At 38.0% G+C, this 104,159-nt stretch overlaps 5 protein-coding genes across 11 annotated transcripts; 3 read left to right on the top strand and 2 right to left on the bottom strand.

Moving 5' to 3' along the window:
• Positions 1-7,009: 7,009 nt before the first annotated feature.
• Positions 7,010-46,089, top strand: LOC109086597 (sacsin-like). 3 transcript variants are annotated; one of them, XM_042770948.1, is made up of 11 exons: positions 7,010-7,354; positions 8,727-9,064; positions 10,083-10,233; positions 24,850-24,940; positions 25,616-25,701; positions 26,558-26,669; positions 26,826-26,972; positions 27,520-29,002; positions 29,532-29,623; positions 32,382-32,408; positions 33,305-46,089. In XM_042770948.1, exons 2-11 carry the CDS (start codon positions 9,042-9,044, stop codon positions 44,848-44,850), a joined length of 13,758 nt encoding a protein of 4,585 aa, XP_042626882.1. In that variant the 5' UTR covers positions 7,010-7,354; positions 8,727-9,041; the 3' UTR covers positions 44,851-46,089. The 3 variants fall into 3 exon arrangements, with proteins under 3 accessions (XP_042626882.1, XP_042626883.1, XP_042626884.1); XM_042770949.1 differs by having other exon boundaries at positions 7,010-7,370; XM_042770950.1 differs by lacking the exon at positions 32,382-32,408.
• A 1,158-nt stretch (positions 46,090-47,247) lies between these two features.
• LOC109081752 (gamma-sarcoglycan-like) lies at positions 47,248-57,707 on the bottom strand. Its single transcript, XM_042770947.1, has 8 exons — positions 57,413-57,707; positions 51,882-52,076; positions 51,600-51,701; positions 51,426-51,513; positions 49,931-50,050; positions 48,611-48,683; positions 47,917-48,040; positions 47,248-47,668 (listed from the first exon to the last, which is right to left on the bottom strand). Exons 2-8 carry the CDS (start codon positions 52,074-52,076, stop codon positions 47,492-47,494), a joined length of 879 nt encoding a protein of 292 aa, XP_042626881.1. The 5' UTR covers positions 57,413-57,707; the 3' UTR covers positions 47,248-47,491.
• Positions 57,708-59,966: 2,259 nt separating this feature from the next.
• Positions 59,967-62,067, top strand: trappc4 (trafficking protein particle complex subunit 4). Of its 2 annotated transcripts, none has more exons than XM_019096719.2 (5): positions 59,967-60,172; positions 60,303-60,477; positions 61,093-61,196; positions 61,305-61,431; positions 61,551-62,067. In XM_019096719.2, exons 1-5 carry the CDS (start codon positions 59,998-60,000, stop codon positions 61,627-61,629), a joined length of 660 nt encoding a protein of 219 aa, XP_018952264.1. In that variant the 5' UTR covers positions 59,967-59,997; the 3' UTR covers positions 61,630-62,067. The 2 variants fall into 2 exon arrangements, with proteins under 2 accessions (XP_018952264.1, XP_042626880.1); XM_042770946.1 differs by having other exon boundaries at positions 59,987-60,182.
• Positions 61,883-79,634, bottom strand: LOC109048434 (glucose-6-phosphate exchanger SLC37A4-like). Of its 4 annotated transcripts, none has more exons than XM_042770944.1 (9): positions 79,612-79,634; positions 66,788-67,039; positions 65,831-66,063; positions 65,082-65,325; positions 64,183-64,341; positions 63,781-63,866; positions 63,362-63,475; positions 62,960-63,098; positions 61,883-62,722 (listed from the first exon to the last, which is right to left on the bottom strand). In XM_042770944.1, exons 2-9 carry the CDS (start codon positions 66,933-66,935, stop codon positions 62,556-62,558), a joined length of 1,290 nt encoding a protein of 429 aa, XP_042626878.1. In that variant the 5' UTR covers positions 66,936-67,039; positions 79,612-79,634; the 3' UTR covers positions 61,883-62,555. The 4 variants fall into 4 exon arrangements, with proteins under 4 accessions (XP_042626878.1, XP_042626876.1, XP_042626877.1 ...); XM_042770942.1 differs by lacking the exon at positions 79,612-79,634 and adding an exon at positions 67,969-68,212; XM_042770943.1 differs by lacking the exon at positions 79,612-79,634 and adding an exon at positions 67,973-68,212.
• A 419-nt stretch (positions 79,635-80,053) lies between these two features.
• LOC109103816 (calmodulin-1) lies at positions 80,054-96,594 on the top strand. The gene is made up of 6 exons (XM_042770941.1): positions 80,054-80,211; positions 86,987-87,017; positions 89,199-89,342; positions 90,015-90,121; positions 92,462-92,597; positions 94,992-96,594. The coding sequence occupies exons 1-6, from the start codon at positions 80,209-80,211 to the stop codon at positions 95,018-95,020; spliced, it is 450 nt and encodes a 149-aa protein (XP_042626875.1). The 5' UTR covers positions 80,054-80,208; the 3' UTR covers positions 95,021-96,594.
• The last annotated feature ends 7,565 nt before the right edge of the window (positions 96,595-104,159 follow it).

Genomic DNA, 104,159 nt, shown 5'->3' with positions numbered 1-104,159 from the left:
GTGAAAGTATTAAGTAAGCCATCTGTGTACTTTTTGCCAACTGTTTTATATGAATACTATGAATTTCAACTACTTATTAAGTCAAGTCACCTTTATTTGTATAGTGCTTTATACAATACTGGTTGTGCCAAAGCAGCTTTACAGTGTTAAACAGGAAAATAGTTTGTCAATAATGCAGAGAAGAAGACAATAACAGAGTCATTTTTCCAGCTAAAGTCAGTTCATTTGATTCAGTGATGTCATACTGTTTACTGCATACTATCTAGTAAAAAAAATATGCATTTTTGGACACAGTGTTGGAGTGCCACTCCCACTGAACTGTTCAAAGGTTTTCCTAATCAAACATCCAAAATGTCCAACTGGTGTGGGTTGGGAAACACTAGCATATACTACAATATTTATGTTTCCATCCAAGTTGTGAAATTAATCAATTTTAATGAATTAAAAATTGGCAAATAGGAATATATGAAAGTAGCATTTTCATCCCATGTGTTCAAAAGAAATTGAATGAAAATAGAAGTTGAAATGAAAGGAGCCAATACACTCCCATAGTAATTTATAGTACAGTAACTGGTTTACATTTTGGCAAATTGGTGGCTAATTCATGTGGATTCATACAATCTCATGCATATGTACAAAAGTACAGTCTGCTTATGCCTCACTTACAGTTAGGTTTAGGGGGTGGACCTTCATGCTTAGTTTTAATTATTTTTTTACAAAATCGCCACCTCGTAAAATACTCTTGTTTTCCAATGAGGTTGGGTTTGTAAGAGACAAACCACTCAGACGAAGTTCATGTTAAGTAGCTACTGATCTTTAGCAAATCCTTCATGTCTTGGAAACAGTTCTGAGAGGTAACAGAAGCCAATCATCTGAGCAAATTATTCAGTCACATGACATCTAGGAATTTATTAGGTAAAACTGTTTTCATTGTTGTGTGCGTGTCTTCTTACCAATAAATAATGTATTAATCTCTGGTGGACATGTTTTTATGCACAATTTGGAATGTTACTGTTGTTTCCATAAACCATTTTTATGCTATTTAATCATGTTTAATTGGCAATAAAATGTATGGATGGAAACCTGGGCTGCGTTCAGCCCCGACAGAAACGGTGGTGCGTTGAACACCCTGTTCTATTGAGGCAAGAGTTGCAACTATGGCAGCTGAGAAAGCCATTTTTTGTGTTCTTTCTGAAGAATTTTCAGAGCCTGATGAAATCGTGTTTAATACTGCAAAATACACTCGATGTTACAGTCACTGCCCTTGCCTTCCAGAATAAAAGAGAACATCAATCGAGTGAAGGGATTTGTGGAAACAGTGGTTCCTAATTATTGTGATTCAACATTTGCCTCGCATTTCAGGATGAAAAGTCAAACATTTCAGGTGAAGAGTTATCCACTTCTTACCTTATCCACTTCTTAAGTCCTGGAAGGGTCGGGGGAACAGGACCTCCTCATCTGAGGGTTGTCCCCCCTAAATATATGATTAAAAACCAGTCTGTGTATTGTAAAAAATATTGTAAAAAAAAAAAAAAATGTTTTATACTTTAAATAACTTTATAAGTAGTAACACAACTCAAACGGGGCAAAAAAACATTTTTTAAGTTTAGGAATATTTTGAGTCGTCCCTCCATTGCCTCACAGTGCTTTGGTCCAAATGCCTGCTTTCCTCTTTTACGTCACCTACACACACACACGAATCCGGTGAGAGAGAACAAAGTCAATAGTTGTGGAACTCCAAGGCTGTCAAGGCTATTTTATTCACTTAAACAACGGATGAAGTGATTATTCTTTAATACAGATGATGCCAATGTATTTTTCGATGAGTCGCTAAGTTAGAAATAATAACGTTACCTGCTTGACTAAAAGGGATGCCAGGTTTTATACAACAAAACCCTCCCAGTTGCTACCCAAAAATAGGCCAAACTAACCGCATTTTGAGGGGTTCCTCCGGTAAAAATTGCATTACGGGGGATAAAATACATGTTATTGGGGTTGCTTATACCCGCAGCAACAGTGATAAAGTAGCCTGAGTCCACAGGAAAACCGTGGACTTGGCAACACTGTGACAGATAGTAATGTCTACAACGGATACGAGCGATGTCCCGGCGCGACCACAACAGCTTGAAGTTGTTTAATTTGGCACGGTCTCTCTGCTGCACTAATAGTGAAGGCTTTCCTCTGTATATACATATCATTACAAGTACAATTTTAGCTGTATTATTTGTGTCCCCTTCAAAAGTAGCTCTTGAGAAATTTTATGTTTATGCCCCCACCCCCAACCGTGAGACGAAATTTACGCCACTGCCTCCGAGACTGTGTTATGATCTATATGACCTTATTATTTTTATTGTGAGGCTTATCATTATTGCTGATCACTGTTGTTGTGCTATGGTATTGTAATGTTTACCATTATATAATCAGAGGAGTATAGAAAAGTTTATAAAAAGTGTCACTCCACAATGCTATAACAAAATATATAAATATGTAAAGTATTTTTATGTTACATTAATCAGGGTTTAGCACATCTTCCTAAGGATAGGATATGGAAACATGACGTTCAACCCAGAAACCGTAGCAAAACGTTGCACACCAGTTTGATCTTGAACGTGCCCCTGGCTAATGAGAATGCTGATGACCAACTAGATGTGTTTACAATTAAACCTGTTATGGGTATGATGATGACCAACTAGATGTGTTTACAATTAAACCTGAATGATAGCAAAATTAATTTCACTGATTAAGAATAATTTTTTTATATATATATATATATATATATATATATATATATATATGGGATAATCTGGGTGATTTAACGCAAGATAAAAAAAAAAAGGAAAGAAAAAATGCAATCCAAACATGGTATAGTTGAAAATGTGTTATATAATAATCTTGGCCTTCTGCAAGTGTCCTGGTGAGGTGCTATAATGCAATGTGTTCAAAGTGTTAAACATAGACCAGGGGTGCCCAAACTCAGTCCTGGAGGCCCAGTGTCCTGCAGAGTTTAGCTCCAACTTGCCTCAACACACCCGTCTGGAAGTTTCTAGTATGACTAGTAAGAGCTTGATTAGCTGGTTCAGGTGTGTCTCAACTCTAAACTCTGCAGGACACTGGCCCTCCTGGACCGAGTTTGGGCACCCTAACATAGGCCATCCAGTGCTGTTGTGATGAGTAACAGGCTGATGTGAGTTATTTGCCCACACCATGACAGTGCAGATAATGGGCCACTCCCTGTGACTCCTGCAGTCTGAACATCCCCAAAACCCCACTGACCCCTACTGGCACAGGTTGGAATGACTCACTCTATATTATATTAGATTTTTATTTACTGTTATTGAGTGATAAACACATCTAACCTTGTAAGTTGTAAAGCACATTACTATTAAAGCAATGATTCCGATCTCTGGTCCTGGTCTCCCTATTTAAACATCTGATTCTCATTAGCTCATTAGAAAGGTTGGCCACCATAATATACATTTACGGCATAGTGCAATCAATGTTTGGAATACAGTATGCTATTTTGTAATAAAGGCTGATGTCATAAATCAGTGAGCTTTTTACATTTGATCCAGTTTTGTGCAAAATGTCTTGACATTTGCCATTCTGATCAAATAACAGGTAAAGAAAGAGATGTTGAAGTGTTTATACTGCTTTGGATCATTTGTCACAGGAAATACTGCATACTGCAGAAATAGTAAGTAGTACTGTAGTGTGCTTTTTTGAAAGCACTCTGTCACATTAGGTCATTTTATCTACATCTCTGATATGTATCCAGCAACAAAATTAAATAAAAATTAATGAACAGTTTAGCTGCTGCATTACATTTTACTGTTGACGATGCAGACATGATACAACAGCAAGTTTTTGTTTAATGTTTTTTTTTTTTTTTGGTCATTATTTACTCATCCTCATATCCTGTATGACCTATATGACTTCTGTGATTATGTGAAGAAAGAAAATTTTTAAGTTTTTTTGAATTATTGATATATAAATAAAACATTTCATATAATGAACCCTACTGTGTTTACATTCTGCTAAAAATCAAATTTTGTGTTCCACAGAAGTAAGTCATATGGGTTTAAAATGACATAAGGGTAGGCTATTCATTTTCTGTGTCAAGTTTAGCATCTTTTTTTTTTACATTTTTTTAATACCCTGTGTGTCTTTTAGTAATTTTCTTAAAGATTAAGCATGTCATGGACAGTTTGTTTAGTTCAAAAATATCTGCTGTCCTCGTGCGGCTATACGAGGAAACAAAAGCACTTCTCACCAGCCACTTTAGATTAAAGTAATCACTTATATTACTCAGGTTGAAAGCTGCACATTTCAAGTTGAGTATTCATACCTCTCACATTGTCTGGACCGTGGTACCCGGATTCATCCTATAAGCATATATTTCAAATTCGTGGATCCATTAAAATCAGCACCCACTGTCGTCTAAGCCATGCAAATGACTGCCTTGAAGAATCAGCGAGTTGAACAGGTTGTCAGATTTGCGTAAACTAGCACAAAGGCAATCAATGATAGCCTAAACGTTTCCCAGCATGGCCATATCCCTATAATATCAAAACTCTAAATCTGCCTCTTTCAGTTTACATGAACTCAAAGGCTCCCAACCAGTAGCCTATCCCTCCATAACTCATCATCTAACAAAGTTTTGTGATTGTTATTATGTAAAATGTGTAAAATATTTCAATATAAGCATTCCAGTCAAATATCAATGTGCGGCAAGCTGGCAACAATTTAAAAGTAGCCCAATTCAGCTCTGTGAATGATCTTATTACATCAAGAAAAGAGAGACAAATTTGACTCAAAGGTGTGAGAAGTAGGGATGAAACGTTTGACGATAAATCATAAAATTCCCCACGTTTAGTATTACCATTTATTTTAATAATCATTAAAACCGTATTCGATTACAGCGATTTGAACAACTCAGGATAAATAAATACTGTCCAGCATAAAGCACAGTTTTAAGTAAGAGTCTCACATGTGCACAGCATGTAGTTCCCTATCAACATTTCATTCGTGCTGTGTCACTAGACACTTATGGGGAAAACTCCTTTTTTCCAATAACTGAAGCCTTTTTTTCATAATGCAGTATAACTGCACGGCCATTGGTCCCTGCAGTGAAATGAAAACGAACCAATGACGAGGTAGCAGAGCTGCATGAGCCTATGGCCATGAAGCCCACCAGAGTCTGCCAGAATGGGTGGGGCCATCTGGCTATATAAGCGTCATTCTGGCATAGGATCATCAGATTAATTCTCCTTCAGTGATGAGGATCATCTCTTCGCTGATCCACAAAACCTGAAGCCACTCGCCATTGACATGCCTTCGCAGCAGGTAGAACCTGAATCAATGACCTGCACTGCTAGGCGCTGCTAGGCTCCGGTACTACAGTTGGGCCTGCTTCGCATGAAGCCCATACAGTACAGGCTGAAACCACAAGTTCTGCCCCATGCATGGCGTCACGGACACCTTCGAGTCAAAGTGGACCAGGTATGTGTAGCAGCCCTGGCCCCCCTGGGTGATTGGTTTGAAGCTCGAGCAGTTGTATCGGGAACATGGGTGTGGCTTGTAGCGAGGGAGGTTGTATGCATCCTAGACAGATGCTGATCTTAGGCTGATTGTCGTTCAGTTAATGGTGGGAATATGTAGACTGGCTTTAAATGTAGTGACTTTCAGACCTTTTTACCAGACCTGAAGGGACACCATGTACTGGTCCATACAGACAGTTTGTCAGCAGTGTCTTATAAAATCGCCAAGCGGCTTACCTCGAAGTTCCTCTATGAGATGATAAAATGGCTGTTGGAATGAGCACACCTCAACTTTTGCAGGTGCTGGGCATATTCAACCAAGGTGCACTGAGCCACTACAGTCAACAGACCTACAAACACTGTAGCCAAAACTGCCCTGATACTAGCTTTAGCATCAGTTAAGCAACTAGGAGACTTGCAGGCACTCTCTATAAGCCCTGCCTGCCTTGAGTTTGGGCCCTCCACAGTCGTCCTAATGCCAAGGTAGTTTAAGGCTATGTACCTAGAGTGCTCTACACCCCATTTAGAGTACAAGTTATCACTCTCTCTGTGCTTCCTCTTTCAGTAGAGGAAAAGGAGCTGAACCTTCTCTGCCCTGCCAGGGCTCTGAGAATTTACATCAAGCGTTCCACTGCGTTTAAGCAGTCGGAACAATTCTTTGTATGCTTTGGTGGCCGCACCAAAAGGGCTTCTGGTCATGAAGCAGTGGGGTTAGTTGATGCTATTGCGCTAACATATGCCTCCCTGGGCCTATATTGCTCCAGAGAGCAAAAGCACAATCCACAAGAGGTGTAGCCTCTTCTTCGACATGATCTAGCAGTGTGTCCATAGCAGACATCTGTGCGGCGGCCGGCTGAGCCTCACTTTCCACCTTTGTCCTTTCTGCTTAAATGAGCATGCATCTGCTGCAAGGCAGGTCCAACCCTTCAGGCTCTTTTGCCTAACTTCAGGTATGCTCTCTGCCCTTCTTAAGTGACAAGTCTGTACATCAAACATAACACACTATGCAATATATAAATTGATCTGCAGAGATGAACAGTTAAGCTTTAGGTCAGCTCTAAAATCTGGGGAGAGTGCACTAAGAAGCTCAGGAATATTCATGTAGCCGATGCTACCCAGTGGAACTTACAAACTGATTAGTTCAGAAAACAGGGTTACATTTATACTATATAGAACAAACGTTTTTAATGGTCTATTTAAAAAAAAAAAAAAAAAGTAGACTTGCCTACCTACTCAGAGAGAGAGTATGTGAATTTGGACACATCCATAGAAAAGCTTGTTGCATCATTTCATAGGATTTGCCTTTTTCATTTATGTCTGTGTGTTTTTTTTTTTTTTAGTGGGGTCCACTAAAAAATAAGCAGTTCAACCGTCATACTAACAGACTGTACAGCTATGTCCCTCACAGCCACAATCGTGGAAATTTATATCCACCTCTACCCTGACTAATATGTTTACTGTAGCTTTAAGAGTGCTGGTTGCTAACAGCTGATGCAGTAATGAGACGGTCACTCGCGAAGAACTGCTAGAATTAGTGAATACTGGGCGTTAGGCAGTAAATCGTGCATGTGCCATAAACAGTCTATACAAGAACAAACATCGCAGCATGCTGAGAGGATGCGTGTGAAGACCATCATCAGCTCTGCAGATCTCACTGACCGTCCTGTCCTGTGACTGTCCTGTGAGGAACTGTCTACTGCAGCAGTGGATTTACAGAGGAAACCGTGCTGAGACCAGGGTTATTTTGGATTTCTTCAGTGTTATTACTGTAATTTACTCCCCTTTGCGCGAGTTTAGCACCTGAATTACAAAATAAGGTAATTTTCACAAAAGGTGAGTTTTTTTTTTTCTTTTTTTCTTATTCTGTTTATATGTAACATCACGGATGTAACAAATAGGCAACATTCAGTACGGCAATAATGTAACAAAATATGTAGGCTATACACTAGGGGGAGAATTTAATACAAAAATATTCTAAATGTTTAAGAAAGTGAAATTGTTTGCAATTTTAATTGTCATTTGTTTGCATCTCATTTTGATCAAGGTTTAGTTAAAGGTAAATGTATTGGTGCAATGAGGTTTTATGACGTCATTTGGTATATGCATTGTACTGCGTCATAAGATAACTCCTTCCTTACAAAGAAAACTAAAAATACTGCATGGTGACTTTAACTTTAGATGGATTAAACATTTAATTCCCAGCTCTAAGTGTGCACTTGTATTTTATTTCATGGATATTGAACAAACCGCATGTTTATTCAATAATAATAATAATGATGATGATGATTATAATAATGATTATATATATATAATTATTATTATTATTATTGAAGAAACATACTATTTGTTCAATATCCATGAAATAAAATAAAAATAATAATAATAATGATAAGATATATATATATATATAATATATATATATATATATATATATATTATAATATATATATATATTGTATCATTATATCCATTATTATTATTATTGAAGAAACATACGGTTTGTTCAATATCCATGAAATAAAATACAAGTGCACACTTAGAGCTGGGAATTAAATGTTTAATCCATCTAAAGTTAAAGTCATCATGCCGTATTTTTAGTTTTCTTTGTAAGGAAGGAGTTATCTTATGACGCAGTACAATGCATATATATTATATTAAGTTAGTGAAAGTATAATGTTCACACCGGTGGGACTCTTCACACTTAAAATCGCTCAGTGGCTCAACAAGACTCAAGTTAGGCTACAAAAAATAAAGTAACAATTTCATTATTTATTTATTGTGTTTTTTACCGTAATGGGACAAATACAATGTTTAAATTCTGCAATATTATAATTTGGTAGATCTTATTCAAAATCTGTTTTCCACTGTTCACAAATGTGACCACATGTACTAAGATAATCCGAACTTTCATTTACAGTTGATAACTATAGTTGACTGAGATTATTAAATAAAGATTAATATTTTTTATATATAATGTAATATATAATAATTAAAATAACTATTACGTTTGTGCGCGCGCATTACACTACTAGAGGACTTCAACTCCCAGCATTCATGGCGCTCAGTCAGAGTCAAAAATTCGCAACTACACAAACACATGCATCTTACACATTCACTGAAACGCTCTTAAGAAGGCGTTGTCATGGAAGAAGCAACATTTGTGACATTCTATTACTTTCTTTCTTCCAGAATCCTTCTTTTAAAACACTGCGACAAAGCGTGATATCTATGGGACAAACCGTGGGCTTAACAGCACGAGCCGTTTACTAAACCACATCGGTACATCGCAGGAGGAGGGTCCAAGAGCAAAACACGGCCACACGAAGCTTATAGCGCACAGGATGGGATGATTCTTTCAGAGTTAGACCAAAAGGGTCAGAGTAAATCAATGAATGCCCAATGCGGAGGATTTTCTCCGGAAGATAACGGTACGGCATAATGCTCCATGCGGAGTGATCGGTGAATGTCTGTGCACGCGAATAACCGCAGTTTGGCTGAAAAGCAATGGCAACCGGTCACGACCCGTGGTAAGTTAAGACTTCAGTGAGACCGTTAACTATCTAAACTATATGTTATCCTTGTCTATAAATAACAAATCAAATAAGACATTTAACAAGTTAAACATCTTATCTAATAAACTGGTAGCATGTAAATTATCACTAGATAGTTTGCATGGTCCATTTTATGCCCCACCCTAGCACACAAATAGGATGATACAGTGACCCCGTCGGACTTTCATTGGTTGCCTGACAACAGGTCAAGGTCGACTCTAAACCAAGAGATATGTGTCATTCTTCTGTTATAGTAAAATGTCATAATCTGTCAGCAGGGCAAAATACATATTCATCCAAGCTCTGGCTTAGCTTTTAGAAGACAGACTGATGTGTGCAATTTGGATACGGCTCAAAATTAATAGCCCCTAATAGGTGTAATTTGATTTTTAACTGCAGAGGTGATGTGGCAGGATCCATGCATTTCAGTTAGGGTTTGTTGTGCATGAAAGGATCATCAGTCATGGCCATAAAAAAGAACAAAAGCATCCTTGAAGTGTTTGTTCTCAGTGAAAGAACAAAAATAAAGAGATCTTTGTAGTTTTATGTTGTATGTCAGACTCACTTTGTCTTAAGACAGAAACTATCGACCCATTGAGAAACTGGAATTTAATTGGAATGAAAATACATTAAATTTTCTTTTAATGTATAAGATAAAATAGTCACCATGAACTAAAGGCATTATGCATACTTGAATGGGATATAAATAATTTACATATAAACTGTAATACTTTATATATTTTTTTCATATTACAGTAATTAAAAATATATATATTTTTGCTATGTTAATGAGAACTTTGGGGGAAATGTGCTTCATTTTCATGAATACAATGTCATAATGCAAAACCCCTTAGTCCTAAAAATAAAATGTATTTTCTTAACAAGAAAATAAAAATTCTTTCTGTTTGTTTTCTTTGATATTGAGGTGAAACATGACCTCTTTTAAAGGCTTGGTGAGATGTGAATAGTTAGGTGTTTTGCTTTGTGATTTTAGGTTGCCATGGGTGATAGTCTGTCATGACTATCTAGGCAAGAGGGTCTTCCAGGTCCCCCCGTCTACAGTGATCAGGTACATCAAAAACCTGATCTGCCAAGAAACAGACTATCCTGTGTATCAGCAGCAGCTGTTTCACAATGGAAAACTGGTGAGCTGGAAATGTTTGTAAAGCTTTTCCCGATTATATTTCATGAACAGTTAAAAAAACAGCAATAATGATCTGTTAGGGGGATTCTATGAAGATAATCTCCAAATGAAGAGCATCACCTCACGGTGCCTTCCCCATGTGATCAGAATCACCCCTCCGAAATACACAGGTTTATAATCCACCCAAAGAAGCTGATTTAGAACCTGGGCAGAGGCCAGACTGTTTAAATGTGCTCTATTGTGTTGTAATCTGTGTGCAGCCCAGGGTAAGAGCCCATGATAGGTTCCAGTGTTTTGCAGTGTAAACACAGCCAAAACCACAGTGGTGTTTGTGCCTTTCCACTATACAGATCACAACAAATTGCATATAAATAAAATCTATTAGCATTTTCTTTTGTTGCAGTTTTTACTTCACAGGATGAAATTGGAATTAAACATTTTAATACTAGATTTTTAATAGAGTGGAGCTTTTCCATGCAAGGTTGCACTGCTATGTGGTTGATATGATTTTATAAGTATATTTAAGGTGTTCTGTGTGGTTGTTAATCCTAAATTGGGGTGTGCAGTTTCCCATTTTGGAGGCTGGTTTTGAGTGCTAGGTTCTGGAGGATGCAGCAGACTACCACACTGTCATATTTTACCGTACAGCATCATTCCACTATTCCAGGCAGTTCTTGGCCCTTTAAAAATCAAAAGTGCACTTGATTGTACCGTTCATCTGGATATATGCAAAGTTTACTCAAAGGTGCTCATTTGATGAAATGCTGCTATCATGATCTATATAAATTGTAAACAAACATCTCTCATTTTAATATTGCAAAAAATAATAAATAGTTATTATTTAAAAAAAAAAATTCCAAGTAAAGCGGTTTGTGTATCCTGTGGGCCCTATCATACACCCGGCGCAATGCGGCGCGAGTGTTTTTGCTAGTTTCAGCCCGACGCAGTTCTCATTTTCCCGTCCTGCGCCACATGTTTAAATAACAAATGCATTTGCACCCATTTGTGCATCCCATGGGCGTGCTGGTCTAAAAAAGAGGTGTGTTCAGGCACATTGTTGGTGCATTGCTATTTCGAGGAACTGAAAATAGACTGCGTCATAGACCAACTCAAACCTGGTCTAAAGTCTGGCGCAATATCTTTCCTTTGTTATTTAAAGAGCGCGTTAGTAATATGCACCTATAGGTGGGTGCACAACGCACGTACACTTTGCTTATTACACACATTTTAAAAATGAAAAAATAAATTCCACCATGTAAATAGCGAACCTGCCATGGCGCAAGCCCAGCTGGCTTTTAAAGGGGATGGGAGATGAGACTCTGATTGGTTTATTGCAGGTTTCACCCCAAAACACCCATTTTTCCCATCGTTGAACTAGTAAAAGTGGATTCGGACACGCCCTGAGTGCACCTGCGCTTTAGACCATGCGTTTAGATCGTTAAAATAGGGCCCTATGTGTTCAAAATACAGAACTATAGCAATGGGCATATCGCTTTCAACACTCGCTGTACACCGTAGACCATAGGATGGGTTTAGAGATGTAATCCTATTGTAGGAGACTCCCGAAACAATATTAGGAACCTAATATTGTCAGAAAAGGGGCACTTTAATGTAAATGTATATTACTCTTGCAGTAGTTACATTCAATGTATTGATCGCCTTATTAAACTGGATTTCAGGAGAAGTGGCACAACTGATTAGGCAAATTACCCATTGGATTCCAAACATATAGTCAAATATTGATCAGAAAATAAGAAAAAGATTACATTAATTCTCTTGTAAATGGAAGAAGCACAATAGGGGTTAGAGTAAATAGTTTTTTACTTTTCATGTGACCAGGCCAGGCCTCAGAGCCTTTCTCTAAGCTTGAAGCGGGAAGCATCCCTGAATGACGGGAGCAGGTGGGAGAATATTCCTCTACCCTGTAAGTATGTCAGACTCAAAAAATAGCCTGGAGAAAGCCAGCTCTCAGATCTCAGCTAACATTCATACTTACAACCCCAGAGGACTGGACCGTACAGTCCGGCCCAAATTTCTTTAGAGGTGTGCTGAATAGTATTATGGGTCAGTTTTGATGAATCTGTGCATACAGTCTGATTTTGTATGATCATAAACTGTGTGACCACTAATCTTGGCATCAGTCCAGCATCTCTAATAAGTTCAGGAATTTTTTGCTTTTGGTAATTCTTCATGGATATGCCATGACAAGTTGGTTTCTTCCAAATGTTCTTCTAAGGCATTTCATTATTTTTTTTCTCATCCAAGGAAGATGAACTGTATGAAAATATGATACATTTTATACATTACTCATTTTCTACCTTGAGGGGCTAGTTGCCAATATTGTGTTATCACAAACTTTATGATAGCGTGTAGTTGAGTGTTTACAACGTAAATCTGATAATGAAATTTCTGACACAATTGTCAGATATAACTTCAACTCAATGATTGAACTCTACGCCCTGTCCAAATCAGGCCCAGTTCTACGGGGGTGCTAAGCATCCTCAAACAAAAGCAAGCGCACTCCCAGTTGAAGCTGTAATAACAGTGTACTGGCAAATCAGATTTGGCAAATGGTCCAGTGCAATCCATTGTTTGTGTTTGAGTGCTTAATGTAGCCACAAACACAAGCCATAAATCACAGACATTTCTTAATCACAATGTCCAATCAGTGGCATTTAGGTTAGAATCCAGTCAACACTGAAAACAACAGTTTTTGTCCAGTGCCTGATCCAAGTTTTACCCCGAAAGTGATTCCATTGACTGACAGAACTTCTTTACAATACTACAATATCATTTAATGTTTAATGTTTTAACCTTCAAAGTATATCAGTGAATTTCTTCAATTATAAAACAGATAGTTCCGGTCCTTGATTCTGATTGGTTGAGCCACTTTTGAAGCTGTTGTAAATTACACTAAAAACGTACACCTTTGTTTACTTCTGTGTGTTGCTCGGCAACAACATTGTTGGAACCGCAACTGTTTCTGAGGAACTACATTGTTTGGTGGAAGAATACTGTTTTTATTTATATCATAACACTTTATTTGCTCTGATTTATTCTGTGAAACCTTACTACGTATATGGAATAACCGTTTTATAAAAGCAATAAGCCCAGTGAAGCCGTGGTTTACAGTGAATATATAACAGCTTTGCGTCGTGCCTAACAATGCCCCTTAGTTAGGGTGACCATATGCGCCGTTCATACGGGACACGTCCCGGCCATCGTTGTGCGACATTCATGAGAGCTAGAGAGCAGAGCAGATGGCTCCTTATGCTTTCGGATCGCTCTCGCATCTACTTTGCTGTCTTTCTTTTGAGCAGTGATGCTTCAAGTCAAACAAACGAACGAACACGTGTGCATATTTGCATCGCTTTGATTGTTCCCTGTAGCTCTCACCTTCTCATGCGCAGCCCCACGATTGGTCGATTATGTATAATACCTGCATGTTATTGGTCAAACTGCTTTGGATGTTTTAGGCAATATTAAAATCCTGGCCGGGACGTGTCCCGTATGAACGGCGCATATGGTCACCCTACCCTTAGCTGTTATAAAAACTGTAAACCATGGCTTCTTGGGGCTTATTGAGGTTGTGAATAGCAAGCTAACCAATTAGTCCAATAGTTTAGCATCTTTCATATGCGCTAATTTTTTTTAAAATTTAGTTTTAATCAAATTAGTACAATTTGACCACTAATCAACTAAAATAAGGGAACAAATCAATGTTTTTGGAACTAATTTATATTTTGTGTGCACAATATATACATTGGGTATAGAAGAGAATCACCCCCTTTAAATTAATCACATTTTGTTGCTTTGCCGACTGAAATGACGACGGACTCCGTTTTTGTTTTATCCAGCTGTATTGTCTGAGTGAGTGTTATTTTATTGACTCAGTGCAACTTATATAAAACATGTCAGGAAAAAATGTCAGGAATGATTCAATGAATTGGAGATTCACTGAATTGGATAGAGGATTTGTGTCTTTTTTTTGTTTTTTGTTGTTTTATTTTTTTTTTGATTTTAGTCTTTTGTGTTTTGTTTTTTTTTTTTGTAACTTTGCAAAGTCTTTGCAATATTTGCCCACTCTTCTTTGCAGAACTGCTCAAGTTCAGTTAAATTTGATGGTGAGTGTTTGTGGACTGCAGTTTTCAGGTCATTCCACAGATTTTCAATGGGATTTATGACTGGGCAATGCAAGGACATTCACCTTTTTCTCCTTCAACCACTGTGTGCTCAGTTTTGCTGTGCTTTGGATCATTGTAATGTTGGAAGGTAAACCTTCTTCCCATTGATAACTTTCTGGCAGAGAGCAGCAGATTTTCCACAAGAATTTGACGGTATTTTGCCCCATCAATTTTCCTTCTATCCTGACAAGTGCTCCAGTCCCTGCTGCAGAGAAACGTATTCTGTTACTAACGTAAGCTCGGTTCCCTGGAATACGGGAATGAGTACTTCGTCTTGCCAGACGCATACGGGAAAAAGCCTTTTTTCTCCTGAACTGAAGCCTTTTTTCATTCACGCAGTGAAACTGCCCGGCCATTGGTTCGTGCAGTGTATTAAAAATGAACCAATGGCTAGGCAGTGGAGCTGCAGGAGCCTATGGCGATGAAACCGGCTAAAGCCTGCCAAAGCCTGCCAGAATGGGAGGGGCATCTGGCTATATAAGCAGCCATTTGCCACAGGATTCTCAGGTTACTTCGACTGAAGCGACGACTGAGTTGTGCAGCTACATAGCATGGCTAGCAACGCAGTACTCGTTCCCGTATCTCAGGGAACCAAGGTTAAGTTAGTAACCGAGTATGTTCCCTTTCGATACTACAGTCGTAATGCGTCTTGCTAGATGCATATGAGAACACAGTACAATCACACCGTCCTAATGTAGTGGAACCACTAAAGGTATCAAACTTCCATAAGCAACCATTGCCCATAGAGTAGTTAACAACAACCCAAGGCTAAGACGTGTTGAGCTTCCTGAGGTCACACCCGGCCTGGTTAATCATTCCAGAGTACTCCTGTAACTTCAACACCCAGGGGTCGAGAGCAAACAGGTGAACTAATGCCAGATAGATTGAGCGTGATATGGCCAAGGGCTCTCTGCCAGATCTGTTTAAGCAGGGCATGTCACTTCAGGTAGAAAAGACCCTGGGACTTCCAGGTTATAAAACCTTGTGAATGTGGACGGTGAGGCCCAGCCGGCAATGGACACACCACTGGACCATGCCCAAGACGAGGCGATGCCTCTAGTCGAGTGGGCCCGTACTCCAATGGGGCATTGAAGGCCCAAAGAAGAGTATGCTAGCGAGATGGAGTCTACTGTTCATCTAGAGAGTCTTGGCTTTGTGACTGGAAGCCCTTTGGTGTGGATACCAAAGCTGACAAAGAGTTGTTCCGACCGCCTATAGGGGGTGGAACATTCAGTATAGATTCTCAGAGCTTTGACGGGGCAGAGCAGAGCTAGCTCTTTGTCCTCTTCAGAGGGAGGAAGTGCAGAGTGCGTAATGACCTGTGCTCTGAATGGAGTGGAGAGCACCTTAGGTACGTAACCGTGCCTTGGTTTCAGGACAACTTTAGTGTCGTTAGGCCCGAATTTCAGGCAGGCAGGGCTAATAGAGAGTGCCTGCAGGTCCCCTATTCACTTTACTGATGCCAGTGCTAGAAGCAGAGCAGTCTTCAGCGATAGCGACCGAATGTTGGCAGACTGTAGTGGCTCAAAAGCGGGGCCCTTCAGGGCCCTAAGCACAGTGAGCAGATCCCATAAAGGGACGGTAGGGAGATGAGATTCAGCCTCCTGGCACCCCTTAGGAAGTGGTTGACCATGCTGTTTTTGCCCATCGATTGGCCTTCAATAGGGGCATGAGAAGCTGCTATAGCCATCACATAGACTTTGAGCATGAATTGGGAGGGTCCCTTAACCAGCAGCTCTTGGAGAATGACAATACCTCTGTCAAATCTGATTTATGAGGGTCTTAACTGCAGTTTAGACACCAAGCTGAGAAAAAAGACCACTTCAAGGCGTAGATGCGTCTTGTAGACAGGGCTCTAGCCTCCGAAATTGTGTTTAAAACTTGCTCTGGGTGGCTCAAAGGCTCCCGTCGAGCGGCCAGAGGTGCAGGGCCTATAGGTCAGGCCTAGGATGCCATATTGTCCTGTTTGCTTGAGAGAGGAGATCCTGTCTCATCAGAACAGGCCAAGGGGTCACTATCAACAGCTGAGTTAGCTCTAATAGCCACAGCTGGTTCATCCAAAGGGGGGCCACCAGGAGAACCTTATGTTTTTGATCCCTTACTCACCTGATTACCTGTGGGATCAGAGCGATCGGGGGAAAAGCATAAAGGAGGAGGTTGGGCCTGTCGTGGACCAATGCATCCCTGGTTTTTGAGAAATAAATTGGGCAGTGAGAGTTGTCTTCCGTGGCGAAGAGGTCCACCTCGGCCTCGCCGAAGATCTCTTGGATCCTCTGAACTGTCTGAGGATGGAGCATCCACACATTGCTCCTTGATAACATGTCCGCTCCTTGGTTCAAATTGCCCGGTATATGCGCTGCTCTCAGCGAGTGCAGGTTGAGTTGAGCCCATTCCAGGAGGCACTCTACCAGAGTGAAGAGACGCTTCGAGGAGAGGCCTCCTTGGCAATTTTTGTATCATGGCTACGCCCTGTTCCATCCAGTGGGAGTTCTTCCAGGGGGCCAGGGCTGTTACACCCTGATCTGCAGCCTGCCACGCGTGGGATTGAACCCGTGGTTTCAACCAGCACTGAAGGGGGTGCATATGAAGCAGACCCAACTGTAGCACTGGCGATGCTGCCACCATGTGGCCCAGCATCCTCTGAAACACTTTGAGAGGGTGAGTGGAACCGATCTCGAAGGAGGTCGCCAGCCTATGTATGGCCAGAGCCCGTTCTGGTGCGACTACAGATCTCATCTGAGCCGAGTTCAAAATTGTTCCCAGGAAGGATATGTGCTCTTGGCAAAATTGACCCTGAGTCCCAGGCACTCCAGGTGGCTCAGGAAGAGGGTCCTGTGTGATATTAATTCTGCCTCCGACTGGGCCAATATGAGCCAGTCATCTAGGTAATTGAGAATGCAGATTCCTATCTGTCTCAGAGGGGAGAAAGCTGAGTCCATGCACTTTATTAAAGTGCGGGGGGCCTGAGACAGCCCAAAGGGAAGGACCATGTATTGATAAGCCACTACCTTGAACACAAATCTCAAATATCGCCTGTGACATGTTGGCTATCTGGATGTGAAAGTATGCATCCTTCTGGTCCAGAGAAAATAACCAGTCTCTTGAGGGAATTTGCACCAGGATCTGTTTCAGTGTAATCATCCTGAATGACCTTTTCATGAGTGCTTGATTCAGGTGTCTGAGATCAAGGATGGACCAGAGGCCATCATCCTTTTTGGGGACAAGGAAGTAGTGGCTGTGGAAGCCTGACTCACTCTGAGCTCGGGGAACCGCTTCTACGGCTCCTATTGCCAGCAAATTCATCACCTTTGAGCGCAGGATGTGTGCGTCTTTGCCTTAAATTGAGGTGGGAACCACACAGCTGAATTGCGGGGATTCGAGCGAATTGCAGTGAATAACCTCATTTTACGGTCCCCAACACCCAGTTTGGCACTACAGGGATGGCCTGCCAGGCCCCAGCCTGTGTCAAGTCAAGTCAAGTCACCTTTATTTATATAGTGCTTTTAACAATACAGATTGTGTCAAAGCAACTGTACAGCATTAATTAGGAAAATAGTGTGTCAATAATGCAAAATGACAATAGTAAGCACTCATTTTTCAGTTAAAAGCAGTTCAGCATTTAATTCAGTGATGTCATCATCCATCTCAGTTCAGTTTAAATAGTATCTGGCCAATCAAGTCAACGATATCACTGGAAATGAGAGGTGACGGTGGCAAGCAACCAAAACTCCATCTGTGACAGAATGGAGAAAAAAACCTTGGGTGAAACCAGGCTCAGTCAGGGGGTCAGTTCTCCTCTGGCCAGATGAAACCAGCAGTTCAGTTCCAGGCTGCAGCAAAGTCTCATTGTGTAGAGGATTCAACTGGTTCCTGTAGTCTTGTCCCGGTGGCCGTCTGAGACAAGGTCTTTACAGGGTATCTGTGGCTCATCTAGCTGTTTCAGGGCTGTAGAGGTCCTCTCTAGGTGCTGATCCACAATCTGGTCTGGATACATAATGGATCTGGTGGCTACAGTGACCTGGGAATAAGAGAGAAACAGACTAATATGAGCGTAGATGCCATTCTTCTAACGATGTAGCAAGTACATCGGGTGTTATGGGAAGTGTTCCAGGTTCCGGTTGACCTAATTAATGCAGCCTAAAAATTCTTTAATGGATTTGAATGTTAGAAATGTGTTAGTGTGTTATGTGTAAGCCAGGTTAAAGAGATGGGTCTTTAACCCTCTGGAGTCTAAGGGTATTTTTGGGGCCTGGAGAAGTTTTGTCATGCTCTGACATTTGTGCTTTTTTCAGTTTATTATAAATATCTAAATGGCTAAAGTCTAATCTCACTGTAATCAGCACAAACTAGGCTATAATAATATGTGAGCAGCATGTATGTACATGATTGTGTTTTTGAGAAAAAAATGTTATGCGTGGTTAGTGAAAAACTAAAAATGTTAAATCACTTGAATAAGGCAATAAAAACACCATACAGAAAATTGGTTCCCGGGACTTTTGAGAACTGGAGCTTGTAACCTAGATTTTTTTTTTTTTCTAAATGATGTGAAAATCATCTTGTTTACTCACTTATAGAAAACAATATATTGATTTAAATTTTCTAAGACACTTTTTGTTGGTAAAAGTCATATGCGAGTAGGCGTCAACTATCATGAATTCACACCTGAGAAGACAAAGGCCTGCATAATGAGCTGCATAATGAGCCATTCAGTCAGCTGTGTCACTGAGAGGGATGAGTTACAAGAAAGAATGTGAGGACTAAATAAATCTATATAATTTTATGTTTGTAGTTTATTTAGAATATATTTAATTATCCCACAACATAATTTAATATTCACTTGTGAGTGCAGCTTAAACAGTTTATTAGGAACAATCAAAGCTGACTTTCAAACTGATTTTTTGCATCATTACTCCAGTCACACAATCCTTCAGAAATCCTTTTAACAATCTTATTTTATACAAAAAAACATTTATTGTTATTATTATCATCATCATTATTATTATTATTATTATTATTATTATTATTATTCTTGAAAAGAGCTGAGAATATTTTTTTCAGGTTTTTTAGGGGGGATAAATTGAAAGAACAGCAATGATTGTTACATTTGTTACAGTTACATTTATTTGTTACATTTATATTATTTATATCAAGCTTTTGAATGGTATAGTAGTGTATATTGTTATTGAAACTTCATAATATTTCACTTAATTATACATTTAGTCAGGAATTATAGTTTGGAAAAAGTATTTGGAAAAAGTCTAACTAGTAAAATGTTTACACGTTATGTGAAAACTAGTACAAGTATATAAATAAATAAAAAGAGACTTACTCATGTTTATGATCTCTGCTAAATAAAGTGCTTCATTCTTTTTTCTGAGGAAATCCAAATCTCAAATTCTCAACCACATCACATCTTTTTGGGGTGAATTATGTCTTATTCCTCTCATCGTTAAGCAAACAGTAAAATAAAAAAAAACTTGAAGAACAATCTCGCTGCGTTGTCTTCTGTTGTGTGGGCGTATTCAAAAGCCGCGCGCTTCAGTGAAACATTTGAATCTCAAAAGCGCGCGCTCGGCGCGGGGGCGTGGTCGCATTAGAAGATAATGAAGGGAGACGTGAAAAACGGACATCGCGTTGTTTTCATATGGATTACTTTATCACAGAATATTTGTTTTCGGCAGCACTTGTTTAGTTTAAAAGTAGACATGTCAGGCTTTCTATAGATATCTCTCTCATGTCTCTTCGTTGAGTATTCACTGAGTTACAGTTCATTTTAATGACGCGTTTGTAACTGAAGATCAGCGCAGACAAAGGCTGCAGACAGCACTCCTTGTTTGTTATCTTTATTTTATAAGTGCACAAAGTTTTGTTATTATGTCTGTATACAAAAAAAGTAGACCCTTTACAGATTCGATTGATGTATTGCACTTATCTGTACGATCAAAACTGAAAGTGTAATTTAAGTTCTTTTCGGGGTTATCAGGAGAAAATACCCCAAAACGCGTATACGCGTTAATCGACTTCAGAGGGTTAATCTAGATTTAAACGTACAGTTTGTGTCTGCCCCCCTGAACAATGTTAGTTAGGTTATTCCAGAGTTTGGGTGCATAATAGGATAAGGATCTGCCACCTGCAGTTGGTTTTGATATTCTAGGTATTATCAAATTGAGTTTTGAGAAAGCAGCCGACATGGATGACTATAATGTAGAGCTTGTTCAAATACTGAGGTGCTAAATTATTCAGGGCTTTATAAGTAATAAGTAAGATATTAAAATCTATACAATGTTTAATAGGTAGCCAGTGCAGTGTTGACAGAACCGGGTTAATATGGTCATACTTCCTGGTTCTAGTAAGAACTCTAGCTGCTGCATTTTGGACCAGCTGGAGTTTGTTTATTAAGCGTGCAGAACAACCACCCAATAAAGCATTACAATAATCTAACCTTGAGGGCATAAACGCATGGATTAACATTTCTGCATTTGACATTGAGAGCATAGGTCGTAATTTAGATATATTTTTGAGTTGGAAAAATGCAGTTTTACAAACGCTAGAAATGTGGCTTTCTAAGGAAAGATTGCTATCAAATAGCACATCTAGTTTCCTAACTGATGATGAAGAATTGACAGAGCAGCCATCAAGTCTTAGACAGTGTTCTAAATTATTACATGCAGAGTTTTCAGTTCCTATAATTAACACCTCTGTTTTTTTCAGAATTTATCAGTTAGAAATTTTTCATCATCCAGTTTTTTTATATCGACTATGAATTCCGCTAGTTCCGCTGTTCCACAAAGAAATATAGAGCTGAGTATCATCAGCATAACAGTGAAAGCTAACACTGTGTTTCCTGATGATATCTCCCAAGGGTAACATGCAAAGTGTGAAGAGTAACGGCCCTAGTAATGTGCCCTTGAGGTACTCCATACTGCACTTGTGATCGATATGATACCTCTTCATTCACTGCTACGAATTGATGGCGGTCATATAAGTACGATTTGAACCATGCTAATGCACTTCCATTAATGCCAACAAAGTTTTCTAGTCTATGCAAAAGAATGTTGTGGTCAATAGTGTCGAACGCAGCGCTAAGATCCAATAGCACTAATAGAGAAATACAACCACGATCAGATGATAAGAGTAGGTCATATGTAACATATGTAATTAGAGCAGTCTCAGTACTATGAGGCGGTCTAAATCCTGACTGGAAATCCTAATAGATACCATTTTTCTTTCAGAAGGAATATAATTGTGATGATGCTACCTTTTCTAGTATCTTGGACAGAAAAGGGAGATTCGAGATCGGTCTGTAATTAACTAGGTCTTTGGGGTCAAGTTGTGGTTTATTGATGAGAGCCTTAATAACAGCAAGTTTGAAGGTTTTGGGGACATATCCTAATGACAATGATGAATTAATAATAGTCAGAAGAGGATCTATGACTTCTGGAAGCACCGCTTTAAGAAGCTTAGATGGAATAGGGTCTAACATATATGTTGTTGGTTTAGATGATTTAACAAGTTTATACAGTTGTATTGTAATGAGTGGAATTGTTCCTCATGCGATCTACAGCACACTATCTGATGCGATACTGTAGCTGACGTCTGCATGGTTACAATTTTATCTCTAATAGTATCTCTAACAACGTTTGTAAGTCGGGAAGAAGGAGGCGGGAACTGGCGAACATTTAAATAAAAACTTTAATAATGAAATAAACACAAAATAGCGCGTCGGGGGGACAGCTCGTCGAGGTTGTCTGGGATGGAACAAACAAAACCAAACCACAAAATAAAATCCAGGCCTGGTCCTCTCTCGACCTTCACTGTCGTTACTCCTCCTCTTATCCTTCTGGAGCTCCTCCGTGGGACTCGAGACCGGTGAGTGGTGCAGGTGTCGCTCATTCTCAATTACCCCACCAGCCGCGCTCCGTTCCCACGGCTCTCGGCCCTGGAGCTCTTATGTGGTACTCGAGTCGGGTCTTGCAGGCCAGGGGGTACTCCCGAGACTGCGCTCTACTCCCCCCTCCCCCCTCCATGGGAGCCGATCATGGCGGCTGCGGGTACCTGGGGGTATGGACAGAGAGACGAGGCGAGAGAAAAGGAGACAGAAGGATGAGGAGAGACAGAGACGTGAGAGGGGAGAGAGGAGAAAAAAAAAAATTATTGTTCCGGTTCCCAGACACACTGCTGCTCGGCCTCCCACCAGCTGGGTAAACTCTTCCGCGGTACCTGGCGGCGGCACTGGATAGTCCTTGGTGGACGGCACAACACTCCTCTGCCACCCGGTGGACGGTGACGGCTCCTCCGGATTCGGGCTTAGGCGGTGTTTGTTGGTTGCATTGGTTAGTTGTTTGTGTATCTGAGGCTCGCTGAAAAACGAGAAACGGGAGGGCGGGGCTCCGGTCCATGAGTGGAGAAGAGCGAGACTCATGCTTTCAATGAGAGCATTCTGCTCCGTGAGCGAGCAGTCTCTGCGTGGGGGTTGCCCATACAGGTAACGCACTCACTGCCCTTCTGCATTGTGGAAGATTCCCTGCATGAGCCACACTCGCAGCGCGACATTTGTAACAACGTTGCTAGAATTTGCTCATTTAGGGCTTACCTGCTAGAATAAGCTCTTTCAGAATCACTGGATGGCAGCAGGGGAACAGGACCAGAACTGCTGCGATGCTGAGGCACGAAGAGACAATTACTCCACCAGCCGCGCTCCGTTCCCACGGCTCTCGGCATGTCAACGGCAAGCAGGCTTTCAGGAACAGCGATGAGCGTAGAGTCATCACTGAAGGAGAAGAAATCTGAGAATCCTGTGGCGAACGCTGCTTAAATAGCCAGAGGCCCCGTCCATTCTGGCGGGCTTTGGCAGGCTTTGGCGGGCTTCGTAGCCAAAAGGCTTGTGCAGCTCCGCTGCGTAGTCGTTCCTTCGTTTTTAATGCACTGCATGAACCAATGGCTGTGCAGTTTCACTGCGTGAATGAAAAAAGGCTTCAGTTCAGGAGAAAAAAGGCTTTTTTCCCAAATGCGTCTAGCAAGACGAAAGGGAACACCCCAATAACTGGATATTACCACCTCCATGCTCTATTGGATTTCCACCAGACATGGTGTTATCGTTTGGTGTTGAGGCCAAATAATTCAGTTTTACTCTCCCCTGCCTAAGAATCTTTAAGGTGCGTTTTGACAAAGTCGTGACTGCATGTGGCCTTTCTTGAAGAGTGGCCTTTCTTGCAACCCTTCCATACAAGCCACATATGTTGAGAATTTGTGATATTGTTGTCATATGCACACAATGATCACTCTTTGTCATAAATTCCTGTAGGCTCTTGCTGTAGGCTCTTGGTCACCTGTCTGACCAGTTTCCTCCTGGCTCTTTCATCCAGTTTGGAGCGACGTCCTGATCCAGGGAGGGTCTGTGTTATACCAAATACCCTCCACTTCTTAATAAAAGACTTCACTGTGCTTCTAGGCATTGATAAAGCCTTTGAATTTTTTTTGTAAAAAAAAGGTGCCCCCCTGCCTCCCGGCATGTCATATGTGGGGCTCTATACAAAAAAAAAAAGGTTAACTGATTTGTCAGTTATTAGATTAGTATGACTATATTGACTAAATTATTCATTGCTATAACAATTTGATTTCTTACATTAAATCATATTGTCTTGTTTACAAATATGGGTCTTTGACATATAACATGTGCTTTCATGATCCATTGCAGGACGCTATTAAAACTGCCTAAATGTCCTAAAAACAAAAAAGAAAAAAAGATAATTTTACCCTAGAAGTCCAGGGCTCTGATTCGCTGGGTAGTCCTTTCATCTGGTCCCTGCATGCACTTGGTCAGTGTGATTTAGCAGAAGTGCTGATCAGTATGTGTTAGCAGAAGTTGATTCCATCTTGAATAGCTGAAGACAGCAGTCTCTGTCTGAACTGGTGCAGTCTCAGCCCTGAAAAATCTATCTCTTAATAAACCAAAAACGGTGGTAGATCTCAGTGAATTATGGGTAAGCCACGTGGATGGCACAGTGCAGGTTAATGGATAGAAGGTGAAAAACTTGAGAAAGGAGTAATCCATTTCCCAGTCTTTTTTTATTTTATTTTATTTCTAATGTTTTTCATCATGGCTTCATGATTCACATTTCTTTATCTGTAAGAACTGAAAAGTTGATGTATGCCAATCAAGTGTGCCTATATCACCTATTGAATATACTCTTTAGTTTAGAAAAAATGCTATATAAACTATTAGTATTAAACTTTGGTGTATAACTCACATGAATGATACCTCAGATATTTTAATTCTCAGAGTGGTTGGACTTAAAACATTTTTACAAATCAGTTGAAACCAGTGCCAAAACAAGGTTTACAGGGTAGGTTTACACTGAATGAGGGGACCAGACATTGATGTGAAATGGTGACCAATAACTACACACAATTTGCTTTTCCTTCTTGTATAGGTTCATGATGGGGTTGAGGTTGGAAGCTTGGTGCCTCATGGGAGCCATGAAATAATCATGACATTGCATGGACGAGGCCTGAGAGGAGGAGGTGAGACAGTTTAAGCCCCCTTTACTAATAAAGTATGACTAGTGCTTCTATTTCTGATATTCTCTTACATGAAAATCGGTAGGATAACATTTAAATACACTAAAAGGCTGAAAGTATGTGGAGATTTCTAATTTGCAAGTTTAGCTACTTCAGCTAAACTCATTACTAGCAGAGAAATAACATCTAACCTGTTTGAAAAGCTAAGTCTATAAAGATATTGTTTATTGGTGTGGAAGAACTTCATCACCGGTCTGCACAAAGCCCACAGTTAATCCCCACTGACCTTTAGATGAATTGAATGTTCACTGTGAGCCAGATCCCAACATCAGTGCCTGACCTCACTGATGCAGATTGCCACAACTGTTCCCCAACATTTAAAGCTTTCCTAGAAGAGTGGAAGCTGTTATTAACTGAAAATCTCCCCTAGTTCCCCTTGATGGGTTCATTAAATTTAATTTAAATTTAAAGTTCATTCATTTTTTTTTGTTTGTTTCTTTCATGACCCCCTTTTTTTTTTTAAATTACAGGATTCCAGAATTTTCCAGGTTTGAAATGATATAAGGATAAAAATATGACTTTTTTTTTTTTTTAAGGGTGAACTATCCCTTTTAAGACCTTAAATTGGAGTGATGTTCATGTATCCACATTATTTTCTCAGTATTTGCTCTTTTGCAGGGAGGTTCGGACAGACTACACCACCATTGGTTGATTTTTTGAAAGATATTTTGAGAAGATATCCAGAGGGTGGACAAATTCTAAAAGTAAGAATATATGATATGTAAAACATGTATGTATATGCTTATTGTGTGTGTGTCCATCTATCTGCTGCGGTAGTCGGGGTTACCAGTATTACCCGGTGTTCAGGCGTATACTGAATACATTACTTTCCCAAAATGGTGCTGCCCCCACTGTTGTTTTGCTTTTTTTAAAGAAGTAAACATTAAGTTCAGTTGGACAACAGATGCTACAATTGTAAACTGAAAGCATCTGCTCTGCTCCAAACAACACATGCTGCAGAGCCGCAGCAGAAGTCAGATTTCACTTATCTGAAGAGAGTGAGAGAGGTGCTTCAGTGCAAACGCGAAGGTGCACACAGCAAAAATGACAAGGAAACGATTCCAGATGGAGGATTTGGTTTTCAAGTGAAATGTAAAAGTAAAATAAATGACTGCTTCTTAAACCAGATAAGGTGTTGGTCATGGTGGTTTTTGTTAATAAACATTAAATATTCTAGTTTATCATTGTTTATTGAGTCTGGGGTCTGCACAAAGCCCACAGTTAAACCCCACTGACCTTTAGGATGAATTGAATATTCACTGTGAGCCAGATACCCACAGCTGTTCCCCAACATTTAAAGCTTTCCCAGAAGAGTGGAAGCTGTAATTCACTGAAAATCTGCTCTAGTTCCCCTTGATGGGTTCATTAAATTTAATTTAAATTAAAAAGTTTATAATTTTTTTTTAAGCGCAACAGACAATTATCTTTTCTCTTTGTAAAACATGACAAGAAGATGCCCAGTAATTGAGGGAACACATATTGAGGCATTTTTGTTGTAAATAACCCATATAGCAATGTGAGAATTTATGTCAATGACTGAATGTTGTGCTTGTCATGCAGGAGCTGATTCAGAATGCAGAGGATGCTGGGGCCACTGAGGTCAAGTTCATGTATGACGAGACGGAGTATGGAGTGGAATCACTGTGGTCAAATGATATGGCTCAGTATCAGGGTAATCCGAATATGCTAAAAGATTACAGCTGTCCCTTTACATGTTCAATATAATTTCTGCCAATTTGCAAAAAACAATGAATAGTTAAAACAGGTTAGTAATCTTGAAATACACTGTTACATTGACATGTTTTTTTTTGTTTTTGTTTTTTTACAGGAACGGCATTGTATGTCTATAATGATGCTGTCTTCACCACAGAAGACTGGAATGGTATCCAGGAGATTGCACGGAGTAGAAAAAGAGAGGACCCTCTTAAAGTGGGAAGATTTGGTATTGGATTTAACTCAGTCTACCACATAACAGGTGAAAAAAAAGAGTATGTTATTTAGTTGATGTATAACATAGTTGATGCACAACATACTTTCTTTTATCAACATAAAGAATTTAGGTTAGAATTTATATTAATATACAAGAGCAAATTTGTATATTTTTTATTTAGTTGTTGTGTAATTTTTTTGAATTTACAATCACTTCGTTACTCTCACTAGATCATTTAAATGGTCCTGTGGTGTGACACATGAATTTTTTAAAATATCAGTGTTCCATATAGTCTGTAAATTAACAGTTCCTAAAAGCTGCTTACATAATTTGCAAAAAAAAAAAAAAAAAAACCCTTATTAAATTATTATTTGTAATTTGTGAATATACAGTTGAGCAGGGTGGAAACAATAGAGGAACTGATGCAAAGTATGGTCACCCTTTATGTTATGTGTCAATAATTGTGTATACCCTTATATATTTATATACAATGGTTTATGTGCATATGCTAATATTAGTAATTTTGGACCAAAAAACTAAACAAAACAAAAAAAAGTTTTACTATTCTAAAAAATGTTCCATCTTTTTGTAGATGTTCCTAGTATATTCAGTGGGGATCAAATTGCAATGCTGGACCCTCATCAGATGTTGTTTGGAGTACATGAGTCTGGCCAGTGCTGGAATTTGAGGTCTGATATAAAGGAAATAACCGAGCTTAATGATCAATTTGCCCCTTATTTTGGCCTGCTCGGTAGCTCAGAGAAAACCATTAAGGATGGCAACTTTCCAGGAACACTCTTTCGTTTTCCACTCCGAATGATACCCTCACAATTAAGTCACAACATTTACAATAAAGAAAAAGTTCTGGAGCTCTTTGAATCATTCAAAGTTGACGCAGACACTGTGTTGCTCTTTCTAAAAAGTGTGCAGAAGGTCTCTCTGCATGTACGGGAATCTGATGGAACAGAGCGAATGCTTTTCCAGGTCACAGCAAGCGACAGCCAAGAAGATAAGATGGAGTGGCCCAACTCTCTGAAGACCCTGGGACAGGCTTTAGATAGCTACAGTAATGGCGTGCTGAGCAGTTCAGTCACCTGTGCCACCTACCAACTATCCATTGATGTGCAGGATGAAACTGCCAAAGAGACTCAAAAGACCACCTGGTTGGTGTGTAATGGCGTAGGAGGACGAGGCATGTGCGGTGAACTGGATTCTCTTGCTGATGATCTGAAGTTCATCCCAACTATTGGTATTGCCTTGCCACTTACGCTTATTGATGAGGACAAGGGGGCAACTTCTAGTTTCTCAGGACGTGCTTTCTGTTTCCTCCCACTGCCCCTTGGAGAAGAAAGTATGACAGGATTGCCGGTCCACGTCAGTGGTTTCTTTGGTCTGACGGACAACCGCAGGAGCATCAAATGGCGGGAGGTGGACCAGTGGAGGGACCCAGCGGCTCTTTGGAACGAGCTTCTCATAGTCACAGTCATTCCAAGGGCTTACTTCACACTCATCATGGAGACCATCAGGAGAATCCAAACTAAGAAGGACCAAGATTTTCCCCTTTCCCCGAGAGGTATTTATGGAGCCTGGCCTGATCCAAACAGAATCCGACCTCACTGGAAACCCATTCTTGAGCCCCTTTTCAATGACTTGCTTCAACAGCCGGTCATCTACTCGCTCAACTGGAGCTGGGTTCAGGTAGATGAAACCATATTCTCAGACTTGGACCCCAGCATGGACACTACAGAGACTGTTATTAAATACCTCCAGAGCTCAGGGATGATGTTGGCTCAGGTGCCAACCTACATTGATGCAGTACTGACAATGTTTGTCACCAAGCCAGGTAGCCTGAGGAGAGTGACCCCTTCTTTTGTTCGCCAGACTCTGAGGAAATGTCGCCATAGAGGGTCCTCTAATGAGAAGCTGCTTCTGCTAGAGTTTATCCTTAGCGATGCTTGCTATAATGACCTCATTGGACTGGAGCTTCTACCTTTGCAGGATGAGACATTTACTGTGTTCTCCTCTTCTGTGAATGACAAAGATGCTGTCTACATCGCCTCAGAGGAGTATCCAAGGTGTGGGGATGCATTTGTATTTGTGTTCTTGGTATTACTTATGTTCATTCGTAGTTTTAATTCACTGCTATCTACATGCTATCAACTCAAAACCGTGTTAAGCAAAATTTGGAATTTAAGAACTGACTCCCTTTAGTTCTTGAGTTTGAATTTAATTGAATTGGCCACATGCCACAGGATGGAGAATTTTAATTTTAATGATAGGATTAAGAATTTCTAGAATTGCAACTCAGACAAAACAGTACTCCAATAATAAATTTTCACTAATTATGCCCATTTTTTCCCTTCATGGTTTTTCCCTCAGGATCTGTTCTGTTTGATTTTAATTTTTATATATTATATTGTACTATACTATATCACTACATTCAGATTTACATGACAACTTTACATTGATTGCTACTGTACCTCAATTCAAATTCTTGAAATGCATTTTTGATTAAATTCTAAATGATGTTTATCCCTGACCAAAACTTGAAAACAGGATACACTATGTTAAAAGCATATGATAATGAGTTGGATTTTTCTCTAGGTCCCTTTATCCAGGACTGGAGGGAAGATTTGTCTTGGAAAGCATTGCCCCTCATGTCATGACCAGCCTGAAAGAAGCAGCCAAAAGCAGAGGTAGACACCTGCAGCTCATAATGCCACTCACATGCTCTTATTCAGGATTTATTGAGCATCTGCTCTCAGTTCCATTCCTCTGTAGTGAAAAGTAATCTTGTTCATGCATAGTCTGCTGTAGGGAGTAACATTTTTGAGTTTCATGCTTGCTATTATGGCTGTCAGATTTTTGAGTTATGCTTTTTCATGCTTAACCCTCTGGTTTTTTTTTTTTTTTCAAATCGCTACTTAATTGGAATGGTACAAAACTCAATTACTTTTATGGCAGTCACTTTGTGACCAAAAAAACTGTCACACTTGTGTTGTTTGCAGTCAAAAATGACCGCCATGTGAAATGAATGGAAAATACAGAGAAGTTTGTGTGTGTAAAATCTACAAATCATTCACGATACAGAAAAAATGTGCACAGCAATGAAAGGAGTGACACTCTAAAATATATATACAAATATATACATATATGAACTAGTGTGACTGTAACACAAAGCATGTTTTTGCAAATGCGTGAAATAAAATCAATAACTCACACTCACTTACACATGCTCACAGACACCCACGCAACACAATATTATACACAGACATGAACTGGTGTGGCTAACAATATGGCAAAATTGAGCCAGAAGACTTAAATATGAGGTTGAAATTAGACTGATTAATCACTGATAAAGCATTCATTTTGTTGCATTTTTGTTATGTGCAACAAATTGTCTTTCTTTGTGTTCAGGTTTGATTAGTAAAGCAAAAACTGAGATTTCAAACCAACATTTAAAAAAAAAAAAAAAGATAAACCTTTACAAAAAGTTGTTTTTGAGAATGTCGCAATATATATCCAAAACCACAACTTAAAAAAAAATAAAAAAAAAAGGATTTAGGTAGAGAATTTATAAACCTTTTTTTCTATAGAGCTATATAGGAATCTAGTGGCAAAAACGGGTGTCAAACTCAAATCTTGGAGGGCTGGAGCCCTACAGAGTTTTGTTTCGACCCTTCTACAACACACATACACAACCTACCCTGCGTTCCATTCGGAAGGGCTCATCCCTTTGCCCTAATCCCTTCAAAGGGTTTACCCTCCGGAGTGAGAGCTTCGAAGGGTTCAACTGTTTCTTGAAGTGCCCTTCTGCGTCATCATACCGTGCCTACATGGAGGCGCCGTCATCATGCAAAGAATCTGCACATAGGATCATGGGAGCCCAAAGTGTCCATCAATTGTACCCCTTCGAAATCCTTCATTCTGAAGGGCCCTTTGAAGTGGCCAGTTTTGAGCACTTCGGTTTGGATCGACCCTTCAATATGGCGGCCATGATTGTTTTCACTCCGAAGTGCCCTTTGGAGGGCGATATATCCCGTTTGGAACGCACCGCTTATGGCGTTATTTTACTGACAAATGTCGAGAGCACATTATTGTAGCACGAGAGCGGTGAGATTTGCACTCATGCATATATTCATATACTTTCGCGCTACAATAATGCGCTCTCGACATTTGTCAGTAAAATAACACCATACACCGATAGTTTTAAAATAAGCCTGAAGGACTTGATAAGTTGGATCAGGTGCGTTTAATTAGGGTTGAATCTAAACTCTGCAGTGCTCCAGCCCTCCAGGAATTGAGTTTGACACTCCTGGACTAAACCATGGAATTGCAGATCTTTTTTTTTTTTTTTTTTTTACTCCCACCAGATGGCACTAATCTGCCTTCAAAATTTTTATTTTAAAGGCATTGTCTGTATTTTTACATGAAATACCGCCATAGTTGAAAAGTCATAAAAAAAAAAATAGGGAACAATAGTATTACAACAAAACAAAAATATATTACATTGATTTTACTGAAAATAAAAAAAAGTTACATTTCAGGTGTTTGGCCACTTTTTACTGCGAACAACACAAGTGTGAAAAAGATGAAGTGCTTTCTATAAAATAAGCAGAACCTATAAATTCTGTCATCAGGCATTCATTTTAGCTTGACTCATAGTACACAGTTTCCTTTTCACTATTTCCAAATGACTAAATACAATATTTTAAAGGCATTTACACCTTCTTTATGTAGTAATTATTATTACATGAATGTTGTTGTGTATAATATTTGAAGGTAGGGGTGTGTGATATCACGATTTGGGTTGTGAACAATTAATATGTCACCATGATCCACCATTGAAGAGAGATCATGGAGAAAATTATTCACTGCTCTTGACTGAATAACGACAGTAGCTTTGTTAAGAACCAGTGTTTATTTATTTATTTGTACAGTGAAGTCTGTGTATTGTTTAATTTTTACATTTATTTAATTTGTGTCATGATTTTTTTCCCCTTGTAAGACTACATTTTTAAAATAGGGAAGTTAGAAGTTGAACTGTACTGCTCAGTGACAGTGCAAAATAGTCTTAAAATCCAACATGAAAAAGAATGTGATGAAAGATCGTGGATCATGATCCTGCCATGAAAATATTTTTAATATGATATTTTTGCCATAATCGCCCACATCTATGTGAAGGTGCGACTCCATATTGCATTTTTGATGTAGGACTATGTTAATTAATTTGTTAAAGAGTGTCTGCCTCATTATAGCCACACACATAACAAATAGAGATATGAGTGAAACCTTGACCTTTATACGGTACGGTTACAGTAGACTAGTAGTATCGACAAAATGCATTGTAATGTATGCATAATGCTTCATAATTTTTATTAGATCATTTTTTTTTACTTAAAATGTTTTTTTTTTTTTTTCACCTTTATCCTGATTTCTGCATTTAAATTCCAGTTCAACAGTACCTTTGGGGTTGTTCAGGTAAGTGCACCATGTGTTGTCTAGTGCTTGTAGAGCTGGTGTAGCCATAACTTTCCTGGATCACACTAACATCTGTGTATTTTAACTCATTAACCATATACTGTATCAAAACAAAACATACTAATGCATTTAATAATGTGAAATGCTTGCAATAAAGGTTTTAATGTGTTTACACTCCACTATTCATAACTTCAAACCTAGAAAGTTATAGACCAATTCCTTTATTTTATATATGCAATTTTTTTTGTGAAGAAATAAAACAAATAGTTTAGAAACAAAACTAAACAAGCAGTAAACTGATACGTTTATTCCAAGAAATAATGTGACACAAGACACACAAATGCACATGCATGCAAACAGCAAGAATTTTTTATTACTTGAAGCCACATTTCCATTTGTTCTGTGCATATTTGTGCAACCTGAACAGCTGAAAATTGCTATGAATGAGTTATTTAAACTTCTAATTTGAATATTTTCAAGTATTTCTAGCTCTTGAGCCGTTTTAAAGGTTTTTCTGTTTTATGCATTGATTGTAAATGTTTTAAAATAACAAAAATGAGTATCCTAGAAAAAAATGAGTAATTTTCTCATCATCTGTGACCTTAACCATGATTGTGTATTTGTAGTGTTTCAAGCTACAAGTGTCTTATAGAATATACAGTTGCAGGAAAAAAATTTGTGAAGCATTGAATTTACCTGCATTTCTGCATAAATTGTTTAGCCATCTTTGTTTAAGCAGACTGTGTTGGTATATTTATGTGACTTTAGGAGTTTATGACCAGATCTAGGTAAATCCAAGGGCTCACAGATCATTTTTCCTGCAGGTATACATTCTTGTATTTTATCTATAACAAAGTTCAGCTTACATCATGTTTTGTGTTTGTTTGTGCTTTCAGGGAGGCCTTGCACTCAGGTTCAAGTGCTAACCCCAGAGAGGTCAGCACACCTAATTAAAGAAGTCCTTACCACAGTTTGGCCTTCTAGAGATTTTGCAGTTCAGTGGTACCCTGGTGATCAAGAGAAGCAGCATCCCTCAGCATCTTGGCTCCAAATGATTTGGAGGCATCTCTACATTAACTTTGCAGATGATCTTAGTATGTTTGAAGATTTGCCTTTGATTCCAAATGTGCCACTGACTGACACCTTAGATTCTCTAGAGCTACTGCGCCTAAAAACTCAATCACCCATCGTTCTTGTAAATGAGGAGGAGGGTCCTTTGTCAGAAGACTTACTTGAAGTTATGAAGAAACTTGGCTGTGTTATCTTGAAGCAACTTGATCCCTGCTTGCACCATCCACTCCTGAAAAATTACATTCACCAGTCATCACCAAGCACACTACTGCAAATTATGGAAAGATCTACATCACAGAGATTAGCAAGCCAAGTTTCATCTTTCTCGGTCAAACAGAAGATTGCCCTCAGAGGCTTCTTAGCTGGTCTTACTGATGTTACAGAAAAAGAGAGACGCATAATTCAAGAACTTCCCATCTTTGACAAAGTTGGACAGAAGTCAAAAACAGACCCTTCACTTTTTACATTGTTGAAAGGAGCCAGAGTATTACATCATACTGCCAAGCATCCATTAGATGTGAAATTGTCCATAAATGTAGTTGACTGCAATGACGAGGCAACCATCCGTCTAATAAAGCTGTTGAACATTGAACAAGTGAAAAGCACTGAATGTCTAAAGGTGATAATTCAAGACATTGAGAAAGGATTCTACACCAAAGAGGAAGTCACAAAAATCATCTTCTGGACTCTTACTCATTTATCTTTTCTGAAGAATGAAAACAAGGCAGTAATTAGTTGGCTTTCATCACTGAAGTTCATTTATACCTCTTCAGAAAAACCTTATTCAGCAACAGACTTTTTTGATCCAGAGTTAGAGATTTTGCAGAACCTTTTCTTCATGGAAGAAAAGATTAGGTTTCCACCAGATGACTATACATCATCTTCTGATGCCCTTCATTCACTGAGGCAACTGGGGCTGAAAAATGAGGTTCAACTCAGTGAAAAGGATGTGCTCCAAGTTGCCAGAAAAATTGAAGAGCTGCAAGGGAATAGCAAACCAGATTGGAATCCCGTTTCAATGAAGGCAAAAACACTTCTTACTATCCTTAACAAACAGACAAAGTTGGTGAAGTCCTCTGAGGTTCAGACAAACTTGCAGAAATTGAAATGGGTGCCCGTTTGCAAAGACAGACCATTGAATTACCCAAAGTCACTTGCTTGGAGAGGTGATTCCTGTAATATTTCCTCTCTTTCTGAAATGTGTGAAATTTCTCATGCTGTGCTTGTTGGTTCCTCAGTTGCCCTGGTGGAACGTACCTCTGCTGGCATGAAAAAAGCTCTGAAATTGACATTAGAACCTCAGGTGGATCAAGTGCTCCAGCATTTGAAAGCAGTAAATGACTGGTACACATCCCAAGCATTTACTACTGAGGACTGGTATATGTTTCAGCAGATCTTGTTTGAGATATATGAATTCATGCAAGCTCATTTGGAGGATGCAAGAGAAGCTGTAAAATCTTTGCCCTTTGATTGGGTTTGGACGGGGAAAACCTTTGCTTCCCCTGGATGCACCGTTTTAAAGCCCATACCAGATTTGGACCTCCAGCCTTACTTGTACTCATTACCAAAGACCATTGCAAAATTCACCAAGCTTTTTAAATTCTGTGGCTCTATTGAAGAAGTTGTTCCTAGACATGTGTTTGAAGTTGTCGAAACAATCAGGCAAAGGAGTGAGCAGGAGATGACAAAAGAAGAAAGCAAACGCAGTGTCCAACTCCTGATAAATATTTTACGGTGGTTATACAGCAGCCAAATATCAGTTGATGCTGACATGCACATCCCCATTCTGTACCACAAAGATCCAAGCAAACTGGTTTTGAAACCTATCCATGAATGCACTTACTGTGACATCAAAGTAGAGGATCTGAATGACTTACTAGATGATGTTTCAGAGCCCATCGTCCTTGTTCATGATGACATTCCAATGAAAACTGCTGAATGGTTTAAAGTTCCATGTTTGAGCACGAGATTGATAAACCCAGAGAACCTTGGGTTTGAGCAGTCAGGCCAAAGAGAGCCTCTAACTGTGAGAATAAGGAACATTCTAGAGGAGTATCCATCAGTTGCAGATATCTTCAAAGAGCTTTTGCAGAATGCTGACGACGCAAATGCTACTGAGTGTAGTTTTCTGATTGACATGCGAAAGAATCTTGAAATCCGAGAGAATCTGCTTGACCCTGGCATGATTGTTTGTCATGGCCCAGCAGTGTGGTCCTTCAACAATTCTGTTTTCTCTGATACAGACTTCCTTAATATAACCAGGCTGGGTGGATCCATGAAAAGATGTGAAGCTGACAAAGTGGGCAAATTTGGCCTAGGGTTCAACTCTGTTTATCATGTAACTGACATACCCATTATCATGAGTAGAGAATTCATGATAATGTTTGATCCCAACATCAATCACATTGGCAAACACATCAGAGACAAGTCAAATCCAGGCATCAAAATTAACTGGAGCAAACAGCAGAAACGGCTACGGAAGTTTCCCAATCAGTTCAAACCTTTCATCAATGTATTTAACTGTCAGCTTCCTCTGTCACTTGAGTCCCCTTACAACTATGATGGGACCCTCTTCAGACTTCCTTTCAGAACTGAGCAGGAGGCATCTGTAAGTGAAATCAGCAGTATTTACTACAATACCACTGATATCTACTCTCTTGTGGATGAATTTAGCATCTGTGGTCACCGGCTCATTCTCTTCACACAACATGTTGGAACAATGGTCTTGAAGTATTTGAAATGTGAGGAGCCAAACCCTGCTGCTGCACAGGATGTGGTCACGATAAACAAGAGTGTGTGGTCCTCCAAAGCTGCTTATGGCCCTCTAAGTATTCTGAAATCTGCTGCCAAAATCATGAAAAAAGTTGCAGCCACCAACAGAGTGCCAGCTGAGGTCCCTAAGTCTGGTTGCATCATCAGAATTGTAGTGGAGGAGTTCCACAATGTCTTCAGACGTATTGTCGATCTTCAGTCCCCACTGTTCAGAGGTTCTGAAGAGGATCCATCATCCTACTTTGAGATGGCTGCTAAAGGCACACAAAGTAAAAGAATTACAGATGACATGCCACAGAAAGGAGTAGAAAATACAAACTGGCTTATCTGCTCATGCATGGATGTGACAGAAGCTCTGAAGTTCTCCTTGAGTGATAGTGGAAAACGCCTTGGTCTGGTACCATGTGGAGGTGTAGCTGTGCTGCTCTCTGAAGAAGACAATAGAAAATGGACCGTAAAGACAAATGCAACACCAATTGGGGAAGTGTTCTGCTACTTACCCCTTCGAATCAAAACTGGCTTACCTGTGCACATAAATGGTTGCTTTGCTGTCACATCAAATCGCAAAGAGATCTGGAAGACAGACACAAAAGGACAATGGAATTCCATTTTTATGAGACATGTGATTGTCCAAGCATACTTGGCTGCACTTAACATGCTGAGGTCAATTGCAGAAAGTGGGGAATTATTGGACTACAGCTATTATGCAGCCTGGCCTGACCCTGGAGTTGTCCATGATGATTTCAATCTGATCTGTCAAGGGGTTTATCAAGAAATAGCTAAAGGTGATGATGATGCAAAAGTCTTTTCCGATGGAAAAACCTGGGTGTCAATCAAGAATGTCCGTTTTTTGGATGACTCTTTGCTTTGCAGACCAGACATTGGGTCTGCTGCCTTCAAGATATTCTTGAAATACCTCAGAAAGTGTGGTTCCCAGGATCTTTGTGCTGTTGAGCTGCCAGACTGGGTCCAGGAAGGCTTCGATGATGCTGGCTGTAAAGGAAAATTGATGGAGAACACCCTGACAGAGACAGAGTTTTTCTCAGATGTGTTCTTCCCCCATATCCAAGACATTGATAAGGATCTACGTGATCCTCTGATGTATTATGTGCTCAATGAAAAACTTGAGGATTTTGCATCCATACTGAGGGAAACCCCATGTATTCCATGTTCAGGACCATCACAGAAGCTTGTTTTGCCATCTCGACTAATACATCCTGAGGGCAGAGTAGCCAAACTGTACAACAGCGAAGATGGAAGGTTCCCTGAAGGAAGTTTAAGAGACTATGTCAATCCTGTATGCTTGGTGAAATTAGTGCAGCTGGGTATGGTCAAAGATGACCTGTCTTGGGAAGACTTGATTGAACGGGCGGAGTCTGTACTGGCTGTAAATGAAAATGACCACACTCTTGCGTGCCACAGGAGCAGTATAATCCTCAGTCTCATTGATGAAAAACTAAAAATGAGAGATCCAGCAGCAAATCAGTATCTTGCCAAATTACAAAATATAAAATTCCTTCCATTCTTGACAAAACCAGCTGGATTTTCACTTCCATGGCATGGAAACAATTTCCCCCAATCTGCCATGTTCTCGGCAAAAGACCTTTTTACAACAGACCATCAGGATACTGTGTGTTTAATGAAGCCCATTCTCAATGAAAATTCCCCTTCCTTTAAAGGATGTGGTCCTATCTCACTGGCTGTGAAAGACTTTCTTGGATTGATAAAAAAGCCAACTGTTTCATTAGTCATCAGCCAACTGAAAGAGCTCTCAAAATCCTTTGATGGTGTAACTCTGTATCAAGAGAACATAACCAATGCTTGCTACAAATATCTCCACGAGGAATTGCTGCAGTCCAATGCTGCGAAAGAGGAAATCAAGGAGGAACTAAAAACATTCTCTTCAATCCTAGTTGAGAACACGTACGTGGAACCATCGAAAGTAGCATTTCACTTAAACTTTGATGCTGCTCCATACCTATACCAGCTTCCCAACAAGTACAGAAATAGTTGTCGGGAACTTTTTGAAAATGTGGGAGTTCAACCTAGCTTCACTGTTGAAATATTTGCAGCAGTTTTACAGCTGATAAAAACTGAATGTGGAAGAAAACCTCTTACTGAAGAAAACTTTCAGCTGTCTCGTAGAATAATAAGTGAGGGAATATGGAGCTTGATCCGAGACAAAAATCAAGAATTCTGCCAAAGCAACTATGGGGAGATACTTCTTCCTGACAGCAATTTCACACTACAACCATCAAAATCACTTTGCTATAATGACTGTCCTTGGATTAAAGTCAGGGACACAACCGTTAAATACTGCCATGGTGATATTCCAAGAGAGGTGGCAGTAAAATTGGGAACGGTTCCAAAACGTCATAAAGCCTTAGAAAGATATGCCTCCAATGTTTGCTTCACTACCCTTGGAAGTGAGTTTGGGCAGAAGGAGAAGCTCACCAGCAGAATAAAAAGTATCCTCAATGCTTATCCATCAGAAAAGGAGATGTTGAAAGAGCTCCTGCAGAATGCAGATGATGCAAAAGCCACAGAAATATACTTTGTCTTTGATCCCAGGACACACCCATCTGACAGAATCTTTGATGACAAATGGGTTCCCATGCAAGGCCCATCACTCTGTGTGTACAACAATCAATCTTTTACAGAGGATGATATTAGGGGGATTCAGAATCTTGGAAGGGGCACCAAAGAGGCAAACCCTGGAAAAACTGGGCAATATGGCATTGGGTTTAACTCAGTGTATCACATTACTGACTGCCCATCTTTTATCTCAAATAATGACATTCTGTGCATCTTTGATCCGCATGCCCGTTATGCACCTGGAGCAACATCTGTCAGTCCAGGAAGAATGTTTAGAGATTTGGATTCAGACTTCAGATCACAGTTTTCTGATGTACTCAACTTATATCTAGGAAATCACTTCAAGCTGGAATGCAGCACAATGTTCAGATTTCCCATACGAAATGCAGAAATGGCCAAAATCTCAGAGATCAGCTCAGCACCTGCTTCAGACCGAATGGTTCAAAATTTCCTTGACAAAATACGAATGGATGGGGCAGAACTACTTATGTTTTTAAATCACATGGAGAAAATTTCTATATGTGAAATTGAGAATGGAACTGGGGATTTAAAAACTCTATATTCTGTGACAGCAAAAATCACAGATGGTGACAGACTAAAACGCAAGCAATTTCATGCGTCAGTTCTGGACAGTGTTTCCAAGAAAAAACAGCTGGCTCAAATTCCAGTGCAACAGATTACCTACACAATGGACATAGAAGACACAGATGGCAATTCTACTACCTGGCTGATCTGTAACAGATCTGGATTTTCTGACATGGAAAAGGTATCTAAAAGTGTCATTTCAGCTCACAAAAACGAAGACATAACACTCTTTCCACGTGGTGGTGTTGCTGCATGTACCAGCCACAACTACAAAAAAACACATAGAGCCTTCTGTTTTCTCCCTCTTTCTCTGGAGACTGGCCTGCCTTTCCATGTGAATGGCCATTTTGCTTTAGACTCTGCCAGAAGAAATCTGTGGAGGGATGACAATGGAGTTGGTGTCAGGAGTGACTGGAACAACAATCTAATGAAAATGCTAATTGCTCCTGCATGTGTAGAACTGCTAATTCAACTGAAACGTCGGCTTTTTCCAGGCCCTGACCCCACAATGACAATATTTCAAGGAACTCCAATCCATGTTGTCAGGGATATTTTGAGAAAATTTTTGTCTATCTTCCCTGTAAACAGACTGGACATACAACCAGATTGGTATTGTTTGGTAAAGGCAGTCTACCTTTGCATTCATGAAGATTTAAAAAGACTACTCCCTGTTGTTAGAGCACCCCACATTGATAACAGTGATATGCACTCTGCAATATACATATCCTGGGTGAACACTTCCACCTCAACCAAAGGCCGGGCTTTCTTTGACAACTTACTTCAGGATGAGTTGCAGCATCTCAAAAACACAGAGTATAACATTACCACAAGAAAATCTGTAGCAGAAAATGTTTTCAGAATGAAGGCCATGCTCCTGGATGTTGGATTCAACCTAATCCACAGCTGTGATGAGACAGCCAGTCTATATTTTTGTCTGGAAGATGCTGGGATTCCAGTCAACTATGTGACTCCTGAGGATGTTCGCAACTTCCTTCTGACATTCTCGTCTCCAGACACATCTTGCCAAGTTGGAAAGCTACCATGTCGACTGCAGCAGTCCAATTTCAAGCTCTTCCACGGTCTAAAACTACTTGTCGACTACTGCTTTAAAGATGTGGAGGAAAACGACATTAACATAGAGGGGCTGCCACTTCTGTTGACAATGGACAACATTCTGCAAGTGTTTGACTCCAGACATCCAAAGTTTCTGACTGCTCATCTTGAGCTTGTTCCATCAAGGAAGGAGCTTTTCATGCACACATTATACCTTCGGTACGGTAACATTCTTCTAAAAGCAGGTGTGGCAAAGACTTTTGACATAAGCAGTTTTGGAGATCTCCTGGGATCTGTACTTCCCAGAGAGTGCAGAACAAGAAACTCTGTAAAATGGAAGGAGAACTTTCCTACTGAATCTTGGCTTAAGAGTGCATGGCATTTTATCAGTGAACAACTTGCAACCAAAGATGACCAAACAGAGATCAGGCCTAAATTTGAAACCATTCTGGATATTTTGAAAGATTGGGCACTTCTTCCAGGAATCAAATTTATGGTGTCAGGAAACAAATTGGTTGTGCCAGAGCATGACGTTTTGTTACCCCTGAGCTTAATCTTTGCAGCAATCTTTCCAAATGGACAAAATGACAAAGTCTTTCACACCCTGATGAAGGGAGGATGCTTTCAGTTGGCTGTGAATAAAATATGTGTCAAAGAGAGTCCCATCTTGCCTCTATTGTCTCAGCATACAGCAAATATAGACAGTCCTTCCAGCATAATTCGGGCACTTGAGTACATGATCCAGATATCAGCTTTCAAAACAGCAAGTTTGTCTGACAAAGACTTTGAAGCACTGTTGTTGTACTTCAACTGTAATTTGACTAATCTGACCCAGTCTGATGTACAATGTCTGAAACTGTTGCCCTGTTACAGAGCTGTCAGTGGCCGGTACATCTGCATTGCAAACTTTGGAGCATGCTATGTTCTAACAAAAAGCATTCCCTCTGCCGACATTGAAAAGTGGGCACACAATACATCCTCAACCTTTCTCGCTGACAGTCCACAGTTGAAAGAACTCTACAGCTTTCTTGGGGTCACCCCAATTGATGACCTTGGGGTCTACCTGAATCATTTACTTCCAAAATTTGACATTTTATCACATGATGCCAAAATTCAACATGTCATCTATCTGAAGGAGAGGTTATTGGCAATGGATGAGCCAAACATCATTAAGGATGAGCTCCTTGAAAAACTAGAAGGTCTGTCTTTCATTCATGACTCCACCAATAGACTGAAACCTGCCAAAGCCTTCTTTGATCAAACAGTTAAAGTGTTTGAAGTAATGCTTCCACAAAAAGCTTTCATTCCCAATGATTTCTTCAGAAAAATTGAGCAGGACTCAAAGCCAAAAAGTGGGACATCCTATTTACCCTCATGGATAACATTCCTACGCAATATTGGTTTAAAACATGTTATATCACAACAGCAAGTCCTACAGTTTGCGAAAGAGATCAGCATCAAAGCTCATACAGAGAGCTGGTCCAAGGAAAACGTTCAGACCATTGTTGATGTTCTCCTAAATCACATTTTCAGTGAGAGAATAGATCTGTTTGATGGGGCATTCCTTAAAGAGCTCTCTATGATACCATTCATTTGCCCAGAGCGTGCACCAGCCGAGCTTGTCCGCCTCCATGCTCAGTACCAAGAAATGAATGGCACCATCCCTCTAATTCGCTTCAATGGGTCTCAAGTAAATCCAAAATTCAAACAAACTGATATCATGCAGTTGTTGTGGACATCTTGTCCTATTCTACCAGAGAGAGCCACCCCAACAAGCATAAAAGACCAGGAAGGAAACACACTTACCAGCCAAGAGCAGCTTGATCTTATTTTGAGCCTGTTAAACGTCAATGTGGACCCACCATTGGAAAAGGTAATTAGCAATTGCAAAAACATATGTAGCATTGCTAACTTGGATGATGACACCGTGAAAACTCGAAACAAGGTCTTGAGGAGCATTTATGAATTTCTGAATGCAGAAAAACATGAATTCCGCTGTCAGTTACGAGGAGTAGCCTTTGTCATGGTTGAAGAGGGTTGGAAACTCCTTAAACCAGAGGAGGTTGTCATTAATTTGGACAATGAATCTGACTTCAAACCCTACTTGTACAAACTTCCCCTTGAGCTGGGTACATTTCACCAACTGTTCAAACTGTTGGGAACTGAGGACATTGTTTCAACAAAACAATATGTTGAAGTTCTTTGTCGAATTTATAGAATTTCAGAAGGCAAGCAGCTTGACCCGAATGAAATGAGAACAGTGAAAAGAACTGTCTCTGGGCTATTCAAAAGTCTCCAAAATGACCCAGTACAGGTCCGTAAAGACCTTGAGAATATCAGAGATTTGACATTTTACCTTCCAAGTCATGATGGACGATTGGCTAAATCAAACACTTTGGTCTTTGACGATGCACCACACTACAAGAGCCGAATTCAGGGTAATGTTGGTGTTCAGATGCTAGTTGACATGAGTCAGTGTTACCTAGGTAAGGACCATGCCTTTCACACAAAGTTGATCATGTTGCTTCCACAGAAACTGAGGCCCAGGCTTCTAAGTAGTATCTTGGAAGAACGACTTGATGAAAACTCTCCAAAAATGTGCCAATTTGGTGCCCTTTGCTCCCTGCAGGGACGACTTCAATTGCTCCTTTCATCAGAGCAGTTTATCACTGGGTTAATTCGGATCATGAAACACGAGAATGACAATGCATACATGGTGAATGAGGAGAAAGCAATACGGTTATGTAAAGCACTGTGTGATGGCTTAAAGGTGTCTTGCTTTGAGAAACTTCAGACAACATTGCGAGTGAAAGGATGCAGCCCAATTCCCCACAGCCGTAGTGAAACTCTTGCCTTTCTTAAAAGGTATGGAACAGCTGTTATCCATCTGTACATTCAGCACTCTGACAGCAAAGACATTAATTTTCTTCTTGCTTTGGCAATGACCCTCAAGTCAGCGACAGACAACCTGATTTCTGACACCTCCTATCTTATTGCTATGCTGGGTTGCAATGACATTTACAGAATAACAGAGAAGCTAGACAACCTTGGTGTCAAGTATGACACAACTGAGCCCTCAAAGCTAGAGCTTCCACTTCCTGGTACACCCATACCTGCAGAGATTCATCATTTACTGCTCATGGACCCCATGAATATATTTTACCCTGGAGAATACGTTGGTTACCTGGTAGAGTCAGAGGGAGGTGATATACTAGGCACTTACCATCCAATTTACACATACGCTATCATCGTTCAAGAAGTAGAACGAGAGGAAGAGGAAAGTCCTAGTGTCCTCGGCAAGTGCTTTCAAATTGACATTGGGTACAGTGAGTACAAAATCGTGAGCTCTCTTGATCTGTATAAATTTTCTAGACAGGATGATAGCACCCATATTCGAGATGGCACACCAACTCCAACAAGCCCCTCAGAGGGTTGTTCTCCTTGTGCCAGAATGGTCCCTCCAGTATTTCCTGGAAAGGAAAATCACAAGGCTCCTCCAACAGAGGCATCCTCCAAAAAGATAAAACTCAATGCATTACCAGGAATTCTAAAAGAAGTTACCTCAGTTGTAGAACAAGCTTGGAAACTTTCTGAAACTGAACGCAAGAAGATTATCCGCCGCTTATACTTGAAGTGGCACCCTGACAAAAATGCAGAGAATCTTGATATCGCGACCGAGGTCTTTAAGCACCTACAAAATGAGATCAGCAGGATGGAGAAGCAAACACAGGCAGAGCAGACCACTGATAGAGGATCAAGGAGACCTTTCTCTGCATCTTCCACTCGATTCCAGTCAGAGAAGTTCTCATTTCAGCGATTTTACACATCATGGAACCAAGAAGCAACAAGCCATAAATCGGAAAAGCAGCATTTCCGAGAACAATTTAGTAGCTATGCAGGCACATCGCACTCAAACCGCTTCTTTGTACCACCATCATTCAAGTCCGTTGGGAACCCTGTGGAGGCACGACGGTGGCTAAGGCAAGCAAGAGCCAACTTTTCTGCTGCAAGAAATGACCTTCATAAAAATGCCAATGAATGGGTGTGTTTCAAATGCTACCTGGCAACAAAGCTTGCATTAATTGCTGCCGATTATGCAGTGAGAGGAAAATCAGACAAAGATGTGAAGCCAACAGCACTTGCGCAGAAGGTAGAGGAGTACAACACCCAGCTAACAGGGTTGGCCAAGGATGTACACATCCTGGAGGGTTATGGTGTGGACAGCCTGAGAACTCGCTACCCTGACCTTTTGCCTTTCCCTCAGATTCCCAATGACAGATACACTTCAGAAGTAGCAATGAGAGTAATGGAATGTACAGCTCGGATAATCATCAAACTTGAGACATTTATCCAGCAAAAAATCTGAATGTCAGCATTAGACAATGCAAAACACTAACAATTAAACAATTCAGTTAACAACTTGGTGGCTGTGCAATATAGACCAGTAAATAATTATTAAATACTTTTTTTAAAGTAAAATTAGGTATCTAGCTGGCATTTTATTTTAACAGTGCCACCTCTGATGCTGTGACACATACTTATTATTGCGTACATATTTGCTCCATTTCACTGAAAGGTCTTTTGAGCCTAAAGAAAAAGTGTATGCAATTTAACATGCAGCAGTGTACATAATGTTCAAAAGCATAGCAATACCTTTTATTATTTTAACTACATTTATTGATTAAATTTGTTCCTTTGTACATAATGAATACCAGTGCTGCTTTTTATCTTTTGTAGAAAGGTATTTTTCCTGCCATAGTCATTAAGTTGACTGTATTGTGATTTATTTGAATGAGTTGCACTGCACTTTTATGTAAGTAGCACTTGAGTGATTGCTGGAATTTGAATGAATGAATCATGTGCAATCCAGCAATGACAGACGAATCAGCTCATGGTTTCTTAATGAAATCTATATCAGTCATGTGCCAGTAGCTCATTCTAAAATAAAAACGGCAGGTTATATTCTGCATACCAGGTTTTATCAGCTGGCAAATCCATATAGTAATTGACATGCTCCTTTCACTGTACATGTAATACTGATATCAGTGCATAACTTGAACATTAAACTGTGAAAATAAAAATATTTAAATAACTGTAAATTACACCCAGATGACATTAGGTTCATAAGTGTTTACCAGTTCAATTACTGTACCTGTCATGTTGCAAGATTACAGTATGCAAGAATGAAATTTAACTTTATCACAACTGAACTATACATGTATACATTGGTGACTAGGGGCAAAACAGAGCATTTTTTATTTCCCATACAAGGATATTGGTGGGTTTAAAAAATTTACCATTTAAAATAAAAAATAAAAAAAGTGACATTTTCTCTAGAGAGTTGACATGTCAGTACACTGCTGTGTATAAATCATTCAACACGCGTAGTTCCTCAGAAACACATTGATTAAATATGCATTTTCTATGATTCACCTCTTGTCCTCTACTGCTAAGAATTATTTGCATGAAGTTCTACGAAATTTGTGTAAGAGGAACATAGATGCTCATATGGTGCTCAATGTCAGTTATGTTTTTCATCCATTTCCTTTGTTTAACTGTGAGAGACTGAAATTAAACACTGGCTACTCTATTGTTTGGACAAATATATTTTGTCATTTGTCTCATTATCTCATAAAGTCATATTACAGCTCTGTAAGTTTGAGACACACTAATAATGGGACTTGTTTTGGTTTGTGCATATTTATGTTTAATAACATTGAAGTTATATAACATGATTATCTCAGTGACACAGTATCAGGTAATAACGGTACAATTTGAATACAATTTTTTTTTTTTAGTTTGAATGAAATGACCAGGTCAACTCATGAACATTTAAACACTGGACGTATAAAAACAAATTTACACTTGTTCATGCATGCTTGATTAAATTATAACATAATTTAAAGTTCAGTACTACTGCAATTATTTACTTCAAATATGTAAACTTCAAAATAGTTTACCCATTTACAGACAAAAATAATAATAATAAAAAAAAATACACATCAATCAATATATAGCATACAACAGATGTGTAAATGTGAAGATCCCCCCAAAAAATGTATATACAAAAATAATCAATCTTAGCATTTTCAAACAGATCATATGCAAAACAGTTCTGGGAGGGGGTGGGGATATCAAACCTTTGTGTATAAAGTACAAAATTCAAGAACAATTTATATCTTACAGCAGTTTTTATAGATCCATTACGCTGATTTTTAACAGAATGCAGTTACTAGCAATACAGCAGCTATTTTGCCACTAACACATTTGCCATTTGATAAACAAAAATGACAGTAGATTTATTGTCTTGGTGTTTCTTGTCTGTGCACAGATTTTCTTAATTAGGTTTTTCACCAAAAACAAAGTTATTCAAGATTACTGGATTTGATTATATTACAATGCTTCACAAACGAATTCAATGCCACAGTTTCAGGATTGTGGGTTTTGTAGTTCTTCTGACAAATCCGTTAATATACTTGACTTTGAAAAATTCTCTATGAGTGCATCTTTAAACAACAACTAGCTGATATGTAACACACAGAATTTGGTTATTTTTATTTATTGCACCTTATATTTATTTTGATTTGAGCTGTTTACCAGCGCCTTTATTGCCCAGCCTAATTTTGAACAATTTGTATACAAAAAAAAGGAAAAACAAAATAATTTTGTTCCATATATATATAAAGTGTATAAAGTGCAGTGAACTGATGGTGGTTTACATGTAATTGCTAAGTTATTTATAGTTGGTTTTGTTGGTTGTTGTTTTTTTATAGACATATTTAAAGAAGGGGAAAAAAACAGTAAAATAGTTACAAATTGTCATGGGAGTGTCTTGTATATACTGTATATTTCATCTTCCCTATCATGATAAAACCCCAACCAAACAGATGAATGTACCCTCTAATCTTCAGTAACATTAATACATATTATGATTATTTTTCCTTGCCACTGAGACAATGTAACAACATGATTTGTTTCTAGTGTGGGTATTATGGGCAGAAGGTCATTCAGCACTCCTGGCGCTCGCTGCAGGTCGAAGAGACGCCAGCTCTGGAGATAAAGAACTTACCGCTGGGACAAACGCACACTTCATATATGTTGTTCATTCGCAGAGAGTGACCGGAAGTTCTGGTTCCTCCCACAGGTAATGTCGGCAGACGAACGCTTTCAGCGTCTAGAATCAACTGAAATATACAACAGAAACCCTAACAATGAAGTATTTAATGAAAGCTTATAAATTAAGTTAGGTTTAAAGATTACTAAAACACATTGGTTAAAGATTGGTTAAAACACAAATCATTATATTCTTTCAAAATCAAATTATATGAGTTATGTCAGGTCAGGGATTGGTGAATTTAGCTCTGCACCTAAACAAACGCTCATGAAAAATCGTTTTTAGGAAAACTTAAAAATTGCGGACAGGTGCACTTACCAGTCCTGCAGTTGAGTGTAGCTGAATATCAAAGTGTGCTGTCACGTCAACATTTCCAGCCAAAGCTTTGACGTGAACGCCTTTTGGGGCGTCCATGCTGAGAGAGCGTGTTGGAGACTCAAGTTGAAAGGCAGGGAATGCTTAGTTACTGCACTTTGTAATACATTGTTTGGACACAAGATGGCCACGAGATCCTCTCAAATTCAACAGTTTGATTCATACACAGAAACAGAGAAATCTGCATGACTGTGGGCATTACTTTGATATGTGAAAGACATTTTTGAGAAAGAAAACAAATAAGCCTGTGTTGAGAATCAGATGTCTTAGTAACTCGCTTCATCACACATCACAGCTGGTTAATGCCCTGCTGGAAACTTCTATAAAAGTTTTAAGAAATATAATCAGTACTGCCATTACTTTTAATGGGCTGACCTTATAAAACAAAACTGTTTTTGAGAAAACAAAAAACATATATATATATATATATATATATATATATATATACATATATATATATATATATATATATATAATATATAATATATATATATCACAGCAGCAACAAATGCAGAGATAAAAATGAAGCAACATAATAAATGAATGAACGAACTACCTAACAAGCCGCCAATTAAAGTGCTGTATTGGAATTTAAAATTATTATATATAAGTTAATAATTATTTATTGTATAATTACCTTAGGTCTTTGTTAAGTACAGCTTTTACCAGAGGAGTCCTGACAGAATGCTCAAAGAAAGCACCTTCTGGACCTGTCCAAACACAAGAACACTTACAATTTCATAAAGGAAGTGGACATATCGTTCAGCATTGGGGGTAATGTCCACTGTCATGATTTAGAGCAAATAATCACATTTATTTGCCAAAACACAGATTATCCAAAATGTTATATTATTATAGGCTACTGTATCATGAATTGTACTTTACTGTATTAAATTTTGTATGCATTAAAGCATACAATGCAATACATTTATTTTTCAATTAAAATCAGCATCAATTTAAGGTATTGCAACAAATGCATTCATCTATAAGCAATGTACAAATGAAATAATATATCATTGCCTTTTTTGCAATGTAAGAATTGGCATCAAAATGTGCTAAGTTGTAATTTTAAAAAAATGCTAATAATACTAAATAATCCAAAAGTTCTGAAACAGGCTTCATTCTGTAAGTAAAATAGAATTAGTTCTTCTTTTAAATTTGGGGTGAATTATCATTTAAAAAAAAACAATTTGTTCTTATTTTATTTTTTTGTTGTATTATTATCACAAATCGAACAAGCTCTAGGCTAGTTTAGATGAAGTATTAATATTTAATCTAGTGTGTAAACCTGTTGTGCATCACGGTATGTGTTGTTAAGGCTGGATATGTTGTTTACAAAATCTCAGTTTTAACCAATTAATAGTTTATTATTAGTTTTAACCAGTTTAACCAATTAATAGGACTGTTTCATACAGCATGTTTGAACACATTATCTCCTAATGGCCTTAATGAAGAGTTTGATATTCATCCTTATTTGCATTAATGATGCTGAAGGCATTTGTATGTTCTTGATCAGGTATGTACTGTATGTTAGATTGTTGTGATTTGTTTTTGGTATTTTATGTTTTCACTTTTATTTCAGCAATGTAATTTGTTTCCCGAGTCTTTGTGTGTGTGTGTCACATGTGGTTTATCATGTGATGTAATTTTTGCTAGTATTTAAGGGCTCATTAGTATATGTGTTCATTGTCTGATGAAGACTAAATGTCACTTGTGGTGAGGACATGAAATAAACGTTGCATTTTTGGAGCTCTGGTGTGCCAACCTTTCTTTTTTCTTACTGTTTCATATGCTAGAATATTAAGCTCTTCACCTTTTTCTTAATTCTTTTTGAATTAATATTTGAAGTAACACAATAAAGTGCAACATTGTAAACAATAACATTATAGCAGTACTAATAATCACAGATCATGACTTTTTTTATATACACATTGTACAGGTTTAGTTTCAGGCTTACCTGTTACACGGAGCTTTCCTTTTCCCACGACGGCTCCATTTGCATCGGCATAAAATAAATTTTCATCATGGTTTGAACTAATATTGAAGTGTTGGCCAAAACCCTCGGCCTGACTGGGACCTATTAAGGAAGAGAAATAAATAGAAGAGAATATATATACACATCACACAAGTTTTTAATCAATATTTAAACAGAATATTTTACTTTTATATCCAGTTTTTCTGTTTTATGTTGCCGCTGGGCTCTTAGCTCATGCATTTTCTGTGTGACCCATTTGATTAACCCTGTAAAGCCTGACATATTATTACTGCAACCATTTACTGAACGTTTAGACAAAAAAAAAAAGGGTTGGAATATGTGTTTATTTGTTGAGTATCATATTTGATACTTCAGGCTTTTATTGCTTATATTGTGACGTAGTGAGAATATAGAGCTCATATTTGAAAAGAAAATTATAACTCAGTCTTATTCAGAGGCCCTGAGTAAAAACATGCAATTCAAATGGACCATTGACACTCTATCTACAATCTCAATTAGGAGTGTCAATGGTCCATTTGAGAGATAGGTGGCGGTAATGCACTTATATGTCTGCAGTCTGCCATAAAGCAAGAAGAAGAAGAAGATGATGCCTCACATGCCTTCTGCTGTGAATGCTTGTTCACAAGAGTTGTAACAGTAATCAGTAATCAGAGGTAAAAAACGATATAAATACTGTTCAGTTTCTTGCACAGACCAATCTTTGTGTCACATCAATGTATCGTCACGAGCCGCAGGTTTAATTTGGATTTGTCTGTGCATGTTTTTTTTTACTCTCATAGATTTTGTTACCAGTGCCATGCATTATACAGTTGAGAGACGGCTGGAGTTAAAAAACATAATTTGTGTTCTACTGAAAAAAAACTAAGTCACCTATATCTTGGATGCCCTGGGGGTAAGCAGATAAACATCAAACTTGAATTTTTGGGTGAACTATCCCTTTAATAACAAGAAAAAGCGCTACCAAACACAACAAAAATAACTTTAACACGAGACAAAGAACAGAAGAAAACTCAGGATTTAAATTCACAGAGGATGATGATGGGGAACAGGTGAGGATTACTCAAAACATATAACATTGATTACAATGAGATGAATTACATTGATGATTGATTGAGAGATGAACAAATAAATGTTCCTCAAAAGCCATATTTGATACTCATTTTCTAAAAAAGTATGACTAATCAAGTAAACCTAAATTGCTTTAGTCCATGATGTTTTCATAATTATTAACAATATAAAATGTATCCTTATTATGTTTACTTACTAAAAAGCCTTTTACTTTAAGTATGAATGACAGAAGGCATGTACAGTACTATAAGATTGTGTACAATAGGTTTTAATCATGTTGATCATTTAGAGGCCTTATAAATTTGCGTATCAAATGTGACACAGTGGGCTTTGTATAAGGTTAAACACAAAATGAAATCTACCAATAAATGTTTTGTATATTTCATACCTACAGACACACTTCCTGTTACATCACCATTAGCATTGCGAGCATTGAGTGTAACATTTTCAGAGGAGTGCACAAGAAGAGAGGAATCCTGTAATGAAGATAAGAATGAGCATTATGGGTGACTAAATCAATCTATTTATCCATGTTTAAGTGTATGCTTTAAATAATTCTTACCTCTCTGGAGTCAATTTCCTGGGCATAGAGAGGGAACAGAAAGTCTGATTCTCCCTCCAGTCTCAGTCCATCTGCATTGACCTGCAGGTATCCCATGCCTTCCTGCAACATCCATCAACACAGAGCACATTCTCAGCATCAGTGTTACCTCATGTGACATAACAGAGTGGCAAACTGAGATAAAGAAGCTTATCCAAGCGCAGAATCTAAATATGGATTCATTTTTCTATTAAAAATGAATTACATATGTGATCTGAGGTCCTTTGAGTGAAGTTTTCTCACCGTATTGAACCACATAACTCGCAGGATCCAGATCGTGAGGGCAAAGTTCACCACCAGAATGATGAGGAGAAGCAGAACAAACAGGTAGAGGCAGCGTTTCCTCCAGCCATAGATGCCAATCATGTAGAAGTACTCAGTGACTGGAGCCAGGGACCCAGACTCATCTGTGGTGGTGAGGTATTGCTCACGCACCATCTGGGAATGAAGATTATTGGTCAACTATACATTAAAAACTACAATTAATGAAAACTACACAAGAAATTTTACAACCTGAGTCAAAGATCCACAAACTAAAAACTACAAATGTTTATGAACAACAAATATTATATACAAAACTGGTATGTACATAAATATCAAATAATTTGTACCTCGAAGCAGATAAAACACAGTGAAAACATATGCTAGTGTGATACAGATATAATGGAATCCCTATAAAAAAATACCACTTTACAAACATTAATACCAGGTGTACATACGGCCTTTGAGTATACTAAGTATGCTTGAGTATGCTATCTCTGCCTTTCTCACACAAAACAATCTCCTGGACAGCAACCTGTGGAAAATCAACCAAGACTGCCCAGATCTTGGTTTTTGAAGGCCTAACACTGGCTAGAGCGGCTTCCAAATTCTGAATACTTATTTTGCTGGATCTGTCCCCTGCTTTTGACAGGGTTAACCACCAGCTCCTCCTGTCAACCCTCATGGCAAATGGCATATCAGGAACTGCACTTCAGTGGTTTGAGTCTTACCTCTCAGATAGGTCCTTCAAGGTATCTTGGAGAGGTGAGGTGTCCAAGTTGCAATATCTAGCAACTGGGGTGCCTCAGGGCTCAGTTCTTAGATCACTTCTCTTCTCAATTTACATGGCATCAATAGGTTCTATCATTCTGAAACATGACTTTCCACATCACTGCTATGCTGATGACACTCAACTCTACCTCTCATTCCATCCTGATGATGCAACGATAGCTGGTCGCATCTCAGCATGTCTAACAGACATTTCTGTAGATTCCATGAAGAGCCATCACCTTTAACTCAACTTTGCCAAGACATAATTGCTTGTGGTTTCAGCCAACCCTACACTTCATCAAATTTCTGCATCCAGCTAAGTGCATCAATCATAACACCTTACAGGTCAGACCACATATACAACATTAGGAAGATCAGGCCCTTTCAATTGGAACATGCTATACAACTCCTTGTTCAAGTTCTTGTTCTGTCCAGGCTGGACTAATGCAATGCTCTCTTTGGCAGGTCTTCCAGCCAACACTATCAAACCTCTGCAACTAATCCAGAATGTAGCAGCAAGAGTAGTCTTTTACAAGACAAAAAGAGCTTGGGTGTGCGCAGAAAATATAATGTCCTCGCGGTGTTGTCGGAAGTTCGTTTTGAGTGCATGCGAACTCATTTCGCGTGGCGGTGTGCACAGCATTTTTTGTAACTTTCCGCACAGCTCCGCATCTGAAGATGCATGAGTTCAGGGCAGTTCTAGCCGAGCATGCGTTTGTGTGAAACAGAAGCAGTTTAATGTGAAAGTCAAACTCCTTCTGGTGCTTTTTGATGGAAAACAATGCATAGTTTGTTTGTTTGTTTGTTTTTGCCTATTTTGTCCAAGGCTTTTTATTTGAAGTACGTTTTATTTTTATATAATAAAAATAGAATTAGAATTAATTTAGATACTAATTATACACTATTTGCTTAAAGTTGTCTTGTGTTTGATGCGAAATAAAGACAATAGTATAAGATTGTTTTAAGTTTGTACATAAAGAAATTATTAATTCATCAACTCACGATCGCGACAATTAAAAAAAAGGTTTGCTCATTTGGGAAGGTGAACCACTGATGTCACATGGACTATTTTACAATGTCCTTAGTGGGCTTTGAACATGGTAGTTCCATTGCTGTCTATGCAAGGACAGAAAGCTCTCGGATTTCATCAAAAATATCTTCACTTGTGTTCCATAGATGAAAAAAGGTCTTACGGGTTTGGAACGACATGAGGGTGATTTGAACGTGGGTTGATTTTGATTTTTGGTTGAGGTATTTATTTCATTTTTATTATTTATTGTAAAAACAACAACAACAAAAAACTTGCTACATATTACTTGCTACAAAAAGCTATACTTGCTACATGACTTGTCACAGCACTTACATATTGCATTTATTACATGCTACTTACTGCAAAAAAGAAAAAAAAAATCTTGCTACATGCACTGAGTTAGTAAAAAAAACTTGTTAAAAAAAACTTTTGATTTATTTTGTTGTTATTTTTTTTATTTGGTTTTTTATTTTGTTGTTTTTTGTTTGTTGTTTCTGATGGTGTGTGTTCACAGTGTGTGAGTTCACTGCTGTGTGTGTGCACTTTGGATGGGTTAAATGCAGAGCATGAATTCTGAGTATGGGTCACCATACTTGGCTGTATGTCACGTCACTTTCACTTTTTCACTTTCACTAAATGTAGGCCTAAATGTAAATGTAAATGCTAGTATGCAGAATTCTTATTCTAAATTGCCCAAAACACCCTTGTAACCACATACATAACCATTCAGATGTTTGTGGTTGTTAAAATTTTTGGTAAGAAATCTCTTATGCCCATTTATTTGATCAAAAGTGTTATAAAAACAGTAATACTGTAGAATATTATTACAATTTAAAACTAAAATATAAGGTCAAAGCTGAATTTTCAGCATCATTACTCCAGTCTTCAGTTTCATACGATCCTTCAAATATTATGTAATATGCTGATCTGCGGCTCAAGATAAATAAATAAAATAAAAACACTTTTATTATAATCAATGTTAAAAACAGTTGTGCAGCTTGTTTATGGGTTTTGCAGGATTCTTTGATGAACAAAAAGTCCAAAAAAACATTTATTTGATATAGTAATCCTCTGTAACATTATAAATGTCTGTACTGTCACTTTTGATTAGGTTAATGCATATTTGCTGAATAAAAGGAAAAAATCTTACTGACCCCAAACGTTTGAACAGCAGAGTAGCAATGTGCTTAAAACCATTTAAAACATGTCCAACCACTTAACAACATACTGGTAACCAGTCTAACATGTTCCTGATAAAATGTAAATCTCATTATATTTGCTGTTTTCTGTCAAAACAGTGATCTTTGAGATCCTTTTTTTTTTCAAGAGAGAGTGCTGTATGTAGCACAGCATTCACTTTGAATCAAGTTCTGAGTGAACATCCCGCAGTCAGATGAAGGAAAAACTTAAACACAGCCTTCATGTCTCCATGGAAACTGTTCCAAACATTCCTTGGGTTTGGAGTTGCATGATCCAATTGCCATTCTTTCTTTTAACCCTTGTGCGGTCTTCGGTCATTTCTGACCAGATCATTTTACATTTAGAATTTTTAAAAATCATAGCTTCACCAGAATGGTACGAAACTTGTTGACTTTTATGGCACTTGTTATATGAACACAAAAACAAATTGAGGACATGATTCGAAAAAGCTAAGTGATCGTGAAAAAATAAAATAAAAAAATAGTCACACTCATGGTCTTCAGTCAAAAATGACCGACCATAGGAAATGAATGGGAAATGAGGAAAAAATAGAACACACTGAAAATTTTTGTGTGTACAATCTACAAATCCCCCACAATGCAGACAAAATTGCACAGAAATAAAGGGGTGAAACTCTAAAACATTTAGAGTGCAAAATCAACACACCAACTCACACACTTGTATACACACACACACACACCTAAGAACTGGTGTGACTGTAACACTGCAACTATGTGAAATAAAATCAATAATTCAACTACAATGCAGTAAAAAAGTGGACAGCAAGGAAAGGGGTTATACTCTAAAACATCAAGAGTGTAAAACAGTTACATCCACTCACACATACTTACTTACACACACTCACAGACACACACTCATTTTTGTTACATATTTATAGAATTGTAATGTTTTGTGTAACAAAATACTTTCTGTGTTCAGGCTAGTAATAATAATAAAAAATAAATGTTTAAAAAACCTACACTTCAAATCAACATTTTAAACAACAAAAAATATAAACCTTGTCAAAAAGTAGTCTTTGAGAATGCCTTAATATACGTTTAAATCCACAACCCAATAAAAGTAAACAATTATGTAAAAAACAACTAGGGAATTCACAGGCCTCTCTACAGAGTCCTATACAGGAATCTAGTGGCTACACCATGAAATTACAGGTTTTTCTTTTTTTGCTCTCACCAGGAGGTACTATTCTGCCTTCAAAAATTGGATTTTAAAGGCTTAGTCTCTATTTTAATCTGAAATACTGCATTCATTGAAAAATAATTTTAAAACATTAGACAAAAATTTTTTTGTATTATTTTCAATGGGAAAATTGATCATAATTCTTGCATAAATATTCATTAGTACCATAAAATTCTCTCAAAATATATAAGAAAAAAATATTTAAAAAAAATATATATATTAGATTGATTTCACTGAAGAAAAAAAAGTTACATTTCAGGTGTCCGGTCACTTTAGACCGCAAAGACAATGAGTGTGACTCCCAAATGAGAAACGCACAAGGGCTTAAACATAATTACCAGCCAGTACACCTTTATATGATATCAATGGCTGCAAAAGTTCATTAAAGTTGTACAAGAAAGTAAACATCTTGATTCCACACGTTGCTCACAGACAGCCTCTCTCTTTCTCTCTCGGTGTCCCTCAGGACTTTTTTCCATTAACACACCCTACTGATGCTCTTTCACTGTATCCAGCCTCGTCTAAGCTGCCAAGAGAAGAAATTACAGCAGAACACTGTCTTTCAAGCCACTGGGGTCTGACTTTGTTTTTAACAGAGATTCCGAGATCCTCGTGGTGCCAAAGCTGGACCTGATCAAATATCAAGAGGACCCAGGAAGACTGAGCTGGCGTGATATTGCTCTGTTTCTGTGGAGTTCTGCTGAAGGATAAACAGTTATGAGGTGGGAAAACCAGTCCTCTGAGGAGCCCAGATAAGAGCTTGTGGAGAGAGGCTGTGGGCAAACATAACAAGCTGTATGAAGTTCTCCCCACTCCGTCTAATCTTGCCGTCTGCATAACTCCAGCACGCCGTAATGCCTCGGCCCTCTAAAAATAGGTCTTAGGACCGTGCTTTCGTTTTAAATAGGAAAAACAGCCAAAGTGTCTGAAATAATGATCAGAGTGCAAAACATACAGTATGACTGAGCCTCAGAAGTGTGACTATTTCTTCATTTCAGTGTCTTATGTTAATAATCTGACAACAGTTCTGTGCAAAAGTAAGTTGTATTTTTTTCAGATACGTGGGCATTTTGATACTTTATTTAGATGATATTCTTCAGTAAAGATGATATAATTTACCAAACAACAATGAACATTGTTTATAAAAAAGGTATACTGTGATTATAATCAGTTTTTCATTCATTTATATCTCCAGTTATTCCACATTTTCCGGTATTATAACGTTATTAGGCATAAGAAACAATATATTAAAAACCAAGTCAGAAATCAAACTTGACTAAAAGAATACGAATTAAACTTAAGTGTGACTTACCCTTGCTGTTTTAGTGGGATCTGACACACTCTGCAGACTCGAGTCTGCTTGTGTTACGCAGCAGTGCTCCGATCCGTCTGTCTGTCAAACCCTCAACAGCTGCCTTCCGTAAATCTGATTCTGGATCAGTCTCAGTACGGACTCCCCACCCACCCAAACTTCCTCTCAGGGTCTCACATTTCCTTCAGAGGTCTCTACACCTCGTGTTATGCAAATGCAAGACTTTACTGATCACTTAAGAGCGAGACCCGTAAACACCAGTAGCTAGTTGTGTTGTTTCTTAGGGCTTGGGGGAGGGAGGGGTAGAGCGAGCGGGAAGAAGGAAAAAATGACTGCCAAGAGAGAATTACAGAGTGTTTTCTGCACTTGTTTGGCTTTTATGCATGTGAGTCACTTTCTAAACAGGAGCTCCAGATAGGAAGCTAAAGTTAGTGGCTTCGCTCACTGAGAATCTGCTTGTCTGTTGGACAGCAAGTGTTTCTCTATAAAGGCAGGTCACACTAAAACAGAATGCAGTATTAATAGATGCATCTCTGCCAGCAGCAGAGGCTGCAGGCTTGTTATGTTCTGAGCTTTGTGTTGTCTCTCTCTTACAATAGTTTACATAGTCAGAATGTCTCCTCATGAAAATGGTTATAAAACAACCCCCCAAAACTAAGAATACAGAGATGGAATAAAAGTTCCACACTGTTATGATAGATCTAAGTGCACTGGGAAGATGTGTGCTGAATATTTTGTAAGTAGACTTATCAGACTTTTGTTTTTCACCTTATGGAAGGTAAAAAAAAATGTAGTGTTGTTTTAATGTGGGCCAGTAAGGGACCACCTGCAAACACTGAAAACACACTATAGTAAAGCACTGGTAACCACATAGAATAGCAGTGTATAGCAATGTTACAGTGTCAGTGACTTTTGAATGGGCAGTGCTCTCAGTAAGTCATTCCTGTGATGTAAAGCTGAATTTTCAGCATCATTCCTCCAGTCTTCAGTGTCACATGATCCTTCAGAAATCATTTTAATATGCTGCTTGAATAATGTTGAAAACAGTTGTGCTGCTTATTTTTGTGGACTGTGATACATCTCTAAACAGTGTTTGATGAATAGAATGTTCAAAAGAAAAGCATTGATTTGAAATAGAAATCTTTTGTAACATAAATGCCTTTACTGTCAATTTTGATCAATTTAATGCATCTATGCAAATTAAATTAATTTTATTTATCAATCTCTTAGAAGGATGCTGATGGGTAGCATGACAAACTCCGTCAAAGCTTATGCTGGATGGCGCACATCCTGTGGTTGGAGGCAGAAATGTGCAATGATAAGACAACAGCTGACCGCATCCATCAGTATCTGACCCCTGACTTCCCCCGACCAGCAAACACAATGAGTTTCACTGAATTTATTCACTATTCAAGGCTGTAGCAAATACTGAAAACAGAAGAAGGTATAATAAAGACCTAAATAATCCTGGTGTTGGTAATGCTATATAGAGGGCAAATATCCATAACGTAGCTGATGCACAGTAAAGAGAAAAGGCTGTTTGTGTAAATCTAGCCTATGTTTACAATGCATTTGTGTGAATGCATGTGTAATGAAAATTAGTCTGATATAAAGCAGTCTAATAAGAATTTCATTCTTATTCTTATTCTTATTCTTATTCTTATTATTTCCTGTGGAAAGTAATTATAATCATAAAATACCTGGTCATTGAGCTGTCACACATTTTGGAGCATTACGAACAAGGGGTCAGGAGGATGAGAGATGTGTCTTATTTCTATCCCAGACCTTTAAGATAAAAACTTTTTTCTAGGCCACGCTTGGAACCTTGTGTGTCTTTCGTTCAAAACAGGACCACTCTAAATCTTTACATAGCTTCAATCAATTAGAAGGTATGATTACTAGAAGGGCATTAATATTTTTAAAACATATTTTACTTTGATAGTGGCAGGAAATAAACTAATAATATTACTGTATGGGCGCATACAGATATTGTTTTACGTGTCTTTTAAATGCGTACATCAAAACGTTTAGAAATAATAATTTTATATATTGATAACTGAAATAAAAATTTAGATGTTCACAAAATTATTTTAAAAATCCTTATTAAGTAATCAGAAACAACTGTGATTCGTTCATTTTGATTGCGTTGAGAAAAGTAGCAGGTACCACGTGTTCTTCAGTATAATAATTTACACAGTAATAATGATAAATGAGAATTGGACGAAACATAAAGCGTAAAACGATCAATTTTATTGAGCATACATAGTGCAAAGCCCTGTCCATTAATATTCTTAAAGCCGCAGAATATGCGCTTTATCAAAGGCTTTGGCTTTAGCCAATCAGTGCGCTCGGCGAGTATGGTATTATGGGAAATGAAGTTTTCATCACTATCAACACTACATTAACTTATTCGGTCACAAAAATACACCGCAACAGTTACTTAATTGTTATAATAAAAAATATAGTTTGTAGACACTACATGGTGTGCGTTTTTTAATCATATTTGTATTACTATTATTTTATATTTTCCCAGACGCAACAAAGTCACATGACTAACGTTACCCCGCTGACAGTCCGGAAGAAAGATGGCGATCTTCAGTGTGTATGTTGTCAATAAGGCCGGCGGACTCATCTACCAGTACGATAATTATGTACCTCGAGCTGAAGTTGAAAAAACATTCAGCTTTCCGCTTGATTTAGTGTTAAAGATTTACGATGAGAAGTTGGTTGTGTCATTCGGACAGCGGGACGGGATCAGAGGTGTGTGTGTATGTGTCTGCAATCCATCCCATGTATTATTATTACACATTTAACGTTACGTTATAGGCTCATCACTGGAGTCCAGCGTGTTTTATAGTGAGTTATACGGCATGTGTTGTGTCGCGTGCAGTGGGTCATGCGGTCCTGTCCATTAACGGGGTGGATGTGAATGGTAAATACACGGCGGAAGGGAAGGACATACTGGAGTATCTGAAAGATCCTGCCAACTATCCAGTGTCCATCAAATTCGGGCGACCTCGCCTCAGCTCCAATGAGAAGCTCATGTTGGCCTCAATGTTTCACTCGTGAGTAGACTTCATTAAACATGCTCAACCCGTTGTTGTAATGTTGCTAATGTTGTTTCAAACCTGTATGACTTTTTTTCGTCATTGAAACACTCGTCTGGTCTACAGAACAATGTTGTCGAAGCAATGCCACAACAAAAAGCCAGTGTTATCAAAGATAACAACGAAATATTAGTGTGTGACCTTTATTTTATTATCTGCACTGCCATACAAAAGTTTGAAGTCGGTAAGATTTTATTTATTTGTGTGTGAAATTTATTTTTTTATTTTAATTGGTTTTTGAATGAAGTCTTTTATGTGCATAAAGGTTGCTTTTTATTTGATCAAAAAAATCAATGTTGAAAACAGTTGTGCTGCAGAATATTTTATATGAAATTAATATCTTTTGTAACATTATGAATGTCTTCACTGTCACTTTTGATCAATTTTATTTTTGAAAATGGTTGTTGTGAGTTATATTTTTTATTGTGTTTTTATGTTTTGTTAAAGTGCTGATTTCTTAATTAATGTTTATGTTACTAATTATTTGACTATTTTGAATAATAATATTAATAATAGGATCAGGATCATGAAAACAAAATACTGTTGTACCTGCATCTTCTTGTGTTTTCTAAGGCTGTTTGCCATCGGATCACAGTTATCACCTGAAGTCGGCAGCTCTGGTATTGAAATGCTGGAGACAGATGTGTTTAAACTGCACTGCTTTCAAACACTCACAGGTCTTTTTTTTTTTTTTCTCATTGTAAGAACAAATTAAATTTAGTCTTAGATTGTAGAATTTTGTGCGGAACAAAACCAGAGTAATTTTGATGTTCTTATTCTTGCAGGTATAAAGTTCATTGTATTGGCAGACCCTCGACAGTCTGGTATTGATGCCCTCCTAAGAAAGATTTATGAGATCTACTCAGACTTCGCACTGAAGAATCCTTTCTACTCTTTAGAAATGCCCATCAGGTTTGTGTAGTTTTTTTTTTTACTATCACTAGTCATTATGTTATGAGCTTTGCATGCTTTCCAATTTGTTGCTTGCCACAAAGGTGTTGTGTGTAACAAAAATGCATCATTTCTTTCAGATGTGAGCTATTTGACCAAAATCTAAAGAGTGCCCTGGAAATAGCAGAGAAAGCTGGGACATTTGGACCCGGGTCTTGAACTGGACTTGTACCGATCGAACTTGTCCAGAAAAATGGGATAAGGATTTCCATCAACTGTTAAGAGTTTTCCTCGAGCTCAAACCTCTGAACATAGTTTAAGACCACTATGTTTGGTTAATTTACATTTTTCTTGAAATTAAGTCCCAAATTTACAGTGAGAAACATATTTCACATAACCTTTGTAAATAATGTACATGGACACAGTTTGAGTTTGTAATGTGCAGAACATCTATACAAGATGAAGCAGCTCATGATGCTCAATACATGTCACTGAAACACGTTTATTAACGTCTTTCTAAATGTAAGGAAATTTCCATATCATTTGCCTTTTGTCAGGAGATTATGAGAAGCCTACTGTACCTTGGATCTGTTTCTGAAGTTTGGTCTTACATTTTTCATTTACATAACTGTGCTATTAAACATTCATGTGATCTAACACGTTGTCATATTTCATCATACACATTTATGAATTTGTAATACTGCAGATACAGAGGTAGGACCAGTTAAAGTTTTAAAATGGATCAAAAATACAAGAAATGCATTTATTTTAATTGACTTAATAGCGATAAAATGTCAATAGCCCTGAAGAAATGGCTTTAACATGCCTTAACCAAATGATAAAATTCTGCAATGTAAGTGCTGGGTGAGAAGATTCAGAACAGTGTAAAATACTGGCATCCGTTTTTAAAATAAACAGAATAAATAACATGATGTGCAGAAAGTGACATAACATGGTATCCTATTTTTAAACATTGCGTAAAATAGTGTAATATCTTAGGAATAGATATCCACACTTAATTTAATCTAGATTTCATAAACAACAGTAAAATCCTAGACAAGTCGAACACTTTATTTTTTTTTGTCCTTTATACAGTACCGTAAAAACTAGTTAAAAAAACGTTAAAAATAATATTATAATCTTGTTTAGTCGGCCTTCTTGGGTAAACTTCCCATCTTGGTGCGGATATTCCGGAGCAGGAAGTATCCAACTGTGGTGATGGTGCAGGTTATTTCTGCTACCCAGAATGCTGTGTTCCAGTCATAGTGCTTTGCAATGGTGCCGAATGGCAACCCTGACAGGAAACCACCAACTGCCAGCAAAACAAACACAAAACCACATTAGCATTCTTTGAAATGGGCAAATGGTTAACATCGTGATATTGCTGCAAATTTTATTTGAGAGGTCAAAACTAACTTATAGAATTAATTTTTCAGCAAAAACACCAGTATGGACATTTAACTAATCTAAATATAGCTTTATGAAATTATACTGTAGGTTAGTACAGTTTCAGTATGTCACTACTGCTGTTTATTGAGAAGATGATCACCGTTTGCCATCAGACCCACGATGGCGTTAGAGGTCCCACAGTAGTTCGACGGAGCGCTTTCATTTGCCAGAACTCCAAACAAGGCAATCGGTCCATAGGAGGAAAAGCCAAAGACAGCACCCAGCAAAAAAATCCAGACCTGTGTGTAAATTATAATAGAACATGTACATTGTAGAACACATAAACACAGTTTTCTTTCCCGCATTGACATATTACCTATTGCAAGTTTGTGCAAAACTTTTGTGCAGGTTCGTCTGTTTAAAAATAATAAAATAAAATAAACAGCCAGTAGGGTTTAGTTTAATGTCAAACCCAGTGATATAATTTGCTATTGCAGGATGAATCATCAATATTTTCTGTCAGTTTTGTTCATTTGCATTGTGTGAGTGATACTGAGCTTACGTTTGAGCTGTGAGCTGTGACTGTAGTGCGGAAGAGGTACATGGAGACACACATCCCAGCCATCATGGAGAGCAAGAGCCCATGGCGAGGGTTACCATACAGACGCAATCCATGCTGAAAATTAAAGAGCGATAATAATGATTTTTAATATGTTTATTTAGCAAAGACACATACATATTAAACACTGATAATAATAAATGCATTCTTGAGCAAATCAACATATTAGAATGATTTCTTAAGGATCACGTGACACTGAGTAATGGCTGCTGTGGAGGAAAATGGCCTAGTTGGGTCAAATTGCTGCTGTGGAGGAAAAATGGGAACATAGTCAACTGAGTCAAATTAAACAAGGAGGCTGGTGGTTTATCATGCATTGTATTAGAATTGAATATAAATGGATATTGGTGGTATAGACTCACCTTTGCCACAGCTCTGTCTGACAGAAATCCTGCGGCTAAACTACCCAGGAGTCCTCCAATCTCCATGGCACTCATAAAGGAACTTCCTGTTAAATTCAACAACAATAAATAGTTTACTCCATAACCTAAAATGTCTCATCATACACTTAGCAGACTATTTCTAAAATAGGACATATCATGAGAAATGTTGCTGGATCTTTCAAGTTAAGAGTTCACTGTATTATGAAATTATGAAAACACACTGTAACATTCAGAACTGAAAATGTTCTCACACTACAAAAAGTTGCCAGACGACAATGGAAGCCTTGCACATTCAAGTTAAAAATGGCTGCACCTGCTGCATTAAAAATAATGTGGATACTGAAAACTTAAAAACTAAATACATTAGACAACACACAGTACCCGTTAGTGCCGACTGGCCCTTGTCCTGGATGAGGAAAAGTTGCCCCCAGTCAGTGTAAGCATTCTTCGCCCCAAACACCACCAGGTATCCCAATGACAAAACCCAAAGATATGGAGAAAAGACGAACTCTTTGAAGGTGCTTTCATTTTTGCTGGTGCCTGAAATTTGGGGGTAGATACCAGATGGATCAAATGTACAACTGTTCTTAGAGGACAGATGGAAAAGTACAATAGTTCAACATTAGTGACCTTTGACAGAAAGAACATGAATTAACACAAAGACCCAGTCAAACACACCCCTTTGTACTCTGTTTTGGTCCAATAGTTCATTAAAGAACTTCCAGGTGAAACCTTTTATCTAATGCAGACTTTCATAACGTCGTAGAACAGCAATGATCTTATATAAGCAAAACTAGCCATAGTAAACAACTAATGAATCAATGAATGAATGAGGCATTTAGCGCTTTATTGTGTATTGCTGTACACCCAAAGCACTTTACAATCATATGATTGTCTCTCTTCAACCACCAGCAGTGTGCAGCATCCACCTGGATGATGCTACAGCAGCCACATACAATGGCACCAGTGCGCTCACCACACACCAGCTACAGGTGGAGAGGAGAAAGAGAGAGATAGAGCCAATTCAGTGGATGGGGATTATTAGGAGGCTTTGACAAGAGCCAGTGGAGGGAATTTGGCCAGGACACCGGGGATGCACCCCTACTCTTTACGAGAAGTGCAATGGGATCTAAGTATGGAAAATGAAGATAACATGAAACCACATTCACTGACAGTTTTAATTCCTTAATGTGATGTTCTTCCTATTGAAGCAGGTTATTCAGTGGAATTGGTTATACTCATAAAATACATGTGCATATGTCTTTTGAAGTCTTTTGTACCTCCTTTTACTTTGTTTGCACCAGCTTCAATATTTGGCAGGCCAACTTCACTGGGCTCATTTCGGATTAAGAGCAGACAGAAGATGGACATGACCACACAAGTCAGGCCGGAGATGGACAGTGTGAACCTCCAGCTGTAGCTTTGGGCCATCAGTGTGGCAATTATGGGCCCGAGACCGCCAGCCAGATTCATACTACAGGACATCAATGACCACCAGGTCCCAAACTGAGATGGCTCAAACCACTATTTAAACAAATGATTCAGTTAATTTTATATGTACTCTAGAAATGCACCTGAAATGTATGCATATACAATACCATTCAAAGTTTGGCGTTAGTACATACATACGTTTGTATTTATTTAATTTTTAAGTTATATTTATATTTATTTTTTATGTTTACAGTATATTTATTTAAAAAAAATGCTGTTCTTTTGAACTTTCAATTTATCAAAGATTCCTGAAAGAAATGTATCATGGTTTCCACAATATATAAGACATTATAATTGTTTTCAAACAATGTTACTTGAGTGCCAAATCAGCATATTTGAATGATTTCTGAAGGATCAAGTGACACTGATGACTGAAGTAATGATGCTGAAAATTCCACTATAAAGTGTGCAATGGTGCCATCAATGTTAAAGGTCCTTAATGGAGCCAAAGATGCCAATAAAGAACATTTGTTTTTAAGAGTGTATATATATTTGTATGTACAATGCAAGTCCATGGATTACAGGATCAGATCCATACCTTGCGTAGTAGTTTTGCACATGGTGGCCATCCTAGACCTTGACTCAGTCCATTCAGAAACCACAGGCCTGAGAACACCGCCACCGACGAGGACTGAGCGAAAACCACATTGATGCCACCAACCATAAACAGCCCAACAGAGAAAAGCCATCGTGCGCTCATCTGATCGGACAGCACACCGCTTATGAACTTGCTAATGGCATAGGCCAGTGATTGACTGCTAGTGATAAGACCTGCAGGGCACAAAGAGGAAATAAACATTGATTAGACTTCAGCAGAGAGTGATTCCCATTCAGAACCTCTCAAAAACATATGGGTTTGCAAAGATAGGACAAAGGAGCATTTCTTTAGGTGTTAAAAAAGTAATTTATTTAACAGATTTACCAACATTAACAAAATTAAACAGATTTTTATACAACTTATAATATAATTTTATAATATTTATGCATTCATTTTATCTGTTTATGACAAAAATTTCACAAGAAAAAAAGATGACCAGCTCAAATATGTCTAGTCTAACAGGGAAAGTGCTTACAGTGGGTTAAAAACACTGTTCAATGATGCATTATCATTGACTGCTGGTGCATATTCAGATATATATATATATATATATACATATATATATATATATATACATATATATATATATATACATATACATATATATATATACATATATATATATATATAATACTATATATATATATATATATATATATATACATATTACATATATATATATATATATATATATATATATATATATATATATATATATATATATATATATAATTCAAAAGTGGATAGAAAAGGCACTGCATAGAGAGAATTACACAATGCTTTAGTGCCTTCTCTGTCTGTCTGTATCATCTCCATTTACTGTAATTCAAATAAATGCATGTGTGGACACACGACAGAGGAAAGACAAAGTACAGGCTCCTCGTTGCACATGCTCACCTAGATCATCCTTATCCAGCGTGATCTCCTGCATTACAGAGGGCATCACAAAAGAAAAGGTCTTCCTGTTAAAGTAATACAGCGTGTAGCCCACAAACATGGCCAGGAATATAGTAGCTCGGTAGTAGCCATATCCTCTCTTCGCCATGGCTGGCACGACTTAACGATAAGGGAGGAAACGTAAAGGTCTTCTTCAGCTCGACACAGGAGTTACCAGGAGCATCCAAGGGCTATGAACTCAAACGTGTGGATCTGTGAAACATGATGAGAAGCTTGTGAGGTCAGGAGAAAGAGCTGTAATCAACGGCAGGGTTAATGGTCAACTTTGCAGAGATCTTTGGAGTGTCCTCCGGCTAACAACTGCTTTAAGAGAACAGTGTCGAGGGACGGACTGTAACATACTCTACTGCACTGAAACAGGGAGCAGTGTGTGCCACTGACATTTCGATTGCAGCAGATCTACCATAGCCAATGTTTTTCTTTTTTTCTATTATTTTACTTTGTTGTTATCTTAAATGAGTTATGAAGAGGGTGCTACTGAAGATCCCCTAATCTGAGGAGTTTAATGATTGACGTGGGAGTCTGTATGTGACATATTGCAGGTTTGACCATTGGCGGTGTGTATTGTGTAAGAATCGTTGCACTATGATTATGATCTTTTGTAATTTGGGGGTTTTTATTGTTTAAGTGTGATCAGCTCAAAGTTGTATTTATACTGTATGTCTGATGATAACTTTTGAACTATGCAGTCTAGAAAAATATTTTCCTGATCAAATGTATTCCTTGCTTTCAGTCTGACTAGATTATCCACCCTTTTAAACATTATGAAAAACCTCCTTTTCTAACTACAAACGTTCATCAGACCTTCACCAAAAAAATTACAAATTCAGACAACAATAGGTGCAGTCACATTCAACATTGTGTACTATGATTATGATCCACATTGCTGCGTGCAGATATGTTTTGTGTTTGTCTAATAGTTTAAAGTTTGGAAATGCTGCATAGTGCACAAGGAGCTGCTTTGATACTGCAGCTCGCAAACAATCAGTAAAACAATCATCCGCAATCTAACTTACAATCTCGATGGCCTTCCTTTAAGTTATGAGCTAAGTCGAAGGCATAAGTCAAGTAAGATTTATAAAATGTCATAACAGAAACTAATGATGAAAACAACAACATGCCTACTTCCGTGAACAAGAGGTCGCCTTTCGGATGTTTGTTCCAGCAAGAGAACAGTTTTCATTAACCCTTTATCCGTGACCAAACCGTGTCGATCCGACACACGGTCCTCTGTAAATGTTCATGTTACATTATTTATTTTCTCTCTTATAATCAGATATTTGCGGATCTCGTGTAGATGCTGTGAATGTGAAATCCTGAAACTAGCAATTCAGTCCATTGCTGCCGCCTACCGGACGAGTTGTATTAACAGCGCAGAGGATTAAACCATGAAAGCTTATTATATTGTTCAAATTCTGTTGTCATCTCTAAAGGCAGACCAGAAGCTGCATCTGAAGTGGTTTTATTACATGAAATGGTGCATTTACAAAGACTGTTTAATGCTGGACAGAGAGGAATAAATGCATTACAACTACAGAAATACTGTACTGTTATGCAGTTGTTTTAAAAAGTTACTGTATATAGCCTGAAGTGTCATAAGATTATCTACATTAATTGATAATGTAAATATTGCATTATAAATATTTCATTAATTTAAAGAAAATAATACTTTTATTGGCAAGGATGCATTACATTAATCAAAAGTGACAGTATATACATTTCTAATGTTACAAATATCTATTCATCATGAATCCTGAAAAAAGTATCACAGTTTCCAATAAAATGTTAAGCAGCACGACGTTTTCAACATTTATGATAATAATAGAAATGTTAACTGACACTCTCTATTAAAGAGACTGTCCCTCTGGCACTCTGGTGATGGTTCACAGAAAACCTCTTGCAGAGTTTGAACCTGCAACCTCTTGTCCAGACCCTCAGCCATATAGGCTAACACATGGTAATTTTCTTGAGTGAGTAATGACTCTGGCACTCTACACACACACACCACACACACACACACACACCCCACACACAGTATTTTTCTTGAGTGAGTAATCTATCTATCTATCTATCTATCTATCTATCTATCTATCTATCATTCTGCCTGTCTGACTATCAGTCGTTCTGTCTGTGTTCATCTTAAGCATTCTGTCTTTCATTCTGTCAGTCTGTCTAGATTCTAGATTCAAGTAGCTTTATTGGCATGGTAAAAAAAAGTATCTTTACATTGCCAAAGCATAGAAACATTTTAAAAGACATTTAACACAAATATAAATAAGAATAGAAGTAGCCTATAGCATATAGAGTCTATATATCTGTATTCAGTAAAACGAAGGTACTAATAAAAATTCCAATAAAGAGACAGGAGAAGGACTGGATCCTGTCATGTCAGTGTGTGTGTGTTGTACAGTGTTTTCTTCCGGCTGTGACTTGTGCTTCTGTTCTGCTGCTGGTTCTTTTATCGTGGCAGGACTTGATGTACCTTGTAGCCAGGTTAGAGCTTGTTGAGGATTCTCCCAGAATGTACAGCAGTTTGTCCTTTTGTTGTATCTGGTTGAAGTCTTTGTGCTGGTTTGTGAATTGGGGGAAGAAAATTTCCCTAATTTGTGTATAATTAGGGCATTATTGTTAAAAAGTGCTGTTCTGTTTCCACTTGTGTTGTGTGCAGTCTTGACACAATCTGTCTTCTTTTGGCAGCAGGTCTGTCTGTGTCTGCCTGTCTCTATAGTGAGGTTATGGTCACTGAGTCTGGACATGGTCAGGACTTTTCTTAGTTTAGGGTCTGCCACTGTGTTTAGGTATTCTGCCAATTAATATTCTCTGTTTAAAGACAGATAGCATTCTAATTTACTTTGTTGAGACGTTGCTTCTGTCCAATGTTTCAGATATTTCTCTTTCTGTGTTTTAATGATTTGATTTAGTCTAGCTGGGGTTTTGGATTGTAAAGTCAGTTCTGAGACCAGCTGGTTGAGGGGGCTTTTCTCTGGGCTCAGTTCTTGGTAGCTTAAGGCTTTATGGTGGAGGGTCTTGATATGACTGCTCTTAGGTGCGCAGGGAATTTAATGCTGCTCTGTTAAATTTTTTTTTTTTTTTTTGGGATATTAATTATTTTATATTTGTGTTTGAGGGCATGGAGGTGGGTTTGTTTTGATGTATGTTTTTTTCTGTTTAGATAGAGTGTGATTTTACTGTGGTCTGACAGTGGGGTTAGTTGGCTGACTGTAAACGCTCTGAGAGAGTTTGGATTTAGGTTGGTGATGAAATAATCTACTGTACTGTTACCCAGCACTGAGCTATAAGTGTACCTACCGTACGAATCTCCTCGCCATGTACAGACCCAGTGCACAACACAGCTGTAGAAGGTGTGTTCCATTGTTGTTTGCTGTTTTATCATGGTTGAGTCTTGGGGTTTGTGTTGGTGATGAAAGGATGTCACCTCCTGGTATGTGTTTGTCTCCCTAAGAGTGAAGTGTGTCCAGTTATTCGCCTGTTCTGGCATTTAAGTCTCCACAGATCGGTATGTTGCCCTGTGACTGGAAGTAGTTGATCTCTCCTTCTAAGGTGGGGAAACTGTCTTTGTTGAAGTAGGGAGTCTCTTTTGGAGGAATGTAAGTTGCACACAGGAAGATGTTTCTCTCTGTTGAGGTGACGAATCTGTTAATTTCTATCCATGTATAAAATTGGCCTGTTTTAACAATATTAATAGAGTGGGCTAAACTGGACTTATACCAGATAAGCATTCCTCCTCTCTTCCTTCAGCCACTCCAGGCAGTTTGGTGGATGGGATGATGACTTCTCTGTAGCCTGTAGGGCAACTAGTGGGTCCATCTCCTCTGCTCCATGTCTCCTGCAGGATGATTATGTCTGAGTTTTTTATTTCTGTGGTAAAATCTGTGTTTTTGCTTTTTAGTCCGAAAGCAGATGACTTCGGGCCTTGAATATTCCAACATGATATGATAAATGCTTTATCCATGGGATGATACTTTTGTTGGCAGGATTTGTCCTAGGACAGTATGTGTGAGCAGATCAGGTTGAAGATCTGGTGAATGTCTTTCAGCTCAGTTGTTGGGACTTGTGCGGGTGCTGGTGTGGGGTTTCTGCTCACTGTCTGGGCATAGCTGAGGTTGCCAGGGCTCTGCTGCATGTGCGGGGTGTAGGCAGGAGAGGCTGTGTTCTGGTCTGTTGACTGTGGATGGGGTAGAGAGTTGATCGCAGGCTTTGATCAGGTGCTGGACGAGGATATTTGTTTTTGAAGGGGGTCTTTGGCCTGCTTCTGGTCCTGTACGGTTGTTTCCCGGTCTGGTTGGGTTCTGCCTAGCTCTGCTGCTTCTGGGAGTGGTGTGGATGCTACGGTTTAGGGCAACATCTTTTAGTGTCTTTGCAAAGGCAGATACAGTTGCTCTGTACAGGTGGACGTGGTCGTAGAGGCATGTGAGGTCCAGGGAGGGGTGATGTGCCAGGTGTACGCGAGGTTTGAGTGCACAGGCACTGGAGAGGTTTGCATTAATCCCACTGAATTGTATCTGGGTGGAAGTCCTTGAATGGGAGCAGTGTGGAGATGGTGATTTTTGCACTTGGAAAGGTGGTTGTGGCTGTAGTGCTGTTGCCACTCTTTCCTGTTGTGTTCTAAGGTCGTTTGTGCCGGTGTGAAATATTATGTGGCTTGGTGTCCCAAGTTTGTCCACGTCCAGCAGTTTGAGGGCGCTATGGGTGTTTGGGCACCAGAGTTTGGCCACTCTGTGTTTGGGGAGAGCTTCTTCTCATCTATAATCTTCCCATTTGAGTCAATTCGGAGATCAATTTCTGTTTTTTTTGGTTTTAGTCGATTAGGAGAACAATGTTTGGGATTCTGAGGCTGGCTGTGAGCTGGGTAGATGGTTTGGTGAGGAAGGAAGGTTTTGGCTGGGCTCTGCCACTGTGTTTTGGGAGTTGTGATCAGTGTGGGGGTATCTTCTGTTGGGGTGAGGTCTTTGCGATGAGTGTATTTCTCCTCTTTCAGTTCTCTCATCTCCTCTCTTAGGGCTGTTATCAGGGCCCAGTGGCTCTGTGTCTGCTGTGAGAGCTGGGAATCCAGTCCTCCCAGTTGGTCCTTTAGCCTGTCCCTCTCTTGCTGTAGCTGCTTCACTTCTGCCTGTAGTGAGACCAGAGTTTGCCTGTAGTGAAGCAGGCAGAAGTGAAGTTCTGTGGTGTTGTTGCTGGGCTGGTCTGTGCTTTGGGCAGCAAGGAAAGAGATGGTCATCTCTCTGAGCTGCACCAATTCAATTTCCAGTGCTTTGAATTTCTTCCTCACATCAGTACAATAGCAGTGTGGATAGGGGTCTTTGGTTTGTTCTGAGCTGGGAGGGTCTTTCAGTTCTACCTGCTCATGTGGAGCTGGAGTTCTGTCTGGTTCCTCTGGGGTAGGGACTTGCTCGTTGTTTCTGAGCTCCTGTTGTGCTCTTTCTTTGATTTTGGAAAAGTTCTTTTCAAAGTGCCCTTGGATGCTCTTCACTACAACTATCCCTGATGTTTTGTATATGTTAACATTAATAGTTGTTGTGTCTTCACACAACAAACCTCCACAGATGCCCTTTCTTTCTGCATTGGGGAATTGTGAGTTGATGCATTGTGCCATATATAGGGCTTGTTGGTGTAGAAGATCAGGTTACTAATAGTGCCATCCTTATGAAGGTCTGCAAATAAAGTCTCTGGGTTTTCTGTGGACTTTTTGTTTTTGTAGATTTTTCGTGCTGTTTCATTGGAAACATCTTTTGGGTAGATTAGTGGGATAGCCTCCACACAATGGGCCTGGTGTTATGGGCCATTAGCACCTGTTTGGGGGATTGGGTATGAATTTTTTTTGCTATTGTTTTGGTATTTTTTTTTTACATCTTATTTTTTCATTTCTATTTCACTTCTGAAAAGTAGGTCACGTGGTCAGGTAGCAAGGTAGGGTTTGATATATTCTATAACACTGTTGTCTGTTATGAGGAGTAAAACTTCTTTTTCTTTTTTGAAAAATAGTTCATTGTAGAATACTTGGTGAAAGATTTTAGAAAATGTATTTACTTTGGTTCCTTGTAACAAATAGTCCTCTGCAACATATATTCCTTTTGGTTCTTTTGATGGCTTTTGGTATCTTGTGCAGGGTCTGTTGGGTCCTTAGTTAGTTGTTGTCCTTTTCCAGATATTTTGTTTCAAAATCCAGATTAATATAAAGAATTTTAATCCAAGGTGTAGTGATGTCGATGGACGTAAGTTTGTGTGTGTCTCCTTATAAAAATATCTAAGATAGTTCAAGTTAATCCAGTATTAAATGGTGTTTTTGCAGGAGATCAGGAGTGCATGTCCTCTCTCTTCAGTGTCTCTCAGTGTCTCTGTCTATCTGTCTATGTATCCATAGAAGTATAATAAAAAACACACAAAACTTTCTAAGTACCTTTAACTTTCTATGTCATCTAATTATTATTATTATTATTATTGTTGTTGTTGTTGTTGTTTTTAATGATTAAAAATAGCAATTCAAGTTGTAATTAAACTGTCTGTGCCATTGGGTGATTGTGGTATTAGCCATTAATGCAATTCTCTGTTGTCAGAAAGTCTGTTTATTCCTCCTAGGTAACCTTTTCATTCCATACATCTGTTCCTGTATTTGAAGAAGCATACTAATATTTCTACCTCTTACTGACTCCATGTAGTCATTAACATGTCCATACATTTCGGGGTAGAATGATTGTTTACACAGTCTTTTACAACCTTGTTTTATTATCTGCCTCTGCGCTTATCTTTTAGTGGTGAAATAGCAAACAAAAAAAAACAAAAAAATCTATTTCCTGATTTAAATTTCCAGCTCTCACATCATAATAGCTTTGTTATGATGGATACATGTAAACGGCTGTTAAAATGTACAGTGTCCAATATAACCTGTAGTGTGTCAATACACAAAGTGGAATCTGTAAATGCCATCATGTTTGCATAACACAACAAATTATTACCTCTAGATTATTGATTTTCATCAACTTAAAGTTGATGAAAATCTTGATTTTGTTGTGGTAGAACTGTACTATAATTTCCTTTTTTTCTTGTAATTCCACTATGTAATTATTAATTGTTTGTAGGCTGTCATTATGCCTGTCAGGTTGAATTCAGAATAGCATACTACCATACCACTATAGTATTTCTACTCATAGTATATTTTAATGGCAGAAGTAGAAGGGTAGTATGCCAGTATTCAGCCAGTGTTTGTACATTACAGACAGGTTTGTCAGTCTATGAGTGGGATTTACAGTAACTTTCTTATGCCAGTAGGTGATGAAAAACAACTGTTTTATGAGTGAGTCAATGAATCTTTCATTCTTTCAAAAACACTGATTCAGTAGCTAAACAACAACTGATGAATGAGTAATTGAATCATCATTCACTCAACTGAATCATTTCAACACAATGATTCATTCAGGCACAGCAGTTGATTCAGCTTTGGTGTTTTGTGTGTGTGCGTGTGAAGCAAAATAGACAAGTGTAAAGTTTTAATAATCATTCTAATTCCATGAGAATAATGGAAGTTGCTGTAACAATAACGATAGAGGAACAATATCGTTGGAATCATTTTTAGGACAGGTTTTTTTTTTTCAGCAGATAAAAAAAATCATTGAAAGCTGAACAGAATCCACCTGACCGAGAGCTCTGACATTTAAGGCAACAACGATAACCATAGTGTCCACACCAACGGATGATAATATTCTCTTTATTATAATCTCATTCTTTAATTTTGTCATCCGCCACTTTAAATGGTCACTTATTTGGTGTGGACACTAAAATTATAGTTATTGTTATAGTTATATTTACAGTCACCCTTCTTGGTGTGAATGAGGCTTAACTGGCAATATTGTGTCTAAATTGTCTTAAATGTGACTGCAGGGTTTGCACAATTCTCCTTCATTAGCTACAGTACATTTCTGTGTCCACATCAGGTTTCGGGATGGCAGCACCTGCTACTCTCAATGGAAAAATCTTCCTTATCTTCTATGAGCTGATATGCTGCGCAGCCACCATTGTGTTCTTCAACCTCTTTCTGGAAAGAATGATAACGCTGATTACATTCCTCACATGCAGATGTCGAAAGCAAAAACAAAAAACAAAGCTGAGTAAAAGACACATCCCCAATTTGAACACACAACCAGAACATGGAAATGGGCAGGTGGACTGGAAACCTTCTGTTTACTATGTAACCCTCATTTTGGCAACAGTTGCGATTCTGGTTAACGGAGCATCGGGTCTGTACTCGACCATGGAGGATTGGAGCTACCTGGAGTCTATGTACTTCTGATTCATGGTTTTCAGCACCATGGGTTTCGGGGACATGGTGAGCGGACAGAAGACCCACTATGAATAACGCTGGGTCTCTTTAATCATCATCTTTGGAGTTGCACCTACTCTCTTTTCAGCATCACCGCCATCATCATCAAATAGATGTTGAACTGGATTTTTGCCAAGCTGTTCATTCTGCATTGCTGTTGGGATCAGGGCTGCTGCTCCATCACAGCTCTGAAAGTCAAAGAACCGGCCAATCAGCAGATCAACAACACAAGCAACCATCACAGCACCCGTCATGTGGTCAAGACCTCTTTTCCCTCCAATAGCAAGTGTAAGTGTGCCAGCACTGCAGTAGAAACCGTGTGCCAGAGCCAGAACAGTGGCCCAACCTTAGAACACAAAATCAGAGATTCATACAAACTTTTGAAAGTATGTTGCAGAGAAAGAGGCTTTCAGTGCTGTCAGCAACAACTGTCACCTTAGTCATCACCATAGTGTGCAGGAGGATGTGAGAACAGTTGCAATGTCAAATCATCAGCAGGAAGAGAAAAACATTAATGCAAAGCCGATACAGTAAAAAAAAAAATAATAATACCTTTGTGAAACCCTTTAAATGGCTTAACTGTAAGTAGAATTAATATTAGATTTAACAGGTTAAAGCATTTATTTTATTAAAAAGTAAAAAGTGTGAATTACTTATTAATTCAGGATGCAAATCTACTGAAGTAAAATATTGGGGGCAGTCGTGGCCCAATGGTTAGAGAGTCTGACTTGTACCAGCAGGGATTGTTGGTTGGGGGGAGTGAATGTACAATGGTCAGGTGAGACCCTTGAGCTAAGCACCAAACCTCCAAAAGGTGCCACAGGAAAAATGGCTGCCCACTGCTCTGTGTGTTTGTTTTGTTTGTTAATAGTTTGTGTGTTTGTTCACTGCTTGGTTTTGTTTGTGATGAAATGTATGAGAGTATGGGACACCATACCTGGCTACATGTCATGTCACTTTTTTATATATATGTACTTTTACAGTAAAAATTCTATATTTTACATTCAGAACTAAATAAAATCTCACAACTTGTGAAGGGAAATGTCACACGTTTAGTTTTTGTAAAACAGCAGTACTTGGTTATTTGTTTCACCACAAAACAATGAAATTGTAAAGCTATTTGTGATGAGTGGGGCGGGGCTGAGAGCTACGGTAATGGAGCGAGGCCTGCTGTGGAGTAAATGATAATGAGTGACACCTGCACCACTCACTGGTCTCGAGTCCCGTGGAGGATCTCCGAAAGGATAAAAGGAGGAGTAACGACAGTGAAGGATAAGAGAGGACCAGCCCTGGAATATTTATGTTGTTGTTTTATGGGATAAAAGGAGGATGCGGATTTTTTTTTTTTTTTTTTTTTTGTCGTTTTTTTTTTAGTTTTTGTGTTTGATTGTTATTTGTTTTTAAAAGTTTTGCTTCCTGACCTACGAAAGTTGTTACCTTGGTGCCTAAACCTGGGAGGAAGGAGGGATATGCTGTCAGAGAGCCTTTGCTGCTGAGGGGGGATTGGGGTGCTGAGGAGATCGGGCAGCATGATGGAGAACGCCAGTTGGTGCTGAAGCGATCGTTCAACTGGTGGAGTGGAGAGTTAGCTGCTGATCTCCTGGGTCGAGGAAGGTGGCTGCCGATTGGGGAGGAGCAGGGAACGGGGAGGAGCTGCCGGCTGCCCTCAACTGGAGGAGCCATCGCCATCTGCAAAGGGGCGGAGGAGCGTCAAGGTATCCACCAAAAGATGTCCAGTACCATCGCATGGCACCACGAGTAAGAGCCTCTCAGCTGATGAAGACCAAGCAGTAGTGTCTCCAGGAACCATAAACTCTCTCCTCATCCTTCCGTCTCCTTTTGTCTCGCCTCGTCTGTCCTGACGAGTGGGGTGGGGCTGTAGGAATGGAGCAAGGCCGGTGGACTAAATGATAATGAGCAACACCTGCTCCACTCACCAGTCTCAAGTCCCACTGAGGAGCTCCGGAAGAATAAAAGGAGTAACGACAGTGAAGCGTGAGAGAGGATCAGGCCTGGACTATTTATGTTGTTTTTATTATTATGTTTTATGTGGCAGTCGTCCATGAGGGGCTGCCGCTTTTACTTTCATTTTGTGTTCACTTGTTTATAAAAGTTTTGTTTAAATGTTCGCCAGTTCCCACCTCCTCCTTCCCAATCTACAAACTTACACTCTTGATTTAAAATTTTATAATTTTTTTTAACAAAGTGTTCAAAGTCTTAAACCAAACAACTCACTGTGAAATAAATTAAAGCAAATGTAACCCAAATGAACACCACATGAAATAAGACCAAACAATATAATGCAAGCGCTATCAAAAGTTTTACCACAAACACAACTTATACTAATATCGCGAGAACGCTTTTCACATCAAGGAGTAATATTGCGAGATCTTGTGCGCTGCTAAAAGCCAGACGGAATGGCTCTGTATTTATATCAGATGTGCCGCATTGTTAATTTTGCATATAAAGAATGTTTTATTGAGGGAAAAAATAACACTTCTTATATACTGCCCCTTAAAAATTCAAGTACTTTTCAAGTACCTTCTCAAAAATATGGCTGTTTTCAAGAGGTTTTCCAGGACTTAAATTTCAAAAAGTCAAATTCGTTTTCGTTAATGCAAAGTGTTTTAGTTAATACTTCTCTTTCTTACAGAGACAGATCTAGATTCAGTGGTAGCAGAGATTAATATATCAAAGAAAATACAGAAGTGATCAGATAGTGCTACATCCTTAATAACAATGGATGAAATGTTTAGACCCTTACTGATGATTAAATCTAGAGTGTGTGGGTTCATGCACATGCTGAATCAGGTCAAAAGTGTTTAAAACAGTTAAAATTTCTTTTGTAGTTTTGTTTTCTGCTAGTTTGGTTTTTTGTTTTCCATCTATGTGAATATTAAAATCCCCTGCAATAGCAAAACTGTCAAACTCTGAGGAAATTATTGACAGCATTTCTGTGAACTCTTCAACAAAGGCTGGAGAGTATTTTGGAGGCCTGTAAATAATGATAAACAGAATGTGTGGAGCACCTTTCAACACAATCCCTAGATATTCAAAAGACAAGTACTGACCAAATGACACTTGCTTGCATTGATAGACATCTTTAAATAGAGCAGCTACACCTCTACCTCTCTGAACAGTCCTGCAGACACTTATAAAATAAAAGTTAGGAAGGGCTGTTTCATTGAGGACAGTTGCACAGCAGCTGTCTTCTAGCCATGTTTCGTTTAGAAACATAAAATTCAGGTTGTTTGTGGTTAAGTCATTGATTAGAAATGATTAAATTTTTAGTGAGCGAATGTTTAGAAATGCTAGTTTGATGGCATTACTTTTTGTGGGTCAGCCATATGGCTTGAGAAGACCTTAGACTTTCTATCACGTGATAAAACAGAAATAGAGAAAGCTACAGACACACTGGGTTCCCGCTTGTTCTGTAAACATTTGTGAATGTTGCTGCTATCATAGCGTGGACCCAACACATATCACTGAGAGCTGCTTTCAGTTGTTTTTGGTTCACCTACAGCAGATGGAGGGTTTGGGCCCTGGCATTGTGGCAGCGGTCGGAAAGCTCTCACAGGATGAGGAGGATGAGCTGGGCCCACAGGCTTTGGTGGTTGTGGGGCCTGCCATTTATTTGTTGATATCTGGGTGCTTGCAGCAAAAGAGTGGGAGAGTTTGGTCCCGGCATAAAATATTAGTTTATATTTCACTAGCATAAACTCACCTAACTCACCTTCCCATTCCCCAACATTCTGTGATTGGCTAAAACAGTAATAACAGTTTATCGATTGGTTGTAGTTATGCTATTTATAAAAAACACGTTTTTACACTAAATTAATTAATGCTGTGTCCCATGTGAAAGGGCCTTTAAGCCAAAGAATAAAGGCCTACTTGTCTGTGTTCCACTCCATCTCGGAGCGCGCGCACAAAAAACTGCCTGTCAATGTCCGAGTTTGAATATGAGTTTCCTTTCGCAGCATATTGCACTTATAATAAATGCAATTGCACCAAGTACATCACACTCTTTTACTCAACAGTTCTTCTATGCTTCTTTTTCCACTCCAACGTTTTCCCACTAAAAGCTGCACAGATATATTTGCTTACCCCGATTTATGCCTTTTTCTATGTAAACGATTTAGAAAAAGTTCAATCAATTCACACTTGACTGAACTAATCACATTTTATATCATCACTATATTATGTATTGTCATATCACCCAGCCCTAACAAGCAGTAATGCTTTAAACACATTTGACAAGCTAGTTGATAAAAAAAACAACAACCGATTAACTATCAAAAATGATTGGCTAATGCTATTTTTTTTTCCTCTGTTGGTGCTCTTTTATTCTTTCATGTTAACTAAAGGCAAATCTGAATGATGCACTATTTTAACTTTAATCAACAAGTTCAACTGACCATGACACCCTCACCTTATCTTATTCCAGAAAAGTCGATCTCTCAATGCTGCTGAATGGAGTTGTACAGCTGCTCACATGCATGAATGTTGGGGCTGGGGGAAGGCCGGAAGGGGGCGTGTCTAAAATAAGTTTATGCACAAAATCAGCACTGATAAAGAGATTGACTGGCACAAAGTATTTTAAAAATACAAAAATACTAATCTTAAATGTATTTAAATAAAGATTACATAAAAAAATCAAAGGCTTTAAAATACAAAATAATATTTTATATTTCAAAGGCTTTAAAATACAAAATAATATTTTGTATTACAAACACGTATTTTAAATACATGTATCTGAAATACTGCCCATCCCTGTTTATAATCCACTAAAGCAGAAGATAAACCATTTGGAATTGGAGGTAATGAGAAGAAGCTGGCGCGGAGGGATACAGTGTAAATGAGGCCAGTGCGCAGCGGCGGGCGGCGCATTACTACACCTCAATCTGCGGGTCACTCACTCACATCCATACACAGAGGAGCAGATCCTGCGTTTATACGTCCACGTTTAAAACACACAGCTTCCTGCTGCTGATTTTACACATATTTATCGGACGGCCTTTGTTTAAGAATGGTAAGTACAGCCTGACGTTTATGTCGGTTTTTCTTTTTTAGCTAACGGTTTAGCCATTTTAGCATCCTGTCAGACAGTTTGACAGCTAATAACGGTTTTACCAATTATATAAGCTTTGTTATTACCGTTTTATGATGTCACAAAGGGACACATATTTTAGGTTTAGTAAAAGTGAAAATGCATCGCAACACATCGATATTTCATTTAAACAAACCGCTAATTAGTCAGTTAACGCTATCTAACAGATGCACATCAACATGTGCTGTCTATATTATAGGAGAAGCATATACCATTCTCTATAAATTCGTCTTAAAGAGATTTTAGAAAGGGATAAATGAATAAATTGATAACGTTGCAGTTTAGCGCGCTCCCGCTACTGCTCTCGCGCCAGCTGAAATCTGTCAATCACCTGCGCACCAGGTTCTATACTAAGTTTCTTGAATATTCTTTAAAACAAACTAGCTTGTTTTGCCACAATAGAGTCTAGATGTTGCAAATGCATATTTGTAATGCAGTGCACCGCATGCATGGTGAAAATCCACGGCATTGACAGCTGTTGAGTGTCTCTAAGATGCATGACTATTGCAAGTTATGTATGTAACGAATCATGCGTGTTGCCTTCACGCAGTGTTTTTTCTCATCTCCATGTGTGAACAGTGACTGGCTGCTAATTTTACATGGGCTGAGCTCATTGCCTTTAACAGAAGGATAAGTGTGGGCGTGGCGGTGTAAAAATAACTATCAGCAAAGCATATGCGCTCAAGCTCCTAATTTCAGAAAGAATTTGTCTCTTAGCTTGCTCCATATTTGCTTTGCATGCACGTTCGCAAACGTGCACAAAAGTTTGCAAACCTCCTGCGGATATGAGACTGTCTCTCTGTTGCATTAGCATGGGCCAGAGTTACAACATGTAGTGTAGCTGTTGCTACCGGTTGTTAAAAAAAAATGTGATTCAGCATCTCGCAGCCTCAAGATGATCATATAGCTGTTTAAGGCATAATTATGAATTGAGTGGACAGTGAGGTTGCATATTGCAGCAGGCTGAACTGCAGTGACGGATCCCAGTTGTCCCCCTCCCCCATTTCCCTCTGCATTGAACCAAATCATAGCTGGTGCAGCAACACGCTGACACTGGATCTGCAGTGCAGACGCACGCGCCCGCTCTTGCTCATCAAATTGGAATGCAACTCGGAGAGGACTCTTGTTGCATGACAAACATTTGTCCTCTCATGCTCCACTTAATCCACAGTAATTGCTGCAGTCATTGAAATGCGGTAGCGGGTCTGAGAAGCAGCGCGCAGAATATGTTAGCCGGAAGCAACGGAGACGGCAGCACACCTGCATCCAAACCAGGCATTTAACCATCCGTGCCGCTGATCCTGGAGGGCATGTGTGCACCTGATGTCTGACACAGTCTGAGGGAGGGCCTCCATTGCTTTGCTCTAGCCTAAAGTTTGAGTTACAGATTTCTTCGTTTGGTAGTGCTGTTTCTCGATTATCTCGATTATTATTCTTCACTTTCCACGACAGAGTTGAGCAAAGGTTAAATTTATGCAAACGAGAGGTCATATGATCACGAAAACTGTATTCAACTAGTGCTCTTTGTGCTCATTTTGGATTCATTTGGTGTGGGTAAAACTTGTATTCCATATTTAATTTGGTGTAACCAAGCAAAACATCATTTGAACTTCATGTATGTATATATGTGTGTGTGTAATATATGTATATGTATATATATGTATGTATATTGAGGTATATAATTATTGCACCATTCAAAAGTTTGAGGTTTGAGTTTAAGAGGTCATATGATGCGATTTCAAGCTTTTCTTTCTCTTTGGAGTGTTACAAGCTCTTGGTGAATAAAGAAGGTCTGTAGAGTTGCAAAGACTAAAGTCTCAAATCCAAAGAAATATTCTTTATAAAAGTTAAGACTCCTCCACGCCCTCCTAAAACGCCTTGTTTAAACGTCCCCACATGTCTGCGTCACGATGTGGGAAGATTTGCATAACGCCGCCCGAATGATCACGCAAAGAAAGAAGGCGTAATCTTTGATTCACGATGTTGCTGCCTCCGCCATGTTGTGGAGACGCTGTTTTGTTGTGAAAGTGAAACTAGGGCTGGGCGATGTATCGCATGCAATTGTCACGCGCATTTCGTCAGTAAAGCCGGTTCCCTGATTACCGCTAAATCGCCATCACCTGCTTTCAAATGGAGCGGAATTTAATATACAGAGCCGTAGATCACTGAAAAGCTACGCAATATCGCGTTCATTATCGCAGATGAATCGCCGTCGATAATCAACGCGATATTGCGTAGCTTAATGATGTTTGTCACTTCATTGCACTTTGAATGGAACATATACGTTCGCTTCAAACTGGAATCATGGCGGAATATCCTGTGATGTCCACTTCGCAGGGCACTTACGTTCGAATAGAACGTAATGTCTGAAGCAATAAGAGAAACATACAAAATATACAGAGCAGGGAGGCGCAAGGACTGGAATTGAGAACCGCTGCTCTACACTGCTCAGAACTTGCGTTTGAATCATCAGTGGCAAATCCTTTACATATGTAAACGTACTTACAGACTGTGAGTCAGAACAGCCGGCATTGTAGTCTTCTCTCCCAGGATCAGGAAACAGTCCCCCATAAAATGTGCTGAACACACTCGAATATTTGGGTTGAACTGTTCTGGAACAGTGTTGTAAATACAACTTAACCACTGATTTCTAGTTGTGTCCTCTTTTGGAAGGCCAAACAAAGTAGTTTCACTTAGACGTCAGTTTAAATTGTATTTATTTACAGAGGTATATGATGTCACACTTGTCCGTGTGTGAAGACGTTGCGCAGTGCAAATCCGTGAATGAATGTTCTGAAGTGAGGTAACTTCAACAGATTTCCCCTCCTCAGGGAGTAGGTAGCAATGAACACTGTGTAGGCACCATGTCAGTTCATGCACGGAGCTCACTTCTAACGAGCTGATTATCTGAATCAGGTGTGTTAACAAAGAGAGACGTGCAAAATATGCATCGCGTAAAAACACAGTATAAGTCATTATTTTTGACCACATAACTGAAGCCTTGTTGAGCACAAGAAACTTTAGTTAACATAAAATCCTTTACCCCAAACCTTTGAATGGCAGTGTGTTTATTTATTTTTAGTAAATATTAATTCATAAGTATGATAAATTTTTTGGGAGTCAGACCCCATGACTTTTCCCAGATAGCACACGTACGTCTGCAAGTTGTCTGTTAAAGATCGCTTCATCTGGAAATAATGTGATTAAAATATTTGGAGGTTATGAGGTAACGATTCACTCAACTAACAATTTGATTCACAATACTGATTTCATGATTCGATTTTCGAATTTTTTTTTTTTAATTTTAATTTGTAATTTTTTTTACCAAATTAGATTTAAGACAAATTATTAATGAAAAGGTGTCCTTTTATTATTGCTTGGACAAAATGCTTAATTTTTCTTTGTGAAATATGTCAAATAACAAAACTAAATTGAAATTTTAAAACAAACCCCAAATCAAATCACATAAATCAGACAAAAAAAACTCTTCATGTAAACGAAGGCTTTGCCGGGGCTCTTTCCATTCAAAATTAGAGGCAACCACTGCATTTGAATCACAATCCAAACAAAGATGCTGAATACATGCAGCATGAGCAGTTTTTTTTTTTAAATCTAAATTGATTATGAATTATTATTATTATTAAATTAGAAAATAAAAACAGGATTTTCTGACTTTAGTTTTGTGAAGCTATACTACATAAATATCTGCATGAAACAAAGACAGCAGGTGGCGCTTAGTTATGGAACAGCAACAATACATTGTTTCCTTGGCTATAAACAAAGCAGTGCAGTGCTTATGAACACTGCTTTAATATGCATTTATACAGAGATGAGATGAAAAGATAATATGATCTAAACTTATCTAAAGACAGCCAGTTCCCCTAAGAGATACATTCATATAAACACCCACCCCCAAATTTATCACAGTGCGTTTAACATCTCAACTGATTTGAATCGTCACACATTTCTAGAGATTTTCAACCAGCTCGCGGTGAATCGTTACATAGAGAGAGCCGTTTACTTAATTCCTGAATGAATCCGCCGTTTAAACGAATAGAAGGAATGACTCATTTGAAAGACATTTAAGGCCACCTACTGGCAGTTTTAGTTTCTTTGAGTATCATTTCATTCATTTAAAAAAAAAGAAGAAAAAAGTTATATAAACATTAAAGGGATAGTTCACCAAAAAATTAATAAATTCTGTCATCATTTACTTACCTTCACGTCATTTCAAACCTGAATGACTTGCTTTCTTTTGCATAACATAAAATAAGGTATTTTGAAGACAGTTGGTAACAAAAAATACAAAAAAAGGTGTTTCTCAAATTATCTGCTTTTATGTTCCATATTATGTTATGCTGTTGAAGCCTAAATGTTTGTGATTTTTTTTATTTTTTATGTTGAATTAAAATTTCTTTCTAATGCTACTATTTGTATTTATTAAACAACTACAATCACAGTAGTATATTGACTGATTTGTTGAACTTCCAACCATGCCTCATCATATTTTCTGCATTTAGCTTTTGAATGACCAACATCTGCCTGGGTCTGTGCGACATCATCTGTGGCTTTTCTCTTCCCTTTCACAAACCGATCCATCTCCTATTAGAAGTTACGTCCTTTGGCTGTTTACTGTTTTATTTTCTTTTTTCTGCTGATGGCCCGCGCGCCCCACTGCAATACTCGTGCGCCCCACACTTTGAGAACAACTGCTTTAGAAATACTTTAAATAAATAAATAAGAATATATACATTTACCTTATTATATATATTATGTTAAGGTCGAAGTCTTAAATTCTAATGCAACGTTTTTTTGACAGCCCTAGTTTTCATTTCTGTATGTTTTTTGGAACATGACTTTGTTGGTCGCACCACATGACATTATTTTATTTTATGTAAAATATAAAATAGAAGCTGTTGAACTGTATTGATTAAAAGGGGTTGGTTGGTTACTGCATGATGATTGAATTCGCGCAAATGGCCTTAAGCTATTACCTAATAAACTGTGAAAAGAAACATAACGGACGGAATGGTCCTGAGAGCGCTGCACGAGCCTCGCAGCGCCATCTGCAGGACAATTTAAAGCATTCAAATTATTCAAAGCACCAAATGCGAGCAGAATTAGCGCTGAAACGTATTACTCGACCCGGTGACTTTTTATGAAAGCAGGTTAGAATTTGAGATTGGTAGTGCTGTCATAAAATTCAAAACGGTTGTGATGTAATTATATAATAGGCTGTCGTGTGATGCGCTACATGTCTGCTGTTACAGTACTGTTTTTGGTTTTGATTCACTGTTAGTGCTGCTCTTGGTTTGAGCCACTTTAATTTGCATTTGGGAAAGCAACATTTGTCCTAGAAACGTTTGTTGTTGAAATCTGTTGTTGTTTACAAAGAGAAGTTTCAGTGTCACATGATCCTTCAGAAATCATTCTAATATGCTGATTTGCTGCTCAAGAAACATTTCTCATTATCAATGTTAAAAACAGTTTTGCTGCTTAATATTTTTGTGGAAACAATGATACCACTTAAACATTTGTATAAGATTTAAAAAAAAGAAATTATTATTTTATTCGTCATGCATGAAAGTGACAAAAAGTGAGTGAAGACATTTAATAAATGATTTATTAAATGTTGTTATTATTAATTTAATTTATTTTATTTTAATCAAATTAATTCTTGATTGGTGGAAGATAGTTATTTCAAAATCATTAATAATTGTAATTTGTTTTTTTTTTGGCAGGTACTTTATTAATAATAACAATTCTATATACTTTACTATAATATATTATAGTACTTCATTATAATATATTATTATATTGTTGTCATGATAGTTAAATGTTGCTTTTTATTTTTTAAAGGACAGTATGTATTTTTACAATATAAGATATATCTTTTAATGTGCCAAAATATATATTTTTAATAATGAGTGCTGGGGGCGTGGTCCGATTTTCCTTCTTTTTTGTCTCTAGCTGATCACATGCCTGAATTGTATAAGTTGCTTCTTTTTTATTTTTTTATTTTTTAATAATTAATAGAGCCTCATGTCATTGACCCATGCTATAATTTAGGCAGCACAATTTCCTGTTGGACTTTTACAGTACACAATTTGTTTACTCCCAGGTGTGTATCTTGTGTTTTGCTGTGTCCTCCTGTTATTGAGATATTTATTGACATTTATATCAGTAATTTTCTCATCTCACAAATGTTGAGCCTAATGTATTAAAGCCTGTGTCACTGCCTCGTATGTGGATGAGTCAGAGCCATGTCTGCTGTTTCATTATAAATCATTTTACACCCTGTCCATTTTTAAGCTCCAAGCTTTATGAATCACCCACCCTTGAATACGAGGGAGCATGTTCTGCTGGCTCCTCACAGAAAAGACACAGCTGAATCACGCCGAGTGAATCACGTTTACAGATGAATCCTCTCCTCTTTAATAATTGAATAATGAACTCTGTGTCAGAGAGAAGCGCAATCATTTTAAGTGTGTCGCATTCATGACCCCCTAAGTGGTACTGTCTAATTATAACTGTGGTGGATATTTTTAAAGGAGTATTTTTATGCATGTCCTTCATTATACTCATTTAGTCAGAGGTGTGTGTGTGTGCGAACACTGCAAAACTGGAGCTTGTCTGATAGTGATGTGGCACTGAGCTGATTGACTTCCTCTTTCTCTCCCTCTTTTTTTCAATTCAGGCAGATCAGCTGACCGAGGAACAGATCGCTGGTGAGTGAACTCTGATGGTCAGCTTCAGAATGGTCACTAATGGCAATAAAACTGTCACACATGACAACATAAGTACACACACACCATATTGCAGCATCAAGAACATGTTATGACTCAAAGCAACTTCATAAAGGATGGGCTGACATTAATTCACTGCCGCTGATATTCCTTGAGATTCACTGTGAAGTAACACTTGACTCTTGACTTTGACTCCACTGCCATATTTTCAGTATTATTTTTTGATAAATTATAAATGAAAAGGTGCCCTTTTATTACAAATACAATGTACATTTCTTTGTGAAATTGAAATGTCAAACAACAAAACTAAATTGAAATTTTAATGCCAAATCAAATAAATACAAATAAAAGAAATCTCTTCATATAAACGCTTTGGCTGTGCTCTTTGCGTTTAAAATGAGAGGCAATTTTAATCACAACCCAAACAAAGATGCTGCATACATGCAGAATAAGCAGTTTAAATTTAAATTAGATTGTATAAATTCTGCAATTTGAAGCGAAAACAGAATGGTCTGACTTTAGCTTCATGAAACTATACTACACAAAACATATCTGAATGAAACAAAAAAAGCAGATGTGCTGCATGAGAACACCAGTTCACTCTCTGACAGAAGGTGGCGTTTACACAAAACACAAAATAATGTTCTTTTTAGCAACATCATGTGACCCCTTTAACGTTCTAATTTAAGAACTTATGAATGGCTGGTGCAACCCTACCCAGTACAGTGGCGATACAGCGTTTCCTTGGTTACTGCTGTGAACAAAGCAGCAATGTGCTTATAAATACTATTTTAATATGCATTATACAGAGGCAAGATGAAAACAAAATACCATTTGAACTTTTCTAAAGACAGTCAGTTCCCCTTAGAGATACATTTATATAAACCTTCTCCCCAGTTGTATGAATCATCACATATTTTCATAAATTTTCAACCGGCTCGGGGTGCATCCTTACATCCCTAATAAAAACTGAAAAGTTTATATACTGCTAGTAGGGTTGGGAATCGAAAATTGATTCAGATTCCAGAATCAGATACTTAAGGTCAGGAATTGGATACTTGTTGTCAAATAAAAATTTCGATTCCGCCTATCGATTCCTATGTTTTTTTTTTTTTCTTCTTATTCATCTGTGAGGACCGGACCTAGCGATCTGCCAGGGCTTTGCTCACTAATCGAAGCACTCAAAGTTTGGCTACATTTGTGATCAGAAGCCAAAAAAGCTAAGTAAGTTATAATATCTGTGATAACTAAACATGTTGCAAGAGAGGTGTCACCACCAACATGCAAAGCACTTTAACACGATTCAAACACCAACGTAATTCTATTCCTAAATTACAATGATTCCTCTGTTTCATTCCTCAACCTTTGACGTGCGATCAATGTTGTGATCACTTGGTTCGTGCAGAGTACGATCACATCTGTGTGTTTTGAACATTTAAATCTGCGTTCGCACTGCTGTTGTCCTAAAGAGAGCAGCTGTCATCTGTTATGAATGAAACGGCTTCAAAGTCTTTTCTGCCACACAGTATCATTATTTCTGTTTTACAAACATTCAAATCAAAGAAGTACTGGGATTAAAGTGTATAGTTCAGATATAAACTGTGTGTATGATGTGTATGGTAGCGATTAAAATAGAGTAAATCACCTTTTGAATGTAATTTGACACTTCAAATAAAGATTTGTCGATTACATTATGCCAGTAGGTGGCGAAAAGGAGCTGTTAAAATGTGTTTGACTTTGAATCATACACGAAATTCATTCAAGAATGCTGATTTATCCAGTAATGTAAAGAAGAAAAAAAAAGATTTTTTTTTTCATAGTCTTGCAGTTCTATTTTGCACACAAACAGCTCTTAAAGAGTCCAGTTTTTATGTAGCTTGTTAAGTTTTGTTCATGGTATTCAGGTCCAAATAAATGGTTTGCAAAAAAGAGACACAGGATAAATGTTTGACATCATTATTTAATCACATTGGAATCGAAACTGGAAATTGAAAAGTTTTATTGTGGTTTTTGTAAATGGTTTGGAATAAATAGGCCCTACTAGTAGTATTCTATACTGAAAGCTATTTACTGCAAAAGTATTCCTGTGCCCTCTGTTTTAAGAGTTGCTTGGACTTCAGAAAAGTACATGTACGGTACTTACATGTTTGTAATTCAAAACAGAGTTCAAGGAGGCGTTTTCACTTTTCGACAAAGATGGCGATGGCACCATTACCACCAAAGAATTGGGCACAGTGATGCGCTCATTGGGTCAGAACCCCACTGAGGCCGAGCTGCAGGACATGATCAACGAGGTAGATGCTGATGGTAAGACTACAAACACTTACAACTTTCCACAGTTCTGCTGTCCTTTCTGTTTGATACTATACGTGCTTTAGTTTAGTCAGGTAAAGTTATGTGGCTTCTTATGTAGCAGCTAAGTACAATACAGCACCCCCTAGATCAAGGAGGTCCACTATACTGCAGAGTTTAGCTCCAATCTTAATTAAACACACCTGATCCAGCTAATGAGGGTTTTCAGGATTACTAGAAACATCCTGGAGCTAAACTCTGCAGGAGCAGGATTGGACACTGCTGTCCTAGATCAAGCTGGTGTTAAGTGTCTTTCTCAGGAGGGCAGATTAACACCCTGTGAGTCCAAAGTGCTCAGATGGTTGGTCTCACCCTCCGTCTGCATGCCCATAGAGAGCCCTCAGACCGTTCACAGACCACCCGATACATATTACACATCAAAATGATGAGCTGTCAGAAAATCCATTCTGATTTGCTTGATGTTTATATCAGTCCATCAGGTAACAAGGTTTTGTTTGGAAGTTAGCAGGCTTCTAGAACGAGCACTTCTCTGGAAGATCTCGACATGAGCTTGTTCATGGCAACGAAGCTTTGTCTACAGCCTCATGCAGACGCACTGGTGGAAGTTTTTTCATTTCCATTTAATATTGTGGTTTATGGCAACAATATGGTACGGTCTGCCCACAGGCAACGGAACTATAGACTTCCCAGAGTTCCTAACCATGATGGCGAGGAAAATGAAGGACACGGACAGTGAAGAGGAAATCCGAGAAGCTTTCAGAGTCTTTGATAAGGTGAGGAAATGTCACCGTTAACAGCAGCTGATGAAACCTGATGAAGCACTGAACTGATCCATGAAATTTAATCTTGAAGAATCTTAATGAATGTACGGGGTAGCTGCTCTTGAACACAAGAATGTGTCATTGTAAACAGCATCTTAGAGTCAGGTGAACCCTAAACCAACTGAAATATACAAGGCTTCCTTGAAAACGATCAGTTGACTAGTCATCCAGGCAACCCACTGGTTAGCTGATTTTGAAACCATGTAGCTGCTAGCGTGTGAAGTGTTTACGTAAGAACTGCACAGGTGCGTTTTCCAGACAGTGGGTGAGATTATTCACCATGTAGGCACAGGCTGCATCAGGCCGCTGGCATAAGAGAGTGCTTGAAACAGCTTCAGTAGCAAAGACACATCTTTTTCACCAGCACCTGATGAACTAATACTAGCACTTACCTATTCTATTCTATTCTATTCTATTCTATTAATAATAAAAAAACTAGTTATGTGTACTGTGCTAGACTAACTGAGACTTGTCACTGCACTTGCAAACTGTTGCTCTCTTGTTCGTCTGATTGCTTCTAATGTTCTTCTCATTTGTAAGTCGCTTTGGATAAAAGCATCTGCTAAATGATTAAATGTAAATGTATATTTTGGGTTCTCTTAACTGCTTCTCCACATGCTTTGAACTTGGGATGACCATTTTATAGCCAGATACTTAAACACCAAACACGTAATCAAATAAAATAAGTCAGTATAAATATAAAATAAATCAGTATAACATAAATCACATTTTTGTTTCATGTGACTATTTTTAGTATGACCCCTGCATGTTCTGCATGTCTCTGTGTGAATGAAAGGCGCTGACACGTGGTGTCATCTACTATACACACACTGAAGCACGTGTGATGCGCGTGATTTTAGCACCTGTTGTTTCACTAAATGAGGACATAAACACATGAACAACATCCCCAGAACTGCTCTGAGAGTCACTTCATGAGCATTTAAAAAAAAAAATTTGGTTTGTTTGAGAAAAACTGTCGTCATATCACATACACACAGAAACTTAAAGGTCCTCATGGCAACCCGTCAAAATAAAAGTTTGGTTTAACTTGGAAAAAATTGTCAGAAATATATATCTATTAGATATCTAGTAGAACTTATGTAGCACTACTACATGTACTGTTAGTAATAAATTTATTACAACTTTTTTTAAAGGAATGATCACAAAATTTCTTCCATGTTTTAATTTTAATTGTAAATCCCCTTTGTTTGCCAAAAAATTAAAGAGTTTGTTTAACTTTCATTTGATTAAAAAATAAATTAATTTTATGCCTTCACACAACACAGAATTTCTCAATCTTATAAATTAAGTTGTTTTTATGCATTGAAATAAGTAGACATGCTTAAACAGAATTTGGTAACAATAAAACAGAATGTGAGGAAAAAAGCATATTTCATAGGGCCCTAAAAATTTATTTTTTGCTAAACGTTTAATAAATGTTAAATTGTATAAGTTTCATTATTGTAATTAATTAGGCATGCTTTTTGATTAATAATAACCATTGCTTATTAGTGGGTGTGGTCTAAATCTCCGCCTTCTTTGACATAAAATTCTTTTCAATTGTTCACGCTGTCATTCAGACACCAGTAAAAACACTGAATACACTAGAGTGCTGTCTACTCATCTAAATACATTGGAATTTTCACAAACGGTATAATGTTGCGCATCTATTTAAAATGTCTGTTTACCCTGAGTGAAGAACAATGAAGAACTTTGCCAAGAGTATTTCAGTGCTTTTAGCCTGCTGGCACAGAGGCAAGTTTCTAAAAGCTACTTTTTTCATCATGAAACTGGATCCTCAACAGTGGCATGCATGACAAAAATACCTGTTAGAATCAAAATATCGCCGCACATTTGGTTGTCTGAAAACGCACGCCATTACTTGTCACCATCTCAACATCGCATAACCACAGTGACAGCCAGTGCATTTATATGTGACAGAGAGATTTAGAAGGGTTTCAGTGAGAAACTGATGCTCGTGGCAGGCAAAGGGAAATCAGTCTGAGTAATTTCATTAGTGTGTGCAGTAGCTGACCGGTTGGTGCAGAGCCAGTGCTCTTGCACATCCCTGGTTAGAACAGCCTTTCGTAGGCGTGTTGAAAATTTGTAGCATTTCAGCAGTTTATAGTAGATGCTGTATAATTAATGCTTGCAGATGTCCAATTTATCTTTTTTTTTGTTGTTGTTGTTGTTGCATTTGGTTCATTTTAACCTTAACCTGGAGGTCAAAAGCAATATTTACACTACATAACAAAAAATATGAACCTGATGTGCATAATATTCTCTTCTCAGGATGGAAATGGCTACATCAGTGCAGCCGAGCTCCGTCATGTCATGACCAATCTGGGGGAGAAGTTGACAGATGAGGAAGTGGATGAGATGATCCGAGAGGCAGATATTGATGGAGATGGACAGGTCAACTATGAAGGTGAGCTGCTGAAGCCATGCTGCGCTGCTTTAGAGAAGAGGAAGAGAAAACTAGAGGTGCACGGAAAAATCTATTCATATATGAATCCCGATTCTGTCTTCTAACGATTCTAATGGATTCACAAGTTTCAAAATCAATGTTCTTAAGCAGGGGTTCTTAATACTGTTCCACACGTCCCCCTTCTCTCCAACTGCCTCTCTCTCTCATTCAGCTTAGCTCTAGCAATGAACTGTTACAATTATACACTTATTTTCACATAGCTATAAGAAGCATTAAACATGGACGCACGTGAAGTTGCAATACTGTATTAAACCTTTAATCAGGATAAAACCGTATATTAAAAGCTAACATAAGCAGTAGCATTTTCAAATAACAGCGTATCTAAAAGTATGAGACAACAGCAAACAAAAAACTTAGGCCTACCATTAAAAGCTATGCTTGCACAGGTTCTGCACAATCCTCTTCAATAATATCCTCTGCTTTTCGATCAGGCTTAAACTGATAAGCGATATTAAGACGCCGTTGTTTACTATACAACCGGAGCACATGCCGGTGAGGGCCGGGACGTTTAGAAGTGCACTAGAGGCAGTTTAGCCAATCACAACACACTGGGCTAGCTAACCAATCAGAGCCCATAGCCTATTTCTGAGGGAGGGGCTCCATAAAATAAGGAAATGATCAGCCTGTTTCTAATAGAAGGGACAGAGCAGTGTGGAATAAAGGTAAATTATTCAGCTTTAAAATTATTTCAAATTCATAACGAAATTCAAACAATAAATACAGTTTTGGTTCTCTTTAATGCAGCAGGCGTGATTGATTTAGCGTCTCAGTTCAAGGGAAAGTGAACCCATTTAAACTTTCTCTTTGCTACTATAGTACATAATGAACATGAATTTACATCAAATGGCAGGCTATTTTATAAGAGAGCCTACAGGACAACTTACTGCAATGCCTCGTGTAAAAAATCTCATTCAGTGTTTCAAACTGCACGAAACGTGTAAAGCTTGTAAACATTGCAACCCGTAATATACATTTACCTCAGAATAACCATTAAGTGTCCATGAACTCATCAGTCAACTTGAAAAATAACTATAAAGAGGAGCATTTTGCTATATTTATGCGCTTATTGCATATTCATATTTTTACTTAACCTGTTGTCTGCATGATTTAACTCCTCCTATAAAATTGCATTTTACTGAAAAGTGTGAAAGACATACACTCTTAAAAAATAAAAGTGCTTTAAAGGTTCTTCACAGAACCATTTTTGGTTCCACAAAGAACCATTCAGTCAAAGGTTCTTTAAAGAACCATCTCTTTCTCAACTTTTTATAATCTAAAGAACCTTCTTTCGCCACAAAGAACCTTTTGTGAAATGGAAAGGTTCTTCAGATGTTAAAGGTTCTGTATGAAATCATTTAGACAAAAAGGTTCTTCTATGGCATTATGAAGCACCTTTATTTTAAAGAGTATATGACAACATGTACAGGATTCATTGAGGAGGAGCCCAAACTACACTCAGTGGCCAAGTGATGCTTATGGTCCTTGATATTGGTACAAGTTCTGTGTAATAAACAATTATTTGTGACTGTATATTCCAAGTTGGAAAACACATTTAGTTCCTACTTTAAGTGAACATTAGTTGATAAATTGATAGCCTGAATGCACTGTAATTCGCTTTTGTAATTTGCTTTGGATAAAAGCGTCTGCTAAATGCATAAATTTAATTTTTAATTTAATTTAATTTAATTTAATTTAATTTAATTTAATTAGTTCCCAATTCATCTACAAGATGGATTAAAATCCTGATAAAGTCAAGAAAAGATGAGACCTAAACACATGACAGTATGATTGAAATGTTAAAATGTAAGCAATAAATAATAATAGTAAAATAAATAAAACATGTTTATTCTGTATATTTTTTTGTATAGGAGCCAATGGCTTCTTTTTTTTTTTTTTTTTTTTTTTTTTTTTTTTTGGAGCCCTGATTTATTTATTTATTTGTTTGTTTGTTTGTAGCAATAGGCAAAAATACATTGTATGGGTCAAAATTATAGATTTTTCTTTTATGCCAAAAATCATTAGGACATTAAGTAAAGATCATGTTCAATGGAGATATTTTGTAAATTTCCTACCGTAAATATATCAGAACTTAATGTTTGATTAGTAATATGCATTGCTAACACTTAGATTCCAGATATTCAAATAGTTCAAATTAAACTTATAAACTATCCTAATAAACCATACATCAATGGAAAGCTTATTTATTCAGGTTTCAGATGATGTATAAATCTCAATATTTTATATATAATATTTATTTATTTATTTTATTTTTTTAAATTGGTCTGTTTTAGGAATCACCATTACTATTATCTGTTTTTCTATCTTTGTTCACAGAGTTTGTCCAGATGATGACTGCAAAGTGAAGGATTGGCTTATCCTGCATCTATCTTTCTCTCTTACATTGCTTGTCCTACAAAGATCACTCTGTCTTTAAAAAGAAAAAGAAAAAAAGTCAAAAATTTACTTCAGAGAGTGTTAGAATTTCTAATTCTTTGATCTCTTACCAAAAAATTTAAAAAAAAAAAATTAAATTAAATTTCAAAAGCAATTTGTGAAAAATACTAGCAGAATTGTCCCAGCAGAAGTGAATGGACCAAGCATAACTGCATGAGCCCTTTTGGAGCAAACGTCTCCAGACCTGACAAAAATTTTGAGGACAGAACGTCACTTTAGTCGCACACGAGTTGAAGTCAAGTGTTTAAATGCTGAGAACACCTCCTTTCATGAGTGTTATTTCATCGCTCAAAAATAGAGTAAATTAAAATAGAAAATATATAATAATGCTAAAACATTGTGGTAAATTGTCCAGGGTCACAGTGCTGCCTTCAATACAAACTGAGCAAAAACAACTACGTGTAACCCTTTGGTGAAGTCATGCTTTTGCATATTGCCTTCTCCTGTTTAAAACTCCAAACGGAACAAAACTGGATGTTTATGAAGACGTACATATTGTAAAAACCCGACATCATGCTCATACTCTGTATAACTGCGGTTTAATGGCAGCGTACGACTTGAAGAGTGTCTTTATAGGCTATAAGGCATGTACTTGAGGCACGAGCCAGTGGTTTCTGTCAGCTGGTTTTAAACCTTTATGTTAATGTGGGTTTTATCTTTGATGACTTCAAACTTCGTAGGAGCGTGGAGATGCAAAGTATGTATAGCAGAATTGAAATGTGACAGAATAACACAAATAGCATAACTGTCAAGTATATAGTTACATAGATAATCATCATGCTATCATAATGCATAATGCTTTCTAAATGTACTGTTCTCCAATATTAACGTCTGGTAAAACTTTGCATTGCCTATTGTTATTCTAGTTAGGTCTGTGACTTTTGTTTGATCCATGGTCTTGAAATGTGCCATAATACTCGTAAACCTCAACTTTCTTGCAAGAGATCTCGTAGTCAATTAAGAATTATGTTATCAATCTATGAATATACACACAAATATCTATATATTTGCACTTTGGTGTAGGTTATACATTCAACCACAGAAGAGGAACCTGCTGCTGCTGCTTTTCTGGCTCATTTGTCTCTTGCTCTCGTGAGTTTGTCAGAACCTCTTGTTGTCAAGTGCTCCAAATTTCATTTACGCTCTGCTTGCAAGACGACCGATGAAGGTGAAACTGGAATGTTGGTTATTTTGATGGGCAAAAAGAATTATGTTGCTAGTAAGACTATGAAGGGCTTGTTATTGGTCTAATAATTGGGTTATTTATTTTTTCTAGCCAAAATGTATTACTCCTCTGGAAGAGCTTTACATAGCATATCTTACTCTGTTCTGGACTGTTTTGACAGTTTTGCATTAGCAGGGTTTGAAAATGAGCGACCGGACTGGGAATACTCAATATGTGAAATCTGTATGGATAATATGTGAAATATGTATCGGTGTTTTCCAATAAAAAATAAATGTATACAGTATGTTTATGCATACACTTCTGTGTTTGTTGTTCATGTTGTCATATGCAACTGCGACTTGTTAGGTTTTGTCATCAGCTCCAAGCTAATCTGCTCACTCACCCGATAGGTCTCTCTGAACTATATTTGGGAGTTCTGCTGGATGTAGCTGTAATCTGGGGTTAAATAGAGACGCACCTACATTTCCCTTTTGCATAAGACCTGAAATACAGTGATTTGCCTTTTTAATTATGTGCTGCCATGATTGGTTCACTCAGAAGAACTCAGAAGAACCTCATTTGCACTTTTACTATTTTAAGATGTTTTATTGAAAATGCATATTAGAAACCTAACAATTTACAAAGCAAGACGTCACAAGACCTACATATGAAAAGCAGTTAAATCATTAATAATGGCCTGGGGCCTTGAGCAATTTTTGGGTTATTTATTTATTTATTTGTATTTATTTATTTGAAGATCCAGGTCTCTCCTGCGTTCATATTCTATCTGAATATAAATGAGGTATTTAAGATGAGCTCTAAAATATTTTATTTACTTTTAAAAATAAAGTTTTTTTTTTTTTTCTGCCTTCTATGGTTCCAAGAAGAACCTTTAACATCCATGGACCTTTTTCATTGAACAAGAGGTATTTTATAGTGATAGTGGAAAAAGGTTCTTAAAATGTCCTTCACACTATGGAAATATGGCTCTTTAACATGAATGGTTTCCAAAAATGGTGTACATCGCTGTAAAATAAAAACAAAAAAAAACTTTGGAACCTTTATTTTTAAGTATTGTAGATTTTGGGAGTAAAAAAAAAAATATTTTTTACAAATCTTATCCTTTGTTCCCATTATCTAGTAAATCACAAATTGGTAGAGTAATGTAACTTTATTGGTTCAAACGTGGGAACCCTGAAGAACATTCAGCTCCCAGAACTTCTGAAATTTTGAAATTGAATTGTTTTAATTATAATTATTTTAGTTTTCAATTTTCTCAATGCATCACATAGTGTTGTCGAAAAAGGAAGAGAACCACTGCACTAGATGTGATTGGGAGTGAAACACAAGCTGGACAGTTGATGGCGCCATTGTTATACCTGTTCATTATTTTGCATTACTCTTCAGTCAACATATTTATCTGAGAATTATAAAATAAAACCGTTTAACCAGTCTGATAGAAAAGGGGGGAGGAAAATAAATCATTTTTTTTTGTTGTGTTTTTTTTGATATAAATTTTGAGGGTTTTTAGATTTTAAAAAAAATTTTAAACCAAGTGTAATATGTGTTATTGTTATTTTTACCTAGAAAACGACGCTCCAACAAGTCTGTGAGAAAGCTTATGCCATCAGGACTCAGGGAGGGAAAAATATAAATCTGAATAGTTTCTTTCAAATGATTCTTAAGTATTCTCTAATCTCTAAGTATTATACTTTGGGAGTGTAAATTTAGGCATAATTTATCATTACATTTTTATTTTTTATTTTTTTTTTATATACTGGTCAGTTGTAAGATATGTTGCAGCAGCTCAGATTATGTTACCTAAAGTATAACAGAGATTTGTATATATCCAGATCTGTGCCAGCACCAGGGTTTCCCACACATTGATTTATTTGTGGCGGGCCGCCACAATATCAAAACTGACCGCCACAAATAGATTTTCCAAAAGGCTTTGACCTCATTGAATAAACATGAGCACTGCTACGTTTCAAAATCAAAAAAAACACTGCGGGTGTCACTGTATTTCAGAAGGAAACTGACTGTATTTAGAAAAATTTCGATTTCATTTTCATTTCATTTTGCATGTAATGCTTGATAAGGCAGCGTTTGTGAGCTCAGCACTGCTTCGCAGCCGTTACCGGAGAATCTTTTATCTCTCCCGCTCTTAAAGCGCCTCCTGCTGGCAGGAAATTAATTTGCATATATATGTATATATGGGGGCGGGGGAGTGCCGCCACAAATAGAGTGTAAGGCTGTGGGAAACACTGAGCACTGTGTAGTTATCTGTGTATAACTGCTATCTTTAATATACACATGGTTTTAAACAATTCATCCTGATGTAAAATATACAATTGTGAAACTACATATGTCTTGCAGATTATACAACACAGTGTACTTACAACTGAAACTCTGGCAACATTATAGAAAATTGCAGTTAATGAGAGATGCTCATCTCTCATTAACAGAGTGACTTCACTATCATACCAAAGCATAATGGAAAAATAGCAGAGACGGTGTGATGTTAATCTAAAGCACTCTCACTGTGACCTGTTCGAAATGTTTGTGTGGTCTACACCCCCCCGACGCTGACATGTATTTATTGATCCGTTGCCAAATGGAGGAGAAAATAGTCTGGTTTCTTTCTTCCTCCCTGTACAGTTCCCCTCCATCCTCCACTGCTATCGCACCGTGTCTATTGATTGTAAACTGAGAAAAGGCTTTTGTGACCATATGTGCTCATATTTACATTAGTGCTTGCATGTGCATTGTCCAACCTCAACCCTCTTCTCACACTCACTACTGTAAGGCTACTGTTCTGTGGTCTTGATTTTTCATACAATTGATGCATCTTAAAAATAAAGCGAGTAGTGACATTTAGTCACTCCCATTTGCTAGTTACTGAGGGCATCCGTGAAGTGTCAAATGATGCCATGTGGTGGTGATTTTATGAGGTAAAGCAGAGAGACTAAATAACCATGGTAAAATAAAGCAATAAGCCCCAAGAAGCCGTGGTTTACAGTGAATTATGCTGGGTAATGTATACTGTAACAGCTAAGGGGCGTTGTTAGGCATGACACGAAACGGGGCTTATTGCTTTTATAAAACGGTTATTCCATATATGTAGTAAGGTTTCACAGAATAAAACAAAGCAAATAAAGCGTAATGATTTAATTAAAAACAGTATTCTTCCACCAAACAATGTAGTTCCTCAGAAAGAGTTGTGGTTCCAACAAAGTGGTTGCCGAGCAACACACAGAAGTAAACATAGGTGTGTCCCAAATTGCGTACTTATGCACTATGCTATGAAGTTTTGTAGTATAAATAGTGTGAATAGTGTGTTCACACTGAAAATTCCAAAAAGAAAAAGTGCACTTTAAACACACGGGTGATGCACTTAAATAACCGAAAAAAGTAAGTTTGGAATGTTGGACACTTCATGCACTCAACTGTCGCAGCTGTAATTACGTAACCAAGGTTAGAGTGCATAGTGTATAGTGCATAGTGTATAGTGTGTCATTTGGGATGCAGCTTATGTTTGTATTGTAATTTTTAACCGCTTAGAATACGGCTCAACCAATCAGAATCAAGGACCGGAACCATCCGTTTTATAATCATCAATGCATATTGAGTGATAAGGTTGGAATACACTATATGGCTTTTCATATCTGGGAGAAACATGAAATTAAAAATGTGTTCTAAAATTGTCTCAAAATATCAAACATGTTTGATATGTTGCAACTGGATGGATTCATTGGCTGAAGCTAAAAAAATCATCTGTGCCTATATACACAATGCCATTTTCTGTGAAATCTGTCAGCTCAAATCTGCAGACTGGCTTGACAAAAGAAGTTAAGTATATTCCAGCTTTAATTTATAATTTTTTTTTGGGACATGATTACATACTTTGTTCTGATTAGCTACATTTCTGTAACTTGCAGTTTCTTCATATTCACATTTCTGAATTATTACAAAGTTTTAAGTTACTGTCATTTTACGGTCAAGTTTAAACGCACAACAAAAAAAAAGTTGTGAAAATGGAAAGTATTTCTGTGGAAAGCACAGCAGCTAGATGAAAGTTGATATGGGTGACTGTCTGAAAATAGCATAAAAAGTAAGGGGTAATAATATAGACCTTATGGATCATGGGTGCAGCCATCTTTAGACTTTTGTCTTTGAACATGTGCTTTTGTGGTAGCTCTGTATATTTCTATGGCATCGCTGTTGAAGAGCTGGTAACATGGATTTACTTGTGGTGTAGATTAAGTTATCATGAGCACTGTAATGTTAAATGTCAGTAGACCGAGAAGATTTTAAAATGAGCGGTTTATAAATCCATAAGATCTTAAGTTCATACATGTGGAAATGCACTCCGTAGGACAAAACACAACGAGTGCAGTGTTGAAAAGGTGCAGGGCCACATAAGGTGTATAGAAATATACAGCGCTACCGCAAAAAAAGTCAATTCAAACACAACATTCTAAAAATGGCTCTGGTGTATAGGTCTATACAGTACCCAGCTTAAATGAGTAAACCCCCTCTGAAACTTGAGAATACTTTTTGTGTCAGCTGCGTCACGCCGGATAGGATACACTGTTTCCTACATTGTTGTGATTTGATCTGAACGGAACAGCGTATCCTATCCGGCGTGACGCAGCTGACACAGAACAACATACGCTGTTTGCAGGGTAATGCCGAGGAGACAAATTGTTGAATAAAGTCGTTATTTCTTTTACTTTTGCGCACAAAAAAGTATTCTCGTAGATTCGTATAATTGCGGATGAATCACTGATGTCACATGGATTACTTTACAGATCTCCTTGCTACGTTTCTGGACTTTGGAACATTTTAGTTGCGTTGCTGTCTATGCAGGGTCAGACAGCTCTCAGATTCCATCAAAAATATCTTTAATTTGTGTTCTGAAGATGAACTTACGGGGTTGAAATGACATGAGGGTGGGTAATTAATGACAGAATTTTCCTTTTTGGGTTAACTAACTCTTTTAATTTAGGGTATTGGGTAGGATTAGGGATGTGGGGATGCAAAATATATGTGCTTTATAAGTACTAATAAACATCCAATATGTTAATAATAGGCATGCTAACAAGGAGCTAGTTAAAGGTGCTGTATGTAAGATTTGGACTTTTCTAAAGCATAAAAATACCATAATATGTTTGCAGATATTTAAGAAGCATGCTAAGTTAACAGTGCTACAGTCAGCTTTTCTCCTTTGAAAATGTGCATTCTGGGCCGGAATGCCGGTCTTTGTTTTGGTTTGTGAAACCCGCCCACTGTCAGTTTACCCAATTGTATTTCGGCTCCCCAGGTTGCCAGCTGGTGGAAAACACAGCGTATTTCATTTCATGCATCGTCAATTGTGCTCGTTCCTGTTTGTGTCGTCAGTCGTCAAGTCTGAGAAGGAGGGGCCGAGTGAAATAAACCCTCTCCAATATTTTGAATTTGGACTGCAATACCTAGTTCAACCACTCGGTGTCAATCCTACATACAGCACCTTTAATAGTGAGAATTGGTCCCTACAGGTGCTGGTCATATAATTAGAATATCATCAAAAAGTTGATTTATTTCAGTAATTCCATTCAAAAAGTGAAACTTGTATATTATATAAATTCATTACACACAGACTGATATATTTCAAATGTTTATGTCTTTTAATTTTGATGATTATAACTGACAACTAAGTAAAATCCCAAATTCAGTATCTCAGAAAATTAGAATATTACTTAAGACCAATACAAAGAAAGGATTTTTAGAAATCTTGGTCAACTGAAAAGTATGAACATGAAAAGTATGAGCATGTACAGCACTCAATACTTAGTTTGGGGCTCCTTTTGCTTGAATTACTGCAGCAATGCGGCGTGGCATGGAGTCGATCAGTCTGTGGCACTGCTCAGGTGTTATGAGAGCCTAGGTTGCTCTGATAGTGGACTTCAGCTCTTCTGCATTCTTGGGTCTGGCATATTGCATCTTCCTCTTCACAATACCCCATAGATTTTCTATGGGGTTAAGGTCAGTTGAGTTTGCTGGCCAATTAAGAACAGGGATACCATGGTCCTTAAACCAGGTACTGGTAGCTTTGGCACTGTGTGCAGGTGCCAAGTCCTGTTGGAAAATGAAATCTGCATCTCCATAAAGTTGGTCAGCAGCAGGAAGCATGAAGTGCTCTAAAATTTCCTGGTATACGGCTACGTTGACCTTGGACCTCAGAAAACACAGTGGACCAACACCAGCAGATGACATGGCACCCCAAACCATCACTGTCTGTGGAAACTTTACACTGGGCCTCAAGCAACGTGGATTGTGTGCCTCCCCTCTCTTTCTCCAGACACTAGGACCCTGATTTCCAAAGGAAATGCAAAATCTACTTTCATCAGAGAACATAACTTTGGACTACTCAGCAGCAGTCCAGTCCTTTTTGTCTTTAGCCAAGGCGAGACGCTTCTGACGCTATCTGTTGTTCAAGAGTGGCAGCTGAAACCCATGTCTTGCATATGTCTGTGCGTAGTGGTTCTTGAAGCACTGACACCAGCTGCAGTCCACTCTTTGTGAATCTCCCCCACATTTTTGAATGGGTTTTGTTTCACAATCCTCTCCAGGGTCCGATTATCCCTATTGCTTGTACACTTTTTTCTACCACATCTTTTCCTTCCCTTCGCCTCTCTATTAATGTGCTTGGACACAGAGCTCTGTGAACAGCCAGCCTCTTTTGCAGTGACCTTTCGTGTCTTGTCCTCCTTGTGCAAGGTGTCAATGGTTATCTTTTGGACAACTGTCAAGTCAGTAGTCTTCCCTATGATTGTGTAGCCTACAGAACTAGACTGAGAGACCATTTAAATGTCTTTGCAGGTGTTTTGAGTTAATTAGCTTATTAAAGTGTGGTACCAGGTGTCTTCAATATTGAACCTTTTCACAATATTCTAATTTTCTGAGATACTGAATTTGGGATTTTCCTTAGTTGTCAGTTATAATCATTAAAATGAAAAGAAATAAATATTTGAAATATATCAGTCTGTGTGTAATGAATGAATATAATATACAAGTTTCACTTTTTGAATGGAATTAGTGAAATCAACTTTTTGATGATATTCTAATTATATGACCAGCACCTGTATACTAAAGTGTTACCAGATTTTCTTAGCAAAGTACACCCTCTAGAAATTGACCAAATACAAATTTTCTGGTGTAAGTTTTGATCAGCAGGTGAGTATTTTGAACCAAACCATTTAATTGTCAAGAAACTGCTATTTATTAAATTGGTAGTTCCTATTTAAAAGTGTTACATAGTCTGCTTGAAGAATCATTCTTAGACTAAATGCTGACTAGCGGGGCAGGAGTTAGGGGGGCGGGGCCCCCTGGGCTTGAGGTTATGTTTGGGCCTTATACTTACACTACAAATGCCCTCAAATAGAACATCATTATGGAGTAACACAAAATACACAAACATATGCTTTGAGGTTCATAAATAGTACAATTAATATGCAACATGTCTAGGCTATAGTAAAAGTTTAAATGTAATATTAAATAATTATTATAATATAATAAAAAGGATGTGTTTTCTCAGTTGAGAGATCAAAACCCTGAAATAACTTTGAGCAAAAATAAATAAATAAAAAGCCAGATATGTTGACTTATTAGTATTATCAATGTTATTGTCATATCTGTGTCCTCTTATGTCAGGATCTTATTTAATCAATAAATTCAATCGAATAAAAAGACATGCTTGGCTATTAACAATCAAATGAAATTGCTATCAACAAAATTCATAGATTGTGCATAAATGTTACGTTTAAATATAACATTTTCGTGCAGAAAAAAAAAATGGACTCTTGTTTGTGTAATAGCTATGTTATAAGCTATGTTATAAAACA

This window comes from Cyprinus carpio, chromosome A15, assembly GCF_018340385.1.
Source record: "Cyprinus carpio isolate SPL01 chromosome A15, ASM1834038v1, whole genome shotgun sequence".
In the NCBI taxonomy this organism is placed as follows: Eukaryota; Metazoa; Chordata; class Actinopteri; order Cypriniformes; family Cyprinidae; genus Cyprinus; species Cyprinus carpio.
This window is presented reverse-complemented; position numbering and strand designations above follow the sequence as displayed.

Coding starts and splice junctions, on each gene's coding strand:
- LOC109086597 (XM_042770948.1), top strand. CDS start 9,042: ATGGCAACCGGTCACGACCCGTG. Junction 9,065..10,082: donor GCAACCGGTCACGACCCGTG/GTAAGTTAAGAC, acceptor TTGTGATTTTAG/GTTGCCATGGGTGATAGTCT. Junction 29,003..29,531: donor GCCTCAGAGGAGTATCCAAG/GTGTGGGGATGC, acceptor ATTTTTCTCTAG/GTCCCTTTATCCAGGACTGG.
- LOC109081752 (XM_042770947.1), bottom strand. CDS start 52,076: ATGGTGCGTGAGCAATACCTCACCACCACAGATGAGTCTGGGTCCCTG. Junction 50,051..51,425: donor AACAGGAAGTGTGTCTGTAG/GTATGAAATATA, acceptor CTTCCTTAATAG/GTCCCAGTCAGGCCGAGGGT. Junction 48,684..49,930: donor AGGAAAGCTCCGTGTAACAG/GTAAGCCTGAAA, acceptor GTGTTTGGACAG/GTCCAGAAGGTGCTTTCTTT.
- trappc4 (XM_019096719.2), top strand. CDS start 59,998: ATGGCGATCTTCAGTGTGTATGTTGTCAATAAGGCCGGCGGACTCATC. Junction 60,173..60,302: donor ACAGCGGGACGGGATCAGAG/GTGTGTGTGTAT, acceptor TGTCGCGTGCAG/TGGGTCATGCGGTCCTGTCC. Junction 60,478..61,092: donor TTGGCCTCAATGTTTCACTC/GTGAGTAGACTT, acceptor GTGTTTTCTAAG/GCTGTTTGCCATCGGATCAC.
- LOC109048434 (XM_042770944.1), bottom strand. CDS start 66,935: ATGGCGAAGAGAGGATATGGCTACTACCGAGCTACTATATTCCTGGCC. Junction 65,326..65,830: donor GTGCAAAACTACTACGCAAG/GTATGGATCTGA, acceptor TTGTTTAAATAG/TGGTTTGAGCCATCTCAGTT. Junction 63,099..63,361: donor TCACAGCTCACAGCTCAAAC/GTAAGCTCAGTA, acceptor ATTTACACACAG/GTCTGGATTTTTTTGCTGGG.
- LOC109103816 (XM_042770941.1), top strand. Junction 87,018..89,198: donor GACCGAGGAACAGATCGCTG/GTGAGTGAACTC, acceptor AATTCAAAACAG/AGTTCAAGGAGGCGTTTTCA. Junction 90,122..92,461: donor CTTTCAGAGTCTTTGATAAG/GTGAGGAAATGT, acceptor TTCTCTTCTCAG/GATGGAAATGGCTACATCAG.